Source organism: Mus musculus, chromosome 6, assembly GCF_000001635.26.
Source record: "Mus musculus strain C57BL/6J chromosome 6, GRCm38.p6 C57BL/6J".
Lineage (NCBI taxonomy): Eukaryota > Metazoa > Chordata > Mammalia > Rodentia > Muridae > Mus > Mus musculus.
In genome coordinates, this window is record NC_000072.6 from 15706203 (window position 1) to 15850381 (window position 144179).

The 144179-nt window shown below is 39.2% G+C and overlaps 1 protein-coding gene across 2 annotated transcripts; it reads left to right on the forward strand.

Annotated features, from left to right (window-relative positions):
- Positions 1-14363: 14363 nt before the first annotated feature.
- On the forward strand, positions 14364-95967 carry Mdfic (MyoD family inhibitor domain containing). Of its 2 annotated transcripts, XM_030255200.1 has the most exons (6): positions 14364-14761; positions 14985-15162; positions 32048-32381; positions 34786-34908; positions 64012-64290; positions 93416-94716. In XM_030255200.1, the coding sequence occupies exons 4-6, from the start codon at positions 34857-34859 to the stop codon at positions 93661-93663; spliced, it is 579 nt and encodes a 192-aa protein (XP_030111060.1). In that variant the 5' UTR covers positions 14364-14761; positions 14985-15162; positions 32048-32381; positions 34786-34856; the 3' UTR covers positions 93664-94716. The 2 variants fall into 2 exon arrangements, with proteins under 2 accessions (XP_030111060.1, NP_780297.3); NM_175088.5 differs by lacking the exon at positions 32048-32381 and having other exon boundaries at positions 14459-14761; positions 93416-95967.
- Positions 95968-144179: the final 48212 nt, after the last annotated feature.

Below are 144179 nucleotides of genomic sequence, written 5' to 3' on the forward strand. Positions count from 1 at the left end.
GGGGGAGCTGTCAAGGAACAGATCAGGAAGGGGATGAAGACTGGACTGTTAAAAGGGATTAAAGAATAAAAAAATAAAGTAAAATAAAAATAAAATAAAAAATACTCAAAATAAAAAGGAATGCTTTAATCCTAACATTGTTGATAACTATATACAATGTTATAGAGAAATATTAAAAAATTTAAATAAGCCTTCATAACATAAAGTATATGGTATAAACACAGATTAAAAGTTGGACAAAGGAACGTAACTTTGTTATAGTTTTTAAAATCACTTTGTAGAGCCTAACTCACAAATTATTTTTAAAATCACACAATTAAGATAGCTACTCAAACATTTTCATTTAAATGTTTACATTTGCACTATATTTTGTAAAATTGAATTCTAAAGAGAATATATCATAGCATTCATAAGGTTAATCTATTTTTTTAACTAGCTGGTTTGGTTTCAGAAATAGCAGTCTGTACATTCTGTACATTAGTAGTTTATGTTTACTGTGCATACCTGTAACTTAGTTACAGGAGCAACCCATTACTTGTTAGCTGGATATTTCAATGAACAAAAAGACATACAAATGCCTAAAATGACTATTGAATTTTAAAGTTGTTTCTTTCCATCCATGAACGTGCAAAGGGGTCTGGAGAAAGATGCTCAGTGGTTACATCTGCAGTGTCAGCACATGGAAGGCTGTGTCTGGAGGACCACTAACTGGAGGCTACATAAGGAGTTCAAAGACAGCTGGATCACACCAGGAAAATGTCTTAAAAAACCAGAAAAAGAAAAAAAGGCAGACATTTTTATTTTACAAGGATTCATTTTAACCATACCCTTTTCTTACAGTCTTTGGTACTAATGGCCCCATTTTACCTAGTTTGGGGTATTTTATTTTTCCATTGTTCAATAGTTGAAACTTTAGAATCTCCAAACATATTTTTTTGCTTGCAAACTATCTTTCACTAGGGTTTCCAAATTCCATTCTCTTGAGCATATAGCAACAGAGATGTTCTCTGCTCTTCAAAACCAATAAGATGAAGCCTAAAGAATGTAAAAGAGACAGCTGACACTAACCCTTGTGGCACTCTATCAAAACCATGCGGCCTATGGAGTGAAGCAAGAGTCTGTGATATTGATGGCCCACCTCAAGTTGTAAGTATAAAGTTTGTTCTAAGAATTCTTCCTTCCGATTTCCCTTGCTTCCTTTCTCCCTTCTTTTTCAAGTGGGTTTGAGATAGGCATGTAAGGCCATCAAATGGCTACTAGCTTCTCTATGTACATTTCAAATGGATGGTCTTGTTATAAATGATCGTATTGTTAGAATGAAGAAAGGTTAGTCTAGAGAGTCCCCTAATAGAGTTCTGAGCAAATCCAAGCCTGTGGCTGTACTCACCATGCACAGATGCTGTGAGACAGACTATGGGGTAGGCCTGAAGTCTGGGGGATGTCAATGTGCTTTCTTTGAGAGTAGTGTCTTTGTCTATAATTATATGATCACATTATAGAATCATATTATTTTATCATTTTTCATCATACATCATAATTTCTACTTATATCTGTTTACCTGTATTTGCTTTATTATTATATGTACAAAGTCTGAGCTTTATAAGGCCAAGTATTCATGTTTTTAATTTTCTATTTTATTTGATATTCATAAAATCATCTAACATCTTGTTTTCAAAACACAAATTGTATATTTCCAGGAACTAACATGAGGTCTGATGTAGAATATACTCTCGATAATATCTGAATACTAATTAGCTAGCTACTAATTTCAGATGAAAGCCAAGAGTTTTCAAACTTTTAGATTGTGGAAAACAATTCATTAATATCTAATATACAGTGATATACAGTGGTAAAATTAAAATATGAGTAGAAAAATATGTGTACTTTAGAGTACATTATACATATCACTCCTACTAATGTCAAGAACTGCTAATGTGTAGGGAAGGCACACGTCAGACTGGGAAAATGAGTTGGATGGGAAGTTTGTGGACCTTCACAAACTTAACTTATAGTTTTTTTATTTTAATGATAAGAGAATAGCCAATTTTAAATAATTCAATTCAATTCAATAATTCAAACACACTCAACCCAAATAACCTCAATTTAGTATTTCCAAAAACGTTTGTGTTTGTTTCTTTGGCTACTGTAACAAATTACCCTCAAGTCAGTAGATTAAAACAACAATGTTTTACATCTCAATGTTTAAGGCCAGAGTTTAAAATGAAGGTGATGACAGGGCCTCACTGTATTTAGGGTCTCTAGGGACATCGGACTCTGGCTTTTCTGGCTTCTGATGGTTGCCAGATTCCTTGGCTCGGGGCCATTTAGCTTCAGTCTCTATTCCCATCTTCACAATTTCTCCACGATCACTGTCATGTCTGTGTGTCTAGTACAAGGATACTTGCCAATGAAATCCAGATCTGTGTGTCTACTATGATTGTGATGGATCATCACGACCAAAAGCAGCTTATGCTTCCACATCACTATTCACCTCCAAAGAAAGTCAAGGCAAGAACTAGAACAGGGCAGGAACACGGAGGCAGGAACTGATACAAAGGGCATGGAGGGATGCTGCTTATAGGCTTGCTCTGTGTGATGTGCTTGGATTACTTTCTCACAGCATTCAGGACCACAAGCAAGGGTTGAACCACCCACAAGGGGTTAGGTCCTCCCACATCCATCACTAATTAAGAAATTTTCCTTACAGGCCAGTCATATGAAATGATTTCTGCATTGAAGTTTCCTATTCTTGTATAATTCTACTGTGTATCAGATTGACATAAAGCTCCCTAGTATAACATGGCTAATACAGGGTGCTCTCTACATCTCAACATAACCAACTTAGTTACACTTGCAAGGACTCTTACTAAATGATGTGATATGCACAGCTTCTAGCATTAAGAGGCCGACTATCTTTTAAGGGGTACCATTCAGCTAGTTACAATGCTCTATATATCTTGGATAAGGGGAATTACACCTTTTCTTAGATCAGATCAATTTGAATGGTCTGCTATTGCTGATCTAAGAGAAACAAAATATGCTATGATGATCTCTCTGGTAATTGTTGGGATGTATATAAGGTACCTTCCCCCATATACCTTCACAATATCCATTCTTCTTATAAACATATTGCATTGTCTGAAACTGAAGAAATGTTCTTGTTGTGATTGTTATTAGTAGTAGTGTTAATATTAACACTGAAGTTAATAGTACATGTCCCATTGTGAGCTCAAATCATTTCGAAGGGGCCATAAGTACAGAGGTGGAATTGTGTCTCTCAAGGTAAAGAGGACTGCACTGATCATACCTGCAATGAAGGTGTGCAGCCAAATTCATTTTATGTAAAGCTTGGCATGAATTTGCTCGAGTTTGGAATGGAGAGTATAGGATAAGCCTCTATGGCAGTCAGTTCTCTCCTGTTGGGATACAATTCTGGAGCAAACAACTTCAAAAGGATTTGGTTCAGGGCTCATTGATTTGGAGGCCTCCAGCCAATATTGTCTGACTTCATAAGTTTGAGCCATGATGTAATACCTCGTAGGGCCAGAAGGTATGGAGAAGCACCACTGCTCACCTCAATATGGGCAGAAAGCAAAGAAAAGGGGCTTTTCTTATGTTGTTCTTCTATTACTGAGATAAAAGACCATGACCAGGGCAGAACATATTCAATTTAGCCAAGATTAGCATCCATGATGGTGGAGGAAAGGTGTCAGAACATGGTCCAAGAATGTAGTCCTCTGAGGAGAATTCTGAGTGCTTGCAAGAGCAAGAAAACACCAAGAAAACAGATGGGTCTTATGACCTCAGTTTCTTCAAAAACCATGGAGGTATCCTTGGATTGTGGTTTTGTGCTCCTTGAAGGAGTTGTTTGGATTGAATTTAGTTTAGATTATTCATGACACCTTGCTGTGGTTATTTCTTTACATGTCTCTATGAAAAAACAGATTTTTGCCATGTGTGGCTTGCCTGCCAAGTGTAGCCTGCCCTGGTGACTGTACGGTTTACTTATGTGACTGCTCTTAACTCTCCGAGTACAAATTGTCTTATGCTCTGAGTAAAGTTGGCTATTGCATGTGACTCTTGTCCACCTCATTTAAGGGCTCCATTCTCCCAGGTTCCACTGCCTCTAGAGAGGTACACAGAAAGGAACAGTGGAGAGCTCACACCGTACTTCACAAGCATGAGTCAGAGGGAGAGCGTTGGAAATCACATAAATCTTTGGAAACCTTCAACCCCTCCCCCAATGACTACCTCTTCCATATCTCCTGATCCTTCTCAAACTATGTCATCAACAGAGGACCAAGTATTCAAATATGTGAGAAAGGGGAGTATTCTCACTCAGATTATCAAAGTCAAAGCCAAGGGCATGTCTCCAAGCATCTGCTTCCTCCAGCCATCTACTTCCACACCAGTCTCTTCCCTGGCTCTCTTTCTGTGTATGAATCAAAGATCTGTTTATTGTTCACTGCATCCATTAGGCCCATTTTTGTTTTTTGTCACTTATGTGACATGTGCCACCATAGGCTTCCTACCTCTTTCCAGAGGACACAAGCAAGAATGTAACACAAGTAGAGACTATAAAAGCCAATGCTCCAATCCAGAGAAGGTGCTCAGGGAAGAGACTGTAGCTGAGCGCCTAGTGTGCGAGGAGAAGTCAGGCTAGCTAACTACTGAAGATTTTGTCTTCTGCAGTCTCCGCCCACGTAGTCACCATAACAACAACAAAGTCTTTGAAATTCTGATCTATACTGTCAGGTGAGTGTTTGCTTCACCGTTGCATGGAAATCCTGGATTCATTTATATGTGTTCTAGGAGAACAGGAGGAAGCCTGCATGGGGAGAAATGGGGTCTCTAGTTCTGGTATCTGAACGCCTTTGCTAAGTCATTCGGCTTCTCTGGGGCTTCCTCCTGTCTGTGCTTTTGGGCTGTTTTCTCTTCTAACTGGAATTCCCTGACCTCTTTGATAGGCACGTTTTACTCATCAGAAGCACTGGCTCGGTGTCTTTTCCCCTCAGACACATCCCCTGAGGCCCCCCACCCACGCCTGATCATTTAGGTGCCACTTTCTGTGACTTTCTTTGGTACCTTAATGACACAACTTTACTCTCCTTCTCTATTGCTTTCCCCTGCCTCTCCTTTGCCTAGAAGTTCCGGGGGAAAAAAAAAAGAAAAAACAAAGGATTTCTCTATACATGTGCACCTGCTATGGGATCTCCGAATGAAGTTTACATCTTTTATTGCTCTACTTGGGAAAAGAAAGAATTGTCAACATTGGTGATTTTGATCTTTTAAAATCTGGAAAAAAGCACTACTTCTGTTTTTAATTTAAACTTTTGTTTTGTTCCAATGGATGATTTTCTCAAATATAAAAACAATGACCCGATTTCCTGAACAATGGAGTAGAACACTCCCCTCAGCGACTCCTTCCTTAATGACTCTGGGCCTCATTAGAACCTCTGCCTCCACCATGCTGAATTCACTAAGGCGTAGCCATGACATGTTTATTTGCCTGTGTCTTCCCTGTCTGTCTGCTGCCATTCTTCCCGCTGTCATTTCACTGACCTAATAACTCCCTCAGCTACTCCCTCCTCAAAGTCCCCAAATCCTAAATTTCCCTCTTCCAAAATACTGGGAGTGAGTGAAGACAGTAGATAATAAAGTTGGTTTGATTGGTCTATCCTCACAAAAGAAGCAGCAGAACTTGTGAATGTATGTGGCTTGTGCTGATAGTTTGTGACAGCTGTGAAAAGGATTGTGGGTATTCATTTCTAGTTTCTACATCCTTAGGTTTGGAGATTTCTTAAGTCATGGGTTTGCATAAACCTGATACATACGTTTTCTGGGAAAAACCACATTTGTACAATCTGGGGATAACCCACTGAGTGCTCCTGAAAGAACTTAAAACATTTAAGTCACTTATTTAAAAACATGTGTATGATAACAATAGTAATCATTATTATTTAACAGAGTGGGAGTCCACACACATGTCATGTCATGCATGTAGGGTAAGAGGTAACGTACAGGACTCACTTCTCTTTTGGTTGTAGAGACTGAATTCAGGTCAATATGGCTGTGTAGCAGCATTACCTACTAAGTCATCTCGAGTGCCCCCAGTCATTTGATTTTAAAAAGCAACTCGTGAAATACTGGAATGCGAACCCTTATTGTGTCTTCATTCATAAATTATATACAAGTGATTATAGTAGTTTATACATCTTGTACTCTATAATATTCAATATATTATCATGTGAAAACAAGCACACATGCATATTTTAAGATTATTCTGTTCATATTGCACTCCCCTGGAATACATATGCAAGTAAAACACCCTATTTACAGAACTCTGGTTTAGATAGATATGTGAGGTATATAACTTAGATATGAGGGAGCAGACTAAACTCTGTGTCAGAACTAATTTTCAAACTGATTTCTAGAGTCTAACACATAACCTGGATGTAGAGAAATGCCTCATACACATGTAAGGAATAAATGGTGAGGATTAAGTTGTCCATAGGAGGTTTTATAGTGCCATTGTCCTAACTCAAGAACAGCTCTTCACATATATCTTTAGATGTTTGCATCATTCAGGGGGAATGGTTACAGAGCACACTGGGATGTCTATGGCAAAGGGCTTTGATCTAGGGTTAAAGCATTCAATTCTACTGGAAGGCTGACCACCACAGAATGCTTCTTCTCATTTAGATCACTGTGAAATACAAAAACTCTGGCATCAGGATCAACTTGAGATATTTAGAAGAGCAAGTGGGGCAGTGGTACCAGGGGTGCCTAGCTACTTATGAATTTCTAAGCCAGTCAATAAAGGGTGGAGGTGGGGGTGGAGAAACAAACAAGCAAAACAGCAGGGACACAATTCACATTGAAAGCACATCTCCGTAGGCCCTCTGGTATGAGTCTGCATAGGAACCTTGGGCACCCTTATAACTCTCCAGCTAGTAAAGCATCAACAGTGCTCTGGAATTGCAGACGCACACCCAACAGCCCCCTGCAGAGTTCCCACTGAATGCCTTGTAGATCCTGTGTTATTCATGTCCTTAACTGTTGATTAAGTCTGCTTCTCTGGATAAGGTTTCATCTCTGTAGGTGTTGTGTTCCACCCACTTCTCTTGGACACAGAAACCTTTGAATCCTCTAGTCTTCATCTTTACCTCTGATTCTTTGGCTCCGTTCTTATTGCCTGCATCCCTTCTGATCTCCTAATTGAGCATCCCAGTGCTTCTAAACTATTTTATACAGCACACCAGGGTAGTTTTTCAAACATTCTAAGGCCAGTGAGAGGGCTCAGAAGCTAAAAGACCTTGACCCCAAGTTTTGACACCTGAATTTCACTCCACAGCCCCACATGGTTGAACAGGTCCTCTGACCTCCACAGGCTCTTTGAATATGTGAATGCACACACCGCTGCACCCCCAAACACAGAGATGTCATAAAGTCATAATTTACATAGTGCAAGCCAGTGTGCTCTAGTCTGAATGCTTGTGTTATCCCCAGTTTCTTTTACTGAATGCTAATCACCAAGGCATTAGATGACGGGGTGGGGGGTGGGGTGACTTGAGGAGGTGATTAGTTATTGCCATGACAAAACAAGCTGCCATGTCTTTTTATAAGGGCACTAATGTCATGACCTAATTACTTCTGATAATACTGTCCCACTGGAAATTAGGATTTCAACACATGAACTGTAAGGGAAACATAAACATCCCATGACACAGAATGAAAGAATAAAATGTAGGCATTGGGTGGCTCACCAGGAGCCAAGCTAAGTAGTCAGAATGAGCCAATGCAGCAAGAAGAAGGAGATGGGATCCTAGGGACATCTTAGGAGCACACATCCAACTCCTGTTCAGACACCAGGTTTATATATGCTTGGCCTAACAAGTGGCACCATTAAAGGGTGTGGACCTGTTGGAGTAGGTGTGTCTCTGATTTAAGACTTTTATCTGTAGCCTCCCCCAGCCTTGAGTAGGCTGGCTTTGACCTTGCTGCCACTGAGTATGAGACCACCTGGGGTGGAGCCTTCCAACTTAGATGGCTCTATTGTTCTGTCACCTGCTGCTGCTCTGAGCTTTGTATGGCTGCAAGGCCACAGAGAGCTGTATTAGCGCTCTCACAAGATGATTACTCTTGTAATTATTCTAATTACAATATATAGGTGAATTAAAGATTTTAAATTTGCAATCAAACTGCAAGCTGCAGTCAATGGAACATTGGCAATTGGCAATTTTAACTATAATTTAAGTTTTTTAATGCAATGTTAGAATATATATATATATATATATATATATATATATATATATATATATATATATATATAGTTGTATATATATAGTTGTATATATATATACAACTTTTGGTGAGGCTGCTCCTGGCTACAGTGCAGGGCAAACTAAATCAGCCTCTGCTGTGTAAACTGACTAAATCAAGAGATGGAAAGCCAGCAGATAAAGTTTTAGCCATTTTTCTTTTTCAACATGAAACATAAAACAACAGTCATTCATACAACGAAACAAAGACAGACATGAATTGACACATGGACATATATTGGTGCACTAAACACAAACAACACAGAGAAGGTAAAGAACTTGACGTAACCAAATCTAAGAGTGTCTCCTGTAGGGGCCAGAGAGAAGGCCAGACGTCTCCGGATTTCCCTGTGTCCCTGGGAGAGTTCTGAAATCCATTTTCCTTCTCTCTCTCTCTCTCTCTCTCTCTCTCTCTCTCTCTCTCTCTCTCTCTCTCTCTCTCTCTCTCTCCTCTCTCCTCTCCTCTCTCTCTCTTTCCTCTCTCTCTCTCTTTCTTTCTCTTTTCTCTGTTTTTTTTTTTTAATTTTACTAGTTTTATTTTATTATTTTAAACCCTATTCCTCTTGCCTGATGCAGTTCTTGACTGCGGACAAATGCCTGTTTTCTTTTTCACTTTCATTTTCCACTGTCAACCCCTAGCTGATATCAGCACTGGGCCAACATGACTCAGTCTAGCCTGTATCCCTTTGCACTTACTGCAACAATTTTGAAAAGATGAAGTTTAAAGCCAACACTAGCATGAATACAAAGTGTTGCTCACTGTGCCAGATACATCTTCTTCTTTATCTTTCTTGTAGAGCTCTACTACCAAGACAGTGTTCTCTCTGTTGATCCACAGGTACCCAGGTCCCTGTTTGGGCACCACTTGTAGCTTCCTGAGGCCACACTAACTTGGGTTCCTAGTGGGAGGCAGGAGCTGTATGGGAGAGAATGACCAGAGAAATAATGGAGGCCAAGACATGTTTCTGTTCAAAGCCGCCAAAGTTTACTAAGAGTCTGTGCTTATAAAGAGGGGAGGCCCATCCCCCACCAGTCCATTCTTGGTGACTGTGGCCAGCCTGTAGGTGATCTGTTGGATGCTGTCTCTGGAATATCTCAAGGGCCTCTCAGCAGGTGACAGAACAATAGAGCCATCTAAGGAGGAAGGCTCCACCCCAGGTGGTCTCACACTCAGTGGCAGCAAGGTCAAAGCCAGCCTACTCAAGGCTGAGGCTGGTGGTTGCTACACTTATCCTAGCTGCCTGGAAGCCTGTAGTATTCTACTAGCAGCCTTCAGATGAAGATGAGAAGCTCTCAACTCCTTCTGCATCATGTCTGCCTGGATGCTGCCATGTACCCACCTTGATGATAATGGACTGAACCTTTGAACCTGTAAGCCAGCCCCAAATAAATATTGTCCTTTATAAGGACAATCGATACCCATGTCTATCCATCTACTATTATTGAGACTCATAAATAAACTCTAAATAGAAGTTTCTGGCTCTGGCCTCTTTGTTTTAAACTAAACCTATAAAGTCCTTCTTGTTTGAGATTTTGGTGCTATGAGCAAAAGAGACAACAGAAAGATATACATCTATGTCTATGGCTCTTTTAGACAATAAGTAAAATGGGTACTTCTACAGTCAAACTCATATATCAAACCATATTCAAAGTATCCTTCTCTTTCTCTGAGACTTTGTGGATTATTCCCACAGAGAATTCTCAAAGATATCTCTTCTGGCTACCTCTATGTCAAACATCCCCACATGTGGTCCCATTCACAATTTTATATTTATTTATTTATTTATTTATTTATTTATTTATAGGATAGGATAGGATAGGATAGGATAGGATAGGATAGGATAGGATAGGATAGAGTTTATTCAGGGCATGGGAGGAGAGTTAAGAGGGTAGTAGAGACAGAGAAAGCAGAGAGAGGGAGAGAGTAGAGAAGTAGAGGTCGGCCATGACCTCCGGTTGAGGGGGAAGAAAAGCAGGGAGAGAGCAAGAGAGGAACAGGAGACCAAGAGCAGTTTTTATCTTTAATTAGTACCTTTATAAGATTTGCCTTGGTCATGGCATCGGTTCACAGTAGTAAAACCTTAAGTAAGACAAGATTCATGGCATGAGATCTAAGGAGAGAGTTTACAAAGCTGAGCTTGAACGGCAGCTAGGCTAGTGTAAGAAGTTTTTTCTATAACTTGCTTAAAGTACATGACTTCATTACTTTGAGTGTGTATGTGTACAAAAAACAGACCAGAGGCCCCAACCACTATCCTCTGCCCCAACACACACACCCCGATTTTGAGATAGGGTTTCTCATTGATCAGGATCTCCTGTAATTAGGCTGTGTTGTCTGTCCAGTATGCAGCAAGGGTCTGCTGGGATTACAAGCACATGCCCTCATGAATGTCCTTTTAACATGTGTTCTGATGATTGAACTCACCGACTGAGTCATTACCCATTGCTTTGATGTGGGCCTGATGATAGCTGTTTGGTTTGAGACTCTTGGGCAAAGGACTGAGATGAATATTTTTCCTACTAAAGCAGACCTGGCCTACAGGTTCTCCTCAGTCCCTACCTGGTGTACCCTACCCCTAACTGTGAACTTCCCAGCCTTAGGGCTGGGCTATCCTTTCCCCAGAGGCTCTTTCCTATATAATCCACACATTTTGGGCTCCCCGCCCTTCTTTTCATTCTCTCCGCTCCCCCCTTCCTTCCCATAGTGACTCTCCTAGCCTCAGTCCTTGTGTCCAGTGAACTCTCCTGAAAAGAGCTTCCCAATAAACCTGTGTTTAATCTAATCTAATATCTAATCTAATCTAATCTAATCTAATCTAATCTAATCTAATCTGACTTGACTTGGCTCATGCTTTTTAATAGGTAAAATGCTTCTGCTGCTCCAGAGAGGTAAATTAATATTGAAAGTGTTAGTTTTTATTTAATGCATAGTATCTGTGCATTTTCATTCCTTTCCTTTGGAAAAACCTCTGTATCTGCTCTTTCCCACCTATAAGAGACTGTTGTCGGCCCTATTTGCTGTAGTGAGATTTACAGGTTTTAAAGTTACTCCTCCCATCTAGATACACTTCTATAGCCACTAGCCACTCCCTCTCCATGCTCTCCCTCATCCTACTCTCTGGTACTCATAACCCTACGCTTTCGGGAGAGCAATAGTCAATGATTTGGAGCATTTCTCACACACGTGGCACTTTTCCAAATGCTATCGGGATATAACCTTATTAAGTCCTCATAGAGAAGCTCACTCGTCTTCCCTTTGTGAGGCAACCGCAGCGCAGAGCATTTGACTCACGTACTCCAAGTCAACAGGGAGCAAGATGCAGCTTTTGACCAACTTGGTGACTCTACAACACAGTGTCCTGGTTGGTTCCTAATATTTTTACTTGAATTTTATTCCTTCCCTTGCTAGAGCAAGACGCTTATACTTAATCCAAGGAACAGTGGAATATGGAGAAACCCTGCTGTTTAAGGCTGAAGTCTATCTACTATGACCAGATAGCTTCTCTGAGCTCAGCACAAAATGGAGGACTCCCAATTCTCTGACCTTGTCTGGGAAGCCTGATTCCCCACAACTTCTACCTAGGGGAAGGAACGTCCAGTAGTCCTTGGCAGACCTACAAGTTCAGTTTCCTCTTTTCCTCTTGCTCTTTTCCCAATAAGAATCCACCGAGCAAGTACCTGGGGATTCCTGGAATGTCTCTCCATGGAAATGAGCTATTCACAGAACTTTAAAACTTTAGCCAATGATTTTCACTTACCAGGAAAGTGCCTTACCACTCTCCAAAGTTCATATATACCCTTGGTCCACCCCAATAGAGGTATTCACCCAAGCTAAGATTGGCAAAAGAGCTGTTTCATTGAAGATACTCAGAGAAGGCCTTTGCCCAAATGATCTGTAACACTAAGATTCTCAGAGAAGGTCTCTCTCCTTTATCCCAGTTCCCTGACCTCACTCTCCACCCCTCACTCCTGCAGAACTCCACCCATTTGGGAAACTGGCTGGCTGTCCAACATTCATACCATAGTGAAAGAGGATGTTTTATGCTCATCTTATCAGAAAAGTTAGGTATCTTATGTCATGTGTAAAAGTGAAATATGGTGTGCAATTCGATGAAAAAACATTTATTGGGGGAGATGGCTCTGTGGGAGAATGGCTTGTGTGCAAGCCTGAGAAGGTGTGTTGGGAGAGATAGAAGTGTAGCCTTATAATTCTGGTGTTCCTACAGGGAGATGGGTGTTAGAGACATGTAAATAGCTGTAAATTCAGAAGTCTGCATGCTATCCTGGTGTGTGTAGCTAGGGACAATAAGGGCACCCTGTTCAAACAAGGTGAAAGGTAAGGACTGGAGGCCATCCTCTGACCTCCACAAGGGTACCATGTGCTTGTGACAGAATGAACAAACTGAACAAGGAGATAAACAGTAAGGGGACAAAGAAGAACTTTGCAGAACTTTCTCACTGACTCTTGTAAGCAAAGGCTGTGCTTTGTAGAGCACAAGTTTCCTGTGTGTTCTTTAATGCTGACAAGCCTTCCCCACAACTGACCTGGTCCCAAGAGGTAGGTGTTGGTATTCTGTCTGGACTCCACCCCCACAGTTACCTGGCATTAGCCAGGTAGGCCTGACCCACTATAAAAGGGGCTGATTGTCTCCTCCTCCCTCTCTTGTGCTCTTGCCTCTCTTGCTCATTGCTCCCTTGCTCCCCCACCCCCATTCCTTTCCCCTCTCTCTCCATGTGGTCTCTACTTCTCTACTCTCTCCTTCTCTCTGCCTTTCTCTGCCTCTACTATTCTCTTAACTCCCCTCCCCCTGCCCTGAATAAACTCTATTCTATACTATACAGTCCTGTGACTGGTCCCTCAGGAAGAAGGGATGGCTTGACATGGGCCCCACCAAGACACCCCCTTCCCCACACCCCACCAGCTAGAACATATCTTTATAGCTCTTTCTCTTTTTATGATCACAACAGTAGGTTCTATGTAGTCCAGACTCTTGACACGTTCTTAAGAGACTTAAGGCACTTTTTACAATGTCATCTATGAATCTACAAATTTTATTTAAAAACGGGGCCATATCTATTAGCTATAGGTCACCGAGAAAAATGCCATTTTCTATGGAATCCAAATACCTGCCTTCAGAACCTTTGAAGATTGATTTCTCGGAGTAGTTGAAATCAAGTTCTTGTTTCTTTAGAGGTAAGAAATAGACCTTTTCCGTCAGTTGAAAAGAACTTGAATGGTCACTTTTTGAAGATAAACATTCCTGATGTATTATTAGTAATGATGGGGGTGAGTGAGAAGGAGAAACCATTAAGTTTCTTCAGTTTTGATATGCACCTCCACTGAACTCTGCATTTCACTCAAACAAAGAACAAAAATTAACCAGATGTATAAAAGTTCTTAACAGCCCGTTACACTTGCTCTTGGCCCTTTAGAGTCTGCCACAGTCAGAACATTTCATTTAAAAAGCCACCGACAATGAACCTTTTACGTCTGAGCACAGTTTAGCTTCCCGCAGACGTCACACGGTCAGAGAGGCACTCAGCCTGGGGTAGGACAGATGTGCTCAAGAATGTTCACCTTGCACTCCTGGGTGGCTCTGTGCAACTGGTTTAACCAGATCAGGAATCCTGTCTGACAGAAGTAAAGTAATAAAAAAGAAAAAGATGAAGAGATTAGACAAGTACTTGGGACCTGTGAACAAGGTTTTAAATACACATTTATGTCTTCATAGTACCAGGAAAGTCAGTGTGTGTGTTTGAACACACATGTACATTCATCACACACACACACACACACACACACACACACACACACACACACACACACCCTTCCCTGTTTTCAAAGGTCGCTTCCCTGGGGCATTCCTCAAGATTATTTAATAGTCTATCGAAGGGCAGGATTGAAAGTGGTTTGAGGGGGACTTTCCCAGAAAGGTTGAAGATGTTTGAGCTGCCAAGGTTAGCTCCCTCCCTGTTTTCCCTAACCTTGGTGGGCCTGGGCTAGGGAGCCTGCATCTGGCCTGTCCAGCTCTGGCCTCCTGACCCAGACAGCTCCCTCGCAAGGGAGCTCAGGGCCAAACCTAGGTCGCGCCGCCCCCAACCTCGGGGCTGTCTGCCAAGAGTTCGAGGCCACCCCAATCCGGATATGATGAAAGGGAGCCACAGAGAGAGAAGTGTTTGAAGAGTGTAGGAGTGGCAGCGCGAGGGTGAAAGAGACGCACAAGTGGATCCTAAAGTCCTTCCCGGAGGAGAGGGGCTGCCCGGAGGGAAGGGACGGAGTGCGCGGAGTCAGCGCGGGCGGCTGCCACTGTCGCTGCCACTCCCGGGGCCGGAGGGACGTGGTCAGGCTGCCAGGGCGTGATGGGGCCGCGGCCAGAGCCTCGCTGACTACCGGTGGCGGGAGGAAGGGACCCGGAACAGCCCACGGGGGGGATGCCAAGGTAGGTGGAGGTCCCTTAGGTCGCTCTGCCGCCGAGTCCCCGCGCGTCCCCTCCCAGCGCGCGCGTCCCGTTCGCAGCGTCCCCCCAGGCTGCTTTCAAATCCTAACTTCCCTGGGGTGGAGTTGGAGGAGGGACGCGGAGGGGGAGGGAATGGCCCAGGCATTGCGGCGTGCTGTGCTCTAAAAACAGTTGATCCTGCTGTCCCTTTTGCTTTTCCCGCCAGAGGCAGGCCGTTTCCTGCACCCAGCACCTAAGCAGCTGGGGTCCGTGCACCCCGCGGGGACGGCTCTGGCTCGGAGCGTGGCCCATGTCCTGCGCGGGTGAAGCCCTCGCTCCCGGGCCCGCGGAGCAGCAGTGCCCGGTCGAGGCGGGCGGCGGCCGGCTGGGCTCCCCGGCCCACGGTGAGTAACAAGTACTTGCGAGTTGCGAGTTTCTGGGACGTGCTTGCACACTTAGGGATGGGTGGTGGTGGTGGTGGGAGTGGGGAACTGCGAGGATGGGCTTCAACTTCGGAATTGTGAACTTTTGCACACTTATGTTACTTAAACAAGTCTGCCAGAGGATCACTGCCCCAGATCAACAACCGGATAGGAGGGCGGGATCCCTGGCCCCTCTATTCCCTTTTCTTGCTAGAAACTGGTTGACTAGATGGCTTCTACCTTCTGCCTAAGCACTTCTTGGCCTGGGACTCAGGAGGGGTGTGAAGTCTCCAACCCTTGTCTAGTACTCTTAAGTTCTTATGTTCTTTTCTCATGCAGGGCAGTCTCTGCTCTCTGAGCTAGCGTGGGCTCTCCTCATCTTTCTGGTTCTTGTGGGGTACTCTGACCCCCAGGTTAAGCATCCAGGTTTCTGAGACCAGTTTCTTTTGGAATGGCTCGTGCATATGTTTTCAATAACGTTTGTTTTGGAATAAACACGTTCCAAGAATGAATTAACTCTTTTGAGTTCTTCCAAAGGGAAAACAAAATCGTTTGCTTCTGGGAAGCTTCCATAACCACATTTTAAAATTCTTTGAAGGTAATAGACTTCAGGTGCTCTTTGGTGGCAGAACCAGACTCTCACCATTTCTCTTCCCTTTTCCAGTAAGGACAATTCCAATGAGGACAGTTCTGACTGGCAGACACCAGATAACTTTCCAGCTCTCCAAAACTCTTGATTTTAAGCATGTCTAAAATCTTGTCTCCCAGTACCCAAATATATACTGCCTTAAGTTTCTTTCTTCTCTTTTTAATTCGGGGGGTGGGGGGTGGGGAGGGGGGGGAGGAAAGGAGTTGCTGTTCTAACCAGAGTAGATAGTAGCAGAAAACATCCAAGCGTAAATTGAAATGTTATGTTTATCATTTCGATTTAGAAGAGTGACTCATTTCTTTTCCTAAACAGAGAGAATCCAAGTGATTAGCTGTAGAGAAGAACCAGATTGATAAACACGTTTTCTCAGAAGCAGCCCGTCTTACACACACTGCATTGTCAACATTGTCATCTCCCTGCCATTAGCCATGCCCGCCCACCCTCCACAGTCATAGCCACTCGTCGATAGGCTCTTTATACTCCCACTTCAGTCATTAATCACTCCTGGTAAACAATGCTTACGCCAAAAATCAACTGCAAACACTCCAGGTAAAACTATTGGGCCGGGTGTGGTTGTGCACGCCTTTAATCCCAGCACTTGGGAGGCAGAGGCAGGCGGATTTCTGAGTTCGAGGCCAGCCTGGTCTACAAAGTGAGTTCCAGGACAGCCAGGGCTATACAGAGAAACCCTGTCTCGAAAAACCAAAAAAAAAAAAAAAAAAAAAAAAAAAAAAAACCAAAAAAAAAAAAATTGGATTTGGAAATAGCCAATACGCACAAAATCTAGTGTTAACGCTAGGGATGGTTAAAATCTCCTGGAAGAACTTGTCATGGTACCTCCTGTGTACAAAGCTGCTTGGTGTCAGGTGATCTGCGCACAAGGAGGAAGACATCTCAAAGGGCCTGAGGTTAACGCTAGCTGCATACAACGTGTATATCTCTCTATGGAAAACCAATGTCCTCTTGCAATTGAACATTGCCTTCCTCCAATAGTCCCACCTGCTCACCCTATCGCTGGGAAACAAAACATAGTGTCTGAGCATAGTAGGACACTAGTGTTCAGTTAATCAAAGTTTAGTTTTAAAATTCTACACACTAAATTAAGTAAGGAAAATATAACATTTAAGGGACATTTACAGAAGATATTTGCAAAAGAAAAAAAAGGAATGTGAGATATGTCTTCTGCCGTGTTAAACACACTTATTATATGTGCACCTAATATATGTAAAAGCACATTTAGTATGTTGTGATGAACTATTCACTATGTTAACCCAAGGTGTAATTCTTAAAAATTGGAAGTAATCTTAGGGATTTTTAAAATCTAGTTTGAACCTCCTAATCAGATTCTGGGCTCCTTTCTAGAACCTGGAATGTGGGGTTGAGAAACGTAACATGATAGCCTGCTGCATTTTCAACACTGAGTTTGCAAGGTTTTCTTTACTGAAAGGACAGTCCTGGACGCGGACCTTTCCGCTGTGCTTCTGTGAACTTTTCTGTTGCTTTGAAAGCATAGATATTATAGTACTAATATCTACAATGCTGTTACAGAGTAAGGTGCTTGCATGCTACATGCAATAAATGGGGACCAGGAAAGTGACAGGCAAGGTATCTGTGGGATTCAGTGTCCAGGAAAGGAAGTGGGCCAGGCGATAACACGACTTAGTTCTAGTTAAGTACTGTCATGTGGGTTCATGTCTTCTGATGTCCTAAGGGATACTAGATGCATATGTGTATTGTTCCATCATTTTATAGTAACAAATTGAGTCAGTTTGTGTGTGTGTGTGTGTGTGTGTGTGTGTGTGTGTGTGTGTGTGTGTATGTGTATGTTTGTTTATTTTCCCCTGTGGCAAAGAACCTACCACATCTGGAGGTTGGATCTGACCTCTGGGCTTCTGATTTGTTGTCTCTGCTTTTGCAAACAGAACGTAAATGAGTTTTAAATGATTTTCCTGTTTATAACCAACATCTGAAATATTGAGTTATGCTCTCATGCAAAATTCCTGTAGAAATACCTTGGTAGGTGAAAGGCCATTTGGGCCTCACTTGTTCTCATAAGAAAATGGGTTTGTAGATATGATTCCTTGCGTTGTCCTTTCCTTTCCTTTTGGATTAAGCATTTGGATGCTCTTTCTGCTGTCATGCAGTACTGTAAACGAGAGTCTTTTCTCTAAGAGCTACGTTCAGAAGTTTGTGATTTATATATAGTGGAATCTTTAGAAATATTTTATTCCAATTGGTTATATTTTTAGATGAGGGGAAGGACTCCCAAAGAATTTTAAGTGGCTTGCTCAATACAGCAATTGCCCCACATACATCGACAAACAAGAAATCAGGTGGAGCACAAATAGTAAAATGTACGCCATAATGATGAATGCTGTTACAGTAGTGAATCAGTGCTACCTTGTCACATGGGGAGAAGCACTGAAGTTAATAGGCTCTGGGTAGTGTAAATCACTGCAGCCTGTTTCCATCCCAACCCCCACCCAGTGCACTTGCCAAGGCGAACACTGTTGGACTCAGTGCTGGTATATACTTTAATGTGATAATGTGTGATTTAATGTACTCCTGTCTCTAGGGAGAGTCCTCTGAGACTATTAGGCGGACTTTTCATAGCAGGATGCAAAATGCCAGTGAAGTTAATTAAAAATAATCTAAAATAGAAGTGAGGGAGAGGCTCTTCAAGTTTAAACTGCTTAAGAGGAGCTCTGTCTTAGAAGCTTAGCTGAGTTGTCAGGAGTTTATAGAGCTAATCAGATTTCCTTTTGGGGAAGCCTGTTTGTTTCAATGTATATACTGTAAGCTTTACATATCTGAATTTCTTCACTTTTGTCATGCTGTTTTATCTCTTTTAAAGATGGCATTTCTCAAAATTTATTATCTATGGACAGCTTCTGTCATTGGTTCTAAACCGGAGAAGATTTTTGGCCCCAGGAAGGTTTTTGACTACATCTGGAGACATGTTAGGTGGTCCCAACATGGCAGGGTATGTCACCAACATTTGTCGAGCAGAGGGCAGGGATACTGCTCAGCGCCCTGAAGGGTACATGATAGCACAGTCTCAAAATAATAAATAGCCTGGCCCCAAAAGACAGTACCACTTAGACAGAAAAAAACCTTCTGTCCTCATTTCTTTGGCACCAACAGGAACTCATCCTTACTAAGGTAAATAATAAGATTCTGTGGGCTGAAAATCAGGGAATCTACATCTGCACAAGTTCCAGGGGTACTTGATTCTGTCTAAGGTTCATTAATTTAGAGCCTTTATCCACAAAACATACCCATTTAATTGACTTTTAAATAGAGAGTAGTCCTTTCTTTTTATGCTGGGAGGGGGAAGGGAGTCAGAGAGCAACAGAGACTCTTCAAAAGCCATAAAAACAACTCTAAATTTTATTAGCCTATGAAAACTCTCTACTGATGGCCCCCTCCAATTTTGGTTTTATATTTTCAATTCAATCTTAAAGTACTTCTGAGCTTTGAAAGTATACGTACATTCTAAAATAAAGTATGTCTTAAACAGTGTAAAATAGTCATGGGGATAAAATCGAAGGCATGCCACAATGAATAGGTTCGGACATTTCCTTTGCCACCTTAGTAGAGATTCTTGTCCTGCATCCTTTTATAGCTTCTTGGAGATGTTACTGTAGAGCAAGACACAGGAACAGCTCTCACCTTTCACAGGAGTCCTGTTCATTTGTATGGACTCTTGGTGTCTGGATCACATTTTTGCCTAGAAATAGTAGTAAATTATATTTAGAGCCTTAAAAAGAAATCTCACAAGATTGTTGGAAATAAATTTTATTGAAACTTTCATGGTTTTCTTTTTTTTTTTTTTTTGTTTTTTTTTTTAAATGATAAATCCCAGGCAATATACTGTTAGAACTCTGGCGGCCACATACAAGAAAGAAAGAATAAAACAAAAACAAAACAAAACAAAACAAAATATTAGAAGCTGTCTTAAAACACTTCTCCCATATATATGTTTGAGGAAGGACAGAGATAATTTGGAAAATAGTTGGAGAGCTGCTGGGATTTAAAGGGGATGTGGGGACATTTTTAGGCACATTGAAAGCCACAGTCCTAACCCTTTCATCAGCATGAGGGGAGTAATGTTCAGTTTATAAGATTGGCTCTGCGAGGGCAAGACTGGTTGACAGTGGATTGTTTCTCCCTTTGCTAAGAGTCAAATAAGTTGAGGAATGCAAACTAGAAAGTTTTAATAACAAAGGAAAGGGAAGGAAGGAAGGAAGGAAGACAAGAATGATTGAGTTAAAACTGATCAACCTATCCATTGATTTAAGTATTTTGAGAGTTTGAGTGGCCTGGATTGAATGGTAGGAAAAAAATCTGTTTTATGGTTTAGTCTGGACGAACTGGGCAAATGACTAGCATGTTAAATATGGTTACATACATGTATATGTATACATATAAACACACACACACACACACACACACACTATTACGTACCATAATAGAGGCACGAAGAAAGTTCAGTGACAGAAATCAGAAGACGCCAATCATCTCTAGTTTGGCAAAGTCTTCAGGAAGATGTAATATGACGTAGGCTAGGAAGTATGGTTGTAGGACTTACTGCTGAGACAGTAGGAAGCATGACTCACTGGGGAGGGTAGATTACAGAAGGTCGGGTACTCCAGACAGATAATTGTGTGGGTTTCACGAAAGAGCAGAAAATGACAATGGAAACAATCAAGACTTCTTGGCAATTGTCTAGAGGGTTACTACAGTAGTCTGGAAAAAGAGCAGATCCAGGACAGTGCCAGTGCAGGGGACACTGAGGAAACAGATTTAAGAACAGCAGTAAAAATAGGATAACCCTTGCCTAAGAGGGCCCATTGATATTTACTAATTTTTGATTCTTTTGAGGTCAAGTGTAGTTTTCACACCTGTTGATGAATTAAATGGGCATTGTTATGTAAAATATATATTATCTGAAGCTGTTGCAAAGGTAGGAATTTAAGGCCAGCTATAGATTTGCTCTGTCACTAGCATGGTAACATGCAGGAGCCTTCAAGTCTTGTTTTGAGTATGTTGAGTCCAGGGAGCTTTCCATTAGTCATAGTCACCAGTAAGTAGCTGAAAACTGGCTTTGTAACTATGTGGAGGTGAATGTCACCATCAAGGAGGTAGACAGTAGGCTCCAGAGTCAGGGAGGGGATGAAATCTTGAGGGAAGGGCTGTACCTTGTATTGAAGTACAAAAAACAAAACAAAACAACAAAACAAAACAAAACAAAAACAAAACCCCAAAACAAACAAACATAAAGAAGAGGAGTATAATGGCTCTCCAGAAGTATTGAATATTTTCCTGATATTTAGTGGTTACAAGAGGTAAGAATTGTCATTTGTAAAGGATGAACTATGTGCATAGAAGACTTATCCCAGAATGGCTGGTTGAGAATTCTCACCTTACTGTGAAGAAAACTCAGGAAGGAGGCGTCAAAATATAACATGGGTTGATTTGGGTGTCTGTGTTGTATCTCGAGCACTTCTAGCACAAAAAGTCAATTTCTAGAAAGGGTTTAGAGAGTTGGGATAGCTTCCCTTTGAAATGGTGGGAGAAAAGGATTAAATGATAATCTGGAGAAAATTAGATAAAAAGAGACTATTGAAGGCCCAGCTCTTCTCGCTTAAGTAGATGGTAGTATTTGTAAAGAGCAAGGGAGGTCAGGATGAGTCAAGACATTGGAGATTTGTGGGAAATGTTGAAAGAGGAACGTATTCAAGAGGGAATCAAACTGATGCAAACCCTGGGGCTTCTCAGTGAGGCTGAGGGCTTAGCTAAGAATGAGAGGCATGAATTCTGCTGGACAGGGATCAGCATGGCTGACTGCCTTTCTCAGAAGGGACCATGTGGGAGCTTGGGAATAGAAGCAGAGAGAATGGATTGTGGAATTGGCATCGGACTGGGAATTGGCAGGGTTTCAGAAAGCCATGGAAGAAAGAGGGACAAAGGACAAATATCCTGGAGATGTGGCTGGAGTGTCTTTATACTCATTGGACATCATTTCAGGTTGGTAGAGGAGGAGGGAGAAAAGGAGGAGGAGGAGGAAGATAGTGAAGAAAAGCTCACCAGCGAGCAAACAGAGCCACAGGCAAGTGAAGAGTCCAGCAGAGGCAGGGCTGTTTTGTTTGGTCAGTCTGCCTTCAAGGACTTGATATATATGATCCAGTGACCTTTATAGAGCTGTGAGGGAAGCTGTGGAATTTTGGGGCGTGTTAGAGCTTTTCCTCTTTCTTTCAACCTTATTTCCTGGATCTGGTTGAGATGATTTCATGGAAAGAAAGCCAAATAACAGTGCCTTTTACCAGTATTATATTTTCATAGTATTAAAAGGGTGGGGGAAAAATGAGGAAACATAAATTGACCTAGTCTACAGTTATGCCAGTTGAAAGTGGAAAGTTGTTTAGAACAACAAACAACAGGGAAAAAAATTCCATCTAACTGCATGAGGTAATGTAGATAGTGTCTTGTGTGAAGGCAGAGGCTAAAGTGGGTGATTTCTGCTTCTGTCCCTAAGTATCTGTGTTCGGCTTTTGTTAAAAGGCAACTGTGTGCATTGCCGATTCTAGACTTTGGGATGATTTTCATCTTGGTGATTCCCTGGGGGCAAACTGAAGAGGTTGTAGCCCTTCTATTTCCGAGAGAGGTTGTATATATGAACTAGTATTTTAGATCTGTCTCCTTGCTTTTTTCCTCCTCCTCCTTCTCCCTTCCTGCTCCGTTCTTCTTGCCAGTAACAGTAGCTCTTCCTGAAAGGATTTAAAAATCCAGCTCTTCTTTTTACCTTAGCATACATACCCGGGAGGAGTAAAGCTGTTCAACCCTAAGATTCTGAGGTAGGAGTTCCAGTTCATAATTCTAATTCTCATCACCCAAACTCCAGTAAGCAGGAACTTGCTATTGTAACTCGAAAATGTTAATTTTGTTTGTGGTTTCTACTTGCAGTCTACTTCTGTTTTCAGACTCACGCCCACATGATCTGAACAAAGATGATTCACATACATGTGCCTTTCGGCTCTGTCCTTTTGTAGTCTCAGGAATGAAGCTGGAATTGAGGTTTTATGCTAGCACATACATTTTAGCATTGACATTTGAAAGGGAAGACCCTGTTCTCAAGTGTTTTGTGCACCTGCTATATACATCGTCCCTTGAAGATTAGGAATGCTTATGTGCATAGTTGTACCAATAAGGCATATAGCCAAATGCACATTGGTGAGGGAGGATGTGAGATCTGCTAAAGGGAATTGCAATCCTTGTTTACATACCACTGGAAGATTACAACAAGAATATGTGACAGACTAGTTGATACCAGCTTTCAATATGGTGGTTGTGGTCTAGTTTTGGAGCTTCTCAGAAATTGTAGTGATTGGGACAGACTCTTAGGGTGATAGGAGGAGTTTGGTTTTGTTGGGCTTGTGTTGCTGGTGACATCAGTTGAAGAATGCATGACCACAGATCTTAAGCTTTATTTCTTTACTCCTTTATGTTGGTTTGAATTTGTGCAGCGTTGACACTCAAAATGAGGTTAACTCATGATAGAGCAGGTGTCAGAAACTCTGTTTTTGTTTTTCGAGACAGGGTTTCTTTGTATAGCCCTGGCTGTCCTGGAACTCACTTTGTAGACCAGGCTGGCCTCGAACTCAGAAATCCGCCTGCCTCTGCCTCCCGAGTGCTGGGATTAAAGGTGTGTGCCACCACGAGTCAGGTGGCAGAGGATCAGGAGCCAGCTCTGCCTTCTTTCCCCAAAGCATAGCTCTCCTCATGTTTCATGATGGGGCAGCTTCTGACCTTTAGGGCGTTTATGAATATAAACCTGGTTTCTTATTTTACTCAAGTTATAAGCACAATCCTTAGTAAGTCCTTTTTTTCTGAAAGGTTTCATATCACTTTTCAGTAAGAAGTAAGATAAATTATCAAGCACAGGAATACAGCAAAGGAGCTCTTGGCCAGAGTACAATGTGAAAAGCATTTCTTTTTGTTTGTTTGCTTAGCAAACAAGTGTTTAATATAATTTTCACATGAAACATATAAAACCAAATAGCATAATCTGAGAACAGAAAATACAGTTTCTGGGTAATTCTTGATCTAAAGAACACTGTGTTGAGTTTTTCTGAAAGGAAAGTACTCCTTGGGAAGGAAACAGATAGGCAGTCTGTCCGTGAATGAAGATTTATAAGAAGGTGGGAGGGCTCTCCTAATGAGCAGAAATGGTAACTGATTAATGTTTAAGACACAAGGAAAACTGGAAAATAAAAGTTACACATGGTTCTGTTTCTACTGTTGCCCAAGATGTGGACTTCAGTAGGGAAATAGGCAGGAAGCACCGAAGACTGTGAGGGACTTGGGAAATCACTGTATTTCCTTTGTAAGGATGTTAGGCCTGTCAGGATATCTAAGATAAGGGAGCTGTTCAGAGTCATCCTGCAGCTGCAGAATGGGTGAAAGGGAAAGAGATGACAGAGATGGTAGAGCTACATCACACTGGGATGGTGGGCTTAAAGGAGAATTGAACAAATGTCGCATCCCAGAGGTAGGGCTGAGAGTGTCCCAAAGCTGAGTTAGGGGATGAGAACTAGGAGAGGCTCTACATTCTGGCTTTAAATCAAATCTCTTATCAATCATTCGGCAGTGTAAGAAATCAATGTCAGTATAATTTTAACTCATACATCATTATTCTGTTTGTGTCCTTACCACAACTTGTAATGGCCTGCTCTGCTCCTCTTTTTTTATTTACTTCAAAGTCAGAGTCTTGAGCTTTGCAATGCTGTTACAGATTAAACAACCCCCTTGGCTCATTATTGAGTCCCGGTGCCCTTCATTCTTGTAAAAGTGCCAAATAAGGGTTCATTGCTTGGCCAGAGAACCAGAAAAGGAATTTAGTCCTGATCAAATCACTGAGAGCTAACAGAAAAGTGTTTAAGGCTGAGACCACTGAAAGAGGGCTTCTAAAGTACATTATGTGCGTGAACAAAAATGTCACACCTAAACCCACGATGGAGTCTGAGCACTACACACTAATAATTTTAGAAGGAAGAGGTAAAGAAAAGAAAGGGGAGCTAGACAAGATTAAAGATGAGGACATCATCCTTCTGGCATAGGGGAAGGTGGAAGAGGTCAAGTTCATTCTACATGGTGTTCAGAGACAGCTAAGTAAGGAAGCTACCGTGGACACCGTGTGTGGATTTCAGCAGTCAGTAACAGAGAATGCTTTCCCAACATTCAATCTTCTAGGTAAGCTTAAGTAAGACCACTGTGTCCACAAAGTCAACTAGAGTGCAAATCCAGAGAATGAATTGAGGTAGTTATCACAGGGGAGAGAGAAAAGGAGACGTTTTAAAAGACATGGCAGTCACATAAGGCAAGGATAAACATTTATGTAGATCTGTTTGCTTGTCAACTTTGTAAAAAAAAAAAAAAAAAAAACTAAAGCAAACCAATCAAAGTGATGTGAGTAGCGATGTCAGCTCGGCATGGTGGAGCTCTTGGAATAGAAGTGATCGTAGCTGTAGCTTTGCTCTTCTTCTGCTCTAGCACATTCCTTTCTCCTGAAGGACCAACGTCTGGCTCTCTTGCCAGTTCTTGGGGGATGGTGAGTATTGGATGTTTTCGTCTGAGTTCCTGTCACGAGTAATTCTGGAAGCTGCTAAGACAAGAATGCTACATTCCATGAATCTTTGAATGTTTGGCTATAGGGTGAGTGTTCCTGGTTGAGAAAATATTGCTAAACTTGAGAATTCCAAGACTCAGGATCAGGTGACTTAAAAGTACATTCACCAGCTTAGGAGCGTAAAGGTACTAGAGATTAAGATGTTGTCTTTCCCTTCCCAAATTTCTTTCTAATCCTCCTACCCCCCAGCCCTTTCCCCACTCTCGCCTCTTTTAAACATGGACAGTGTACTATCCTTCTCTCCCTCTCTGATTTACTACCACGTATTTTAAACCACCAATGCATTTTATACCTTTCTTAATGTTCATACTCAATCACGTACTTCTATTTTTGTAAATATTTCCGTTTTGCTTATGCACATTTTCCTTTGGCTCCCTCAATAGATAAGCTGGTCCATTTATAGTTGCTTTGTTTATTTTTTGTTTTTGTTTTTTTTTTTTTTTTTCATTTTGAATCCAATCAGACCTTCCTCTTGAAGGAATTCATTTCAGAGCTTGCTGAAAAGTCTCATCATAACGCAGGTAACAATGACTTAACTGAATTGATTTACGCATTCAATTCAATCCACAAACACATAATTTATCTGTGATTATATGCTTTTTTCTATTTATAAAATCATGAACGTTTATCTATATGCCTGTTTGTCTACCAGTGTGTGTTACCATGGTTATTTATATGATCTTACATGCTTTTTAGAAAAGGAGATTGTAATCCGCTGGGAAGGAAAGACAAAGAAAGTTAGATTTGCGTTGTTCTGTAAAGGTCATTAGGCTTCCGGGTTGTTGTTTTGTTTTGTTTTGTTTTCCTTTTGGATCAGTGAAAAAGTGAAATTCCAGGCCCCGGGTCTTCCTGAGAGCTGGTTTAATTTTGTTTTTGTTTTTAAAGGTTATATTTGCAGAATTTCCACATTGTTCTGAGCTGCTGGGAAAAGATAGTCACAGATATATTTTTTCATGTTTCTTAGGGATTTTTCACCTCAGATTTCCTCGGATGTTGTCAACTAGAGTACAATTGTCTGGGTTTTGAATGGATAATGAAATGGCATTGTAGGAGACAAGTTTTATAGATAGAGGATATAGGGAGGGATAGAGGTTAGTAAAGTCTGACAATATTGATATTTTGGAAACTGTGTCTGTTAATGATTACTGAGCATTTAATTGGTGTATATGAGGCTTAACTTGTATAATTCCCTAAATTTAAACACAGAGATTTGTATTTTCTTTTCTGTAAAAGATAAGTGCATTGAACAGTTACTAAGGTTTAGGAGGGCTTTCGAGGATAGTTTCTGAGCTCTATCATTGTTTATACATCCACTAAGTAGGCAGCTACCACATAGACAACAAGAGGACAACATATTGTGAGTTTACTCTTGCCTATTTCAGGAGAATATTTGAGGGGACATGATAGTACGTTAAAAAAGAAAAAAAAAATAAACAGAATACTAGAAAAGGCTGAGGAAAACACAGACTCTGTGGCCACAGACTGCTAAGTCAGATGCAGGCATACAAATTTCTTCATGGACTTGACTTGAAAGTATTCTCCTCCTCTTGGAACTGCCTAGTCCACAACGGAAAACAGAAACAAAACCAAAAAACAAAAGACAAAACAAAACCCCACAGCCTCCCATAGGACAGTACTTTTCCTTACTCTATCTACAGACATGACATGTCGCTTGTGTGGTATTTCAGAAAGGGATTCCCAAGTGGTTATTGACCTCAACAGCTTACCTCATGATATTTTTATAGCAGGACTTTGAAAGATAGCTATCTAAAAGAACAGTAATAATCACAGAGGGTGAGCTTACTATGAGCAAGACATTGCTTGCTAGCTATGAGTTCATATACTTGATATAACCTATGTTCTAGTTACATTATTTTTCTCATTTTATTTTATTTTATTTTATTTTTTTTAAAGATTTATTTATTTATTTATCATATGTAAGTACATTGTAGCTGTCTTCAGACACTCCAGAAGAGGGGGTCAGATCTTGTTACGGATGGTTGTGAGCCACCATGTGGTTGCTGGGATTTGAACTCTGGACCTTCGGAAGAGCAGTCGGGTGCTCTAACCTACTGAGCCATCTCACCAGCCCTATTTTTCTCATTTTAAAGATAAGAAAAATCTTACCAAAAAGTAGTTCTTATAGCATTCACATAATTAGTAGTGGTCCCGTTGGTGTGCAAACTGCTCTCAAACTTGTGCTAGTAAGTATTTCTCTGGTGCAGAGTACAAACTAGGGATAGTATGTCTGTCCTGGTGATCATAATGGTAATCTTTGTTTACTGCAAGGGAAGGATGTACATGTCTAGGATGTAAAACGACAGCATTATCTTCTCTTCTTGGAAGGCTGTGTATGTTCAGAACTTTATAGTGTCTCTAAGTTTAACCAAGCGTCCTTGCCCAATAACATCGCTAATCCTATTTCACTGTGAAGCAACAGTCTGTACTCCTTTGGTACTGTGATTTGTTGGAAACATTCAGTTATTAGAGCTGGAGAGATGGGTCAGTGGGTAAAGTGATTGCTGTACAAGTGTGAGGACCCGAACTCACACTAAAGCTAGGTATGTAACACATTTGTCCCAGCACTGCAGGGGTAGACAGAGGAGCATCCCTGGGATCCAAGGCAGCCAAGATGGTAAGCTTCCGGTTCAGTGAGAGAACTTGCCTCAAACAAACAAACAAGTAGTGGAGGAACGATGTAGGAAAAGTATCAGCTTCCCAACTTCACATCCACACACATGGGTGAGCTTGAGTGCAAGCACACACACACACACACACACACACACACACACACACACACACACGTACACACACACGTACACACATGAATATAGCACACACATATATTGGCTATTAGAATGATACATTTGTTTGTGTCTAAACTGGTGGACACATTCTTGTTTAATATTTGAGTAATTTGTCTAATAGAAGGGATTGAGTTTACTGGTTTTTGGTTTTTTTTTTGTGTGTGTGTGTACCAAAGAAAGAACTATATAGAATACCTGATGACATATTCAGGTTCAAAGCAAAGAACACGTAACTGACATACCAGACTAAGAGCAGACCATGTTCCCCTGCGGTGTTATTCCAGACAGTTTGAGAGAAGGGCTGAGTGAGTAAGAAGTTTTCTCTGCTAAAATCAGCTGGGTCACAAGATTCTTCCATTCCCTCGCCCAGCCATCCTCTCCATTATCATTGTGTTTCTACTTCAATATTTTACTCTGAGACACCATGTATCTCCCATCTGTAAAACTGAGCTGTTTTCTTCCTAATTATATCACTGATGGTTGTGAAGATCAACTAAATACTATATATTAAAGTCTTTTGGAAATTTCCACGACAGAACTCTAATTGTGAAATTCATTAGCATTTTCTTTCAACAAAGCAAAGCATTTTTATCTTTCTCTTAAATAATATTACTGAACAACTATATATCAAGTTAATGGCTGTTATATGGCATATATAAATTTTATGTAAATTATCCAATTCATTTAATGTTTTTAGATTTTCTTGCTTGTTACTAACTTTTCTTTCTTGTAATAAATCAATTACTTGATTTCCCCAAGTGTCTGAGATAAATAACTAGCATCATCAAGGACTGAAATTTGGATAATGCCAGCTAGGTAAAATAGCATAGAATTTTAACTGAAATAGAAATTCTATTTACTTGAAATTTCCTATATTTCCTCAGCAGGAACAATCAAGATTATTTGTAAAGACTGCCTCTCACTATTGATGCTGAACTTTGATCATGTTAGTCATTTTGGAGGAAGAAATAATGAACTTAAATTGATCATTTTGAACCTTTATTTTTTTACCCCTTTGAGTTTTCTTTAGCATAATTCATGCTTGTCTCTTTCTCTAAGAATGAACTCAAGTCCCATGCCTACAAAGTATTTTTTTTTGATGTTTTCTTCCATTCTGAACATCCTTTAGTGTGTATGGGGATTTGGGTTCTATTGTTTACCCTTATGCAGAGTCAGTTACACTGTCAGAGTGTGAGATGGCCTTGGCAGTCCAACATCTCTGTTTTCCCCTGTAGAGGAGGAGGAGGAGGAGGAAGAGCTGAGGGCCGTTCTTTGCTCTCTCAGCTCTCAGCCTTGGAGTCAGAAGGCTGACCCTGGACCGTTTCCACCTCTATTCTGTTTTGTTGGGTCTTGATTGTTTCATGTGAGTATGTTCGGTCTTCCTGGCTGAGAGATTTATTTTGTAGGACATGGTCTCCTTGCTTATCTGCAAATTGTTTTCCACTTCTCTGTGTAGAAGAGGCACACAGGAAAGCTTTGTACACCTACAAGTACACCCCAATCCTTTGACCCTGTGGTTATTTTAAAAGACTTTCAAGTTTTGGGTAGCTAAAATATATTTATTTTACCCCATGTATTGGTAGAACAGGTTAGTACTATATATCATTCAGATTTTGAACTTTCATAGTTGTCCTGACAATGACGTGTAACAAAATATAGATGTGTTCATTAGATGATTAGGTAAACTTTCAATTTTTGATTCCTTAGAATCCTGTATGAAGGAGGTGAATAGTAAGATATGGATTTTACTACCTGTCCTGCTTGGACACATTTTTTTTCTTGACATCACTCTTCCATACACAAAGCCATGTGCACTAGATCCTCTAAGGTTAGGGTCTGTGCATGTATGTGTGGCAAGCATTTTCAGCATGGTTCTGACTCATCAGCAAAACCAAGAAGCATGGCTTAAGAGTAATTCACTACACAGAGGAGAAGAACCCATTGGCCGCATGTGTAATCTCTTACAGTTTGGTCCATACTGATGTCCTATGCTAGGGAAATCACTTGGTGCTGGAGATCTCCACCCTAGGCCTACACATAGTAACCGAATTGCAACCTTAAATCTTCATATATCCGGAATGAATGCAATGGCTTGAAAAGCAATCCTTAGTTTCCCAATGCTTAGTTTGCATGTTACACTGCAAACGTATGTTGATAATGACCATCTGTTATAAACATTGTACCATTCCTACATTTATAATGGTCATATGATAAATGTCTAATATCTAAGTCCTCTGAAGAAGTACACAGTTGCCAGGGTTGATTCTGTTTAGATGTTGTCCATAACATGAATGATTGTCTATCACTGAAATCCCTCTTTCTCCTTCCCTTCCATTTCTTCAGCGATGAGTGTAAATACTATTTATGAATCTAATATTTGATATTCCTTTAAGATGAGGAGATGTAAAATAATACAAGTAAATGGTGTCCCTGTCTTAGCTTTTCCTAGCACTGTTAAATGGCCACAGAAGCTTAGTTTATACAAGTAACGAATTAGCCTAAGACCATTTCAGTTTTTACTGGGAGCCTTTACTGAGCCTCACTTTGGGCTGGGTGCAGGAGATTATCACAGGACAAACTAGTGACCAGCTTTCAAGCCAAGACATTTAGTTTTCAAAGGAGGCAAAGTTGGACACCTTGGTGATTGTGATGTCGTAGGACTCTCACACGACTTATTTCCCTTTGAAGCTAATGAGAAATGGAGTGGTAGTTTTTTCCTTTCCTCATTTGACTTCAGGATACTGGGGATCATCTAATTCTAGAGTTTGCAGATAAGCAAACTCATTTTAAAAAGCATGATAAACTGTCTCTTGATAAGAATTTGTGGTAGAAGGAACTCCATCTCCCCCTAGGAGTAGGTTACATCATCATAAATCCATGAGTATATGGAGCACGTGTCATTGCCACTTATTCTGTGAGGATTGGAGTGGGTCTGTGCTTAGCACTCGAATATTGGACATGATTCAAATATGCGTCAAGTGTGTCTAGAGGGTTTATTCATACCTATTTTCTTTTAGTCAGCAATGCCTCATAATGCCTCGGTTTCATGAATTAATTTTAATGGAATTAAACTTGAACAGCTCAAAATTATATAATTAATTTCATTCAGCTTCAATTAAAGTTACTAATTGAATCAAGCCTACTAGCATGACACCTGGCGGCAGTCAGCTTCGTAACAGTGAGAGCACGGAGGACTGCTGATAAGTCAGTTCCTGTGAACTGGTGAGGTCGGAGAAAGTCTTTCTTACTGATAATCTCCAAAAGGCTGGGCTTGACTACAGCAGTAAAGAATTCTGGAACCCTTTAAGAAAGTTAAGATTTTAATTGAAACTAACACATCATTTGAAGATTACATTTTCCCCTCTGATAATGCTGAATAGATGTTACATAAATCTAGAACATACTGGTTTAGTATACTTTCCTTTATATTTCACTGATGTTTGAATATGGTTTTGCAGTCTAAAAATGCTTAAAACCATCCTCTGCCCTGCTTTTTGTCATAATCTTAGCCTCTGGGTTTCAACCTGAGTTTACACCCAACTATTTCTCATGTGTTGAAATGTGCTTTGTGACAGAATTGTTAATTTGTTGTGAAATCTCTGAGATACATGAAACTTTTTTTGTTTGTGCAGAAATTTCTTCTCCCTTCTACTGGAAATGTTAACAAGATTGACTAACAACTTCTGTCTGAGTTGCGTCTCCTTCATTTCTTTGCCTCCGTAGCTTGATATCATGGAGCTTCTTGACTTTCCCCTAATGGTGCAGACTCCATTCTTTCTGCCAATGAGCTCAGTAATTGGAAATGCTTCAGCAGTGGAATTTGAGGATGACGAATGGTGTGTATCCAGCAAGATTCCAGAAACTGACCTGACTGGGCCAGCAAGAGAGTGAAGAGAAGACAAAACTCATGGACACACACACAGTAGGGATCAGGTGTACTGGGCTCTCTGATGGAGAAGCCTGCAGCATGCTGGAAGCTCATGTTTATTTTACACAGTGGAACGTGAAGGCAGTGTTTACAGTGTACAGCTGAGTCATGGAGGGTTTACAGATACCGGTGAGTCAAAGAGGCAGATTTAGCTAATATCAGCAGAAGCAGTCTCTACAGGATAGCTCTTTTTCAGGTTGTAAGGGAGGAGGGCATGGCCTATATTTTCTGCATACACCATGATTATGCACTCTTGGACGAGAGGAAGGTTTTGCAATCTATCTGAGACTCACATGGTGTGGAATGTGCCAAGTCTCCAAGGGTCTTAGGCTTTAGTCCTTGACGTGGCTGGCTCAAGTACAATGATACACATTTACTCAGGATCTTCACCAACTCCCTGCAGACTAGCTAACTATACCTTTGTTTCTGGTTTGTACACTCACATACTCAGTTTTCAAATCTTCTCCCAGACTATGAACTGCACAGAGGCTGGTTAATATGTTATCTTTCAAGATATGGACACCACCCAGTGAAATGAATACATGTTTGTATGCACCATATGTTTCTGTGTATATAATGTATAAGTTATTCTCCCATTCTTTGGATCTTTCACCATCAAATCTAGATGAAAAGATTGGTCATTTCAACCCCATCCACTTATCTTTTTAAACCTTACTTAGTTTCTCACATCTGCCACTGTTGTCACTCAGCTAAACTCTCCTTGGTGTCTATTAGAACTTGGCTAACTCTCCACTTCAGTGCCTGTATGAGCTCCTTTTCTGTCGCTATGGTAAAACAACCTGACAAAACCATCTTAGGGAGACACGGTTTACTGTGGAGACATGCAGTTCCTCGTGGCTTAGAAGACAAGGCCTCAGAAAGAGAAGGCATTGTGGCAGGAACAGGAAGTGGCCTGGTTACATTTTTTTTCTGCACTTAGGGAGCCCAAAGTGAATGGAAGGTGGAACATGCTATGATACCTCAAGGACTACCTACCCCAAGTGACCCATTTCTTCCATTGAGGCTTGACCTCATAACATTTCCACAACCTTTTCAAATAGCCCCATCAGCCTGGACCAGCTGTTCACATATGCGAGTCTCTTTCTCTCCCTGAGTCTGTCTCTCCTCTCCTCTTCCTGTTCTTCCTCTCTCTGTCTCTGTCTGTCTTTTTCTGTCTCTTTCTATGTCTCTTTCTCTCTGTCTCTCTCTGACTCTCTCATATCCAGTGAATATATAAAGGATATAGGAAAAGTGCATCTCCTGAGGATAGCTCCTTGTCTGTTTCATAAAATAGAATTATTCGTCCTGGCCCCCCAATCAATTAGGATTGAGATTGTTTATTACCCCCCTTAATATGGAGCCTTACTTGGTCATTTCACAAAGCTTCCATAGCTTCTTTGATTTGCCCCCCTTGCTTTTGAATTAAGCCAAGTTTTCCTCTGTTGACATTCAGATATCCACATTCTATCTTCATCAGAACTTCACAGCCTCACCTCCTGTCCTTCTGAAAGAGCTTCCTAGCCTGGAGCTGGGACCTTTGCCCAAGTGTCTGCTTTTGGAGTTTTCCCATGCTGTTCTTCTACCTTTCTCCCATGTGACTTTTTGAAGTTCTTCTAATCTTTTAGAAACCATCCAACGCGCTCCCTTCTCTATAGTGTCTTTCTTGATCTCCGAATCCTGATGAGATTTTTTTTCCTCTGATCGTTTGAACTCCTTTAGTGCACTGGACCTTTCATAGCATGCATTTTACCTTGTGTTATAGGTTGTGTGTTGTTTGACTTATGCTCCCAACAAGACATTCCATTTCCTTACATGTTGTCTTTCCATCCGAGAACTCATAATCCTACATACCAACCTCTCATCCTAAACACTTGCCTCTCCGAGGAGGCACTGCACACTCTTTGACTTTTTCCTTCGGTTTCTATAGAGAGACCTCTGTATCTGTTTCCTAGATCCTCACTGCCCAGTTACTTCTCATTCAGCTGGGCTCTGCCTTTTATGTCCATCAATCATTTGTAGTCTCTTCTCCTTTGATACTTTTTCTGTCTCACCTGCCTCCTACCTGTATGGACTCACTCGCTCTCATCCTTGATGTAACCTTTCTACATTCCTCTGCTATGACAGATCACCTACTGTGCTAAAACTTATTTACTGCTGTCTTGATACGTTTTATTTTCTTGTGAGCATGCTTCCTTAATGATGAAAAGATAGTAGGTGCCCAAATGTTAATGGGCTAACAATATGTGCAACGGCCAATAATGGTATATTATATATTTCCTTAACCTATGGCAGACTTGGAAGCAGTAAGAAAAACTTATGTCATGTGTGGTGCTGCACACCTATGATTCCAGTACTTGAGAGGTGCTGGTAGGAAAATCAGAAATTCATGGTCATCAGCTACATGGAGAGTTCCAGGCCTATGTTCTATGAGATACTGTTTCAAAAAATTCCTCAAACAAACAGCAACCCTCCCCGAAATACAGAAAGACAGGTAGCATTCACCAAATGATAATAAATGTTTCATCTTTTTCAGAAGCATGTAATGAGGACAATACGGAGAAAGATAAAAGGCCAGCTACCAGTGGCCATACCAGGTGTGGGCTGATGCGGGACCAGTCCATTTGGCCAAATCCTTCAGCTGGTGAACTTGTCAGAAGTAAGTATTTCTTAAACGAGACCTTCTGAGACACAGACTTATGATTATGAAAGCATACCTAGTTACCTTCCCAAGTAATTTTGCTACACATCTCTAAGTCTGAAAGTGTTTCTATTGGTGCTATAACCATCAGAGCTAAAATTAGGATGTAAGTCACTATGAGCATTCATATCTTCTTTAGAATGGAACAACTGGCCTGTAAAAACATTATACTCTATGTTAGATTTAGTCAGCTCTTTCTAGAGTGAGGACCCATTGGAAATCAAGTGTCGTCTTTAAATACCTGTTGTACACAATATCAGATCTAAAGGACAAAATGCTCTTGGGGTTGCTATTCTTTTGGTAATTGATACCTAACTTGTTTTTATGTTGCTATTTGTATCTTTGTGATGCTTCTCTTGCCCCTGAGGTGGCTTTATAGAGTATTTATAAAGCATTGGTGTAATTATTTCACTCTGAGGATTTTAGGAATTATGGTATCTTTCAGGGGATGTTCAGAATTCAATGTGAGGCTTTAGATGTGGAACTTATGTCTCTGAGTCTCCGAGTCTCTCTAGGTAGCTCAAATTACATTTGCCATTGAAAAGAATTTAGTACAGGGAAGAGTATATATGGCCATATTTGAAAAAGCATAGAAGGAAATCTTTTGAATTCTTGTTCATGGTTACTTTGTCTCGGTATTAGCATGCTAAAGTGCAGAGAGAATGCATTTCTCGCATTCAAGTGTTGTACTATCTAATTTAATTTTCACTCATCAGTTCAGAGAATTTATAATATAGATTCCCTCTTGTGTTATATTCTTTTTCTTCAAAACTTTTGGTGTTACTTTCTTTTGAAGAATGCTCAGTTCCTGGCCCTCAGTGAATACTAAGAAAACATCAACTTGGCAGAAAATTAGCAATAATAGTAAAAATACTGTTGAGATATTTATAGTTTTCCTTTCTAAAAAGGCTCTCCAAGCATGTTCTCTTAACTTTAGGTTTGAGATACTTTTGGCTCAGAGAAGGGAATAGGAAGGAAGGAAATATAACATAGACATTAGTGACAAACAGGATTTATAAGCCTTTTCCAAAGAATCACAGAAACGGCATTTGAAGAAAAGTTGTCCCTCAATATATATTGATCCTCTTTTATTGAAATATTAACTCTAAAATTGGGAAAAACAAGGCTTGGTGAAATGCTGGCATATTTTGCATGTGATTTCCTAAAAACTAGACTTGGAGCTAAGGTATACAGGAGAGAATTTAAACTCCACTCCCTGGGGGACACATGTGAGCCCCTCCCAATCTCTGTCTCTGTCTCTGTCTTTCTCTTTCTTACTCTCTGTAGAAGCAGAATTGTAAGAGTTTCATTTAATTAATTTGTTTCTCCAGTTTTCTTTCCCAAGCCCACAGTAGAATAATGTAAATAAGATCACCTAAGGCAAAACTCCAAATACACTGTGGCACAAGGATTTGGAGATTTGGATTAATGTGTTACAAAGCTTTTTTGCTGCTTGATGGCGCTCATCCTAGACACAGAATTCATCTTGCTAAAAGACAGGATTAAAAGTGAATTGTTCTTCCCATTGTCTTTCCTGGGTAAGTAGACATGAATCAAAAATATTGCAGGGAATAGTTTCCTTACTGAGCTAATGATGCAGTGTGTACCATGTGAGCATTTGGGAACACGTGTTTAGGTCGCTACTAATGTTCCCAGAAAGAATGTAGAGATAGGGAGGTCTATCACCTCCTATGGGAGTGCTGCGGTGACCATTGGCAGTTAAATAGACTTGAGAAAATAATAGCCACAGCCTGTAGTAGCAGGGGAAACCTGAGCTGGCAAGCATTTTCAAATACTTGTGAGTGACCATCTGACTCAGAGTGAGGATTAAAAATTCCAGAGCCTCTTACTTCTGCTAGTTTCCCAGTCATGCTTTTGTAGATGAAGGCTATCTTGTTGGGTGTATAAGAAACATTCGAAGTGGAAGAACTTAGAGCATGCTAAATGTGACTCCATCACAGCCACATCAAGAAGTCTCCTAGCGTGATAGCAAAAGCCAGTCTATCTCTCTGAGTTAGGAGTCCATGAAGCTGTCTGTCTGCCTTTGCTTCTTCAACTTTTCCAATAGCGTCCTCAGTCATTTCTTTTTAAGTCAATGTCTGCTTCCCACATTAGGTGAGATGGGTGTGTTTCTCTTGCTTTACTGTTCAGGGCCTTGTGGAGACTCAGCAGATCTTATAATAACAATAGGCCTTGGAAAGGGAGCTGGTGGCTCAAATCTCCACAAGGCTGGAAGTGAACATAAGCCATGAGTCAGTTCTGGCTCGCTCCTGTTCCAGGAGCGCTGTGTGGCTCCCTGAGTGCCGTGGAAGAACAGGACAGCTGGCTTCTACAGAATTGATGTGAGTGTTCCCACTGAGGCGCTAGGTTGGCTGGACGGATGGAGAGAGCATCAGAAAAAGAAAAGAAAAAGACGGCTGGGGTGTGGGAACAGTTTCAAACGCACAGCCCACTCTTTTTTCCAGTCCTCCATGGGATAGCTCAGCTGCATAAGTCAAAAGTGCAAAGAGCAACTGTTGAATCTGACTGCGTTTTCTTTATCTGCTCTTGAGAGGAGTTTCTGTGGGCTGGTGACTCACTGGCTGTCTCCACTGTCCAGGAAGCCTGCTGCTTTCTCTATTGGACATTTAGGGGGTACTTTATAACGGACCGATATCTGGCAATGTGAAGCGGCTGTTTGCACTTTTCTTCACTGAGAATAAAACAGCCCTGGAAAATGAAGGGAGTGGCTGCTTTGGAAATTACATTCTAGTTAGAGGGTGTATTCTCAGGCTTCCTAGATGAGACCCAAGCAGAGAACTATTTCCAAATTATTCCGTGAACTTTAACCCTGACCTCTGTGGACCACCTGCTTGTAGCTCACACCCCGAGTTGGCTCCTGTGCTGGGCGGATGTTTGAGTTTTTCTCATTTCTGTAGTCCTTCTAGAAGAAATATGGAAGGTGGCCCCCCAGGGGTTGTGATTTGAAGGCTTGTATTTCAAATCTGTTGCCCCTGAGTTGCTAACTTATTAGAGAAAAAAAAATCCTTTCTGGAAGTAATAAATAAAAGAAGAAATCCATATGGAATGAAACACTTTGAATAAATAGGCCACACAGAGTCTAGTGCAGGAATGTGCCTTGTGAATATCTTTCTTACAAAATTTAAATGCAAAAAAAAAAAAAAAAAAAGACAGCTCGAGCTACTTATGTTTGTTTTTTTTTTTTAAAGTCTTAAATTAGCAAAGAATTAAAGCACAATAGTGGTTTTCTGGGGAAATTTTAAAGTTGGAAAGCTTTCTTTCTATTTTATTATTTTTAAAAAGAGACACTTAAACGCTTAAGAACCATTCATATTCTGAGAAAATATCTTTGAGTATAATTTAATTTGGGGGGATTTATTTCAGATTCTAGAATTTATATAATTTTCTTGTTTTCCCCGAGAGCATGGACTGAGACCTCGGTTTTTCTCCTTAGAGGAGGACATATGGTGTGCTGCATAATTTGAACCTATACTTTTTAGTAGTGCTTTGTTTTAATAAGCACCAGTTTTCTGAGTTCATAAAATAGACATTGCAATGAAGTGACACCCTAGTTAATATTCATTTTTCTATTTAATCTGTAATACACGCAAATCCATAAAAAGTAATTGGCAACATAACATGTTTTAATTATAATTGAGAAGAAATGATCACGGGGTGGTTTCTAAGATAGGTGGGGATGTTTCTATGTCTACATGCAGAATCATACATACGTGTTCACATGCATGTTTGTGCATATGCACTTATGTGTGAATGTACGTTATGTACACATCTACCTCTATTGACAGGCAGATAGCATGTGTCAACAATGTTTTGGTTTAATTTAGGTCAAATTCTACTATCCTGGTTATCTCCTATGAAGCGCTTACATTTTTCTTTGTTCTTCTTCTTAAGTGCCTGAGGTCTCTATTGCAGAATTTTCTAGGTCTTTCCTGTTACTTAACTTTATCCATGGACACTGCTTTGTATGTAAATGCCTCTAATTCTAAATGCCACTACTTAACTCCAGAAATTTTTCTCAGCTTCTCTTCTAAAATAAATTTCCCATTAAATTAAAACTGTTTGGTTCAGCTAACTCTCTCCTTGGTGATTTTTATAGAATTCCCAGGATCTGAAGCAGAGTTAGAATGCTCTACTTAAACGGCAATCCCCATCCTGTTTAACCCATTTATTCATTGTGAAGAGTTTTAGCTCTCATAATAGTAAGCACTTAATTGGCAGGAGAATGCAAGCCGCTCTCTAATTCACACTTGCCCGCCCTTACCGAGCCACGGTTCCTTCCATTGCCACTCACCCTCCTACTTGAAGCCTTCCTCTTGGCATCCTCTGAGTCTCCTCTCCAGATCAACAGGCTCTGCTGTTAGCAACTCTATTATGCCTTTTCTGAGCCTCTGCCAGCTTAGAGCTGATCACCCTTAATGAACACCATTCCATCACTCCAGGGGATTCTGCCTGTGTGGAAAACACAGAAAGAAAGGCAGGTGCTCGGGCATACTGTCATATACTTAGAACATTTCTTATTTCGATGGGAGGGAGGGAGGGAGGGAGAGAGAGAGAGAGAGAGAGAGAGAGAGAGAGAGAGAGCGAGCATGAAGTGGTTTTGATTTAAGAGTTTTCCACAGCTCTCTTGTTTGAATGCACATTTCAACAACTATTATTTGCCTTTCTTTGGAGTTCGGTTTATATGAAATTAAAAATTGTGCCCCATTGATGTAGCACCTTGAGAGGACTGGTAGATGTAGCCTATTAAAAATCACGCTTCTTATTAATTTCAGGCATTGCCTGACACTTCATGCTCATTCATGTCTCGGAGAAGTACTAGGAGCAAGTTGTTCTGACTTCTGAGTTCCTCAGTGTCCTTTCCTGCCCTATGCAGCTGTCAGGAAACTCTTTGTCTTCACTCTGCTGACCAAGTGTTTACACCCACTCGCACAGTCGCTTTGCTTATTGTCCCAGAGCACACCATGTGATCATCAGTTAGTACAAATCAAGCGAACAGCTTGGTTTCCAGTGGGGTGTGTGTAGTGGTGAGCCATTTTTGGATGTTCTCCTACATTTACCTCCTCTGTTAATTGTAACCATCTAGACCCCTATTCTAGAGCAGAGGTGAAGTTTCCTGACACAATTCACTTTCATGATAGATTGTTCCATGCTTACCCTGGGTTCTTTCCCTTAATTGGAGTTAAATAGTGTTCATCTTTTGTGTTGAACATCTTAATAGTAGGTATGGGAAGGCCAGTGGAAATGAACTGCTAGGGAAAAGGTCCTGACTGAGTGGTTACTTACCACTGGTGTTGAGTAAGTTATCTAACATCAGTCAACTCCTCTTAGTCCCCAAATGGAGCCTAATACCAGGAGGCTCATTGTGTCATTTTGAGGATTCTATCAGGAACTTTGTGTTCCATTGAAGGAACGGATGGTATGTTAGTTCATCAGTGTGCATTAGTATTATCCTTGAGCTGAGCTATGAATTTTAAGATATTTTTCTTTTCATTATGGTGCATTGAGCCAGATGCTTGGAAGCACTACGATATATAGACTATGTTTTCTAAGACCTCCTGATATCATGGCCACGGGTTTGCTGCATTCAGCTGATTAAGAGCTTTAATGTGTTATAAAGTAGCAAGATGTTTATAAACCATTATACAGAACGTAAAAACATATTGTGTTGCACTTATGGGAATAGGTGATTGCATGCGTGCCTCTTCATCATTCTCCAAACCACATTTTTCTTTTCTTTTTCTAGTTCTCACCCTGTGGGGCAAGACCTCCTCAGAGGTCGAACAACCCTTTCGCAGGGGTCTCCTGTCAGATATCCTGCATATCACACATTTGAGTTACGAATCACAGTAGTATCAAACTACAGTTATGAAGTAGCAATGGAATAATTTTATGGATGGGGGTTGGTCCAGCATGAGGAACTGTACTAAAGGGTTGCAGCGTTAGGAAGGTTGAGAAGCACTGCTTTAGATCAATTCCAGGTTAAGAACTCACGGGTGTTTCTGTGAAGACTGTGTGGCTGTAGGTTAAAGTTTCCTGAGTTACGCACGAGACAACAAATGTTGTCATTATTGCGCTTATGCCTCTGTTTTTGTTCTAATTTATTTGTATATGTTCTTCATCATAAGCTAGGTCACTTGCCTTTTAATCTACATCATATATTTGTCTGCCACAGATTTTCAAGTTCTTCCTGGTCATCCTAAAGTCTTTGGTCCTTCCTTGCCAGCTATGTCGTTGAGCTGGAGGGCAGGTAGGGGATAGGGCTTAGCACTGACCTGAGATTTAGCTTCTCGTTTGTACATTTTTTAGGCCTCTAAGAAGAACCGAGGCCTGGGAATTATCATAGAGATCATCTCAAAAAATGTTAACCTCTGAAGAAATGAATAGCATTTAATTATCAAGACCACAAGTGCTGTGGTGTAGATAATTTCAGTTCTCCAACCTCAAACTTCCTGCATCTGAAAATTCTGAGAACTTGTACAGATATTAATCATTTGTTTGTAGATTGGTTTAATATGAAACTTTTGGGATTAGGACTTGAACTAAAACTTTGAAAGGACACATTATGATGGTTTTGTTTACTACTGAGTTACGGTGGGGATCGAGTCATGATCTATGCAGGTGTAGCTTTTGCATGTGAAATTTATGATCTTGTGAGAGAGACAGTTTTTCCTGAGATGATTGCTTGTGTTAGCAATACCTTAGGGAAAAGTGCAGGGCTACTGTAGGTTTACATGGGAGAAATCCAAGTCCTGACATGGGAAGGGCATCAGACAGAGCTTTGCAGAGGGAAGCCATGAGGAAGCCATGCCTGTGATTCTACCAAAATGGTTTAGATAACTAAAACAGGATGTGTGTGTGTGTGTGTGTGTGTGTGTGTGTGTGTGTGTGTGTGTGTGTTGGTACAAGTCAAAAGCACAGCACATTTTTGGATCTAGAAATAAAAGAGGGAAGAGTTGAATGGAGTCCCAGTTTTGCATATACTGGGACATAAAGTGTGGGATTTAGAGGAAGAGAGCGATGGCAGGGAAAGACTTCCTTAGGTGAAGACTGATGGTGTTGGAGTTTTGACCTCATAAGGTTTATGCTGTTTTAATCTGAACTTATTTTTGGAAGATTGTTTTTGTAATGCTTTGGGGAGTAAATAGAAATGAAAAGGACTGAATTCCATAAATCATGATAAGACTGTTGAGTTAACTGAGATAAGAAAGGAAGGTGTTTTGTCTAGATTAGGTACAGAGGATTGCAGGAAGGAAGAAACAGGAAGTGGGTTTCGCTCTAGAGTCTCCCTCTCAGATCTTTCAATAGGGTCTCACTCTAGGCAAGACTGGCCAGGCTAGCTTCAAAATCATGGCAACCCTCCTGCCTCAGCCTCTGGAGCTCAGATGTGAACCATTTGGTGTTATTCACAAGGTTCATTATTTGGTGAGGTGAAGGCAGGCAGATGAAACAAGTGCTGGGAACAAGGCTAAGGATTTTGGTTCAAATAAATGTTAATTGTTATGCAAGGACAATGCCCCCCCCCCCCCGCATTTAAGGTCCTGTCATCAGAGGGTTTAAAATGACGAGCTGTGGGTATAGGGGAGAAAAGACATGAAGAGGCTTACAACCAAAGAACAAAAACAAATACTCCAGAAAAGTTTCTGTTCTTTCAGACTCAAGATAAAGGACTAGTTGTGATTGCTCGATAGGAAATGTGGAAAGATAAGCTCAAATATAATAACAGAAAATAAGGATTTACAGAATGTAAATGGAACCATTTTAGGTGAGATCAGGGCTAAGGGTGGTCATAGGGATGAACAACTAAAATGGTTCATGTCAAACTCAGAGGGCTAACTTCAACAAAAGCTTTGGAGGTTTTTGAAAAAGTCCCATGTTGCCTAGCAGGGTAGCAGAGAGATGCAGGTGTTTCTTCCTGTTAACAGACCTAGTGGTGGAGAAAGCTGGGGCCTTAGCTGCCTGTATGCTACACCTGGGTTCTCTGCGGAACTGTCCTGCAGTAGTGCCCATACTCGATAGATTATACAGCTGTTTCCTTCTGTGTGCTTGTATGTGCTTGTGTGTAGATAAGACAGAAGTAGCTTGATATCACCAAACTAAGCCTCTGAAAAGGTGGGAAATGATGCAGGTCCTTTGAAGCTGCTGACCTTGATTATTATAAGACTCTAAGAGGTTTTTCTATCTATTACAGTAAACACCCAACATTGGAATGAAAAAATACATATGCCATGATGAGTATTACCTTCATGATAGAGATGTGTATAGCTATCTGTATCCTGTATATATAGCATTGCACATGTATTTTCTTACTACAAGGTATGTGGCTACTTATTTACAGTAGTTCTACCGGAAACTTCGGTGAAATTGAGTGTAGACATATAGGTGAAAGGTATCCACCTAATATTGTGTATAGCTAGTCTTCGCTTCTGACCACTTTCTTTAGTGAGTTACTTTATTACATTAAATGTAATTTGATAATATTAAAACAAAACAAAACAAACAAACAAAATAACCCAAGTGCTCCTACATAGCAAAAATAAAAGAGTAGAGAGAGAGTCCACCAAGCATACACAGGGCAAGCTTCAGGGTATAGCCAGGCTAGGAAAGTTTAATTTTTTTTCCTTCGGGTTCTGAAAACAGCAGAAACCACCACACAATTTGTGGGATGGACGATAGTAGAAATGGAGAGGGAAGAAGGGAGAAAGAGACAGATAGAGAGAGACAGAGACAGACAGAGAGAGACAGAGACAGACAGAGACAGAGACAGACAGAGAGACATAGAGAGAAAGAAAGAGTGATACACACACAGAGGAGGGAGAGAGAAACTCTTATTCCAAAACACTATGAATTTTAAGCAAATAGAGAGAGCATTAAGTTCAGTGCTGGGCTATTTTAAGAACTGGGCTCTCTGTAGCTATCTATACAGTTATATGTCAGTAAAGCAGGGTGTGGATGGAGAGGCAGTCATAAAGGAGCAGGGATCTAGTTTTGCTAAGCATGAAGCACTACTGGATCTTAATTTTATAAGTTACTTCTCTCTGCATTCTTGCAATGCAGAGTGAACGGGGGTTTTCTGGGTTTCGGCAAATCTGTTGATCTCTTAGTTAACACCACTGAGTAGCTGATATAGCTGAGGAAGAAGGAACTATGAGAATCTCTGCACCGTGAAGCTTCTCCATCTGCACCAAGCACAGCCTATAGGAGGGTGAGACTTGCTTTCAGCTCAGTCCATGGCTTGAAACAGAGGATGAGGGTGTACACGGTGAGAGAGGTTGTGGAAAGCCTTTTTAACCCCTTTCAGAAGCTCTGTTCCTTTCTCGACACAGCAGAGGGAAGAATCAATGCTATAACTTCTCCTGTTTCTTTCAACTAGTCCTCAGGAGTCAGTGGCAAATCACTGCGACACAGTTCTCCATTAAAAGCCGAACTCTTCCCAAGTTTCTTGGGTTCATCAGCAAGATACACAAAAACCAGGGGAAATCGCTCTAAAGCTCTCAAATGATGCCATTAGAGGGTGGAAATTGCATTAAGTGAAACAGAGACAGGAGCGGATACAGAATGTGTTCTGCCTTGGAACACTATTTAATTAAATACATTTGCCATGGCTCTTGAGAACTTGTGAGAACTTGGCCTGGAAAATTTAAGAAATAGAGATTCCCACCATCAGAAATTGTCATGAATAATTGATTCAGCCAGAAAATGGCTGTTCGGCTCATCTCTGGATGCTGCCTGCCATTCCTTGTCCCCTTTCCCACTTTGCAGATTGTCCTGTCACTGTTCCTTTGACATTACAAAGCTACTGTCCCAGCCACAGAGAGTGACAACAGCAACAAGTCCCATTTCTTTTATGAAGCCAAACAATTCTAAACCTAATAATTTACCATTGGGGACAAAGCTAAATCCATTTTCCTATAAATTCAAATTTTAAATACTTGAAGTAAGGTGGCTGATGTTTCTGTTGACAGTTTCTTTTAAAGATCAATAATATACTTATATTGACATAACTGACATTCTAAATAACTTTAGATAACTTAGTTAATTTTTAAATGACTTAAATTTCTAGGCTAATGACTCAATGAAATAAAACACGTATAACTATTAAAATATCCGTTTAAAAGATACCTTGAATAATACTGACTTTTCTCTACGTTCCAAACTTGTTTAAAGTTACTAAAGACTTATTGAGTAAAATCTTATTGTTTGAATGCTTTTAAATGTTATATTGGTTGTGCATCTCAGTCCTGAATTCTTAGTGTTGGAGATTCCCGGATGACAATGGAAAGGAGAGGGCTGATGCTTAGTGAATCAAAGTGTATGTTATGTGACTGTGACCCTTTACCCAGCATGCATACCTCTGGCTTAACCCAAAGGTGACATCTGAACTCTGACTAGAATCTTGACTTCTGAGTCATGATTCCGCAGTGTTTGGTTAACCCAGGGCTTCTTTCAACATCATCAATTGGCATAGCTCTTCCCTTTGAAGAGCTGACTTTGTTTCTGTTATTTTACAAATATGGGAAAAAACTTTGTCTTTATCTCTTCTGCTTAAAATTTTCAAATCCAGAATTCACTTTCCTGCTTTTCCACAACTTTGCCTTAGAAGTAAATATGGCTTCCAGGGCTGTAGATGATAGAGGAAGAAATAGGTACCATTCAAGAGTCTTCTGTACTTGATGGTTACACTCCAGTAGACTAATTTTCTTCCTTATCCTTTCTGTAGTATTTGATGGAACACAACTTCTGATGGACATTTCCTCCCTCTATATATCTAGTTCCACTGTCTGCCTCTGTAGTGAGCCTGGGTTTCTCTTCTCTGAGACATACCATTCCTTCTAAGGTTGTGTCAACGTTGTTGTCTTCCCAGATACCCACATCCTGCGACACTCAATATTCTTTCCTTTTTAGCCAGTGCAACGATTTGTGATTTTGGTCAAGTCCGTGCCTACAGTCACAAGCTCAATGACATGGACATAAGCCCAATTCCAGGACCACAGGAAACATTCAGGCAATGAACCCAGGTGATTGAATCTGGGACCAACATCAGGCCTGCTTTTGATCTCACCAGTTCGTTTCATGAACCCGTTCATCCTCTTCTTCCTTTGTCCTTCAGGGCAGGCCTTCCTTTGTGCTTCTTCTATTTGTTCAGCCAACGGCAAGGCCAGTACCTTTGCTCTCATCAGGACAGGGTCAGTCTGTCTCCCTCAGGACAAACTCACTGCTTTTGAGGTTGCAGTCCACTTGTGTGTTACCTGCTCATCCACTGCGGGGCTGTAGTCTCCTCAAGGCAAAGTTGGCATCTCAATGAATTTTGGGGCGCCCTTTGTGCACATAGAACAGGCAGGACCATTCTCAGGTTGGTTCATCTATTCTGTGTTCATTGTTGGATAAAGGGAAGTTTTAATCAGAGGGGAGGGATTTTATGATGTCTTGGGTCCTCTAGTGCTTATTTATTTATTTATTTATTTATTTATTTATTTTCTCTAACATGTAAGTATTTCAAACCCAAATTGATGAAAATGCCTGTTGCTTCACTATCATTAACCATGAGGCCGTAGCCTGCCTTAGTGTTGAGTTGTGGGAAAAAGTTAGAATAATTGCAATATCCTATATGCCTTCCATATTTCATATTTTTCTGTAATAAATTCAAGACAATTTCTGGTTTTAATATAAGTGTGACATCTTAGAAAAGTAACTGCTTTGGTTTTCATAACTTTGAGCTTGGTATCATTCCAAGGGAGAGATAAGAACCTTGGCATATGCCATTCTTTTTTGAAACACCATTTCTTTTTCAATAAGAAGAAATCTAAAAGACTGAAGTTGAAGACATGGGTGGGGCAGGGACAAGATGCTGTGGTCGCATCCCTCTGTGGGGAGCAATGGGTCCCACTCTTCATGTTAGCTTAACAAACAGTTTTTGAGGTCCCGCCCAAACCAATTAACTTGGAATCTTGTGGGAGTGGAACTTAGCCATCCTTGAGTTCCCTGGATAATTTCAGTCTGCAGAGAAACCAGTAAGGTTTGCACTTGAACATACTGCCCCAGAACAGATGTATTTGTAGAATAATCTGAGCATTAGTTATCAGCTAAACATTTGCCTTAAAGGAAGAGAAAATGAAAAAAAGGCAGTTTCTTATGATTAATAAAACCACTAAAACCCCATCTGTGTGACTAGTAGAGCAGGTACCAGATTCTTTTTTTAATCCCATAGTCCTTTGGGGAAATTGTTTTCTCACACATTGTTCAGATGTGTTTCTTACTTTTAGTTTCACTATGCATGACTTGTCAGTCTCATTATATTAAAACAGAACTATTTAATTTGCACATGTAGCCTTGTTAAATGGCAGAATGAAAGGACTTCAGAGTCTCTTAGATGTAATCTTAAGGAATTATTTGATTGCCTTAGTATTCTTGATACCTTAAATAAAAATCAAAGTTTATCTTATATATGAGTGAAGTTCTAAAGATGAAAATCATGTTATCTTATTTTATGAAGAATTACACACACCTGCCTCTTTCATCTTCTTTTGATACTGTGTCTTCAATTGGAGTAAGCTTCTCTTTCAGTTGAAAATGCCTAGAATAAGCAGTCTCTAATCAAGTGTTTGTAGATAACTTGGAAAGAATATCTTAACTATTACATCTAGAGCTTGTTCTTGGAGGAAAGTGAGGCCTTCTGTAATAGAGATACGGTTTACCTAAGAGCCATACTAATAAGAGGAAAAATCAGCTTTTTGAATAATATATGAATCCATATGGTATCAGTGGTATCAAGGCATTTGGGACAATACATAATTAGTTTCAATTCCCTTTGAGGGGGAGATGTGGATGTTAAAATAAATTGCTGATGAAGCACATACTTTGGAGAACAGTGTATTTCAAAACTTTATGCAATATCAGCTATTTCTTTCAATGGTATGGAAATACAGAGGGAGTCTGAGAAGATTTATTAGGTGTGATTTTAAACCATTCTTATGATATAAAGGTTCATAGTTTGCTTATTTAAGACAGAAAGTAAAACAAGAATGATAGCCAGTGCTTCGAGTCTCTGGAAGAACACAACTTCAATACACTGTCTGGTGCCTTTGTTTGTAGTCAATGAACTAATAACAACCACGTGTTTGTATGTGAGCTACAGCATGACAATATTTAACACTACATAGGACTTGAGTATTTAAATTACAATGAGTTTTTCTTTGCTAATGAGCAACTCTGAAAAGTCAGCATTCATAGAATAAGAAAATGTGGAATCATGAAATAAACAATGGGTAAGAAAGAAGAATAGAGGCTGTAATATGTACGATGTCTTACGTGAAAGAGAAAGAAGGGCCTCCCTGCAAGGAACTGATTGGTTGCACAGATTTCGTATACTAAACTAGAATTTGCTTGCCTGGTAGATTTTCCAGTCATCCTTATGTGGAATATGAGCATTGCACCTTAATCATGGAAGCAGATGAGGTTACAGTATGCCTAATGCACAGTACTACATGTGTGCAGTTTTCTGCTTGCTCCTCCTTTTAAAAGAAACTCACATAGAAAATATCATACCTCCTCACATTGGCTTCAACTTTTATTCTATGCATTTAAAGCAGTATCCTTAATAACTGACAAAAAATTAAAATGACTTAAAGGCACCTTAGTGTAAAATGATTTATGGTATAAGCATGACATAGTCATATCATAGCCCTAATACATAATAAATACTACCTAGCCAAAAAATAGGTAATATATAGCACAGTGTCACAAATGCTCACATTTCTGCATTCTCTATAGAAATAATAAAAATCCACAAAAATGAAATCTATACTTCTTTTGGTTCTTTTTAGACAGCGTCTCAGTATGTAGCCCTAGCTGCCCTGGAATTTCCTATTTAGATCAGGCTGGCCTTGAGTTCATAGAGATCAGAGTGTCTCTGACTCCTAAGTGGTGGGATTACAGGTCTGTGTCACCACATTAAACCTTAGTGCTTTGAGGGTTTTTCTTTTTTTGTATTTATTTATTTTTTGATTTTTTGAGACAGGGTTTCTCTGTATAGCCCTGGCTGTCCTGGAACTCACTCTGTAGACCAGGCTGGCCTTGAATTCAGAAATCTGCCTGCCTCTGCCTCCCAGTGTGCTGGGATTAAAGGCATGCACCACCACTGCCTGGCTGCTTTGTGTTTTTGAAATGTATATCTTGAAGGTGGTGTGGTGATCATCATTATTTTAAATAACGCAACCTTTCTTCTTGAACAGTGAAGCCCATGACATTGCTCTACCCACCACCCTTGGATTCACATTTTGCACAGACTTGCTTGTTTTGATAAGCCTGGAGTTCATTGCAGTTGTATGAAACTGGGGCGTAGTAAAACACTGATTGGGAAGAAGCCTTTAATTTAGCCTGTTTTCCTCATGTTATCTACTGTTTTAAGGTGACAACATTTGAATGGTACAGTTCCCAGGGTATTTATTTAATGTGCAATGACCATGTGGGAGTGCTCATTTTCTGCAGTTTTTTTTTTTTTTTTTTTTTTTTTTAAACTCAAACAAGGGCTAACCACACCATTTTGAGCCTAAACACCCAAGCTCTCAGAGTCAGAATCTAGAGCTTTGGTAGGACTGGGAGGGAACAATTATAGCCTGGTCAGTAATAATGACAGATTTTAATGTCCAAAACATTAAATTACAGTGAATTGAAAAATGGGCAGTTTGTAGTTTTAGAATAGCACTTCTCAGAGTTGGAGGCATCCTTTACGGATGGCCTTCTTCTCCTTCTCCTCCTCCTCCTTCTCCTCCTCCTCCTCCTCCTCCTCTTCTTCTTCTTCTTCTTCTTCTTCTTCTTCGTCTTCTCTTTCTTCTTCTCCTTCTTCTTCTCCTTCTTCTTCTCCTTCTTCTTCCTCTTTACTGATGCTATCATTTTTGTTTCTTTGTGTATGAGTAAGAAAAGTGACAATATGTATGGACAGTCTCTTTGGGTGATCAGCTTGTTACCATATGTACCTCTATCCTAAAAGTACCACTGTGATACCCATTTGGCACACCACATTAAATCACAGTCCTTTGACTGTTACATGCTACAATGATGGTTTCTTACACAGGCCCTACTTTTATAAATCTTTCTAAAGAGTCATTTCAGCTCAGATAATTTCCATCCATTGTCCACCTGAGGGGTGTGCCCATAGTGCCCATAGTCTAAGGTTAACATATGAAGACTTTGAAAGAACTGGAGATGCCACCATTGACAGATAAATGCAGCATAGTATTTATGTAAAAGAGAAAACGCCATTAGTCACTTAGCTTGAAAATGCAGTAATGGCCCAAATTTAATTTGCTAATAGCAAGCTTTGTTTTTGACAAGAGTAGGACACAGAGCGGGTTCAGGAAGCATACAATGCCAAGATACAGAGAAAGATTTTATGTACTTAGAAAAGCTGAGGCCTGGGGAGGGTGAGGGTCCTGAGGTTTAGATCTCTCTCTCTCTCTCTCTCTCTCTCTCTCTCTCTCTCTCTCTCTCTCTCTCTCTCTCTCTCCCTCCCTCTCTCTCTCTCTCCCTCTCTCCCTTCCTCCCTCCCTCCCTTCCTCCCTCCCTCCCTCCTTCCTTTCTTCCTTCCTTTTTTTTTTATTGGATATTTTCTTTATTTACATTTCAAATGTTATCCCCTTTCCTGGTTTCCCTTCCTACTGGAAACACCCTATCAAATCCTCCTCCCACTGCTTCTATGAGGGTGTCCCTCCTCCTACCCACCCACTCCCACCTCCCCCGCTCTAGATTCTCCTACACTGGGGCACCTATTGAACCTTCATAGGACCAAAAATCTCTCCTTTCATGGATGCATCCTCTGCTACATATGCAGATGGAGCCATGTGTATTCCTTTGTTGATGGCTTAGTCCCTGGGAGTTCTGGGGGTGGGGGGCTGGTTGTTTGATACTGTTGTTCTTCCTATGGGATTGCAAACCCCTTCAACTCCTTCAGTCCCTTCTCTAACTCCTCTATTAGGGATCCCACACTTAGTCCAATGGTTGGCTGCTAACATTCACCTCTGTATTTGTACGGCTCTGGCAGGACCTTTCAGAAGACAGCCATATCAGGCTCCTTTCAGCATGCACTTCTTGGCATCTACAATAGTGTCTGGGTTTGGTGATGTATATGGGATGGACCCCCAGGTGGGAAACTCTCTGGTTGGTGCTGGTTCATCTGTCGGTCAGCATGTAGAAGAACGAAAATCGACCCATTCCTATCCCCTTGTACAAAGCTTAGTTCCAAGTGGATCAAGGACATCCACATAAAACCAGATACGCTGAAACTTAAAGAGGTGAAAGTGGGAAAGAGCCTAAAACATATGGGCACAGGGGAAAAAATCCTGAACAGAACACCAATGGCCTGTGCTGTAAGATCAAGAATCAATAAATGCAACCTCATAAAATTACAAAGCTTCTGTAAGGCAAAAAGGCAACCAACAGATTGGGAAAGGATTTTTACTAATCCTAAATCTGATAGGGGGCTAATATCCAATATATACAAAGAACTCAAGAAGTTAGATTACAGAGAACCAAATAACCCTATCAAAAAATGGGGAACAGAGCTAAAAAAAAGAATTTTCAACTGAGGAATATCAAATGGCTGAGAAACACCTAAAAAATATTCAACATTTTTAGTCATTGGGAAATGCAAGTCAAAACAACCCTGAGATTCTACTTCACACCAGTCAGAAAGGCTAAGATCAAAAACTCAGGTGAAAACAGATGCTGGTGAGGATGTGGAGAAAGAGGAATACTTCTCCATTGCTGGTGGGAATGCAAGCTGGTACAACCACTATGGAAATCAATTTGGCAGTTCCTCAGAAAACTGGACATAGTATTACCTGAGGACCCAGCTATACCACTCCTCAACATATACCCAGAAGATGCGCCAACATGTAATATGGACACATGCTCTACTATGGTCATAGCAACCTTATTTATAATAGCCAGGAGCTGGAAAGAACCCAGATGTCCTTCAACAGAGGAATGGATAGAGAAAATGTGGTAAATTTACACAATGGAGTACTCCTCGGCTATTAAAAAAGATGAATTCATGAAATTCTTAGGCAAATGGATGGAACTAAATTTTATTTCTAAATAGAGTTTACTTGTCAGGGGACGTTGGGCAAGTCATTCTGTCTTTCAACTGTAAGTCCAGCCATCTTTGGTCTACACTTAGAGGTAATTCCTTTCTCATTATTCAGTTGATTGGTCAAGCAAGATAATCTAAATACACTCTTCACTGTCCAAGTCCTCAATTAAGAGGCTAGAGGAAGAAGTGTGGGTACACTGTAGATTATGCTGCTCTGGAAATATTGCCTTTTCAGGCACAAGTGTGACATGCAGATCTGTGAGTTGCAAGGCCAGCTTGCTCTATTTATCTATAACTGAGTAGCAAGGCCAGACAGAGCCAAATAGTAACACGTATACTGTTCACTGTTTTACCCACTTCCTCCTTAAGCATTTACTCACGTGGACCAGATGCTATGAATCAGACATAGAAAATGTTCATTTTTTTAAAGCCCTGTGAAGGGAAATATACTCAGTTCACTGTCACATTGTCTAGTGACTCTCTGGTAGTTCGTCTTTCTGAGAAAATACTGATGCTCAGCAGTCTATCTATGGTCCTGTGATCACATGCTGGAAAAGATGAAATACTTCCCGGAGAAGAAGTAACATGTGATAAATATGTTGCTCAGTTCTCTGAAGCTGGACAAAGCTTGAGAATTATTGCCTGAGGCTTATGTACTTTAACTGATCAAGGAAGCCGGGTTAGGAACAAATTTAGTAAAAACAAACTGGAGGAATGGCCTCAGCCCTAAGATCTGTTGAACAGCATTGTGATTCTTGAAAACCTTTTCTTTGTTGAAAGAGCACCAAGCCATTCCTCCTCCATGGCTCTGGAGCCCTAGATCAGTTTTCACCAAATGGCAGCATAAACTGGTTAGCCCATTTCAGAGGCATGGGGTATATGCCTTTTGTTCTTGCAAGGTAATTAAAGTGTAAAATTTCTGTAAATGCTTCCTAATATTCTAAGTTGTGGTTTTATGTTGCATTTGTATACAGTTGGTGACTGTGCTTGGTAACTTCCTAAGAGCCCTTTTGTCGGGAGTGTCTTGAATCACATCAAACTATTTACTCCAGCTTCTTTTGGTCAATGGAAATTGAGAATGGTCTCATAAATGAATAATGTATTGTAGTCATGGGCTTGTGGTAAGGAAACACGGGATCCAGAACAGTATTTCCTGGAACAGTTACGGAAGCACGTCCTATGTTTTTCCAGCATATTCATTATTGTTTATAGTTTTAACTATGAGATAAATGGATTATCCAAAGGGCAGTGTATGATCTCCCTAGGGAGGCTGGCTTCTTCTCAGGTCAGCAAAAGCCCTGAGGTCTATCGGCTTCCAGGTTTTGCCAAGCTGTTAGGCTGACCAGATTCCTCTTCCTTCTCCTTGCGAGGTCTTTTTCCTTTCAGCTCTTTGTTGAGATAGCCTTTGTAGCTTTCCAATATGGAAAAGTGTTTTGTTTTTTTCCTCTGTTATTGGGAAAATACTGTTTTGAGTAGTTTATTATTTTTTTCTTTTACTTTGTAATAGTTAAACATACTTTTCAGTTTTGCACTATTGGTGCTCTTCACCACCGTTTCACTAGCCTGTGCATTGTGTCTGATACTTAAAGTACACTCAGCAAGCACATGATAATAGGCAGTAGAGCACCCAAAACAAAGCAAGACAAAAAAACCAACCTCACTCCCAACAAACCCAGTTCTCTGCACAGCAGCTGTTTGCGCCAACTGTTTACCTCAAGTTCTAAAACATTTTGTTGCTTTAGCTTTTTATTATCTCTAATTATTTACAATTTCTTGTCCACTGTTGGAATAATTGGTAATATTATACTAATGTGAAATTAATATGAAGTTCATGATAATCCATAAATTTGACATTTTTCCCCTAATTCATCAGAATGAGAAATCATGATAGGCCTAATGAATTACAGGCTATGCTGGGTGGTTGGGGATTTAGAGGATCTGGATACGTGACACACGTTATAAACATCACCAAGGGAAAGAAAGAAGCCAGATTCCATTAGGGAGTGTGGGGAAAGGCAATTCTGCTTAGAGTTTCCATGAGAGCACTATATAGTTATCAGTGCTTCATTTAAAAAAATGAAACTGGGCGCTGTGGAAGAAGAGCTACTGCTTCCATCTTTCTATTTCTGTCATTTTTGTGATGTTCATTGCTCTAAATGCTGGAGCAGATACTATGTGGAGCTTTGTAGGCATATGACACATGGGTGTCATAGTAAACACAAACAAGGTGCCTGATGGAAAGGAATACAGAGTTTGATGGAGAGGACAGTGTTTTATACATGTTTCTTCTTCATTCCAAAAGGAGAGTGCTACAGACATCTCAGGTAGAACCGTTTAGCAAAGATGAAGAGTTGATGAATTTGTGGTGTAGTTTTGAAGTAAGAGGCAGTGGAGGGCATCCCATGGCAGTGGATAGAAGAGAACGTCACAATGGAGAGACTGACACATTTGAGAAATCGGACAAGTTTCATATAACTGGGGACCAGGGAAATGATGGGATCTGAGATGAAGGCATCATAGGAAATGTTTCACTAACGTACTGATTTTATCCTAAAGATGGAAAAATAAACATGGAATTCTTTATCAGTACAGTAAGGCAAATAGAGTCTGGGTTGGTTCTGTTTGTGTTAGTTTGAAAGTGGGCTGGAGGTAGAGAGTTCTGATAAGGTGGCCTTGATGACTTTAGGTAAGAAATGACATGGCCTGGTGGGGCCCAGGCAGAAGGAAGAATGCTAAGCATAGGCGGCATGCGCCACAGGGTTGTGTGAGCGGAGGCTTGGTTGAGATCCACAGGGAGCCTGCTTGTGGAACTGGGATTCTTTTGGATGTGCTCTTGCTCATCCCTCAACCCCGCCTTCATCGTCTCTTTCATTCTCCTGCATTCCTCTTTCATCTCCTGTTCTGCCGTATTTTTCCTTTATTGTTTTGTTTTATCCTTGCTTTCTGATATTGTATCTCAGTTTTGTCTTTGCTTTTCCTTCTTCAAGAACACTGTGATTTAAACATAGTCCGTGCAAACAAAACAGCATGTGTCTGTGCACTGTGCTTCTGCAGGGTGTTGTTTATACACACCCTCGCAGAGGATGCTGTCGCGTAGGAAAATGTGCCAAGCTGTATAGATGAAAGTGATTTTATTTTTGTTTTGTTTTGTTTTTCCTTTCCTATAACAAAAGCAAACTCAACATACTGTACAAGTGAAGCTAGTGTGTCCTTGAGCACAGGACAGCAGAAATGTAAATCATGTAAACATTGAAGGAACTGCAGTTAGTGAGAGGATGCCACACGTTGTTCACTCTGATGTCTGGCACACCGGAAAACTGTGATGTCATTTTGATAGCTACTCTCCCTACTTTTGAATCCTTGCCTTTAATGACAATAATGTGAAATTAACACTCATAGGGATGTCCTTTGGATTTATTGTTACTTGAAATCATAAATATCCATAAGCTCTATGGTGGTAGATGACTTCTTCGTAAATTTGTTCCCTGTTAGATCCCTTGTCCCTAGAATAGTACATAACAAATATTTTATAATGACTTATTTCAGCCGTTTTGCAGGCAAAGTGACCTTGATAGATTTAGTGTATTTTAATGGAGAAATTAGGAGAGGAACCATTTATGTAAATGGTCTCAATCTGTGACTCCTCAAGTGTGGTTAATGGCTCTGTCCCTCTATGTGTAGCCACTTGTTGATGCTTTTGTTTTAAGTAATATTTTATTCTGTCAAGTAATACTGTAATTTGATGACTCCAATAATCTAAATCAGAATCTGGAAAGTTAAAGCAACCGTATTAAAGAGAAGTTAAGATTTAACCTTGGGGTTGCGAAAGGGAAAACAGTGTTCAGTGTTTGGCTCCTTATTCACTTACATATTTATTTTCCCTATTATGTATCTATTATATATATATATATGCTATGTATGTACATATTTAAGTGTGCAAATGAGACTCTACGTGTGAATCTAGCGATCCTTCGCATCACTTCCTTATAGAGAAATGTTGCCAGGATCCTCTTTAGGAGTCAAACACGATGATTAGGGCCTGATTAGCGTTTGAGTCAACTTTTCGAACTTTACTTTCAATCTTGAATCTTCACATTATTTCAGCAGGAATGTCATTTGTAACAAGAAATGTTACTAAGCCTAAAGCACAGAGGTTTCCTAGTCTCAGACCACTTATTGAAGTTGCTCCCATCGCAGCTGCTCACCAGTGAACTTAGGATCATGAGCTTGGTTGAAGCTGGGGGTGTTTCTTTTGGAAATTTGTTTTTCTTTTGGTTTACTTTATTTAAGCTATCAGAAATACCTTTTCCTTGTTATGCAGTAAGTTACTTGGTTAGCATTTTAGGTTAGCATTCTACCTGACTTCATCCCTTTTACCCGTGATGTCATCTGTACATCCCCATTGCCCCATGCTCAAAGATGCCCAGTCTTTGCTTGCCCACTAAGTTGAGTTTGCTTTTGTTATGGGAAGGTCCTCTTAGATATATAACTTGGCAATGACTTTTTGCATGCTACTTTTGGAAAGGTTACTTAGTGAGCCTTTTTGATGCATTTCTCCACACATCCTATGATATCGGTAACTGAATCTTTAATTCCCTTGTTATAACAGACAGAGTTTCTTGAGTCTTCACTACAGTTCTACTCTCCTTCTATTATGCTTTTACAGCAATTCCCTAGGCTCGGGAAGGTGAAGGATGAAGTTTATAATGGTACTGAATACCAAACTGTTGCTTGATTTATTCAGGAAGGTTATTATATTCAGGGATCAAGTGACAGCTTAAAAGCTAGTATCATTCATCATCATCAGCTAATTTTCACTGGGTGTCCACTGGGTGCTGAGCATCATACAAGGCTCTTTGTCAGCATGCATGTGCCTGATAAGGTTGATGGGATTCTAGGAATACAGGATCCTGTCCTCCAGGAACATTCTGCTGTCAATGTGAGTCACTGAAGACTCAGGATTGTCAAGTTCTGTGTACAAATGCATGTAACTAAAAACACTTCATTGCTGCAGAAATTACTGTCAGCAAATCTAGGTCCTATCCTCATTAATATCTACACTGTTGCCAGGGAAATAGAGAGATGTTGAACAGACAAGCATAGGTGTCTGCTCTAGTGACCTGAGCTCAGCAGCATACATTTATGCTTTGGGTCTGCAGCAGATCCTTTCTGTCCTATACACATAATTTCGCTCCGTTTTTTACTTAATGAGATCCAATTGCCCCCTCCTCCAAACACCTATGCACTTCATCTTTCCTTGTGAGAAACTAGTCACATGGATTACACATCTAGATCTAGTGCCTGTTCTTCTCTAGATTGCTGTGTGATATATATCCCTCTCCTGAAATTATTTGGAAGACCAACCTAGATCAAATTTGCTTCAACTTGTTATCATCAATATGTAGATTAAGACAGTGAAGGTGAGGCAGAGCAGCCCCTGTATGGGTGGATAAGGAACAGGGTGGGTCTCTGGAATACTTGGTAATGAGAATAGTATGAGCTGAGCCTGTGCACAGCATTTCCTTGTTGAGTTTCTTCCCTGCCTTAGGCCTGTGTTCTGCTGAGTGCAGTGAGTTCGTTTACTGGAGGCCTCTGCTAAGATTTCCTTGTTTGGTATCCATCACAGCCATTGCAGAGAGGACTCCCTTGGAAAAGACTTAGCAGTTCTTCTCCAGTTGATAACAAACATTTAGGCTCGGGGATTACCACAAGAGTGGAAAGGCCTCAGGAGATTTTTATGTAGCAGTCCAATTTTTCCCCCTTCTCTCTTCCTCCCCTCACCCCGTTTCCTATGGAGAACCTCATCTTTGTGGTACTTTGCCCCTTTTACTTTTGAGATCTGGCCTTCTCTGTTTTCTTTTCGTTACCACTTAACTGCTTCTTGTCACCAGCCTGTATCAGTAGTGGGGCTTGCTCCAGGCAATATGTGCTTCCGTTCCTTGGGCTTTCTCTACTTCTGCAGTACTCCTGTGCAGGATATGGAGACGTATTTGCCGTGGTCTAAACGTTTCAGGTTTCCAGTGCTGTTCTTCCTGCTTAGTATCTTCTATTCCCCTTTGTAGTGTTTTTAATTCCAACACTAAATTGAGGAAGTAAAAAATAATTAGCCTGCTGCAACTTAGCTAACACACATGCTTATTTGAACTTCGGTGAATCCAGATCTCTGGCTGTTCCTTGCAATCCTATATCTCATCGAAGGTTGCTTGATCTCTGGTTTCAGAGGCTTTTCAAAATTTGTCTGTATAGAGGGGTACATATTCTGGATTTATACAGTGGCAAATTTATTTGCATATGGCGAAAAATGACTGTTGCTTTAGGAAAATCAGCCCTTCATAAAGCTTCCTGAGTTTTCTGGTTGGTGTGCACTGCCCAATACCACTTTGGTGTTTTAACTATAGAATGCCCAGAGTCCAGTGCCTATTAGCAAATCAGGACTGATTCCTTTGAAGAGATGAATTCATTGCAACTCTTAAACTCTCTGCCATCTTATACAAATGTCAGTATATAAAAAAAATAGCTTTTAGAAAGATCATACCTTAATGGTACTTGTTTCATTGAGTTATTGTTTGTATAATATAAAGCATATTTTAATAATTTCCTTTTCTGTAAATTATGTATAAAATGCATATGCATTTATTTTTAGGTGTATCCATAATATAATAAGTATTAATAATTATAGATGGCAGTCATTTTTATCAGTTGATTCAGTGATAGAATGGTATAGAAGTATCTCTTGAGTCAGGAAACAAAGAGATACCATAGCAAATTCTATAATGCTGTGAGATTACCCAGTAAGGATACTATTTTATCATATACATAAAGCTCGTAGATGATGCTTTATAAGCAAACCTGAAAATATAAACTTTTCAAATCCATGAATAAAATCCTCTCTACCCAGATAAGTTATCTAGAAACTACGAAGCATCATAAGGCCAGACTTTTCATTCATTTGAATAATCAAGCAGTAGGTGCGTACATATCTCCTATGTCTGGAGAGAGAAAAGTAGTGGGATTTTGTTTTTCACAGACTTATAGTTTGAGGACATTTTAGAGATATTTATATATCTTAAATGAAAAAAAATGTTCTATGTTCCTTAATTTTTCCTGAATTTATTCATTTTTATTATATTTCTCCTAGAAAATGCAAGATTATGTTTGCATATTTATTTGACAGAAGGTTTTCAATAGAAGATTGGAAAACAAAAAATTAGTAGTATTGTCACAGAATGTAAAAACAGGAGGCAAACGAGAAAAAAATTAAAATGTGGGTAAACTCAGTAAGGGAAATTAAGGGAAGGACCAAAAACTGGAACTGGGAAGTCAGTCTTCTCATTGCTGCCATGAAGATTTCTGGTATTTGAATCTTTCAACATCCCTGAATTATGCTTCTCAACTGTGATTAAAGCTTGGTGGCTCCCAGGGTAGGTCACACCCAAAGCCTCAGGGCCAGGCCTGGAAGGAGAGTGTGGAAACAAGTCTATCTCTGAGAACCTGGACCAATGGCTGAATCTGCCTTCAAGGCAAGATTCAGCACAGGATTAGATACCAGCCTTGAACAACATGGAAATGCATTTGCCAGAAGTTATCTGCCTCCAGGTGTTAAATATGTTTAGTTATGTGATAGTGCTCTTTATGAAATACGGTAGCCATACTCCAGTTACTTCTCCCAGCAATTTTGAACAGTTGGTCTCTTTTATTTTGGATGGTACTACTTCCCATTGTCATCTGGTAATTTACTTCACATTTGATTTAATCTTTTAACATAAACCACAGTATTCCAGACTCAAGAATGGTCTCTGTCTTGTGAACTCACATCCAAGGAGCCATAGCACCTGATTGGGATCGCAAATTAATGAATGCTCCAAAACACATAAGAATTCCAAAATATACAATATGTTAAAGGTACACATTAGATGCAGTGAAGATAGAAAATAGGATATGTGACCAAAAGAGTCCAGAGACTCTTTGTAGGTAAATAAAATCAGGAGGTAAATAAATGAGTTCCAGAAGTTCTTGGAAGGTAATGTAGAGACTCTGGCAGGGCAGAGTTTAGCAGAAATGTGCACCTAGCCTCTGCACATAGAGTCCTGACCCTGGCTGATAAAAAAGAGAGGATTGTCACCTTTGGAGTTTACCTAAATTCACATTATGTAGTTAAAAAAAAAAAAAACAACCTAGCAAACAAACCAAAAACTAGTATAGATTTATCATGGCTCATATTGAAAAACATTTCATCTCCCACTTAAGGGCACCAATGCATAGAAAGTATAAGGATTAGAGCTATATCTTAATAACATTTTTAATACTCTATTTTATACACATATATCCATGTACAGTATTGCGTACATAACATCTCTACCATTACTCTGTGTATGTGTTTGTCTGTTTTTCTGTCTGTTCTATAGACATCATGTGGTACTGCATACCCACTAAGAACCCTAAAGCTATTTCTAAGAAAGCAACTTGGGATTTAGTGTGATTTTTATGTGTACATCAACCGTTTAAATTAACTAAGTGCACGAAAACTCTTGTAATTTTATTAAATATAGCTTTGATGGAGACCAGCAATAAAGATGATTTGCTCCTTCTAATAGATTATACCCTGGAATAAAATATGGCTCTCTATTGCTATTCCAGCAGCTGCAGTTTCAAGTATACTTATTGCTAGCTACGATATCACTGAGGGTTTTTTTTTTAATTATCAAAAGAAGTTCATGCTATCGACTCCTTTACCCTCATGTTTTTATTCCCATTGAGACCTGCTAGACCGAATTCTGCTGGTTTCCTTCCTGATTGAAAACATTTGAACCTAGAAAGTCCAGTATTTCTTAAGACATTTGTAACTATTCATCATGGATATTAAAATTACAATCATGCTGCATTGTATGAGTCGTGGTTTAAAAGGAGAAAATCCCTACACATATGGTGATCAGGTGACCAATGCTATCCAGGTTTGAAAATGCTGAGTGTTCTAATACCTGGTATTTGAAATTTTGACATGTATTGCATTGGTTTCTGAATATGGAGAATACATTTTTGCTCATAGAGAGTAAATTTAAAATGGGGTCTTTTGTAGCAGCACCAGTCCTGTTTGGAGTGATATTGCACATGCTGAATGTTCACATATCAAACAAAATGCCAGCCTTCTGTAGAAAAGAGGTGTCAAAAAGTTTCTTTGTACCTTTAACGCATGTGATTATGTAGTACAAAATGCAGAGTTTGTAAAAAAATTTCTTGAATATACAGGCAAAAAAATGAATAATTCAAAACAACCCCTAAGTTCTACATTCTATTGTCTCTTTATAACACAGGCAGAAGATAGCGGTGTACTCCCAATAGAGCTGAACTTGCACAAGTTACACCTCGGAAAATGCCAGATGGTCTATGGTCTACTTTTGAGAGCTGTCACATATGTAAAGATTTGAAGAAAGAGAGACAGCTGAATGAGAGCAGTGCATCATTAAAGCTAGAGCGAGGGTCCCCAGGCGTTGCCTGTGTTTTAAGAAGCATTGTGTCATCTCCGTATTAGCATGCGTGGGTTTTTTTTTTTTGAGCTATACATGATTTGTACACAATAAGAGGAAATCTATTATAAACCAAATAGTTGTGGTAAAATCAGGCAGGCAGTTTCACTCTTCATTTGAAAATAAAATAATATTTTCCTGTTTAGTTTTAATTGAATCTTGACCATACGGTTAAAATCATAGCCATGAAAAATGAGTAAAGTTACACTTCCTTTCTACTGAGATGAGTAAGAGAAAGCTTATCCAGTTTTGATTTCCTGTACGGCACACATGCGGCAAAATCGCTCAATGAAAAAAAAATGTTTTAATGTTTTAAAAATATGGAAGTGAAGAGTTAATATTTGGTTATTTCACTGTAATTCAGAAACCACAGAAAAATAATTAGGTGACAGTGAAACAAAAAATAAAAGTACTATCATTTTACTGCACTCAGAAATAGATAAGGTTTGAAGATTGAAATGTAGATAAATCATTTACGATGCATTAAACTATCACTTGAACAGTAACCCATAATTTCCAGAGTTGGTTCTGTTAGGCGGGGGGAAAAGGGTCAAATCTCTCATTGTTTAGAATTTGGAGGCAGGACAGACACCGTCTACCACTGTCTTTTTATTTAATGAGACTGATAAACTGTTACATAGTAATTCTTAGGTTCTCTGGGCCTAGAGTACGAGAAGACATTTTTGACTTATTGATGAGCCCTTGTCCAGCTGTGGCCAATGACATTTCAACTTTATCAAACTCTCAGGTTGCTTGACTTGTTAGTTGTAGAGATGTAGCTCAAACATTCCATTTATTTGGAGAGATTCCTGGAAAGTGCTCTGTAAAGGATAATGAATTGTGTTTAGCTGTCTTTTTTTTTGGCCTCTCCTGAAACGCATCGGCATCACCAGCAGTGGGTTCAGTAGCTGCCATTAGGATGTCATTCTGGTTGCTCCATGAATCAGGAGCATATGGTTCTGTAAATCACAAGATTTCATGTTCCTAGGAAGTGGATCTCGCTTTATGAGGCTGTAGATACTGGTCCTGGGGTCGCGTGCAGCTGTTTAGAAATGCTGGTCAACAAAGAGTATCACTATTCACCTAATGGTTCAAGGATGCGTTGTCCAAACTATTAAATTCATTAGCCCCTCTTAGTACAATTAACATATTCTATCTTTCCACTTTAAACTAAAATGGGTTTCTTTCTTTCTATCCTTTCCCTTTCTTTTTTCTTGTTAGTGGAAAAGAATTACCCATCTGATATAACACGATTAACTTTCTTATGCCCTGTATGTATTTGGACTCCGCCACGCTTTTCAGTAATATTTTCCAGTTTTTGACACCTGTACGCAAGTCTTCCTGCTTTAGCTCTGGGCCTCTATTATTGCTTTACAGGGTGGGTTAGGATTTTAATTTTTACCCTATGATGAAAATCTAAATTTTCCTTATTCATCTCTTAACTAATTACCATTGATATTCTAGAATTCTGTTTATTTTGTGCAGTTTATCCTGTATACATCTTCTCAGTTCTTGCCCTTTAGTAACTTAGATTATTCATTCATGTTACAACTCCACAAGTTTGTGTCCCCCTTTCTAGAACTTTGACATTTTTCTTAATTTTTCTCACTTTTTTCTTTTCTTGGGGCTTCAGATGTAGCATTGTCTAAGAGGGATGAATGAAGGGGAGCTCTTTTACCTGGTCAGACTCAAACGGGGGTTGTCCTGAAGTGTGCACATTTGCCTTTGACAGCTACATTAGATCAGATTGAAGTAGATTGTCCTTAAAATGAAGTTGAAATAATGAACACAGAAAAGATTTTCTCCCAGATTTAAAATTATTTTGAAGAAAACTGTATGTTTGATTACTCTCCAGGTTTCAATGTCTGAATTCATTCATCTGTTTGTTATAAAATGTAATTGGTGTGTTTAATGATGCAATCCTGGTATTTTGTGTATAGTATTTAGGAGAGAAACAAAAGCAAAAACAAAATAAAACGCCAAAAAAAACAAACAACAAACAAAAGAACCAAGAGCAGCTTTCACTGAACCAGTGTTGAAATACTGTTTTTTACATATTTTATCTTAAGTATTATTTTAAGTTACCAAATAGATCATTGTATTTCTCTAATTTTATATTTTTGTACGAATTTTTTGTTGAATTTATTTACATTTTCCTTTCTAAATCTTCTGAGCTATATCTACCTTTTTTTCTTTCCTTCCTTCCTCCTTCCTTTTTCCTTCTGGAACATTCCTTTTCTACCTTTTCTTCTTTTTCTTCTTCCTCTCCCTCTTCCATAAGCCCCCCTTTTCTTTAGTTTTATCATCATGGGTTAGATCTCAAGTCTGTATTTTTTTATTTATATTTTCAAATCTCTACTTTCATTATTGTAAAATATTAGCTTCTCTGCTAAACTAAATTAACTTTGTTTGTTTGTGTGTTTACCTCAGCCCAACCTGAACGTCTGCCTCAACTCCAGACATCAGCACAGGAACCCGGCAAGGAGGAAACAGGCAAGATAAAGAATGGCGGCCACACAAGGATGAGCAATGGGAATGGAATTCCTCACGGAGCCAAACATGTGTCCGTGGAGAATCACAAGATATCAGCCCCCGTTTCTCAGAAGATGCACAGAAAAATCCAGTCCAGCTTGTCTGTAAACAATGACATCAGTAAGAAGAGTAAAGTAAATGCTGTCTTTTCCCCAAAAGCAGCCTCCTCACCCGAAGGTGAGTGGGACATCGATGTGCATCTTAAAAAAGAAAAAACGCCTCATATGAAATTACTCAGTCATAGTAAATCAATCAAGAAAACACCACTTAACTTTCTCCAATAAATGTCCAGGATAAAAAAAGGGAGACTGGGCAGCCAGCACTGCTTTTAGATTGCCACCTTAGAGTGACTACTCATTACTTTAAATATAACAGGTGCTGGTTGTTTCTTTTTTAAATGCCACAGCTAAAAATATAAATATTCCATTTGGGGGCGTATCACAGTGCCTCTATTCTTTCCCTCCTTGGTGCAACATGTTACTCTGTGCAGTAGAGATAAGATTACCTGCTTGCATTTTTTTGTCTTGCAAATTCATTCATAATATGCAAAGCTGAAATAGGGAAAAGATCATGTAATTTCCCTGGTCTTGCTGGAGAATGGACTAGGTGATGGGTATCTACTTTGTGAGCCATCTTCCAGTTCCCTTGCTGCCAGCACATAGCACTCACCCACTCCAGCCCTGCCCAATCCTTTTACTCCGCTCTCAGAAACACTTGCCAATGCTCTGTGACCTCAAGAAAGCTAGTTATTATTTCATCTTCAATGGCACCTCATCTGCCCTTAACCAACTTGAAGTTAGGCTAAATACTATGAACCCAGGGCAGTTTTTCTTTATTATAAAACAAACTCAATATGATGAAACCTGCAGATGCTCTTTGGATGGTTCGTTGTGTCGTATTTAAAGAAAGAAGAAAACCCCAATCTGTGTAATTAAGGTTGTAAATTATTCCCAGCCTGTGTATAACCTTCTGTTCTTCCTCCTGTCCCTATTTGCAAATCCTTACCTAAAATCCTGAATCTGCCATATATATTTGGTACTAGTAAAAATCTGTATTATGTATATAGACACATATATTTCATTATCTATGCATATTTCCTTTACCTTTCTATTTTAATTTCCCTGAAATCTTAGAGAATAGGCTCAGGAAAGCCTCTGTAAAGTTAGCTATGCCTCCTCACAGTGATAGATTGGACTGTAAATAAATGGGGAATTTTGTTACGAGTTCTCAGTAATGAGTAGGAGAAAGGATATTACGTTTGGGCTACTGATGTCTTAAACTCAACTGAGGCAAAGTGTTAGGTTGATCAAATGATATGATAATAAATGGTCTGCATAGTTCCAGGTCAGTGACCCTACTTTCCAAACTAATTAGATTGAAAAGGACATGACTGACATTTGAAAATGAGTTTGACATGTAAGCTTCATGGTCATCTCTGAAGTATAGGTAGGCTGTTAACTAAACTGGCTCTCCAAGGAGTTGAGAAGGCAATGCAATTTTCTTTGGAGGATCTTTACTTCGAGGTGATTGGGTGAAATAATTGAATGCAATTGAAATCTACTTGTTTTATACATATGAATTTATTTATTGTGTTCTTAAGCCCTTGTTTTCCAGTTGGCATTTACTTGTTTTAATATCAAAAAATGATGACAGGGGCATATCAACCAAACTAGAAATAGCCTATGGAGCTCTTCAGTCGTTTTTGCTTTTTAATTGTGTTTGAATTCATTTGAAATGCAAGGATGCAGCTTTGGAAGAAACACAGAGGAGAAAAGGCAATGTGTATGAATGAAACACGTAGCTCTCTCCCATGGTTTTCTTCTCATTTCTTTATTTTGTCATCCTCTTCTCTGCTTTCCAATCTCTACTTAGAATTGACCCCCAAATATTTGGATATGGGCAGTCTATACACTATAAACTACAGTTCTTATAAAATAGCATTTAAGATCAAATTGGGAGCATGAGGAGAATGAAACACCAAGGAAAGTATCAAACATGTTGCAGAGACCCGTCCATGTCTTTTCGCTTAGCTTCTAGAATTGAGGTAGCTGAATATTTTGTAATCTGGTTTTGATTCATGATTAACATTTCATTGTCCTATTTCTTATGTTCTCTTCATTAGAGATCTTCATGAATTCAACTCTCATTTAAGGTTATGCCCTTAAACTTTGCCTCACATTTACAGTCACGTGCCTCCTTTTTTGACCTCAGAGAAGGTCAATACGGCAAACCACATATAGGCCAAGCTGTGGAAAGAGGGTGTCTTGTCTTGAAGCTCAGTTTTACCTTGAACCTGTTGACTGTGGTGTCGCCTCTGAACTCCTCTGTACCTGTTTCCTCATTTCTATTTTAATAATTGTATGCAATTCACAGACAAATAGTTTGGCTGTTAGAATAGGAGTCCCCATGCAGGAAGCAGGTAGACTGTTTATGGTACATAGCAGGTATGTGCTACCTTGATGAGACAACACAGATGGAAGAGGCTGATAGACTGCCTCTTGTTTGCAGTCAGCTCTGCCTCAGAACTCCACACACTCAGCCATATTGAAGTCCAGGCCTTACTTTCGTACACAATGCCCTATCCCTAAAAGTGTTTTCCATACTGGGTCAGTGCAAGCTGGTCATCTTTGCAATGAATCACTGTGTATTAGCAATATATTAATTCTTTCATTTGAGCCAGCAAGATGTCTCCCAAGTTATCAATATAATTTATACTCAAGGTAAAAGTTGCAACCAAAAGAGAGGATAGTGTCAAAGTGGGTAAGCAGAGCTGGTTTTGAAGTTTTCAGATAATATTATTTTGTACTTTATTGTTAGATTGCTGAATGTAGAACAAACATACATGATGAAGGCTGAAGTAAATATGGAACAGAAACAAAAGATTGCACACCTATAATATACAAACAGCATCACAATTCTGGCACCAGTGGTACCTACAAAGCTAGTTGTAGACAATCCATGGCTAAATCATAGTAAGGCCCTGTCTACCAAAAAAAAAAAAAAAAAAAAAAAAAAAGAAGGGAAGAAAAAGAAAATATCCCTCAAACAAAGAAACAGAGGCAGCTTTTTTTGGGGGGGAGGGAAGTCTATTGATTAAAAATTTCCATTGCAATTATTTTAAAAAACAAATCCCATGCATGTTTATTCACACGAGTAACCAAACCAATTCGACCCCCACTGTTGTATATAGTATAGTTGCATGTACTATGGGCCTTCTGCAGCCAGGGACAATGCCAGCAGAGCCAATCCATTCCTGCTGTGGCCCTGTCTTTAGAGGAATGCATCAATTTTCTCCACCTTTCACAAGGAGGACTGTCCTGCGTTTAAAGTAGCTTGGCTGTAAAAAGGCACTCAAAACTTAAAGACAAATCTGCCTTCTGAAATGATGTAATCAAGACAGTGGAGAGGTGGCCCAGCAGTTAAGAGCATTGGCTGTTGCTCCATGTGACCCAGGTTCAGTTCATAGCCCACAATTGTGTGGGCTTAATATTGTCTGTAACTCCAGTTCCTAAGAATCCAATGCCCAATTCTGGCCCCTGAGGACACCAGACATAATTCAAGACCACTTTGCTCTGCATAGTGAGATATGACCTCAAAGAATCAAGCTAACTAGCCAACTAAATAACTAACTAGTCTGAACTAAAGACAGTTTACCCAACATTCCAACATCACTTCATTGTGAATGGCAATCCTCTTGTGGTGGAGGCATGGGGTTCCATTTCAGTGAGCTTGTATCTACTTAAATCCTTTCCTTTGAGGAGCAGCTATCACACCTGTGCTCTGTACTGGTTTTCCTCCCCTAAGAGATTGAATTCTCCAGACTTGTGAGTGGTGCTGACTCTGTTTGTAATGTTCTCCCTGGTGCCTGCAGTCTTACAGTTTCTCAAGTATTCATGAGTGGTGTGCTGATTTATTTCAAACCATGGTGTCTCACTCTTCCTTGAAACTAGCATAGCTCATATATTCTTCTAAATTGTTCATTTTTGCAGCGGAGAGAAAAAAGTACTTATGTGGAAAGACAGCACATTTTACTTAAAGGTTATTAAATTAGTAGATTTCTTCCTGTTTTGTATAATTAAATATTTTCATACATTCTTAAATTTTCTGATTGCATCACCCAGGTGGAGAGTTTTAAGACTAAATGTGTAAGACTCTTAACCTTTGAAATAATTATAGTGTAATTTAGGATCATCTAATATTCAAATTGCCAAGGGTTTTCATTAGTCTTGAAGACACTTTTCCTTTCCTAGAGATGGTAAATGCTAATATGTTTTAGGTGTGCCAGTTATAGCTATATTTTTTTTGTAAAAATTAGGCTTCCACAAAAATATTGTTAAAGAATTTTTATTCTCTTTAGGGATGTTTGGTAATTTATTTGCACTCCACACTTGAGACTCAAGAGTCAGTATTTGTAAGAGGTACACATTGGATTTCAGCATCTCACTGAACATCAGTGCTTGGAACAACTGAAAAGCACTGGCTCTACGGCAATAGCTGGAGCTATCTCACGTTTAATCATATGGAAGTGGTGTAGTCTGATATGTAGAATATACATTATAGAACCTGTCTGCCTGGGTTTGCTTATCAGCTCTACCCTTGACCGTTATTCACCTGAGGGTGAGGTAGCAGCCTGTTTGTACTGCAGCATCTTCTCTGGAATAAGGGGATGTTATATGTACCTACATTTTAGGATTATTATAAGCACTCAGTGAGGTTAAGCAGCTTTGTGGTCATCATTACTGAGGTGTATGGGGTCGGTAGCACAAAGATGCTTCCTGGAAAGGGTGCTAGATGGAAACTTAAGAGATGAGGTAGAGTTGAGTTAAATGGTTGAAGGTAAGACTGTCCTAGGTTTTATTTTTTTTTAATTTATTTTTTATTCTATTGCTGTGGTCAAATATTCTGATAAGAGTAACTGAAGAGGAAAAAGGTTTATTTTAGCTCACCATTTAAAATTAGAGTCCATCATAGCAAGAAGTCAAGGTAGCTGGAACTTTAAAAAGTCATGGCACATCAATAGTCAAGGCCAAAGAGGCACAAATGCACGCTTGCTTAACACTCAGCTCGCTTTCGTTACCACGATACTATTTAGAACGCAAACCCAGGGAACGTTGTTGCCCACACGGACTCAGTTTTCCCACATCTACTAATGTAATCAAGACTATCCCCACCTACTGGTCCTTCTGATCTAAACATTTCCTCATGAAGACTCTCTTGTCAGGTGATTTTATACTGTGTCAAGCTGACGGTTTAAAGTAACCATCAAATAGGAGGAGGAGGCATTGGAAAGGTACAAGAAGCTTTATGAATTAGTTTACATAAACAATTTGATCTTGTGGATAAGCTGACATAGAAGAGATGATACTGAATGAACAGGAAGGCGTCATTCCACTGGCAGCCGGGATGTCTTTTCTGAAGATGGATCCCCATTCTCTATGACTTGCTGAAGGACATCATTGTGTCAGCTACAATAATTCGTGTTGTATTTTCATTTTATTGCTGAGAACTCCCTTGGTTGTTCTTGTATATGTCTAGGCACCTTCTTACTTGGCACCTGCACTGCAGTCTGTGCAGTGTCTTTACTCTGACTCTCTTGCAGCCTTTCTGCTCTTTAGTGATGAACTATTACTGCTAAGTCAGAGAGTACAAGGTTTGAGACATGATGGATTTCAGAAGCTAAGAGGATCTACTTGAGTTCTCTGGACCTGCGGATGGATTAAAACCCAATCTCTTTGGTCTTTTCTTCTGTTGCCCTTCTTTAAATTGTCCTATGAGATTCTGACTCTGTGATCTTCTCTTTGCTCCTTTTAAGGCTCTTCCTCTTCCTTCTTTTCTGTGCATTTTCCTGGACATTCATGCTGGTGTTTTGTTTGTTTGTTTTGTTTTGTTGTTTTGTTTTTAATAATATACTAGAGAGTTGAGTATCCTCTTGACAACAACAAGTCCTCCAGGAAACTTCTGCCAGCCTTACCAGTTTATTTTATTATTATTATTATTATTATTATTATTATTATTATTATTATTATTATTATTACAATTGCTATTTTATTTTATTCTGTATAGTTTTAGATGACTTACACATCCAAAATTTAGAAGCAAGGTGTAAAGTGTCAACATTTAGGTTAAGTTACTCAGTCTAAATTTTATAACACTTTAAAAGCTTTGTTTTTCCCCACGAGAAGATTTTGCCTATAACTGTAGAAGTAGCAGACCAGTATCTTGGTATGGATGGATAATGATCAGGATATATGGTGTCAGTACAGTGTTCCAGTTGAAGCTTCCAGAGACACATTTTCGATGACTTGTGGAAAATATGTCATGGCATTCCTCAAAGAACTTAATTTGCCTGGGTAACATTGTGATTGCTTGGGTTCTGTTTTCTCAGGCACAGTGTTTTCCAGTGCATGGCAGAATAACAATCAGTGCGAGTGGTTTAGAATTGTGCTTTCCAGTGCACTATTTGCCAGTACGCTGGAGAATAGGGGTTCGCTGCACATCCAGTGCACTAAATACAACAGCAAGTGCTGTGTGTGGATGCTGTAAAGTAAGTCTTTATGTTTTACTTACTTGAAAAAAATAAATGTTTAAAAATTGTAACAATTATCAGTAACTTTACAGCAAATAAACATCTAAATAAATTTATTTAGAATTTAGGAAAAATAGAAAAGATTTAACAAAGTTTTGAAACACTAAAGCACACACACACTAACAGAGATATTGAAAACATGCCTCAGTCCTCAGAGTTCCCCCATGAATCCTTTGTTAAAAGAATCAACATCTTTGTAGGTTATCTGGAATGGTGTTAAAAGCTGTCAGCTACGTATGAACTCTACCACTGGAATTTCTGGCTTTTAGTTTTGTAGTGAATTTGTGTCATGCAACTGATCCAACCATTTAAATTAGCTCAGCATCCACTCAGGAGATGGGTGGGGAGGAAATCAAACAATAGGGATACAGATAGATTGGCCAGGAAGCATTAGGGTGTGGGGCGCTTGGGAGAAGAGGCTATTCAGAGCCAACTGAAATCGAATGAACTCAGTAGACCTATGTCCCTGTTTGCACAGATGCTTTTTAGCATATTGGTTTTTAGTACAGTTGTTTAAAATTATAGGTGTGTGTGTGTGTGTGTGTGTGTGTGTGTGTGTGTGTGTGTGTGTGTGTGTATGTGTGTCTCTATCTTTTGCTTGCTTTTGTTTTGAGACCAATTTTAACTCTATAGGAGAAGTGGGCAAGAATATAGGAAGGTGTATTCTCAAACCCAAGTTGTGCCACGTGTGGACAGTAGAAGCCCTGAAGTTTTGTTATATGTGTTTCAGACAGATGGACAGATCTTGATCTTGGTCTGAGACTACCCCTAAGTAGAACAAGAACAGAAGTCACATGATCATTCCAAGGTCTTCTATTACTTCCCTAGTCTAGTCATTGGGAAAATAACTAGAAATTACAAAGTCAAGAGGAATAACTGAATGTAGTTGGCAGCTGCTTATGGCTGGTCTTATAAGGGATCAGTCTGAAATAATTCGAGTGGGAAGTTCGAAAACACATCTGCAAACACATTCATGAGCCTTGAGAGAAAGTTTAGGACCAAGGATGCCTACTAATATTTATTCTCACTAGAAGTTATGTGAAACTCTGAATGGTCTGATCTTAAGTAGAGTTTTCCAACTGAAAGGCAGGTGGTTGGGGTCAGATTCCTGAAGGCTGGCCAAGTTAGTGCCATAGGTATGTAAGTGCTGGAGTCTTAGGAGACAGATATAGAGCAATGCCAGACATTTTCCAGATACAAAATCAGATGGAAAGCAAGTCTGAGTGATGCCACACCGACAAGATAGCCTGGAAGATTTTAGAGTCAGAGAGAAGCAGAAGACCATTCCGTTGGGAAGAATTAAGAAAGGCAAGGATACATCCTCTGTGGTCTATTTTCAAGAGTACAGAGAACAAAGGCTCTAAGACCATGAAGGTGACCATATCTGGTTGTACCAAGTTTTGTTTGCAGGTAAAATAAGATTAGCCCCAAAAATAATAGATTTAGTAACTAGGAAAACACAAAGTAAAACCCTTGTAAACACACACACACACACACACACACACACACACACACACACACACAAGAAAAATATCCAAAACAAAACAACAAACATAAAAGCCGGAGCCAAAGTACATATGGAAGGAACTGATTTTCTTAAGTTTCTATTTTTGTTTGTTTTTTCTGAGATGGGAAAGATTTGAGTATGTTTATCTTTGGGTGAAAAAGATCTATGAGAAGAAAAGGTTGAAGATATGAGAAGGTAATTATCGTGGCTTCTTCACAAACCAGCACGTAGTTTCCTTAGAGTTTAGATCTGAGTTCTGTACACTAGATTAAATGAATTTACAAACAGCATCAAAGCAAGAGCGTTGAGTAGCAAGAGAAGCATTAGATGAGGCACTGACCGCAGGGGCGCTGCTCTGTATGTACTGTGTGCTTGGTTAATCCTGCAAGTCTTCTCAGGTAACTTTTATGGAATGACATGATATGAAGCTTTGCTGATTAAAAAGTGGCTCTTCTCAAGTCCATACTCCTATTTTCAAATACCGATACCATTTGAACAGAAGGCATTAAAAGAGTCTTATGATTATGAGTCTCAAATTCCTGAATTTTGTGTCTTGGTTCAGAGATCCATGGGACTTGTTAGCTTCTTGTAACCAACATTCACGAGGCCCTGAGTTCAATTTAGTCAAAGTTTTTTTGTTTGTTTGTTTGTTTTGTTTTGTTTTGTTTGTTTTTTTAAAATAATAGTTAGCAATAAAACAAGGCACAAAGTGGTAAACAAAGAGTTATGGCATTAGAGCATGTGTATAGGAGGGATGAGTTAGGAAACCACTGAAGTTCAGACAAGCAAAACTCAATATGATGATTTTAATCTATGTTTAAAGATGTGGTGTAGTCAGGCGTGGTGGCACACAACTTTAATCCCAGCACTCTGGAGGCAGAGGCAGGTAGATTTCTGAGTTCAAGGCCAGCCTGGTCTACAAAGTGAGTTCCAGGACAGTCATGGCTATACAGAGAAACCCTGTCTCAAACAAACAAACAAACAAAAACAAAACAAAACAAAACAAAACAAAAACCAAAACCAAAACCAAAACAAAAAAGATGTGTGATTCCTGGGGAGGTATGAACATTTACTACTCATCCCAGATAGGGAATCAATGACAAACCAAAGCCCCACTTAGTAAACTGGTGAGTTTTATTAGAGTTACTTACAAGAATATGTGTGAAGAGTTACTTTTAGGAGGACAAATATCTTAAAAGCATTTGTACTGTTGAAGTCCATCCCAGTGTGATAGGTGACAGATTACACACACACGCACACACACACACACACACACGCACACACACACACACACAGCAGAAGACTTTCTCTCAAGAGAGTTCTTTCCAGGCAGCTCAGTCTGTGTTCTACACCCTCTACTTAACTTAGATGCTCTCTGCTTCTTCTGGCAGCTCAGCTCTGCTGAGCCTGTTTCTCAGCAATCCCTGCAGCTAACGCACACTTGGGAAGGAGGGTCCTAGTGAATTTAGTCAGTTTCACTATCAGGATCTTCCTTGAAGTGTGGGTATTTTAATCTGGACGAAAAGGGTTACACAGGAAAGCAAAGGTGTGGTTTCGTATGGTCTGCTCTTCATAAACTAATGTCCTAGCGGAGGTCTGAAAAGGGTGAGATTTAAAGTATAATTGTGAGTTGTAATTAATTGTGAGTTGTAATTAATTGTGATTGTGTCTTACACAGTCACTGATCATGTTTGGTTTAATGTATTAATTTGAGAATCTGATAAAAGGTGTTACTTTTTTTTCCTAAGACTTAAAAAAAAGGTCAAAAAATCTTGTTAGTTTTTGTGGCATTCTTGAGGTAACTAAAGATGGTAGATATATGTAGATACCTTATTTAAAAATCAAGTGGTTCTAAGAACTGAACTGATGGTAGGATTTAATGAACCACTGTGGCTGGTTTTAATTTTGAGACAGGAAGTCTGGAGCAGGTGTTCAGCAAACTGTGCTGACATGATCTAGATTTACTGCTTTTAAACCTCACCTTGTCTTATCTGATGAGTATAGGTTACTAGTATGAAATTACTAGTAAATGGAAGGCTTTTTTAAATAGCTCTTGCCATGATTCAGAGGGTAAGTGATGAGTTAGAATGTGTATGGCATTTCAGGAGGCCATGAGATGTAGTTGCATGTGAATATTCACTGACTGTAGAATACAGTTTGGTGAAGAATATGATTTCAAAAGGAAAGAAAAAAGGATTAAAGGATGACTCCCATTGTTTCGGCGAGAGGAAGGATGAAGCTGCCACTAACTAAATGTGATACTAGAGATAGAAGAAAATTTAGTTTTGGTGCTGTTGGACTTGAGTTCCCATAATTTATATGACTGGTGGTTTGCAATATGTGGTAGTTCAGAAAGATGGAGTTCAGAAGAAAGGCCTGCAGTTTGAGATATTTTCTATGGAACATGAGGGTGTAGTGTATATAATGCCTGAGTCATCACACTCTAAGATGATGCGAACATGGAACAGGCTATAAGTGTGGGTTTCTTATGATTCATTTTGTCCAAGGAGCCAGCATCCTTTGGACACTTTCCATATAAGTCTAATATGAATTCTGCCAAGAAGGAAAAAGTACAGAAATATCTCAAGAACACAGCCTTGAGCAACGACTTCATTATGTAGAAGACAGCAAATGAAAAAGAACTGGGGAAAAAGTACAGCTGAGTGGAAATTTATCAAAAAATAATAGAGAGCCAGTTTGGCAGCTAAATGAAGAAAATATTTTAAAATGGAATAAGTATTTACATGTCACATGCAACTGAAATTCCAATAGGATGAATGAGAATTATTCGTGGAGGGCATCTGTAATGCTTGTATCATTTGCTCTTCTAGTTGCTATTACAACATACCTGACAAAAGCAAATAAGCACTGATTTCTTTTGGCTCACAGTTGAAGGGTTCATTCCGGGATGGTGCCTGATGATGAAGCTACAGGAGTGTATGTGTGGGGAGTCATAACATAGCACAGTTCTATAAGCGTGTGTGTGTGTGTGTGTGTGTGTGTGTGTGTGTGTGTGTGTGTGTGTGTACACTATCAGAGTTTAGATCATTATAAAAGGAATGGTCATGTTTTGAGAAGTTATGGTGTGACAGGAATGTGTGGTAGTGGGTACATTCCATCTTCAGTCAGCAATATAAAAGATTAATGCTGGTGTTCAGCTAATTTCCCCATTTTATTCAGCAGGATTCCACTCCACTAGTGGACTGTCCACATTGACTGTGAGTCTTCCCTGCTCATATAAACCTTTCTGGAAATATCCTCATAGGCACAATCAGAAGTGTGCTTTTTCAATCATTCTAAATCCACTCAAATTGACAGAGAAGATGAACCACCGTCACTGTGATATTCATATTTTTGGTCTCTTTTTGGGGGCAGTGTGCAAGTCTTGCTGATTTTAGACAGAAAAATAAAAGGCTGAAGATTAGTCATTTCTTTGCAAGGAGGTTTCTTAAAGAAACATAGTAAAAGAACTGGAGGCTAGAGATGAAAGTTTTAGGAATGGAATGTATTGATTGGCAAAGTCATTTAATAAAGGGAGTCATTGATGATGCATAATGTTGAGTCTGGGAGAGTCAAAGGGGAGGAGGTTCATGAAACACTGTGTTAATAGTCTCTCTCTCTCTCTCTCTCTCTCTCTCTCTCTCTCTGTGTGTGTGTCTAAGTATGTGTGTGTGTGAGTGTGTTAGTGTTAATACCTATCAGATTTTAGATCATTTAAAAATTATCCTGTTTTGAGAACACTATTAAATTACCTACATTATTCCATTCCTTAAACCTGAGGCATTTCTTTAACTGGAAATCTTTCAAATGGCCTATAGATTATTCCATACTAAACATGTAGTTTGGAGACCATCTACCTAAGAAAATACATTATGTTTTGGCACTAAGTCAAATGTACTAAATGATTCTTTGTTTTGGGAAATATTAAAAAAAAAAAGACAAAGAACAAAAAACAAAATAACAAAACAAAACAAAACAAACAAAAAACCCCGAACTGACATGTTCCTGTACTTGTGCCACTCTCTGCCCCGTGGCCTGGCCAGCCATGCACTGGTGTGCAATGGCTAACCTGTTTTCATCTCATAGAGACTCTGACTCAGAACTCCACAATCTCTCCACCCAGCTCGCTAGGTCCCCACTGGTATGTCATACCACACCAGCCCCATGCTTCAAATCCTCCATGGCCTTTTGTGGTACACATCAGGCAAACTCATGCTTTGCCGCTGTACCTTTTTCTTGTGAACCCAGACGAGCTGCTGTGTGAAAGAAAACAAAACACAAACTTAGTTCAGAAACAATGGTAACTCAATCTCTGGGTACAACAAGTAAAACGAAATCTTGTAAGCCTTATTAAAACCTGACTTCTCCAGTTGCAAATCCTTGCAGATCTGCCATGATACTGGGAAACTCTGTGAGCTACATCTTTCCCTTATGCTGTCCCCATTCCAAAAAGGACCTAACTCTCTCCCACTTCCTCTCTTACTCGATCCAACCCGGAAGTCCTGCCTACTTGCCCAGTGATTGGCTCCTTTATTCACTAGGAACTGGTTCACAAGAAGCCACCTGAGTTCATGGCTCATTCCTCATTGCAGATAGCCCTTTCCAGGAAATTGGAATTTACATAAAAGTACAAGCAGCACAGAGCTATCCACAACAACTCTGATTCTGAACATTGTAGGAGTTCTGAGGTGTTTCAGAGAGGTATTAATAGCAGTGGATGCAAAGACATTTAGGGAGGAAGGATTTTAGAGGTGATACAGGATGTGCAAGGTGTATTGAATCTTCTTACAAAAACTGGTTGGTGACTCATGAGTGTTCTACTACTTGTAAAACATAGTCAGAGAGAAAAAGAGCATCAAAGTACTGCTCATAGACTACTTTATGATGTATTGGTGTGTGTATTGGCGTGTGTGTGTGTGTGTGTGTGTGTGTGTGTGTGTGTGTGTGTGTGTGTGTTCTGTACTAAGATGAGTGTACTAGAAAACTATTTGGAAGTGTCACCCATACACCTTTAGTGAGAGGATGTTAAGCCTTGCTGGTTGTGGTGATAATGGTGGTGAGAAGATCATTACTTAGATGGGGCACAGGGAAGCAGCAGCTTCCTCAACCTCTAAAATTTACATGAATTGAATATTTTCCTCATTTATAAATTCTTTAATAAACGTCTGTAGCAGTTGTAGGATTCTGTGCCTTATCACTAGAATTTTTATTTGGCATTACAGTTGTATAAATCATGAATATTGCTTACCTTAATTAATTACTCTGGAATTACAGTAGTCATTTGATTACTGCTAGATGTTCTGAGTGCATTGACAAAATAACACACATTTGCTCTACCTTCACTTTTAATAGTCTAAGTAATTTAACATTATTTATATATTATATTATTATAATTTAACATTGATTATCTCTAAAATTCTGTATATTTTCATTCCCAAATTTAAAAAATGTTTTCCCATGGCCCATCAAAAACAAAGAGCAATGAGGAAACAATATAGACCACATGCTTTTAACTCCTACTGTCCTAAATACCCTTTGTAATTAAAATTATTTGTTTCAGGACATCCATGTATTATAAATTTGTATAACCTGTGTGCTTGGGCAGTGGAAAAACAGACTTTTCAAATAGCTTTTGAGGGGACTCCCAGGATACTGCAGTGATACTAAAGGACACACATGGATGGTCCCCTTAACACTACAGTAAATAGAAAATTTCTAAGTAAGTGTTACCTTTATGTCTATATTTTCTAGCCATATCTTTATGAACACATACTTAGCAAAGCCAGGTCACAGCAGAGGGGAGAAGCTAAGTATGTTATGTTTATATGATATGTTTTGAGTTATCATTATTTAAATTTCTATAGATAGGTACAAGGGAAAATAGGGAAAGCTTCACGTCAACAATGTGGATATATATTCATTTTTGAGCTGTTTGACCAATCTTCACATGTGATCTCAACTGGTGTGTGTGACCTTAAGCCCTTAAGGAGTGTGGGGGAGTTGGTATTGATATCCCTTGCACTCTGGGAAGTGCACTGGAGGGAAACTGAGAAGGTGGTCGGAAGAGGGGTGGGAGGCAATCAGAGGAGTGAGGTAGGATCATTAGAAAACAATTCACTCATTTTGAAGGGAAATGAAAACACACACATAGATAGTATTGTTGCTTAGAAGATTCAAAAATCAAGAGTTTGGGGAAATGTGAAGATAATTGAAAGAAAAGTATAAACTGGATTAATGCACAGTTTTCCAGAGACATATTAAGCCTGCCTAAGTTTCTTCTGTGGCTTCTCTAGGGAAATCAGTCTGAAGTATGCAGACCTCCTGGGGAATAATAGCCCAATAGCATAACATCATTTAAACTTGACACAAGAAGTTGAAGTTTATTTTTTTTCCTAATAATTATGCTCAGTAAGTGAGGCAGAAATTGCATTTTGGAATGACAATAGAGTGGTTATTTTAAAAAGAACATTTCAATATCAGTGGTAGATAACTCCTGAGGCCCAGTGTTTGTGGACTCTTGGGAGACTTTGCAGTGAAACTGCAAGCCAACTTTACCATAGGCCACTTAGATGGCTGCCTTTGAGTAAATGGGTATTATCCAAAAGTCAGCCTGTGTGCTAGATTCTGAAGGGGAATATCAACTAATTTCTTAGTCAAGTGATTCTCCTCTTATGTTGTTTATAAGAGGAAAAAAACACTTTTAGAAATCTATGTGAGAACTGAAGGAATAAATAGCTCAATGATTAAGACCACTTCCTGCTCTTGCAGAGGACAGAGGTTCAAATCCTGGTGCCTATAGGGAACAGTTAGCCACTGGCAACCCCAGCTCAAGTGTAGCTGGCACCTTCTTCTGCTTTCCAGGGGCATCCTCACACATGTGCACATATACTTGTACAAATACACACATAATCACATGAATAAAATAAAAACTATACCCTAAAATGATAAATCTGGAGGTCTTGGCTCTTGAACCCAATTATCTATAAAGATAAAAATCTATCAGCTATTGTCATCATTATCTACATATCTAATATAATTCACCACCCATCCATATGTCTGTCATCATCATTTTGTCATCTATCACCTACCTATCATCCACCTATATATCTACCTACCTTCTGTAAACTGTTTGTTCTCTATGCTTCTCTATGCTTTCCTTGTTCACGGTGGCCATCTTTAGGGAAATGCCAGTCTTACTTGTGACATTATCTGGTGTAACTGCTTGCTAAACCAGAGATCCATATTATCCTTTCAACTTCTATCTATTCCAGGGGTCACACTACTGAAGAAATCTTGATGGACTTAAAATTGTTCTCGTTACACACATGTGGTCTTGGGTCTAAGCAGGATTCTTAGAGTCTCAGCAGAGCATCTGTGCCCCAGACTCATCTGACACACTTTTGAGTTCTGTGGAATTCAGTGTTCCTAATGTAACAACGAGCTAGGAAGACAAGCAGACCTGTCTGCTCCCGTTTTACAGAGTAGCTCTCTCATTCTGTCATTCTACAAAGACAGAAAAGGCCACCAGCTTTTCCTCAAGGTCTTTCTACCCTGTACTCCCTTCAGGCTCACCTGAACCTCAGCCTCAGCAGGTTCCCTCTACTTCAAAGCAGGAGATGCCGGTCTTTCCGTGGTAGCCCACTTCTTGTCAGTGAATGCTTTCCATACACTCCAGGAGAAGTTACTGTGATTCTATCAGAACTCTTCCAGAGTGTAGTGACCAGAGATGAGTTCCTACTTCGAAATATGTGTATGTGTGTGCCTGGAAGTATGTGTCTTCTGAGTGTTTGCATGTGAACATGTGTGTGCATATGATAGTATGTGTCGTGTTATGTGTGTATGCATGGATATGAATTGTGTGTGTGTGTGTGTGCATGGGAGTATGTGTGTTTGTGTTCATGCATATGAACATGTGTATTGTGTATGCATGCATGTGAACATGTGTGTGCATGCATATATGTGTTCATGCATGTGAGTGTGTGTTTAAGATATTTTCTTAGTTGCTCATTCTTTTACATTTCTCATTATTGTTCCATAGGCAGATAGATTTCGTACCTTTGTGGCCTCTGTTTTGTCTGTTTTTAGTCATTCTCTATGTCTTGGCTATTCACCTACATCCCCATCATATCCCTGGAATTTCCCTGGCCAGAGTACCTGACATACCAACATACCTCTTCAAACATTTTTTTCCTCCTTCTTTTCCTTTTATTGTACCTCTCTTTTCCTGTTTTTCTTTCTTTCTTTCTTTCTTTCTTTCTTTCTTTCTTTCTTTCTTTCTTTCTTTCTCTCTCTCTCTCTCTCTCTCTCTCTCTCTCTCTCTCTCTCTCTTTCTTTCTTTCTTTCTTTCTTTTTTTTCTTATTAACTGCTCTTGTGTGAGTTTTACTTGGGAAACTTATACAAATTTCTGCTCATTCCAGACAGAGCACCATGACAGATCAAATAACTAATTGCATTCAAGTTACCTTGATTAATAGTGATTTTCACTGAGGATGCTTACAGGACCCTCACTGAAGATTATGGGCAATTTATATGTGGTGACATATAGGAAGAACCATCCTCCCAAATATTAACTGTTTATGGTCCCACAAGAGCAACTTCATACGCCTCCTCTCCACAAGGGAATGTTAGTGGGCCCTACCTTGCGAGGGTTTTATGTGGATAATTGCAGCTGTTGTGAATTCAAGATGTGAGTAGCCATGGCAGAGTTAAAGGACAGTATTCCACAGCAACTCTCCAGATCAGACAGCTCAGCTCCTTTCTTGTCACCCGGTATATTTTCCCTGGGAAACTGCACAATGTCATTCACTATGAAAGCTGCAGTACCTTCCACTCCCTGCAGATCTGCCTGCTCCCCAGGCTTCAGGCCAGCATCTGCTCCTTTTGAATACCCGCATTTGAGTATCTTCAGGATTAACATGTCTCATATCGATGACATGTCATACTGAAAATCAATTTTATAGCAAATCTAGATTTCTCCATTGGTAAATGGCTCCAGAGGCCAGGAAGTGACACTCGACTCTTCTCTTTTTATTTCTTCCTCAACCAGTGTCATGTCAACTTATATCACTCTAATGCCTCATATCTCTTTAAAGTCACCTGTTTGACCCCACTGATCCTGTGATTGTGACTGTGTGTCCTCTGTGACTCCTTGTCTCTGACATGGAAAATTGAAGGATTTCTTCTTGATTAATCTAGCTCCAACAAAATTGAGTCATCATATTATTTAAAGGAAAAAAAAAAACCTACCCCACATCCTTGCTGTATTCCTTTGCTGGGTGGAACATTTCCCTACTTTTGTCTCAATTAGCATGTCCTTCTTTAAGATGTAGTTCATAGACCCTTCTGACTTCCCCATCAACCCTTTGTGCACTGCTGTCGTCCTTCACAGCTCCACCCTGCAAATCTGAATCGACAGGGACTCCTCTCTTCATTTCACTTTGAAGGATAACCGTACCAGCTATATTTTACAGTTCTGTGTTTAATTAAGAGGTATTTGTAAACTCTTACTAGCAGGGCCTGGGAAATAGGAAGCAAGGTGGTGTGTAGGTGTGTAGGTGTGTAGGTGGCAGCCAGCTTTACCAGCACCCCCTAGCACTATGGCTCTAGCTGAACATTGACAGTTGTCACACTCTAGTGGCACTATGCTCTTCTTAAAATCATGTTCTTGGGGTTTGTCTATGTCCTTAGACCAGTGTCTGTCTATTAAGCCAGTGCTCAGTAAGTTTTTGTTGAATTTAACCATCAAAGCCTTGTCCCTGGGTTCCTCTGCTGAGAAAAAAATGGTGAGAGTATTTTGTCCCTGTGGTTACTTTTCACATTTCCTACTATCTTGCCAATTTCAAAAGTCTTCTCTGACTGATACTACCTGCCTTGTGTGTCCTGTGGTCAAAGAATGTAGTGTTTGTGTTGATAATTGCCCAACATTTTTACAAAGCCCCCATCCTCTGCTTGAAGGCTCTGGTACTTTAAGGCTCATGCACATTAAGGCTATCCAGTCCTCAGGCTTATCCAAATTTTATTCTGCTTTTATTCAGCCTTAGTTAGTTTTCCATTGTACTTTATTTCAGTAAGGATGGAGACAAACATTAGCTGGTAAGAGTCTGGGGACATTGACCAGTGCTTGCTGTCCATGCAACTTGAGTTTGGTCCACTAGCACCCATGTCAAAGCTGAGTTTGGTGATGTAACGGGGCATTAGGGGGTTCAGCAGTGCTGTCACCAGCCAGACAAGTTCCAGCCTGCCCTCTGAGCTCCAAGTTCATAGAGAGATTCTGTATTGAGGGGATGAAGGGGAGAGTGATTTAACAAGACACTTGATGTCTCCTTCTGGCTTCAGTGTGCATCATGGGTACCCACAGCCACTCATTTGTGTATACACAGAGAGAGAGAGCGAGAAAGAGAGAGAGAGAGAGACAGAGACAGACAGACACACACAGGCACATATGCACACACACTGACACACAAACAGACATATGCAGGCACATATGCACACACACAAACACACACACAGGTATGAACGCACATAAGTGAACATGTATATTGGGAACTTGTTGGAGACACAGCTCAAAGGTTTAAAACACTTCCAGAGTACTTGCACTTAGTTCTCATCGGCCACAGCAGGAGACACTCATCCACCTGTAAACCTAGCTCTGCGAGACCTGGCACTATGGACTTGTGGAGTACCTGCACACCGTGGCAGAGTCTCTTTCTCTGTCTCTGTCTTTGTCTCTGTCTCTATTTCTCTGTCTCTCTCTGTCTCTGTCTGTGTTTGTGTCTGTGTTTCTCATAAATAAAAATAAAATCTTTTTTTAAAAAAGAAATGAATATTACAATAAATATAAAAATGGCTCTAAAAGGTCAAGAGAAGACCCCTAGCTAGATTTAAAAATCTATTCTTCTGGATAACAGGTTCCATGGTGATGGAGTCTTAGTGCTTAAAAAGAGCTCAGCAGTTATTAACCCTCTGCTGTATGCCTACCAACACAGAGACAAATGACTTGCTTAAGATTTCTTAATCCATTAGTGAGAGAGCCAGACTGGAAAAGCCAGTCTAAGCTTCCTAGCATCACAGTCCTCCTAAATAATGTGACATTTCCCAACTGTGACACTTGGGGAGGACAGGAGGATGATTCCTCTCTGCAGTCCTTTTGTCTGTGTGCCCCCAAGTAGGGTTTCCCCTGTTGTGCTTGTTCAAACAAACACAAACAGCCTTTGCCACCTGGAAACTTACAGCCTAGCCTTTTGTAGTGTGAATGGCAGTGGTAAGTAATGAGCTGTGACTGAGAGAAGGCTCAGCTGGGGGGTGGCAGGGATGAAGTGCGGAGGGAACTGTGAAGCGGCTCAGGGAGAGGGTTTTTATTTTTATCTCCTCTCCCACAATTTAAAGTAGTCGACACGCCTACAGAACGTCTTGTTTAGCAGGCCAGAAACCACGGCTGTCACATTTAGGACACTCGCCAACCCGTCCTTAGGTTGTTTTGCCTTCAGAATTGTTGGGGGACTAAATTCAAGTGGCGATACGTATACCTTGTAATTTTAGTGTCATGCTGTCTTGCTCATCTGAAGCTTGCGATGATGCCTTTGAAAAACATCACATTACATGAATGGATGAGACAGGCTGAGAAAGGGTGATGTGGAAAGACTAACAACCATCCTTTAGTCACAAATTAATTCCATAAATAATAGGATTTACCTCCTGTGCACAGCTTTGAATTGTGCTTTGGTGTCTTGTCCCGGGGTAGCTGCTCACTCTGCCTGTCTCTTCATCTTGCCCGGTATGTGTGTGTTAGACTGCTGTGACTCTTTGCTTGGGGCCTGTCCCTTCTGTCAAGGCTAAGGAACACATCCTGGGCCTTCCCTAGACCAGACATCTCCTGCCTGTAGGACGTAGTGCCCCCTGCTGGACAAGCTGTCCTGCCTCTGCAGGAGAGGACCCTGCTGCAGTGACAGCTTTGTTTGGGACTTTTATGTAATTTGGATGGCAGACGCACCCTTTGTATACCTGCCAAGCCCTGGCAAGTCAAGTGTCCAGAGAACTGTGCGTGATCCCTGTCCTGTGAAATTCTTAGCCTGACTCATGCCTTCTCTTGCCATGTTTTTACTTCTATCTGCCAGGGGATTTTGGATATAGGCAACCTGGCCAACTCCATGAGTGTCTGTAATAGACTACTCTCACTGACTGGCCAGTATATTAGTTTACTTATCATCATCATCGTCGTCATCGTCATCATCATCATCATCACTTCATAGAGTATAGTGGGCACATCATTGTGAGCCTTTTGCCGTTTAAAAAACCGAGTTCTTTTGAAATATGCCCTGCACAATTCTTAAACCAAAGACATAAGTAACAAGAGGCGAGCCAAAATTTTAGCTGTGAAATAAATGTAGCTTGGAAAATAAAATTGGGGAAAATGTTAAATTCGGCATCTGGAAAGAAGTTTTCCATCATTTTTATTCAAATACTTATTTTCATTAAAACTAGAGGACTTTTTCACATTTGTTTTGTCCTGACTATAAGAGGCATTATTACCAAAGTATGCAGACTGCTTACAAACAAAACAATGCTTTCTTAATAAATGCTATATTTATTTACTTACGGGGCAGTGTGTGTGTGTGTGTGTGTGTGTGTGTGTGTGTGTGTGTGTTGCACTTGTGAAGTGCAAAACTTATCAGAGTCAGTTCTCTCTTACCACATGGGTCCTGGGAATCAAACTTAGGTCACCTACCTTGGTGGCAAGTACCTTTACCTTCTGAGCTTTATAGAAATTCTTCAAAATGCTTTTTGTGACTAAGTAAAGTATTATAGAATTTATTATTCAAAGCTATACTCAACCTTACATTACATATTTTACCAATGATCAACTTAAAAATAGCACCAAATACATTTTTTAAAAAACATGTAATATTACCTTTTTTTTTCTCCCAGCTTTCTTGCTTCTGAAGAAAACAGATAATCATTGCACTATGGAAAACTAGACTATTATTTTGAAAGCTTCTGCTATAGCCAGACACAGATTACTTGTTTTGGGCTGGGTTTCTGTTTCATTCTTCTGCACTGTCTGTCTCTTAGAATTAGTTACGTTTGGTGCTTCGTCCTCTTTTGTATCTGAGCAGTTTTTCCCAAGCCTTCCTGAATTTGAGGAGAATAGTCGCTATCGCTATACTACAGAGCCTGGCTGGACATAGGAGGAGAGTTATAGTCCTCCTGGAACCATATTTTGATGCTATCATTCCCCCACCCCATCGGGCACTACTACCACAACTCCCACCACCCCCACAATCAACACACCACTATCATCACAGCCATCACACGGCTAGTACTTAGCAAGTGTCATCTGTTAATTCCATATTCGTTTAGTGTTCATCACGTCTCCGGGGACAGTGGCATTCTATCAGATTTGCCATCTTAAATATCTTGCTATAATTTGCATCATCACTGATATTTTAGCCACTCTCAAGTCAGATATCGAATTAACTTTACATGTAAAATATTCTAGGCAAGTGCCTGTGAGGCAGAAACATGACTCAAGGCCCAAAGGTGGGGTGCCTCTGAGCCTGGTGACCTTAGTTTAACTCCCAGAACCCACATGCTAAAAGGAGAGAAAGATCCCAGTAAGCTGCCCTCTGACCTCAGTGCACACTGTGCCAAAATGAGAGAGAGAGAGAGAGAGAGAGAGAGAGAGAGAGAGAGAGAGAGAGAGAGAGCTCACCTTTACTCAAATGCACATCATATACTGTACTCAATAAATAGAAAATGAAAATGTAGTGATTTATAGAGACTATCTAACACTTGAAATGCCATTGCCTCTTCAGATTTCTGTGTTAAACTTCTGTGAAACAATAGTTCCTCTGATATAAACATTGCCTTCCTAGACTGTAAAAAGTTCCTTCAAACAGAGTTCTTGGACTAGTGCTGTAGTTGAGACCAAGTTCTGGATCAAATCTAGCAGTTTGGAATACTGAATGCATTAGCTGTGTACAATGCTGGCAACAGAATAAAGAGGGGGTGGGGGGAACGACAGGTCAGGCTATCTGTCTTTGCCGTACAGTAACCTTTCCATTGGACCATGTGGGTTCCAGGGCTTGGGTATGGGGCAGGGAAGCTACTGAGGTGTCCCTTCGTGGGTGCAGGAGGTCAGGGTGTTTCTTTTTCTAATACTCTTCTGAATTTGTAAAGGAGAAAGATGATAATGAAGACGATTGTTCATTTCCCCAAAGTCAGCTCTGCATGGAAAATATAACTCTTCTCAAACTTTCTTTTGAAAAACCTCCTGACCTAGCTCTCTTTCCCCTCCATTAGGAAAATGTTGCCTCTGTTTTCTAGCCATGGCCCAGAGCCTTAGGGACCGCCATGTGCCAGAGGCTCTGTGTAGGCGGTGACCTCTGGGCCTGTTTCTCAGACAGGTGGTCAGTCAACGGCTGGGGGCCAGGAGTGCTGCACAGCCCCTGTCTTGAGTCAGGCATTTGCCTGCAGCTGAGCTACTGTGCAGAATTCATAAATATGCCTCACCCACGCACACTACATGCACTTGAAAAGCAGAACTCCTGGGGAGATACTTGTGTCAGGCCCTACCAGCTGGATTTTTGCAAAGGGTAGACACATTCAGTCATTGTAGCTTCGACTCCGAATAAGTCAAACGTACCTCTGGCCTGCTTTTCCATTCTCTATTAAGAAACAACAAAGGCAGGGATGAAGTTTCTGGGGTCAGTGATGTAATATCAGAAATGCACTCCCCTGTCAGGCCCTGCCCCAGTGCAGTGTACACCACCCCTCAGCAGAGAGATGTGTGAGTAACTCTGGGCACTCTTTACCCTGATGGTAAAACTGATCTCAAAGCAGTGTTCTCAAACACTAATGGTGTATCCCTCTGCAAGTTCTGACCCAGCATTGCTTCCCTGGGTTCGTCAAGTGCTAATGGATCTTTTTGCTTCTCACTCTCTCGTTTACATACTCGTTACCCAGAAAGGAAAATAGTGTTCAAGCACTTTAAGTCATAGGAAACATTACTCCAGATTAGTCAAGATAAGAGGCACACACATCATTCTTCACTCAAAAAATGGGTTGTGGGCAATTCTGAGAATTCTCTGCTCTCTGCCTGTTCTTGTATTCTACTTCCTGTATCGCATATCTTTGTTCCAAGAAATTAAGAGTACCTGTCGTACTGCATCTCATGAGGAAGAAATGAAAGGAAGAAAGAAAAAGACTTGTCTATCATAGACTTGAGTGTATCATTCAAATTGTCTCTTGATGGCACTTGATGAAGTCTTGGCTCGATCAAACTGCCTCGCTGATGTCGATATTTCCTAGTAAGTTTGGCAACATACTGGTCTGCGATACTTTCATTATAAACTGGCTGTTCTCCCGGACAAAACCTTCAGTTTCATTTTCAACAAAACAGAGTTCCTGAGATCAGTCACAGACAATTCCCCCAGTGGCTAAGGGGTTATTTCTCCTTTGGGTTGTTACTTTCAGCATGGGTTGGGGCTGCAAGCCCCTCAGATGGGCTGCAGCTCAGGCTTACCAGTGTCGACCTTGGCTTGGGACTGTGACAGCAATAATTCCTAAGAGAATGTTTTTCTTTGATTTGATGATGCTTTTAAAGTCAAACGTCCTGCTAATGATTTATTTTGATGTGTTCTTCTAAGCTCTTTCCTGCTGCCCTGTTCCTTTGTTTTTCCTAAAGTTACAGTAGCTGTTGGTCTTGAGCTGAGTCCTCCTCTCAGTACCCTGAATTGCGCAATTCTTGCTTGGCCCAGTTTAGGCTAGGCATCCTTCCCAGAACCCAGTTGGCTTCTTAAAGGTTAAACAGTTTTGGTAAAAACTACAAATCATGACTAAATAAAACCCATAAAAACTGAAAACCTCAAGGACCTAGGGAAAAGGAATTTTTTTCTTTGACAGTGAACCACATACAGGCAGAGAGCTCATCTTTTTTAAACTTTGTTTCTCTACTCTTCTTCCCAAATTTGGTTTGTTTATTTTAGATTTTTTGTTTAATTTTGTTTTGTTTTGTTTTATTTTGTTTTTTTTTTCTTTTCTTTTCTTGTCTTGTCTTTCCCTCCTTCTCTTCTCTTCTCTTCTCTTCTCTTCTCTTCTCTTCTCTTCTCTTCTCTTCTCTTCTCTTCTCTTCTCTTCTCTTCTCTTCTCCTCTCCTCTCCTCTCCTCTCCTCTCCTCTCCTCTCCTCTCCTCTCCTCTCCTCTCCTCTCCTCTCCTCTTCTCTTCTCTTCTATCTTCTCTTCTTTCTATAGATAGAGCTTCTCTGTACAGCCTAGCCTGGCTTCAAATTCAGGATGCTCCTTCCTTGGCATAATAATGCGTGCTATCTCACCTGATATTTTCTTCTTCTTTTGCTGTTGATTTTGTTTGTTGGTTTGGGCACTGTTCTCCTAAAGCCAAAGCTGCTCTGGAAATCCTGCCTCTAGCTCCTTAGTGTGGTCCTTGCTGGCATGCTCTACCATACAGACATGCAAAACTTACAATCCATTTTGGCTTCACATGTCTCCCCCACCTTAAAGTCGTTTGTGGTCTCTGACTCCTCTAGACAGCGGTAAGCATGGAATCTGTAACAAATCTTTGTGCTCAGTGTCTGTAACCTTTTCATTGTGCTGAGTCAGAATTCTGAAAACAAAACAACTCAGAAAAAGCCAAAAAAAAAAAAAAAAGAATTCTTTTGGCAGGTAAGAACACAATTGTATAATTGATGTGATAGAATGTAGGGGTCTATTCTTCTGCTTCTCTATGGAGAGTAAGTAGAGAATGAGCGGACTTGTGTAGATGTCTTCATAATCATTACAATTTTGGCTTGTGGCTTCTTTAGGTACTTGTTAATAGACTGTTTCTCTTCATTTGTATTTTAGAGGGATTCAAAGTTGTTTGGGGGTATTTTGGTTTAGGGTTTTGATTTTCGTAATTCCAGTAGTTCTCTAGTAAATCCTGTAGAACCATGTCTTTCAGATAATGATGAGCTTTCGTGAATTTTAATTTTCCTGTAAAGAGCATCGCATCGTCTTCTGAGAAGTCTGTCTTCATCACGTCTTCCCATTGGTCTTCTCTCATAAAGTCTTTGCTCCTGTGCATATATGTGGACACAGACTTCTACATTTTAGATTTGCGTATTCAATACCTTTAAGTGAGGCATTAACTCAGCATGTCCACTCTCTTATATCTGTTTCAGCAGTGAGACTGGCTGTTTATCGGTCCTCCAACACAGTGTAGCTTGAAGGTTCACCTGTACTGTCAACTCTTTAGTAAATCAGAAACACTGAAAGTTAACTAGTTTATTTTTCTGCCAAGTCTTAGTAATAGTTCCAATTCTTCTGTTTTTTCTTTGTTTTCTCATTTTGTCTGAGGCACTTCACTGCCTTGACCACATAATCCTGTACCTACCGCTACTCTGAGATTTGCCCTCAGCACTTCAAATGCTTGAAGTCTAAAGATTCCATCAGCTCTCCGTTCTGTTGCTTTCTTTTAGCTAAAATATGTTATACACAGAGTGGTCTATCTCATTTCACAATGGGCTTGTAGTTTGAATTATAAAACATGTATATTAACCAATGAGGAAAAAGTGCAAACGTGGGAACAGTGTGAATCCAGTGAAAATACAATTCACTGAAGAGAAAATTTGAACAGTTCACAGTAAGGAAAACAATCTGGATTAGCAAACACAAAAATACACCTCTGCCGTATGTGTGTGTGTGTATGGGAGAACTATGTCAAATTCAATGACTTGTCATGTGGTAAAGTGAGACAGTTTCAATGACTGATAGAGATGTGGACTCTCTTGCTTTGTTAGAATAAACATTGGAACAGTTGCTTTGGGGAGAAATTTTCAATTCCATTTCCCAATAATATTAAATATATGCAAAACTCTAACCCCAATATCCTACAGCTACTAATTTAGCAAGTGTCTTCTCGGGAACTTGCATGCAGTTTTCTCTAAAAGCAATGTATAGTCAAGCAGAACTCCAGGAGCAACCACAATGTTTAGAGATCTGTGAGGGTAAATCAGATCTGGTGTGTTCATCAACTAAGATGCTGCACAGCATGCAAACAAACCATAGGAGTCAAAATGGATAAACATCACACCCTCTGAGAAAGGTGTGCTGCTCACTGGACTTCAGGCGTGATGATTCCATTCTGAAGGAATGAGTGTTTACAAGTAGAGATTAAAATCCATTATTTTCCCCTCGGTCAATGAATTTCTTTTGTTTTATTTTGTCTTCTTTTTTTTTTAAAGAAAAAATTACTCCTTTAATTAGTAAATAACAAAATACAGTTTCCAGTTTAAAAGAGAAAAATTGATAACAATAATACCACAGAAAAACATCAATTGACTATTCTCTGTACTTCAAAGAACATTTCATTTCCTTTTTTTTTCAATTTTTTATTGGATATTTTCTTCATTTACATTTCAAATGCTATCCGGAAAGTCTCCTATACCCTCTCCATGCCCTGCTCCCCTACCCACCAACTCCCACTTCTTGGCCCTGGCGTTCCCCTATACTGGGGCATATAAACTTTTCAAGACCAAGGGGCCTCTCTTCCCAATGATGGCCAACTAGGCCATCTTCTGCTACATATGCAGCTAGAGACATGAGCTCTGGGGGTACTGGTTAGTTCATATTGTTGCTCCACTTATAGGGTTGCAGACCCCTTCAGCACCTTGGGTACTTTCTCTATTTTGCCTTCTATTTGAGAATAGGCCACACCTCGAAGCCATGTTGGCCTGGAACTCATTGCGACCCACCTACCTCAGTCTCCTAAATACTAAGATTATAGGCAACGACCCTGCCATATTTGGCCTAACTTTCTAGTTATAATGCTCAGTGGGACGAACATTGTTTCCTGCTTTCTATTTGATAGATTTATCACACACAAATAGTTCTTCCCGTGACATGTTTTATGACTCATATATAAGGTATCTCTATGTCCAAGCAGTATCCTAGTGTTTAGGAATGCTCAGGGAAATGAATAGTGTTTAGAAATTTTCTTTCTCATTCTTGGAATTTAAACATGCTACCTAGCATAGAAATTAGAAATTAAGTTCTCAGTGGAATGTTTTTGAAATTGGTCCACATGGGTAATTGTTTGAAGATTCATTAAATAGGGCTGAAATGCTGCCAATTAAATACTATGTTAATTTTGAAACAGTTTCTCACTATGTAGCACAGAGTGGCATTTAACTCATGATCCTCCCTCTGCTAAGTGGTGGGATTATAGGCATTCAGCATGACATGGGACCTTCAAAACAATTTTCTTAATGACAAAGTACTTCTTTATAACTTTTCACATGTTTCACAAATCACGACTGTAATCTCATCCTGAAAATCTCAAATGAACAAAGAAATATCAAACGGAAATTTCGATGAAGATGGACAAGAAGAATTGTCAGAGTAACCACCCCATGATGCTCTGTAAACCAGGAAACTTGTAAGGTCATGGGGCTTCACAGTCTTCAGACTCAGTCTTCAGACTCATAGTCATCAGACTCTCACAGTGAAAACACTGAAACCGACTCACAACCTTTCTTTAGATGTTTTTGTCACCAAAAGTAGAGAAGTTTTTCAAAATGTTTGGTTATCGCCAAAAGTGAACACCTTAGGAGATAATGGAGAGACCTAAGCTCTTCACCATGCCCATCTCCTTTTAGTTTCTGCATGAGCATTGTGTGTAGGAGTGGGTTTGGAACTTGAAAAAGGTCAGGGATGAGTTGCTAGTCTTTCGTGTCACAAACAGCTCTGTAGTTTATCTGCTGTGTGTTCTGACCCCTTCAGTGTGTGGAGAAGGCCTTTGTGTTTCAACCTTTATTTCAGCCACTCTCCAAGTTCTCCACTGCAGACAAACCGACAAGTTCCAGGAATGGGATGCCTAGTGTTAGGTTTGTGGACATGAAAGTTTGCTGCTTGCTTTTCCTCACCAAACACTTGGAACAGTGGTGATGGAGTAGTCCTGTCAGGTCACAGCTGCTTACAGAAAAACAACATGGTGGAGCAAGGGGTGCTTTTCTCTATTACAGCAGCCCAACCACACCAACAATCTTGATTTCTGAATAACTCCATTTATCCTTTGGTTTTCACATGATTTGCTTAAATTCTTTTGAAGTTTTGATGGTGTAGCTCAGAGGTAGAACACTTCTTGCATAGCAACCATGAAGTTGTGGGTTTGATCCTCAGGGCAGGAGTACATCTTACATTGTACAATATGTAAACAGACTGATAACCAACAAAAAGTCCATAAAATAATATAAAATGTATTCTGTAAAAAGTATAAATATCCTTTATCATGGCACATCTCTTAAGCATTAGTCATATGGTTCTGTGACATGTGTTAAGGATCTGAGAAATAAGTATTTCCACTAGGTAGTCCTTTCATTTGTCACAACTTTTTAAAAAAAATTCTAAAGCATGTGTAATAAATATATTAGATGGCTGTTTAAATTTTTCTTCCCATCAGTTTGTGAAATATGATGAGTGTTATTTAGGAAAACATGAAGAAGTGGTAGAGATGGAATGACTTTGCCACCATCAAAAGTGGGGAAGCTACTTTGTGATTCTTGGTGTTTCCTAGCCATTTTCTTAGAACTAGGTAAAGCTAGTAACTGTAGTTGGACTAAATTAGAGAGTCTCACTCTTGGTCTATAAATGGTTTTATAACATAAAGAGAAAAGGGGAGAAACAGAAAGAGATTGAGTTGATTGGAAATGACAACATGTAGATCACGGTTTAATGAACTCTAGTTTAAGTTCTGAATTAATGATTAATACATCTAATTTCTCCTGTTCACTCTTCCCATTTTTGAAGCCTATGTGTGGAACACATGAATAAACTTTATATTTATTAAATTTACTCTTAGCACACTGTTTCGGAGAGCAGTAGGTTGTAGGAACAATTGATACGAAACACAGAAAATGGATCCTTGGGATCCAGAGCCATGACTCGGTGAGTCAGAAAGGTAATCTACCACCCATGCACAGAAACACATGATCACAGCTCCTTTTCTAATCCAGTTTCTCCATCTAGAGATGACTCATCTAGAATTGAACTTGAGCTTCTTGTTGTCCATCTAGCTCACTCTCAACAGCAGAAGTGTAGGGCTGAGTGTCTTTTGAGTTGTATCATGGACCAGCTTTTACCCAGACTCTGGATAACACGTGTGTTTTGTGTCTCTTCTTTCTCTCACTATGTGTTCCCCTCTGGCCTGCGAATGAAGACTGCTGTGTCCACTGTATCCTGGCATGCTTGTTCTGTGAATTCCTGACCCTCTGCAACATTGTCCTGGGACAAGCTTCGTGTGGCATCTGCACCTCCGAAGCCTGCTGCTGTTGCTGTGGCGATGAGATGGGTGATGACTGTAGCTGCCCCTGTGACATGGACTGCGGCATCATGGATGCCTGTTGTGAATCGTCAGACTGTCTAGAAATCTGCATGGAATGCTGTGGCATCTGTTTTCCTTCATAAAAGATTTATCTCTTGTTTTTACTAAAACTGGAGACAACTTTACAATATTTCTTGTAGGGGAAAGAAAGGCGCATGGTAAGACTCCCATGAAACAACTCAGTATTTGCACTGTTTTTTGTAGACCCATTCCTTCTAAGTAAGCTCTGAAATTCTTCCTTTCGCCGGATGTATGTGGTTTAATATGTGAAGTTTTGACTGTCTAATTGGTTTTTTGAAACTTCTTCATAGATGACAATAATTGGAAGACATTTTGACACACACAGCCTAAAATGTTAAATGTCTTCTTTCTCTTGACATGTCTGTTTTCGCTAACCATTCTGAGCAGCTCTTTGCTCTAAACACAACATTGCTCAGTATGTATTTAAGCCAGATCACTTTGATGTTTATCTATTGGAGGTTAAAAGCAAACTTTTTTTTAATTCTAAGTAAGCACAAACATTGGGCAGAGCCGTAAACAGATGTGGGACTCTCCGTGTTGGTCTCCTCTGGGCTTTTCAGCTCTCTTGTTCTGCCAGAGTGCTCTGAAGAAGATCACATTGCTCTCATCCAGAGCGGCAGGAAGTGTAATGGAAGCAAGCAGGATGGGAGCTGTAAAGGATGAACCAGGTTTCAAAGCATGCTGGCTTCAAGACTGTAAAGGCAAGAGGCCATAGGAACATACAGAAGTGAATAACAGGTTACAGAAGAAGGCCTGGAGGAAGATATGGCACTGTGGATGCTCTAGGACCAGCTACTTGAATTTAAGGAAATGTTGAAGGTACACAGCCTAGACTGTCAGTGCTTTGGACAAGTGAAAAGGATTTGCCTTGTATATCGCAGCAACACAGCTTTCTTAGAACTGTAAAATCTCAACTAATGCAAATACGCACTTTCCTACATGTAATTTAAGTGTTATAAATTTTAATGAAAACATAATACCTTGTTAACATAACTATATTTTACCAAAAAATGTAGAACACTTTTTAACAACGTTCATTTAAATGAGCTGGTTTTTTTTCCTTTTTTTTAAGATTAAAAAAATCCCAGTATTCCTTGGGGTTTTTCCAAAGCTGCCTTATATTTGGAAAGACTCGGTTCTTTATCATGCAGGGGTGGGGGGGGGCGGGGTTCTATTTATTTTCATTGGCTTGTAGTCCTAGCCATGTTGTCTTTCATAAGGAGGTGAGTTTTGGATCCACTACAGGAGGACTTCCGACGTCCAACACCATCCACCAGGTATCAGGATTCCAACTGTGTGTGAAATTATGCCAAGTGACAGGTTATAAAGATACTAAAGTACGAAGAAGAGGGGCTGCAATGAGACTAATTCTACAGTGATGGAGTCAGCTCATGTGGAGGGGAGAGTTTGGATTCACACACACCCTCCCGTGGGCGTTTTCCCTTTCTCTCCAGATTTTAAAATTTGGTTATATTGACTGATTCCTTGTAGGCTCTTGAGAGTATGTTGTTGTTAGTGGTTCTTTCTAGTTCCAGATGAATATTAGATTGTTAGAAATAATGCAATCTTAAGAAGCCATTAGCCAGCCTAGGCCTTTAGGAGACTTAAACTTTTTTTCTTTTTCATGAAGAATGGCGACATCACCAGTGTCTTTCCTTTGAAAGTTAGCTTAGCTTATAATTAAATTATTATTTTAAATATTCTTTGAAAAAGAAAAGCTAATCCGTCTCCTTTCTAGTGCAATTTCCACGTGCATACACTTTAAATACGATGCTAATGTACAGCTGCCTTCCTCCTCGTCTTTGAAACAGAAGCTTTGATTCGCTGCGTCAAATATAATGGCAACCTTAGTATTTCCACATACCCAATGCTAGTGTGTGCTTATATCATAGGATGAAGAAGTGCCATCTGTTTATGGATAAGCCTCCTAATGATTGTTAAAATATTTGCCTCATTATCCTGTAAAACTGTTTAACCAAGAGGCTTGTCTGATGCTTGAATATATCTTGCTATGATTTGCAATGAAAATGTTAGTGCATTCGACATGTTTTTCTGTAATAGAGAGCATTAGTGAACACCAGAATTTAATTTCCATACTTGTACAGGTAGGACTATTCTTCAGCTCTCTACTCCAGGCAAGCCATTCCTTAAGGCATCTTGTATAATTCAAAAGAAAAATAGGCAAATGTGAAAACAGTTTTAGCATATTTTAGAATTTTGGCATGTAAAGTGTTTTGTTGAACCTTATGGCCGTCAAGACTAATTGCTATAGTTTACACCTAGATATTCCATCTCTTTTTAAACGTGGCATATTTTCAAACTGGATCCTGACTATTTTAAAATTAAAAAGAATTATGATGACTGACTGTGCTTTAAGATCTTTTTTGTCTAATTAATATATTAATTGCTTTATATTTAAATATTTTCAACAATAATTTAAAACCTGAAGATTTTCATTACTCTCTTATATGTCTTACTGAAAAATTTTCCTAGTCTCTCTTTCTGAGTCTGTCTACAGCACAAGACTCATGTCTGCTAATGAACTGAGAAATATATGGAAATCATTTGTCTGCAAGTCATTGCTGCCCTATGATACCAAAATGCAGTGTTCCTTTAAATATTCACAACATGTAAAAAAATACAAGCTTTTCCCCCTCACTTTCTTCCTTCGTTACTTCTGCCATTCCTCTTTGGCCCAACCTTCTTCCTTCTTTCTTCCCATCCACCTCTTCTCTTCTTTCCTCTTCACATAGTGCACTCCCTGTAACAGCATTCAAAGACAGCTTGCACCTCAGTATATAATCACAGGGTAACATCAGACTCACATCAGTTGCCCTGTTCATTCACCCAAGACCAGGAATTTGTATGAACAGTCCACTAGTTTTCACCTTTTTGAGTAGATTGATTTCATTCATTAACTTCAGGCATTCGTTTCAGTTTACCAAACTAAAAAAACTGTTTTGTATGTGCAGACACTGAGTGGCAAACACACGTATTCCAAGTGATAAAATTGGGTGTTACATTTAATGAACTTTGCATACAACTCCATTGTCAGAACTCTTTCTACCTAAGACAGCAATGACTAATATTTAGAGACGCTTTGAAGTTGAGATTTTACAAAAACAATGATATTCACGAAAATATTTTTGGTTTTTGGCTTTTTTTCTTATTTTTCTTTTTTTTCTGTTTTTTGTTTGTTTGTTTGTGTTTTAAGAAAAAAAATAACTTTTTTCTCTGTCTTCACAGTGAGTTTCTATGACCATTTTCTTCATCTGAAATGCTGGTGTTGTCTGAATAGATCAAAGAGTAGTCAAGGCAAACTTGTATAATAACTTGCCATTATCTATCCATAAAATCTCCATCCTCTAGACTCTGAAATGCTATCTGTTAAACATCACTCTCTAACAGAAACAAGGCTCCATCCAAAGAATGGCTTGCCCTCTACAATACCACTTAATGTATGTTTTTCTATCAATCATTTACTGATAATGATACTTAGTAATATTAATAACCTTACTACAAAGATTATTTTTAGTTTAACACTATTCGAAACTTTCCTCTCTTTCAATTACTTGTGAGGACTAAGGTTTCATAAAATGTTATTTTCCCCTCTTATGCTAATGTAGCAACATACCAATTTTTGGAAACAAGGGGTTTAAGATTGTTAGGATTGCCTCCACATCTCCTTACATTTTTAACCTTGTATTTGTTACTGTTGGGCAGTCCTTGCAGTGTACATCGCTATGAGTGATTTTTTTATGTGCTTGATTTGATGCTAGGCATCCCAAGGAAATGACATAATGCTCAGGAAGTTCCAACCCATGAAGGAAGATCGACATCTCCAGAGAGGAGCTGATAACTCTACCACCGAGGCTTCCATTGTGGCTTAACTCTTTCAGACTATTGTTAGAGATTTTGTTTTAAATAGAAGAAAAAAGTTATGGAAACAAAATAGCACTGTGGTATGGCCCTAATAAGAAGGTTGGTTTAGTAGAAATGGTCCCTGATTACTAAATTGACCCTGTATCTTTTCATTGCAAAATTTCCAGTGAACAATGGTAGCACCTTTTACTTTAAGGCCCTTGGTCTTGTGAAGATCATATGTCCCAGTACAGGGGAATGCCAAGGCCAGGAAACAGGAGTGGGTGGGTTTGGGATCAGGGAGGGGAGAGCGTATAGGGGACTTTCGGGATAGCATTTGAAATGTAAATGAAGAAGATATCTAATTTTTTAAAAAAAGAAAGAAAAGGGAATGAAAAAAAAAAGAATTTGGGACTTGGGCTGGAGGGGCAACTCCTGTTCTTTCAGAGGACCCACATTCCAAAGCATCGGAGTTTGGTTACCAGCACTCACATCACGGGACTTACCTTTAACTCCAGTTCTGAGGGATCTGACACCCTCTTCTATCCTCCTGGGAAACCTCTATGCACATGTGCATCTAAATTCATCTAGATGCTCCTCTGGCACACACAGGTAGATAGATAGATAGATAGATAGATAGATAGATAGATAGATAGATAGATAGATAGATAGATAGATGATAGATAGATAGATAGATAGATAGATGATAGATAGATAGATAGATAGATAGATAGATAGATAGATAGATAGATAGATAGATAGATCTTTTTAAAAACAAAGGACTATGACTTGAAATACTACCCATAAGATCAAATTTAAATGATATCAGTAGCTAATCTGGAAGTGAATGTCAAAGCCATGACCAGACCCTAGCTATAGACCAGAATCCTTCAGTGGCCTGTACCCTCCTGCTCTTACCATACTGAGACAGAGCATGTTTACCACTAAAGCCATAACTAAACTCAGAATTCTCAAATAAGCAGTTACATGTCTCCTAACTGGACATTAGCTCACATTTCTAGTCCTCTTGCTTGCTTATGCATTATTTATATCTGTTTATGTCCCTTAGCCTATTCGAGTAACACAAACCAAGAATCGTTTACCTGGTTGTGAGGTGCCTGTGAAGAAATCATTTTAGGAAACCCATCCTTTGACACATTAGCCACCTGGAGCTAAAGACCCATCTATTAAAGGCAAAGCAGAGCCCTACAGTTAGGTATTTATCTCCATGCAGCCCCCTTTTGTGAAATTTAGTTGAGGACATAATTATTATTATTCTTATTTTTAATAGCGAAAAGCAAATTCAAGCACAGAAATTCTAAGTTTAACTTGAAAAAAAAAACTGAAACGGTTCTTAAGTTCTGTCTGATGCATAAAGGGGTAAAAGCAAAGGAATCCCATTCCAAAGCCAAGAAAGAGGGGAGGACAAAAGCCTCCGAGCCACTTGACATAGTTCATAGCCTTTTCCAAAGGAATAAAAGTCTGTTGAGCAGGGAACCAAAAGACCTCATTATAGGATGGAGCCAAGCCATATTAAAGCTTGTGCACTAGTAACTATGTCTAAAAACAGCCTGCTGTTTTATATTGAACCCATCCATTTCTTAACTTGGTAGGTTGCAGTGTAAAGATGTACAGAGCCTGTCTGCTGGATGCTACGCCAATTACAGATGTGGCTGAGTTGTGTCGCACACCTACAAACAGGACTGAAAGCAGTCTTGGAGTGAAACAAAAGGGGTTTTGAAATGCCACCTCCAAAACCCGCAAAGCACAGTTCATCATGTGTCTGACTGTTAAGAGTTTTAAAAATCTCCTTTATTATATAATTTAATGTGGCCGTCATATGATCCCTCAAATCAGAGTGCACAGTTCTTTCAAGGACATGAATAGTGCCCGAGAGATACAGAGAATATCTTAGAAGTAGCACTTTCAGGTGACAAGTCTCCTCTGATCAGCTCTGCGGAAAGTGTGTTTTATCAGCATCAAGGTAAGGGGCACGTGAAACACCCCGGAATACTCATTACCTTAGATTTTGTTAGATCATCAGAAAGAATAATTGGGCATATTGACACAATTACATTTTTGTAAACTGTTTTTCTAGTTTAACTCTATAATACACGTTCTGGTAAAAGTACATTAACTTGCAATCCAACAGCAATTTAGCTGCTGGGGACATTCTTTTTTTTATCTAATTATTCACAAATTAATGAATAAAATTAAATTCCAATCACTGAAGAAAAGGAAGCAATGGGGAGAAAGACACACAGATGACTTAAAGCGAAGAGACGCCATGCATTTCTTTTTATTCAGACTTGGTGCTTAAAAAAGAAACAAATCCATCAGCTTGGAATTTGACTTGTAGCTTGACATTCAAAATAATCTGAGTAGAATTTCAGTGAGGTAAGCACAAAACTAGTTCAAGTTGTGTCACTCCCAATTACTGTACTCAGGTGGTGTACCCATTAAAATTCCCACTTGTGGGTTCCGCTCACTATGCAAATGGGGTCATTACCTGGAGAATTTAATTGGTTATGACACTTGGACTAGGACGTTTCCTTTCAAAATAAACCCACTTACACATATTTTCACTAAAAATTTGATTGCTATATAGACTTCAGATTATTTTGCTTTATAAATATTTACTAACGCTAGACTCTCCTTATTTATTCATTACAAATAATTCAAGCTGGGCCTAAATTACTTTGATGTAGCTTTATTTATTGGTCTGCAAGGTGAATTGGAAAGAATCATTATATGTATCTTTCAGTACAGATATGTTCACTGTGTGAATATATCATTCTCTCTCAGAGTAATTCAATCTGTTTAATTTGAAAGGCTCATTACTTTTCTCCATGTGACACTTGAAAAGATTGTACAGTTGAATATTAACTTGTTCTCTTTGGTGAATTTGTAAACACACAAACACCCACAATATTGCTGAAGCCAGATGCCTGTAGTACTTATCGGATCTTTATATTTACTGATGGAACAGAATGAGGACATTAAGTTGTTTGCCACAGTCAGCCTCAGAGACACTTCCATTCATTAACAGTTATAAGGCTCCTGAATACAGAGTGGATAAACAACGAATTGCTGTAAAAGGCCCAGGGCTCTGTATACACCAAGGGGTTTTCATTGATTCGAAAGTTTCTTACCATAGAAACCTCACTATCTAACAAGAAGAGTGATAATGCCTGAATTTACACTGAACCCTGGAATCACACTGGAGTTTAGTGAATGTAATATCGAAGTGAGCATCCAGGAATTTAGAGCCTGGGCTGTGACTTGATAGCATTTCCCGGAGTGAAATGGAAGTTGGAACAGAATTTCTTTGTTTATGAGATAACCTTAAGAAAGCACTAACAATTTCTCAATAGAGTCTAAATTTGGATTATTAGACCAAGTGGTATATCTGCCAAAGACTATCACCAGTTTATATAGATATAAAGAAAATAAGTTTATTTCATTGGAAGAAGATGGTTCGAAAACCGTAGGGGGTAAGAAAACAAACTTCAAGGCTATAAAAGGGTGAATACCTCAAATTTAGAACTAGACTGTTGGGAAGGATTTTTAACATCTGTAACGATGGGAAATTTCCCATAGAATATCAAATATGGATCCAAGTCTCTAACACTCATTTTCTATGATATTTCTAATTGTGCCCGGAGGATAAGAAGGAGTTGGCGCATCCAATAAATATAATCATTTACATGCACGGAGCTCCCTTTGAAGTTAATGGAACCTATGGAAAGAGGAGTTATGCATGGGGGAGATGAAGTTCAACCGGAATCTTGTTCTTTCTTTTTAACATGCAGTGGTCTCGCCAACACATTTGGATTTCCTCACTGCTTATCTTTCCTTTGTGTGTGATGTTTCAGTTGGAGTTGAGTGAAGCGCTCCATGTGTTAAGGGAAGATAGTCCAAAAGACAGGATATGATGATTGGCAAGCACATACCCAGGGACCAGCTTTGAGAGATAGCATCCAGAAGTGATAGGGCCTGACATTTGTAGAGCTTGTTAAGCTTTTCAAAAGCAAACCAAATCCATTTTCTTATTTGATCTTCTCAACGCTACAGTTCTTCTTGGATATACTTTTTTTTTTTAACCGCCATTTTACAGATGAAAAAACTGGGACCTATTACTAGATTTTGTTTCCCAGAGTGATGCTTACTTCAATGGTAAAACAAGAAAACTTAATTTTGTATTCTTGGATCATTTCTTTACATCAGCCCATGTCTTATGAAATCCCACGCATTGTTTAGAAGAAAAAAACAGATTTGATCGCCACTGTTCTGCCTCAACAAGGAATGAAGACATGAAGGCTTACAGGTCATGGTTCTTGTCTCTCATCTTCCCTACCTTGAATGGATAAATAGCCTTAGATTCTAAACAAGATATAAGATCATTGCTATTTTTACTACGTAACTGTCATCTCATGCAGTAACTGTAAACTGAGGCATCATGCTATAGATTACTGACTTGTGCTTACTATCAATTCTTTTTCTTCTAGTCAAGTGTCTGATGTCTTTATGACTATGTTGTTCCTCCTTTGTTTTACTCTTCAGTATCTATGTTAACACCTCTGCCTTTTTTATGCGCTTGCTCTCTGGTGGGCATCTGTTGAGGGTTGACACTAGCAGAAACCAAAAACTGGAAGAGAGGGATTGTTAATAACTCCCATTCTGGACGTGGGGTCCTTTCTGATAGGCTATGATTTGAACTCCATATTCAAGATTTCTGGCCAGGGATTCCTTTTCTTGGATTCCTAATACTTCATTCTTTATCTCTAGGCTTTGGAAGTAACCATTTCTGACTGGTTGCTTTCTAACACCTCAATCGCTTTGTTGATGTTCTTCTTACAACTGATGTTCTTTTGCAAATAGTCGCTTATCAAATTCCTTCCTCTTCTGCCCTTTCTCTTCTGCCGTGAGTGAGCCTTTGATTTCCTGCCAGTGTCCTGACTGATGGATGAGGTTATCTGTTTGTGTGTGTGCAAAAGCACATGCCTGAAACCAGTCATGTTATGGTGTATTTCTTAATTAGGCATTTTCTTTATTTACATTTCAAATGTTATCCCCTTTCGTGGTTTCCCCTCTGAAAGCCCCCTATCCCTTCCTCCCTCCCCCTGCTCACCAATCCACCCACTCCTGTTTCTGGGCGCTAGCATTCCCCTATCCTGGGGCATAGAGTTTTCACAGGATCAAGGGCCTCTCCTCCCATTGATGACCGACTAGGCTGTCCTCTGCTACATATACAGCTGGAGCCATGAGTCCCACCATGTGTTTTCTTTGGTTCGTGGTTTAGTCCCTGGGAGCTCTGGGGGTACTGGTTAGTTCATATTGTTCCTACTATGGGGCTGCAAACATTCATACTCAGAACCCCTTGGATATTTATGTATCTTTATTATGGACAGCTAGTGAAATACGGTAGAGTAAGTGAAAAATGCAACACTGGACACTCCAGATGGCTCCTCCAGAATCTTCTTTTAATGATCACCCATCCTATTACATTTCATCCTATTACAGCTTGGTTAAAGGAAGCAAGGAGAACATCATCACTACTCAGAATGGTCCAGCTTACATCTGGGTTTACAAAAAATGTTGTAGGATCCATATGTGTAATGGAATTTTACTTTTCCTCCACACATTGAAATGATTCTACACTGGTACACATTAACAGATCTATAGCAGAAATCCTACTCTGGAACTTAATCTTTCAGAAGTGGCCTATTGAGGTTATTTAAATAGCCTTACCAATGGTAATAAAATAATCTAATATGTGTTTGCCTTCTGTGACTATATCCCTCTTGAACTAAAATATGTCCAGTACCAGTTCACTGCTACGCTAGAAAATTGTATCAGTTCTAGTGCCATCTCAGTTATTCACAAAGTTTGTTAAGGAACATGTATTGATCATTTTTGTAAGACAATGGGAAGCAAAAAGTAACATGATAGCACCAAGAGACAAGTGATTATCTGCGTCATTGGATACCAAAATTTGACTATTTGGCATGTTTTATGCCAATAAGAAACCCTGTGTGGGTTCTCTAGAGTCACAGAACTTATGGGTAGTCTCTACATAGTAAGATAATTTGTTGATGACTTAACAGTCTGTAGTCCAACTCCCCAAAATGGTCAGCAGCAGGTGTGAATGGAAGTCCAAGGATCTAGCAGTTGCTCAGTCCCACAAGGCAAGCAGGTGAGGAAGAGAGAGAGCCTTCCTTCTTCCAATGTCCTTATGTAGTCTCCAGCAGAAGGTGTAGCCCAAATTAAAGGTGTGTGCCATCATGCCTTTAATCCCAGATGACCTTGAACTCCCTGTCTTAATCTTCAGGAATTCATAGCTACCATGCCTCAAGATCTCCATGCAAAGATCCAGGTCAGAAACTTGTATCTTCCAGAGTCCAGATTAGGATCACAGGTGAGCCTTCCAATTCTGGATTGTAGTTTATTCCAGATATAGTCAAGTTGACAACCAGGACTACCACTATACTCTATTTCAAAAATACTGTGGATCATGCCTGAAAAACAATACCAGTGGTTATGCTCTGGCCTGCACACACAGATGTACACACATGACCCTGCGAAGTCAAGTTCTGGGTTTAGAGAGAGAAAAAGAGTATTACTGTAGAGAAGAATGTCCACAGAGTACGGGGATGAGAGTGATAGGCTCCCTCTGCTTACCAAGATGTTTTGCCAAGGAGAGATATCTCAACTGGGATCTGGAGAAAGTTCACATTCATCAGTATATTCACGAAACATGATTTGGTCAGTTTAGAGAAGGAATAGACGTGAGCAGCAGAACTGAGCCACACTAGGCCATTCTGTGAATGCTTTTCAGAAAGGTTTGGATTCCTTCCTGCAAGTTATATGCATAAAGCTTGTAAGAATCCTAAATGAGGACAAATGAGAACAAATTCTTTTTTTTTTCCTGCATTTTATCAAGGAAGCAATATGGATGGTGAATTGGAGGCAGCAATGAAGCACAACTTAGAAAAACTGTGCATTGATTTGCCTAACCAAATGATGGTAAAAACAGGAATCAAGACTTTGCAGAGACACATGCAGGACAGCTTCAATGAAATCCCTTTGAGTAGTGTGATCATTGAAAGCATGTCCCTGTTGAATGAATTTGTTAAGTATTTTTTAAGTTGGATACTCTCAAATGAACTGTATGAATGGGAAATAAAATCAAATTCATAAAGGTTTGAAAGAACATTATTTCCTGAAGACACGAATGCTATGCTTCCCTCAACATGTTGGCTTTGAAGAAGTTCAAAGCAGCCTTACCACTGGTAGAAACTTTTGCCAAAATTCCTGACTTTGGACGGTAACCATGGCTGCACATGTAGTGGTTGATCTTAGGAAACAAATCGTAATAAAGTGTTCCAATTCTCTAGTTGGCTACTGTTCCCTGTCTGGAGAAGTGCAGGGGTGGGGTGAGTTTAGGGTCTGGGAGACTGTTGACTGAGATGCGGAGAGATGGGGTGAATGTGAGACATGTAAAAGGAAGAAAAAGAACAGGGTGACATGGATAGAGATATCCAGAGGAACTGGCAGAAAAGAGATGCTCAAATTACTGCCTGCTGTTGATGTTTAGAAAGATATGAAATCAGACATATACTTAGCAGCTTATAAGAGGGATATGTGATAACAGCAAAGCTCACTACTAGATTATTCACACCCCTCTAGATTGACCTTTGAAAACTAAGTCAGCAAACCACCAACCATTCACTCACTGGTAATTAACCAATTGACTGAGTAAATAATTCTGTAACAAATGCAATGTGTAGTTCCAGGCATCAGCTTTAGGTAATCGGTGATGCAAATCACTGCTTGGCCTCCAGCAGCAATAAAATTAGTGAGTAAAGTTTCCAACTTTACATCCTTGCCAAGCTTTGTCTTCTTGCACCACCTGATTCAAGCTCTGAACTGAAGATGTTTCAATTCACTGTTGGTCTGAGAAGTCATTTACTGCCCAGAAGTTACCTAACTTGCCTCTAGATCCAGGCCTTATATGTTATTTTTCCCGGAGTTATAATAAAATGCCCAAACCTGTTTTAACTATTTAACTTTCACACTAAATTATAAAAAGGACATTGAATGAATTGCTATGGGATTTTTTTTTAAATAATTAACTTTAAATGTAAATATTTAAATCTTTTTAAATAATTAACTTCAAATGTAAATATTTAAATTTGAGTTGCAAATATCAATGGAATTTCAAGGAAGTCTTGGAGAACACAAATAATAAGGGCAAAAGAAGGGGAGTTGCCAGGGCAAAAGAATGCCAATTCGTTGTTTTTGTTTGTTTTTGTTTTGCTTGGTTTTTGCTTTTGTTTCTTTTTGGGAAGTGGAGTCAGAAGTCATTTCTTCTGAGAAGGGTAGAGACTAGAAGCGATTCAGAATGCAGAGTCTCTGGCAGACACTCAATTTATCTCTGGAAAGTGGGTCATCAAATAGGAACTGACATGTTATTTGTTCATGCAAATACATATTTTGAAATAATTATTGAAAGTATCGGAAGAAAGGCAGCAAGAATTGTTGCTGTCTGAGAACTATAACAAGGACAGCTAAATATAGTGGGCACTTAAAAGGTTTTGTCTTTTGATCCCATGAGTCCTTTTGTTTTGAATGAACAAGTCATAGACTCGAAGTCATATGCTGAATCTTGGAATTTATTAGGAAGTCAAAAGGGTGCCATTCTTTTGGATGACATCTTCTTTTAAGCAAAATATGGTTTAGGTGCTTGGAGGTAAAATAAGACAAATTGTGTTGAAGTATATAAATGGTGTCCATATTAGGCTATTGCAAAAACTATTCACTTTTAAGAGCTCAGTGCTTACTGTTGGCATTTTAATAATTTCTTCTCTAAAGAAGAGCATTCATCTGGGACAAATGACTTGTTCCATGGAGAGAAAAGTTAATATTTAATAAGAGAAAACATTTCACTTTTATGCTTTCTTAAATTTCAGCAAGCATATGATTTTGAAAAGTATCAAAATGCCTGAATATCTTTGAAATGTAAAGGTTATGGTTTCTTTTTCTCCCTGTATTCTTTTTTTTTTTTTAATTCCATTGTTTGTAAGTTGGCAAGCTGTCTTCAAAAACTTTTTCTAAATGAAAAAACATGGTGGGATAATGCATTATGTAATTTCATTCCAGGTTTGCATTAATAAAGTATTAATACTTGTAAGTTTGCAACTAGAGGTAGTACCGTGGCTGTCATATATTACAGTACATGCAATTTGATTGTTACAGAGTAGACATCTGCCAGAAACATTTCAGTTTAGCATGATGAATTTACCTTACCCTGTCAAGAATCACATTACAATGCCAAAGTGTTGCTTTGAATATATGTTGAAAAACAGAAATAAATTTGTTGAGGTAGGGTTTCAAATCCCCTCAGGATCTTGTCATTACTGTTATTGTGGCTAGGCACATGTGTGCTCAAGTTACTCTATGGGGGATTTAGCAACAGTGAATGTCACTCACTGAATCAGGACAGCTAAAGAAAAGATACTGTGGAGGGGGGGTGATAAACAAGGAGTTTATCAGCATTGCAGCAAGGATTCTGGCACTCACAGCTGACATAAAAGCATGAGAATATTTGAGCATAATCTCTTTCCAGCCACTCATGCATTCACAAGGGAAGGTTGCTTATCAGCATGTCTTTTGTCTTGCTAGCAGTAACTTTGTATGAAAGATTTATTGTTGCCATATTTGCCTCAAAATCTGAATGAGAGCCTTTACTCAACACCAGAAGGAAAAATCGCACACGTGTTATAACGTAGCATACCAGACAAGCAACAGGTAGAGTGTGGCAAACTAACTGTAGCATCCCTCGGAAATGCCAGGAAATTGTCCTGCAATCTCTTGAAAGGCCTGTGAATTCTATTAAGAATTTGCTGCACACATTTTCCGGTGGAGACATGGCCACATGATAGGCTTCTTATATCCATAGCAACTTTGAAAGTCTAAGATGAAGAATAAAGACTACTGCTTAATAATACCATAGGGCACAGCCACAGAGGCAAGATTGTGAGCCAGGTTCACAGTTTAACTACCATAAAAATTAGCTGCCGCTTTCATTTGAGAAACATGGTAGATAAAAGCAGTTTCAATATCCCACCATTACATTAATGTAGATATCATACAGATATATTAAAATTTTCCCTCTCAACACCAGGCACTAAGAAAGTAGTAAAAGTATTATGTTTGCATGCAATAATTTGACGTGTAGTCTGGGAAATATATGAAATGTTATATTTTTAAAGGAGTTGCCTTATGAAAAAATCATATTTGAGGGAGTGTGGAATCAATTCTCAGGAATAGTTTATGGTCCAGGAATTCCTATAAAGTAACGGGAAGAACTAGTATGTGTGTGATCATATGTATTTTTATATTTATATATAAATAAGAAATTAATTTCTTACAGTAAATTTCACCAAGAACGAAGAATGGAAAGCATGCTTTCCAAGCTTATATTTCCAATGTGTCACTATTGCTCGCTTACTTTAAAAGTTACGCATATAACATTTTGTAATGTGCACTTTGAATCTTCTTTCCACTTCACTAAACAAAAATTCCACCCCTCTTGGGTGAGCTACGTGAGTACATGCACACATCTGTGTGTATATCTTTGTTTCCTTGTTACATTATCCCAGAACCTGCCCTGCATGGTGGATATGAAGAAAGTTTGCTGGCATTTCTGTAGAAATATGTGAGAAATCTCATTCTTTCTTCCCAAGAGATGAGATCTGTGTTAAAATAGCTCAGTTATACAGAGAACATGGGCAGATAGAGAACAGATTAAAAGTGATCATACTGTGCTCAGCAAATACTGTCAAAGGCCATTGGTAGTATATTGGGGAAGAAAAAAAATTCCACAGAAGCTCAAATTGTAGTACAATAGACTAGCAAGTATTGTGAGGCTGCAGCGAGGGTACACTGTGCTCAGGAGGAAAAATAGGCTTTTATTAGAGATAAGACATCTCCCTTTCCTTAGGAATTCAGAAATTTGGGACAGTGTAATAGTCTGTTATCTCTCCAACATGACCACTTTATTAAAACAAGAAAGGATTTCAAATCATCCCCCACTTGCCTACCATTGCCAGGCAAAAGCAATTAGCAGTATAAATCAGACCTGTTCCCTCTAAAGGTGCTTGAGCGATGAAGCATGTCAATTTTCTTATTTGTGAAAGGTTCTGAGTCTTTTTGGCAGCTTGATACCAGTACACATTGAGTTCTGGCTTTCCAATCAGGTAAAATATGAGAAACTAGAAATCCTGAAGCTCGACGCCTTTCTCGTGTAACAAACCTGGAGCACCAAGATTCTTCAAGGGGAATGACAGTTCATAAAACATGCCTGACAGAGAGTGACATGTAAATCACCTGAAATTCATGGGTCCTTATTAGCTTTATGTGTTCAATAATTCTGAGAGAATAGTTTGAAATGGTGAACTAAATTAATTTCAAAAATACAACAGTCTAACCATGGAAATCCTTTGTAAAATGCAACCATGGTAGTCCTTTGAAAATGTAACACTAACCACTCACAGGACGTTTTCATTTTCCACTCTAGGGATATGTCTGAACTTGGCCTTCTTTGTCTTTTGGGTTCGCCCTTGCTTTGCATTCTGTTTACAGACATTTTTCTCTTTATGTATTCTAGCTCTTCTTCTATCTTAAAGCTCCATTTTCAAACATTTCTTTTCCTTTCTCACAAATTACCTAATTATGATCTCCTCAGTCCACTCCTGTCTTCTCTACACTTGAGTCTAAGGTCTACTCCATGGGCATCCGCAGGATACCTCAGTTTAGTTTGACACACACCTTTTATGAGATGGCTTCCTTCAAGGCATTGGTAGATGAGAAAAAAACCCAGTTGGCTTGGCTCTGGAACTTATGATGCTATAGACTGAAATAAATACATGATAAAAGTTTATTTGTTATTATGTTTATTAAGTCTATTTCATATGTATAATTTGCTTGCCAATGTTATATACAGAAACACACACACATTCATATCTGTTTGTATTTGAGTGTGCATGTGTATGCTTGATGCCCACAAAAGTGAGAAGACGTCATCAGATTCTTTAACTAGAGCTATAAATGATCGTGAACTACCATTCAGGCTCTGGAAGTTCCGTGGATCCTCTGATTCTTTCTGTTTCTTTGAAGTCCCTTCCCTTTGACTTCAGCTTCTCCAGAGATTGTCTTCTCTATCCCTACATCCACCTCGTCTTAATCTACTGTCATAGCCTCATTAGTTTCTGGTGCTAGGCACTCCCTTCCCTTGCTATGGTTACAGCCCAAACTTTCTCCCTAACTTTTTCTTCCTTCTAGTGTTTTCTAACCTATTACATAAATGAGCCCACTACCTTCATGTCCTGCTCCCAGTTATTATACTTAGAATAAAATCTGAATTATGTGGCATTAAATACAACAAAACAAAACAACAAACTTTTGTCTTGGTGATCTACCTTATGATAATGGCATCAGATAAGATAAGGAACATCAGTAAAAATAAAATGTCCAGTGGGTAAGATGCATGTTCACAATCAAGAGGCCCTGCATTGAAATTCCTGGCATATATAAGAAAGCTGGATGCAGTGGTATGCTTCTATATCCGGGCACTGTGGATCTCAGAGCTCAGTGAAAGGCCAGCCTAGGCCACCAGTGAGCCTTTCATCCAATGAATGATACTGTCTGGAAAGAATGAGAGGAGAAGAAGACATGCAAAGTAGACCTCTGACTAGCACAGGCACAAACCATTTGAAACACATGCATGACTGGCCAGCTAAGTGCTACTTGGCTATACAGTGCAGGCAGTACAGGGGTGGGGTGTGGGATAAGAGAAAGGCCAGAAGTAGAAATTCAAATTTGAGATATTTGAGGATTATTTTAGCATTGAATAATGCTGCTATCAAAGAAGAACATAAACCAAGAACATTCAGTTTATATGAGGAAGATACTGAGAGATGAATTGAGGAAGTAGGTGTGAGGCTTAAAGTTATGTTTTATGTTTTAATTACTATACCTAAGACAACCATAAAACAAACATGACTCTAACTTGTAATTCCCTTTCCCAAGGACAGACACTTCCTGAAATGCCACAGACTGTTGTTTATGGAAGCTCACAAGCCACGTGTTCTTACTCCCCTAAGCAAGTTTGTCCGACTCAAGTACACCGAGTGTGCTTGATGTACATAGGCAGGAAATCAGTCAGGATGTATACTTGCTCCCTGGTTGGATATGGGTAGGAGGTATTCAGGCAAGTACATAAGGATAAACGCTTTCCCCTGACTGGACCTGGTGGAAAATATGCACCGTTATGAATCTGCCTTTATAAGCCTCTATAAAATGTCATTTGTCACCATTTTCTGGGAATGATAGAATGGTCCTGGCTAGAGTCCTTTATCTTGGCCAGCATTTAATTACAGCTTGCTTCAAATCTTGCTCAAAATTGTGGTAGTTGGCTTATTCTAGTCTGATGGGACTAACACAAGGAACCGGAGACAGCATCACATAGTATAGAATGGGAAGTATGTAAATTAGCCAGTAAATGCCCAGTAAATGGAGATTTGTTAGAGAAGTAGAATGTGCCCAAGAAGCAGCAGTGATATAGAACCTAAGATCAAAGAACCACAGACAGAAACAAAGACAGTCCTAATTAACAAATACACAGGATATACTGAAGAATTTACTAAAATTGTATTACTTTTAAGAAAATTCAGAATGCAGTAGTTGGTTTGATGTTCCCAAATATGGACTTCCAAAGCAACTTTACAAAAGAAGCACTTAGACTGCGAGACTTCTCCACTTACACTAAGGAATGTTCAATAATCTATACTCTATTCTCATATACTCATAAATCTCAGATTTACTTAGAGTGATGAATCGTTTCACAACGGAATCTTCCTGCCAAAGGAATTCTGAGAATAAGTTTCCTTTCTCCCAGCAAATACTACTAGTCTACTTATGTGAAAATCCATTCAGGAAGAGATTAGACCAAAGTACTTGTATTTAATTTACGTGTATCTGTTTGGTGGGGATTTATTTTTAGAAGCTGAATGGACCTTAAGTCAGCAGCAGGAATTTTATTCCCATCCCTACTCATTGCTTCCCCAACCTCTACCCTAATTGTTTGATCACATTTCTTTTCCAATAGATTAGCAATTTTGTACATTTGTTTGGTAAATAATCTTCCACAACTTTCTTTAAACCTATACATGGTCATTTGTATATGTTGGCATCAAAATGAGATTATATGAGTATGTTCATATATACATATGAATATATATAAATGTGTAGAAATATATATATATACATATGTATATATAATTCATTTATACATATGTAGCTTTGAGGCTTTCTTTTCATAACAGTATGTATGAGAGGCTTATGCATATAATTCTTACAAATTCACCTCCATGTTTTTACAGTGTTAATGATGATGTAAAAGTGTATTTTCAAGTTAAATGCTTGTTTGTTACAATATCACTAATATTACAGAAGACAGAACCTTCTCTGTTAGGGACAGAAAGAGTCACAACTAACAACAGTAGGACTGTCTAGGGTATGAGAATTTGTATCAGTTCTTTGACCTCAGATTCCTATGAAGACAAACAAGCAATTCCTGTCCAGGCTAACTCTTGAGTTTCCTACAGTTCCAGGAATCCTTTGTGCCTTACTTCTGTGTTGACAGAAGATAACTGACTTATTGGTAAATAAATAAGAATGGCTTGTACTCCAGAAGGAGACGCCATCTCTGTCCAGTGGTGCTCATTATACAAACATTCTTATATACCATGAGTATTAGAAAGTCAATGACTGTATAGGGTTTGCTCTTGACTTCCTTCTGCTTCTCAAAGTATGTGACTTTGAGCCAATCGTGGTCCCAAGTGACCCATCACAGTAAGTTTCAATGCATAACAGAAGCAGAGAATATAAAAGAATCCAGAATTTTGTGTTAGGAACCATGGAGGTTCTGATAAGTTTTCTACACTGGATGGAATCTTCTTTCTAAAATAAATGAAGGTTCTGCTGTTCTCACTGGCATCTGAAGAATGAGGAACTACAGCCTCTAATTCATTTTCAGTGTTGTGGACTCATTCCATTTTCTTCTGCAGAGTCACAAAGTTTGGTGTTGCTGCTACTGGTGCTGTTGTTTTGATTTAATGTGTTATTTTGCCATTGGGTTGAGTTTGAAACTTTTTGAGACAATGTCTTATTAGCTGGGAACTCACCATACACCCCAAGCTGGCCTTAGTCTCACAGCACCTTCCTTCTTCTGCTTTGTAAACAACTTTCCTCATTTTCTCCTTTTTTCCCTCTGCACAACATTTTCTCTATATATGGTTTTCCACACTGCTATGTGTTTGGAATAGAATAATTAGCTTAAAACAATAGACTGACAAGAGCATCATAATAACACCACAGTTAAAGAAACCATGGAAATACACAGGGTATGGTTCAGCCTTAAGGCTTCAAAAGATAGCTACATTTTAGAATTCACTCTGAGATCTTCATTTCTATTTAGAGAGTAGATTTATCGATTTTATGACACTATTGGTTATATATCCAACCTCAGAACTTGCTTTCATGCCCCAATAATTCAGTGAATTTAAAGCACATATTTTTGCCATATATCAAATATTATTGTCTGATATATAAGCCATAATTACATGGATTCCAAATTTCCCTAGAGCAAGAGACAGGAGAGGTTTCAGGGAAGGGTGGGGTAGAAGGGTAGGAGGGATTGGCAGTTAGAAAGCTTAGTTTAAAATACATCAGCTCTTTTAATACTAAAACTAAAATTTTGTTTTTATTTGAGACAATCATAACCACCTAAGGATTCAGTATTTTTTTAAAACTAAGAAAAACCACAATACAGCTAGAATACAATATACATTTTTTAATCATTGACTACATTATAAGCATTTAAGAAAAAGTATTTGTCTTTTTAAAAGTCCAGTGACTGAAAAATATGACGTATAGACTTTAATTTTCTACTGTTATTTATAAATGATGTAAAGCATAATTTAAATAAAAAAATGGTTTCAAAGTTTGAATGGATTGTTAAGCACAATTAGTGAAGGACAATGTAATCAGACCTTGAAGGACTTTCTTTTGTAATACTGTGTGCTTTTCTCTCAGATTGTCACTTATTTGTAATGTCTAATGTGTGTGTGTGTGTGTGTGTGTGTGTGTGTGTGTGTGTGTTAGACTAATATAGCAAGTTAGGGCTAAGTTAGAAAAATAGCGAAGACACATCTTTCAACAAATCTTTACCCGGGGGGAAAAAAGCAAGCATCTCTTTCCAGCCCCCTATCCACATTTCACACCTCCTCTTCATCCCTTGTCTCCACGAGGATGACCCCATATCCCACCCTACCTGACCTGTAAACTCTCTGGGGCCTCCAGTCTCTTGAGGGTAGGTGTATCATCTCTGAATGAACACAGACCCAGCAGTCCTATACTGTATGTGTGTTAGGGGCCTCATATCAGCTGGTGTATGATACCTGTTTGGTGGTCCGGTGTTGGAGAGACCCCAAGGGTCCAGATTAATTGAGACTGCTGGTCCTCCTATAGGGTCACATTCCTCCTCACACAAAGATTATTTTAGAGAATTAAATTCTAGGAGACAGTACACATGTTGACATATTAGCTTGTGATGGTAAATGTGAAAAAATATCCACAAAAATCAAACTAACAACAACAAAAATAACAGAAATGGCATTATCAACAAAAATGAGGGCTGAGGTGAAAGAATGACATACACTGCTCTCATACAGAACTGGGGTTCAGTTCTCAGCATCCAAGACAGCTCATAGCCATCTGTAACTTCAGCTGCAGGGGATCCAATACTCTGTTCTTGCCTCCGAGGACACCTGCCTTCACATGAGAGCGTGTGCTGCACACACACACACATACACCTAAACAGATAAAATTACTATCCTAATTAAGCAGAATGAATGGAGTAAAGACTGCTGTAGTGAAATGGAGTGTGATTATTATTTAATGGAGTGGTCAAAGAAGGCACTTCTGGTGAGATGAGTCTGAAAGAGGTGAGGGAAAGATGCAGTCTACTAAGTAGGAGGAGAATGTTCCTCCCAGAGGGAAGGTAAGAACTAAGACCTTGAAAAAGACAACTGCCTAAGATGGTTAAAAAACAAAACAAAACAAAACAAAACAAACAAAAAAACAAAACAAAACAACCAACAACAACAACAACAATTCAGAATCCTAAATGGCTTCAGCCAAGTAAACTACAACAAAAAAATCTTTTACGATGGTTATAATTTTCCAGTTTCCCTATTAGAAATTTAAAAGAGATTTTGATAAAGGCAGTTAATTGGCTCATGTGCAAACAGGAAGAACAAAGTCTTAAGAAATCTTATGCTTTGATCATAAACAACATATTCTAAAGAAAACCCTTCAAGAAAGATCACACTGCTTTGTACCGTTACAAAACTGTCTAGTTCAACATAGGGATGAATTTCATAGCTGCTTATGTCCCACATCTGTTGTAAACTGGAATCTTTGTTGGGATGGAGAAGAAAATGCAGATTCCCGTTTCTTTATGGAAAAGGAATGAGACTTATATTAGCCTTTGGAGATGAGGAGGAGACAAGGGCAGACAGCTCAGTGGCTAAGATGTTCTCACCGAGGACTCAAGTTTAGTTGGCAGCATTCACCTGATGAAGTCAAACTTGAATGGAATAAGTTTTTAGTTGAGAAGTTCACAAAACCCTGAGTCTAGAATGTGGTGAAAAACTATGTATCAACGTTGGTCTTCTTATATGTCATGTAAGAAGTTAACTGTGAGGGCATCTATATGAGAAGCACACAGAAAACTATGGTGTGCCAAACCCCCAAAACTTCCCTTTTGAAATTCTCAATAATTTCCCAGCTTAAAGAAAATTCGAATTTAAGTATTTAAGAATTATTACTTCAAAGATCATATCTACATAGGATTGTGTTTTCTATTATAAATCATTACTGATATTTTAGGTCTAAACACAATGGAAGAAATTTTATAAAAGAGTGATTTATATTCTCGAAAATGTTAATGGCTGAATGCAAAACACATAAAACTCTCTAGATTATGGAGAAAATGGCTAACTGGAAAAATCTTACAACAAAATATGTAAGAAGTAATTGATTTTTATTTAAAAGCATTATTAAATATTTTGTCTATCTATCTATCTATCTATCTATCTATCTATCTATCTATCTATCTATCTATCTATTCCATCTATCTCTTTCTCTTGTCTCCACCTTTCCCTCCCCTTACCCCATCCCTCATGTGTCTCTCAAATGCTCTCAGTCTTTCTCTTTTTCTCTCAAAATCATATTAATGCTCAAGTGTGTTTTTCTCTAATTGGTGAGTGCTTTACTCAGTTTTCTTTGTTTCTATATTTTGTGACAGAAAAACTTGCAAACATGTTTATGGACAAAATATTTGTAGTTTTAATTAATAAGTTCAAAATAACGATAAATTGTTTGGGGGTATCCTACAAACCTTTACTGCTTTTTCACACTTTGAAGTATATCTTATATAACATTTAGAAAAACACAGTAATGATTGTTAGCATATTTACAAGTGTCTATAGTTATTAACACTTTCAGTTTTTTAAAATAAGAATTATTTGATAAATGAAAAATGAAAGGCATTGATTTAAATAGTTTTGTGTAATTCGTATTAATTTAAGTTATTCTTACAACCCTAGTCCTCTATTATTAAGACAAAACAGGAATTATTAATTTCTGATTGCACACAATTTGAAGGATTGGCCTGATAATTAGGATCGCAGAAGAATTTGAGTTCAATTTTCTAATTATGTTCATTTTTATTTCAGTGCAAGATACTAAATGAGAAGGTAATATTTAATTTTAAAATTCTATCAAAGGACAGAATTTACACCCAGGCATTTAAACATATCTGTAATTTCTGATGTTCAAAATTTTAATATATGAGTTTTCAAGGAAAAATAAGGCATTGTATGAAAACTTTTATTGCAGAGAAGTCTAGAACAACATCTTTGTTGTACAAATCACTGCTCTCACCTGCAAAACACAGTGGCAGATTGAAAATGCTGTTTATTCATAGTTTGCATTAATTTTTTATCACTTTTTCTTAATATATAATAATTAATTACCCTCACCCAAATCTCAGCGAGTTCATGCTCCTTCTCGTGTATAGCTGTTTAAGATGATGAGCTTCAAGAGACCTTGAGTGAGTATTTTGGTTGGGCATGGTTTTCTGGCTTCTCGATATACTCTGCCATGCTGAGAAATTAAATGACAGGTTTACTAACGACCTCAATTCGCCATGTCTCTAGAGAGAGGGACTGAGGGGGGAGGGGGAGGCTGCCTGCTAGTCATTGTGTCTTCATGTTCTCGGACATGTTTTTCGCAGTACAGCAGAGGCCTAACAGAACTCCAAGAGGGTCACATTTCTAACACTTACTCTTACTTTGTTTAAATACTGGGCAAAAAGTACTGTCTCCATATTTCCACTCATGCTGGACAGCTGACAGCTCTGTTTCTAATTGGAACTGTCTGTAGGTATGCATCAGAAGAAATTCCATCCTTCCTATCAGACTGTGTATCTTCGTGCTGAAATCTGGACCCAGTTTCTTGGCTTTTCTTCCTACTGTTCTTTCACCTCTAGCGGGCTCTTTGACTGCTCTCTCTTGGCTTTCCTCAGCATTCATCCAAGAAGGCCACCTCAAAATAGATTGCATTTAGGTCAGGAGTCCCAAACTTCCTTTATGTCCAGTTTGCTTTTCAGCTTTCTTATCAAGCCCATTGAGCAAATGCTATGTGCCCTTGAGCAAGTTTGAGAACACTGCTGACCAGAATCATTCACAGGCTTTTCAACACTTGATGACTATTCTCCTAAAACTGGAAAACACTGAGGGAGTTAAAAGGAATTTGTTTCCTTTTTACTTCCTAACTGGTTTGATCAATCTGTCTACCTGTGTGGAGATGTAAAGAGGTCTCAATTTTTTGTGTTTATGTCTTCCAAATAAAACTTCGCGTGTGACTTCCTTCTACTCTACTCCTACATACCTTTTTTTATTTTAATCAAAAGCTTTCTTGGAGTGAGTGAAGGCCACCTACAGAGCTAGTTTATGTCTTTAAACGCTCTGTTTATCACCTAGAGAGATAGTTTATCAGAGAAGAGTCATTTGGGTTCAAGGACATATTATTGTCTTGATTGGGCTTGTACATCAAAGGAAAGAATTAAAGCGATCTGATCAATCCCCCGCCCCCACCCCGACACACAGGTGGCTGACCGTCTGTCCGAGCCTTTCTTGGGTCCTTTTGTCGCCTTTCTTAGCTTTCTTGTTTTGAAACATGATAATAGTAGTATTTGAGTTTTCTGGGGATTTTTGTTCTATATTGCATGCTGTGAAAGGATTTTTCTAGGTTCTGCTTCTGGGCTCCCTCTGATCTTGTGATGTTAACCACGCTGCTGTCTTCCCTCGGCATTACTCTCATCATTTTCTTCTCCACTTGTTCGGCTTCTGTCCTGTGTATGTGGGAGGGGGTGGATAGAAGATGTGAGAGGAAATTTAGTAGAATGGCAGAGTGGGGGGGATGTCAGGGAATCACACCGCTGAAAAAAAAAGGCCTCTACAACTTCTAAAGAAAAAAGGGCTGTCTGCCCGGGTCTTTGCATTTTTTTTTTCAACATAACTACAAAAGTTAACTTTTTCCAATGAAGCCTTTAAAAAGAGAAATATTTCCCCTTATGTTTGAATTTTGAGACCCTCTATTCCCTAGAATTGTGCCCTAAATTTGAGAAAAATTCATGGTTTGTTTTCTAAACAGTGAGAAATGATTGATGTAACTTAAACCCCCCATTTTCAAGTAAGACTAGTTTCATTTTGACCTTGGCGAACTTTGTGAATTGTAATGAAAATAAATATTGCAATAAAGTATGACATCATATCTTGATTCATTTTCCATTGTGTATATCTAAGGAAATACTAGAACTTCCTTCTGATAGCTTTCAAACCTTGGGAAACATAGTGACTTTTGCCTTCTGCCTTGCTCCAGGGTCATATTTGGAAATTCCTTTTAATATTAGAACCAGATTCAGTCAACAACAACAACAAAAAAGAATGTTGAATATTTTTTGCACTTGATATTACTTTTGTCTTTATGCCATTTTGATGAAAAATGTAAATTCTGATAAACATCAAGAAAAGTAAAATATTATTAATGTATCAAAAATAACCTAATATAGATCATATATCTTGTGCAGAGCATCATTTTTTTTTTTTTTTTTTTTTTTTTTTTTTGCTTTCTGACTTCCAGCACTATGGATTAAACTTTCTTGATTGAACCTGCACAATTGAAAACATCTATATGTGCTAACATAGACTTGATTGTTCTGGACATCAGAACTAAATTCAGCAATACCTATGATAGTTTTGATGATAAAGATCTAGATACTTATGAAGTCATATATTCCATACCTCATAACCATCAGAAAGAGTTATTCTTTTTAAAGAACACAATTTCTGACAAACATATCTAAAAGACAAATATACAGCTATAATTTTGTCATGTGAATAAATTAAGACCTATGCAAAGAAATGAGAACAAATTATTCTCTTTCCTTTCTTTTTTTAAATACAGATTTTGGTTTAATGAGAAACAGTTTTTAAAAACAAATATGGAATAAACAGATGGATGCAAACACTGGGCAAAGCACAGCTGGCAAAAGTCCCCACCGCAAGCACAGCTCCAAAAGTCCCCACTGCCTCCTCTCTACTGCAGCTTGAGCACACTGCAGGCCACGCCAAGGATGCTGCTGAATGCCGACTTTTGACAGCTACTGTTTTTGTTGAGGAGTTTGTTTCTCAGAGACTCTTAGTTTTGTATTTAAAACAACACAGAGAGACAAGTGTCACAATTGCTCATGGTAACATAGTCATATGCTAGTGGGATTCTCTCTCTGTCTCACTCACTCTCAGCTCTTCCATAATATAATTGCCTCAAATTTTATTGGTCCATTTGTTTATTCACAGACTCCATTCTCTCCCTGTCCCCCTGCCCCCAATCAGTCACCTTCACATATATTCTGTTAAAGGAATTCTAATGAAGTTTTGCATATATAGAATTACATGCTATATTACCTATATATTTTTCTAAGCTGATCAAGTTTTGAGGATCTGTTCATGTTGCAATTGAATAATTAGGATTTCTTCAGGAAATAGTAAATATTGGTGAAAGAAAAATGAGAAAATGTTTTAAACTAAGGCTCAGATTGCTTTATAAGTAGAAAGAGAGTGATATTCTCACCATATAAAATTATGGAAAAATGAAGGGCACAGATACATGACAGGTATCTGGCACATAAATTATTGATGAATAGGATTTCCTATGTACAAGAAGCAGTAGAGTTAATTATATGTTGATATTATGTTATGTTGAGTTATATCCTTGAATGTTTTCATTCTTATGTCTGATTTTTAACCTCTTTGACATCTTAAAGTCAATAAACTGCTGGGTGATAGACGTTAGATATGTCAAGTATTGAGCAGTACTCCCACCCTACTTCAACACTCCTGGTGTCCTCTTTTTCTAGTTAATCTTCTGGAAGAATAAGGAATAAAAATGATCACTTCTTCAAACCCCTTCAATGCCTGGGAGAAAGCGCATCAACTCAGTAATTTCTTGAATTTATAAATGAGCAAAAAAAAAAAAAACTGTGAAGTGATACTTTTAACTATTAGATGCTCTTTGGATTTTTTTTTTTTTGAGTTCTTACCAATGGAGACTCAAGCGTTTCAGAACCACATTAGTCAACTCTGAGCTACTTCACATATAACAGTTTGAAGTTACTTAAAAGCTAAGTATAATCAGTACTTCATTTTCTATACTACAATAGACACAAATACAGTATATGTTCCTAAACATTATAAGTATCTAGTTGCCAGAATATGAGACTTTCACATCATTGAAAATTGTAACATTGATATATATATCATCATCATCATCATTCAAGTACCAACTTGAGGGATGCACCCAATAACCACTTAGCAAGAAGACCAGAATCCACTTAGGAAATTTTAGAAATAAAGGAAGAGTATCAAGAGTAAGATATAATAATCAGCAGTGTTGAGTTCAGTTAAGTGACTGAGTTCAAACTAAACTAGTCTAAAACTAGTTCACAGGGCTTGACAGTTTGCTAAAGTCGTTAACAGCATTTGTCACTGTTGCAAAGATCCTGGTTCGATTCCCAGCACCTAACTCAAAACTGTTTGTAAATCCAGTCTCAGGTGATCTTTTGAACTTCAGGAACATCAGGCACACATATAGTGTATATGGAAAAGCATACAGCCAGAACACCCATGAATATAATCAAATAAATCAATATAATTTTTCTATTAAAATTTTTAATAAACAAAACTAGTTAACTTGTGAAATCTGATTTCACGCATCTTTAACTCCAGCTCTCCTGAGAATGAGGTAGAAAGGTTGCAGATTGAACCATGGGCTACATAGAAAGTTCCACTCAAGCTTGGACTAAGAGACCCTGTAAAAACCAAACTACAACGATGCAAACAACACAAACAGAGCAAAAAGCAAAGAAACAATTCAGTTGTTTGGCTATAAAGAATTATTGGCCACCTGTCAGACAAATGTCATTGCTATGATAGAGATCCAAAGAAAATTTGACAGAAAACTCTGGGAACTGAAGCAGGGGACATAGGTTTTAAAGGACTTGATTAAATAAGTCAATTTAAAGCTGCAGAAAGTTTTATTTAATTATGGGTGACAATCACATTTATAGGAATTGGGATCAGGAAATAGGAAAGAGACTTAAAGAGTAGACAATGTGATGACTTTCAGAATTCAGTGGCAAGGCAATAAAGACAATTAAGTTTATTTCTGTGTACAAAATGTGATTTATTGAGAAAACCAAAGAAAAATTAAAAAGGAGTCAAAATGACTTTAACCAAAAAAAAAAAAAATTAAAAAAATATCAAATGCATATTTAACAAGTGTTTTTAAGTGTGCCACCAGGTCTCAAGTGATACCTCAGAGACCAGTTTGGGAGCATTTTGTCACTAATTCCTGAACATCTGCATTTCCTGTCTCATTGCAAAACACAGATACTAATTCCAAACCTAAGTGGTTAGCACATGGTTGACTTTCATGCTATAAACTGTGTTATAGAACTTTAGGTGGGGGGGATACTGTGATGATCTAAGGGGCTTTTGAAGTTAGAACTCTTCATTTTGAAGGATGTCTGGCATCTGTGAAAGGAAAGCCGTGTAAAAGAAAAACAGAAAAGGAAGACCAGAAGTAAAAACACACGAGTGAAAATTTGATTTATCAATCGGGAAAAAATTGACAGTAAAAGTCATAGATAAGTGGTCAGATCGATATAATAGAAAAAATGATACCATTAAAACAGCTATGCTGCTTTTCCTGGCCTTTATGACCATTTTTGGGGGGAAAGATAAAATATTGTATGAAAAGTATGTTTTATTCAACATGTGGATTAGACATTGATATTTATCCTTTGAATCATCTTGTATATGTATAAAAGTATGTATAGGTTTAAACGGTTTGAAATACATTATGGTAGATAAGATAAAGGGCCCCTAAATATGTCCATAGCTTAATATATAAAGTCTATGAATATGTTGTGAAATATGCCAGTAAATTATATATTCATGTTAAGAGAAAATAGAATACAGACATCAATACTACTTAGCTGATCTGGAGATAAATTTCTTGTTCTGGAAGCCTGGAATACCTTTGAATTCTCAGTGTAATCACAAGATCAATTAAATGTGGAAGAAAGGGTCAGAGATGAATATAAAGAATGACTAAGACTAGTCAGGCTATTGTTCCTTTGAAGATGGAAGTAATACATGAGCTAAAGTGTATAGGTGTCTCAGGAAGCTGAAAAGGACCATATCCTTCCTTCAACAGGTCCAAAGGGGGATGTGGTCTTATTAGCATCTCAATTTTAGACCAATGAAAATTACTTCAAGCTTTTGAACCATAAACAAACTGGTTTATTTTCATTCTTATGTCTTGTCAATATTTTTATCGATCTATATTTTTTAAAAAGATAACTTCACTTTTTATCAAATCAAAAGTATTGATATCATTCTTTGGCCCTTTAAAGTAGTATTTCCAAATTTTTGATTTCTTCTCTTTGAAGAAGAGCTTATACTGTGTACTTTTAAGCTTTCTATGCATGAATGGGAACGTTGTTTATTGATTAGCGTTAGGTAAGATGAAGCAACTCTGCTGAGGTAACTGTTGGGAAACTACCTCGCCAGCACAGGAATGAGATATCTGTTTCAGGGGATGGATGAAGAAAACAGAAGACATAGTGCATACAAGAGATGCTGTGGAAGAATCATTAAAACCTTTCAAAGACTGCCAAGGCAGATGAGAGAAAAAGCTGTGGACCAGCAAGGGTTCTGATTTCAGGCTAGAGGAGCTGACTGACTTGTGAACTCTTGACTGAGACAATTAAATTGGGTGTTGACAGGCTAAATATAGGGAGCACTGATTTGAGAAAAATCACACATGACCAAGTGGAAACTGGCATGTATTCTGAAGCAAAGGATTATAGCCCAGGTTACAGTAAGGTAATGATGATATGGCTTTAAATTCCAAAGGGAAAGAAAAATAAGAGCCTGAATTTAAATGAAAATGCTATGACTCTTCGGAGGGAAAACTTCAAGATAATGGAACGGAATCTCTGAGTTTGGATAACATTTTCTCCCTTCCAAAAGATGTACCATATTTTATGTGTTCCTGGATACAAGACAAGCTCGGAAAAGAGGTCTAAGAAGCATACCACAGAAGGCATTCCATGACAGCTCTGCTACCTTCTTTCTCTGAGGTATTATTTAGCTTCCTATCAGGTTAGCTTTTAAAATTGTATGCCTATTTTCTTTTATGTTTTTATTCAATGTGTGTATATGTGGGAGGGGGGGTTGGGCAAGTGTGAGTACAGGTACCTGACGAGCCCAGAAATGGGCGTCAGATTTCTGGAATGGCACTAACAGGCAGCTGTAAAGTGCTGGGCACTTGAACTTGGAACGCAACTCACTCCTATGCAAGAAGTTCTTAACTTCTGAGCATTTCTCCATCCCCTCTTTTAACACAAAAGTCTTGCCTGCTTTGTGACAGTAATGTAATTCTTCACCACAAGAGGCAAAGCTGAAGTTTTTAAAACAGCCTCTAATCCTGATTGATCATGTGATCTGTTTACTCCACATTCAGACCTTCATGGTTGACCTACGTTCTTCTACTCAGTGCTTAGCAATCCCCTGTCTAGACCACATTCCTTGCTGTTCCCAGGGAACGCACTCTGTCTTTGCAGACCTTGGCTCTTTTGCACTCTCTGCTGAAGTGGAAATTTCTGATTTCTTTGGAAACTCAGATGTGTCACATGATGTTTTCTGGAAGCTGACCTCTAGTCAGTGGGCTAGAAGGGAGGCTAAAGCCCTTAAGAACTGTAATTAAAGTAGGTTTTGAAAAATCTAATCCTACACTCTGCCTTCCCATTACACATGGACTAATGCTCTCAGAGTTCCCTAGTTTTTGTTCACACATCACTTTATAGATAAGATTTATCCCAACCACTCTACTTTCTCCTCTCAATAAAAGTAAAACCTTAGACCGTTGAATTTCCTTTACACATACTAATGTATTTACTATGTTCATTTATGCTTTGTTTCTTTAGGATGCAAGTCCTATCAAGTCAAATTGGGGCTCAAATAATTTCATTTCTGCAAATGACTTGACTAGTTATTTATTCTTACCATTTCTGACAAATAACTGCCATTTTAAAAACCAGATCTCAATATCATACCTTTAAGAATCTATGGCTTTTATGTTTGTACCCTAGAGAAGGTTCTTAGGCCTCCTAATGGTTCTTGATGCAGGAATTTTGTCATTTGCACTTAAATATTACACAGTCCCCCACTTTCTTGTCTAAATGGCCGGTGTCTGTGAAATGGCACTCAGCAGACACTCAGGGCTGTCTTGTTGATGTCTGATAGCTCAGCTTATTTTGTCAGGTTCACTTCATAATTCCTTGAGAACTCTGGCAGAATTTTCCACTGGTAGGAGGCACTGTCTGTAGGCTTCTTGATACAGTGATCATAAAACATCAGAAGGACTTAGAATAAAAGGCTGAATCATTCTCACACTTACCAGCTTCTAGTGTTGCACATTGTCAAGTCAATCCTACTGAATCATCCATTCACTTTATCTATGTGCCTACACTGTGGAAAGGAGATCTGAAAATAATTACCTCCCCAAAAAAGTGTCATTTTCTGTAGTGAGTGTCTCACATTTGTGTGAAGCATAAAACTTCTGTAATTTCTCTAAAATCTATCAAAAAAAATCCTGGTCCTCTAAATATGAAAATGGAAACAAAATGCTTAGGAATATTCTAAAAAATTAGAGAAAGAGTTTAAGCTGCCATGTCAATGTTCAAGGGTCTTTATACAAGCTTGGATGAAGAAAGGCTCAAGGAGAGTTTTCTAATTCTTTTCTTCTTAGATCCAGAAAGTTATCTTCAACAACTTGTTGGAAATTCAATGTGTTGATTTTCATTAATACCTTGTAATGGTATTACTTCCTGAAAGTTTATATAGCATGATGCTTACTTTACTCTCTAGAGCTCAAAAGAAAATATGATGTTACTAATCTAATTCTCACATTGCCTTTGTTTGGGTTGCTGTGGTACAACACCATAATTGATGTGCAAATTTACTTCTGTTTCAGGGACTGGAATGTCAAAAGCATTACAGACTGAGTGTCAGTACCGACAGGTTTCCTAGCTCATAGCTGATACCTTCTTGGTGTAGCCAAACATAAGAAGGACCAATGAGTTTTATAAGGGCACTAATTCTCCTTGTGAGAACTCTGCCTTAGTCAGTTAATTAATTCTCAAAAACATCACTTAATACCTATGGATATCTTAGCCTGAAAGGTTAGAATGTATCCATGCCATAACATATATTATGAAAATATAAACAGAATCAGGAGATTCAGTGGTCATAGAGTGTCACATTTTATTTTATTTTTTTGAAGCTAGATATAAAAAACCCCTAATAATCTAGCTAGAAATAAGGTACAGATCTAAACAGAATTTTCAATGGAGGAATTGCAAATGGCTGAAAAGCACTTAGAAAAATGTTTGGCATTCTTAGCCTTCAGGGAAATGCAAATCAAAAGGACCGTGAGATTCCATCTTACACCTATCAGGATGGCTAAGATCAATAACACAAGCGATATCTCATGCTGGCATGGATGTAGAGCAAGGGAAACAGCCGTCTATTGCTGGTAGAGTGCAAATTTGTATAGTCACTATGGAAATAGTAGGCAGTTCCTCAGAAAACAGGGAACCAATCTACCTCAAGACCCAACTGTACCACTGTTGGGCATATATCTCAAGGATGCTTCATTCTATCACAAGGACACACTTGCCCAACCATGTGCATTGTGGCTTTATCATAATAGCCAGAAACTGGAAACAACCTAAATATCCCTTAACCAATGCATGTATAAACAAAATGTGATACATTTACACAATGGAGTATTACTCAGCTGTTAAAATAAAAAAAGACATGATAAAATTTGCAGGCAAGTGGATGCAACTAGGAAAAAAAAATCATCCTGGATAAGGGAACCAAGACCTATAAATATAAAAACTGTTATGTACTCATTTATAAGTGGATATTACCTGTTAATGACAATCAAGATACAATCCATAGACCCAGAGAGTTCAGATAAAAAGGAGGAGCCTAGTAAGGATGTTCTGATGTCCTTGGGAGGAAAAATAGAATAGATTGTACAGGTAGATTGGGAGCAGTGGGGACTGGAGCGAGATGGATCAGGTAAGGGAAATGGGATGGAAGGAGAGTGTGGCTAAAATTGGGAGGTGGTGGTAATTGAGGGACTATGTTGAAACCTAGTATTGTGGAAACTTCCTGGAATCATGAATGATCCTAATGATGACTCCTAGAAACGGGGGATATGGATTTTCCACTGGCTATCTCTTGAAGCCAGGTAAGGCTTCCACTGGAAGGACTGAGTTGTATTCAACAGATTTGTTAGTCAAGAGGGAGCCATGGAAATCCCCAAGCAACTCAGGTTGATGTTAATACAAAAGGTTGCATTCTCCAAAATGACAGCAAGCCTTCATTGGTATGAACAACACCAATGTAGCTCAAAGAACATGGAGAAGTCAAGCTGGTGCCTGCATGGAGACTTCTAATCTCTTCGGTGTGAGAAGATACTCTGTAGTCTACCAAAAGTGAAAAGTGGACTTGAACCCAGCCACAAAACCTGCAGTGTTGGATCTGCAGGACTAACCCTTTCACACTCACCAGCAGTTCATAGATGAGGTAGATCTGGGGGTGGGTCAACTCAAAGTCCAGGATCTGGGCCTGGGTAGTAGCTGAGTTGATCATTCCACCTGCTTTCTTGTACCTGCACCATTGGGAAGAGCTCTTCCACACTGCACTGGTTAGCTTACTCAATGCTGCAGCTAACATGAGGCAGGGGCAGCTCCCTGGCATTCATGCCCTTGGAATTGGCTCACCAATACCCATTCTACCAGAGCAAGATCTACTGTTCTGCCCAGCCAAGAAACATGGTCTGCTCTTCCATTGTTACAGCCGGTGAGGGTCTGGGTCAGCTCCTCAGCTATCACGCCCTTGGGCTGGTCTGTTGGTTACTGTTGCTCAAGTAAGGTGCTGGACCGATTCTCCTGAGTGCTGCAGATATTGACAAATGGCATCACCTTTGCAAATCCCTTGGACATCTGCATCCTCTCAGACCAGGTACAGCCGGTCTTTAGTGGTAATATGAACCACAGACATTGGCACAAATCCCTGCTGCTGCATGGCCAGACACTCACACATGGACTTAATGGCAGCATGGACTGGGATTTCACTCTAGCATCAGGTGGCAGGGCAGGCTACTCTCATCAGGCTATTCCTTCCCACCCCTTCCATCTCCAATTCCACTTCTCTTCCTAAAGAATAAACTTGTCTGTTTCTCTTCTTCTCCCATTTGACCACCACATACTTGGACATTGTAGTGGCTTCCCCTGCAAGTTGGCCATGAAACTTGCAGGCCTTTGGGTGTTCTCTGCCCACCCATGCTATATGGCGGTGCTGTGTAGTGTTACAACAGGCAGGCCACTGTGTATCTTCCACCTGTCCCTGCTAAGTGGTGGCATGCTTCTTGGTGTCTGTAACCTGCCTGTACCATGTGGTGTGGCTGTAGGTAGATTTCTCTGTGTCTACAGCACACCTGTGCAATGTGCCAGCCAGTGGGCTAGACTTTAGGTATCCTCTGCTCACCAGTGCCACTGTGGAGGCAGATGAGTTTCTGGGTGTCTTTCACCTCCTGTATTGCATGACACGGGGCACATCAATCTCTGGATCTAGCTTTGTATTTTTATGGGACACTTAGCTGTGAGAACAAGTAGATCTCTGACTCTTTTGCTTGCCCTTGGGACTCTTTTCTGCCTGTTGGGTTACCATCTCTAGTTTTTGTATGAAAGATTTTACTTCATCTGATTATATTTTATCTTGTCATGTTTGGTTGTTATATTTTTGAAGCCTGTTCTTTTTTAATGAGAGACAGAAAGGGGATGGATCTGGAGGAGAAGGGAGGTGGGGAGAAACTGGGAGAAGTAGAGGGAGGGGGACTATAATCAGAATATTATTATAAAAAGTGTCATTTTTACATCAGCCAGTGGGACATTTTTTTCACAGCACAGTATTTAAATTAACTTTTGGAAATGTTGTTTTTTTTTTATCAATGTACCATGATCACACTCAGTTCCCATTCCTCTTAAGTCCAACTCCCTACCTTTGTGCACACTGCCCAAGAAAAACCAAACCAAACCAAACCAAACCAAACCAAACCAAACCAAATCAAACTGGCTAGTTTTGTGTCAACTTGACACAGCTGGAGTAATCACAGAGAAAGGAGCTTCAGTTGAGGAAATGCCTCCATGAGATACAACTGTAAGGCATTTTCTCAATTAATGACAAAGGGGGAAAGGCCCCTTGTGGGTCGGACCATCTCTGGGCTGGTAGTCTTGGTTCTATAAGAGAGCAGGCTGAGCAAGCCAGGGGAGGCAAGCCAATAAAGAACATCCCTCCATGCCTCTGCATCAGCTCCTGCTTCCTGACCTGCTTGAGTTCTAGTCCTGACTTCTTTGGTGATGAACAGCAGCATGGAAGTGTAAGCCAAATAAACCCTTTCCTCCCCAACTTGCTTCTTGGTCATGATGTTTGTGCAGGACTAGAAACCCTGACTAAGACACCAAACCAAACCAAACCAAACCAACCCAAACCAAACCAACCCAAACCAAACCAAACCAAACCAAACCAAACCAACAAATCAAAACAAAACAAAACAAAACAAAACAAAACAAAACAAAACAAAACAAAACACCACGTCCAATTTGTGGTCCCATGAACTCATAGAAGAATGCAGTGTCCAGTCCCTTAACCTAAACTGAGTTATTTACCTCAACTCCACCAGAAGCCACCAACTGTGAAAAGGTTTACGTCATCATCTTCATCACAGTTTTTAAAGGCTCTCTTTAACATGTTCCTGTCTGAACTGTTTGTTGTTTTTTGTTTTGTTTGTTTGTTGTTTCGTGGGAGTTGTGTTACAGAAGCCCTCAGTCTCTCATTCTCAGTTACCAGTCTCAATCATCCTTACTTTGCAAAAGAAGCTTCTTTGTGCAGGTGCCATGGATGTCAACATGGACTCTGGCAACAGCAGGGACCACAGAAGTCTTTCAAGAAGACTTAACCCAGACAATAAACTGTTCTTCATCTCAGCTATCTTGTTATTTACAACCAGGTTGATAGTGCGGTTAGGCATTGTGTCTAGGGGCAGGACTTGAGCCAGCTCTAATCTGCTATACATCACCCTCCCTCAGACCTGACAGCACTGCCAATACCCAGGGCACGACCATCATGCTGGCAGCCCACAAGGGCAGCACCACATACTCTTCCTTCTCCAGAGGGGCAAGCAGCAGAAGCAGGGTCTCCATTTAAGATTGATTGGCAGCACTGGCCTAGTGGGAAGCAATAGAGGACTAGGCGAACCTTGGTAGCCTGACCATCCCAGAAGCCCAAAGACCAGCTTAATTAATCAACAACATGTTATTTTATCTGCTCAGCTATGGTGGTATCTCTAGTTCAGCTTTGTACTTCTGAGTATCACTCTATTCTGCTTTTTTTTTTCCAAGTCCATGAAACCACTTTCTAAAAAGACATCTTCCCATAACGCCTGCCTTTCTCACATTGTTCTGGAGATACTGTGCTGGCTCATCGTCACAGCTTCATCCCCCCAGCATGGGTCTTTCAGCCTCCTCGGAGCAGTCCCAAGGCTCATGGGGCATGTTGATGGATGCTACTTTCTTCAGTCCTTTGACCAAGTGAATCTATTTTTAATACATACAAAAAAAGTCAGAACCTTGCAAGTGAACAGAACAAAAGTTAAAAAAAAAAAGCAAACCAACAAACAAAATAAATTGGTGAAATATCTGATTCAGACTATTGCCTTCTTCTAATTTTTATTTTTGCACACAGTAAATTTTTAATCTTATTCTTTCCCAAACCTAGCTTCTCCTAGCTAGATCCTCCCACTTCCCTAGCCATCTACTGCTATGTTCTCTCTCTCTCTCTTTCTCTCTCTCTCTCTCTCTCTCTTTCTCTCTCTCTCTCTTTCTCTCTCTCTCTCTCTCTCTCTCTCTCTCACACACACACACACACACACACAAACTTACACACATGTACACAGAAAATACAAAAAGAAAAACAACAAAAAGAAAACTAGAACAGAAAACTTGAAATATTAATAATACAAAATGTTAAAATAACATGAAACAAAATGTACACAAAATATAGTTGTGTTGGCTAACTACCCCTAGAGAGAAGGTCTGCCCTCTAGTGTGCTTAATATCCCCAGTGACACTCCATTGGAGAAAACAGATTGTTTCTTTCCTAGCAGGTGTCAATTGCAAATACCTTCTTGATCATGGATGAGGTTTTATGCCCACTTCAATTTTTCAATGAGAGTTTGTCTGGTTTGAACCTACAGGGATTTCGTGCATGTCCTCACTTTCTGTGAGTTCATATATGTATCAATCCTGTTGTGTCTAGAAGATTCTGTTTTCTTTGAGTCTGTCACAACTTGGCCCCCTCCTGAGTAGCATTCATGGTGCTGCAAGGTACTTTGCACACCAATGTAATAAAAGTAATCACCAATTTCATGGGGCTACAGACCTGGGGATCTACAGCAGAGACTTGCCTGCAGGAGATAGTACTGCAATAGAGGCACAACTGTCCAGGGTGCAACCAGCCCCCTTTTGATTGGATCTAAGGCCCATTTTGTGAGATTTCACTCATACATAACATTGCCAAAGTGACTATGAACTGGAGACTAGATTAGTCATATACCTAGGGAAAACCTAATACTAATTCTGCTAAGGGATCTTAGCAAGAAAATGACTTTTAATTACATACTGCTGTGCTTGTATATCAGTACATGACCCAGTCCTTAGCGGAGAAGTTTTGAAATTGCGGTAGGTGGTAATTAATACAGAGACCCAAAATCCAACAACATGCAAAGAATAAGACTTTGTACTACCCAGCCTTAAATGGGATGTCTTCATCAGACTATTATAGTCATACATATAAAACGTTTGCTTGGCTTTTAGGTAAGACAACTGAGACCTGGAAAGTCTTTGAAGCCTCCAACATTACAATTAAACTGCTCTAAAATTCATGCTGCTTGATTCCGCAAGCCCTTCAGACCATAATTACATAAACAAAACTACTTAACATTAAGTATAATTGAAACTCGTCTTAATTAATCTGATACTCAAATGGATTGTTATTTTATTTATAAATATTTAGAAAAATGATTTTTTTACTGGTGAGAGTCTAAAAGTTGGGATTTCATATTTTGGAACCATGTCTATTCTTCAAAATGTTGGCTCTATAATTTTTGGTAGTTCATGAAATATTTATTAATGCTAATGCCAATAAAATAATGCCATGGTGATTATTCTCTGCAGTCATTAATTCCACGAGAAAAGTAATTTGCAAATTGGTACACTGTCATTCAAAGTGTTAATTTACCACATGTGGGTAACAAATTACTCCAAGAATTGGGCTAGGAACAACTGTCAAGGCTGTGGAAATTTTCTCCCTCAATAGCTGTTATATACAGTTAGTTTTCCAGCCTTGTAGAATTGTTTCCCTAAGCATCTCAGACATTCTCCATGTTCTCCAGACAGCGTCACAGCTGCCACCTGAATCCGGGTCTTTGTTGTCTCTTATTTCATGATATACAAGCAAGTAGTCTTTCATTCTTTGCATAAAACCAACCTACTTCCACACAAGCCATCTAAAATGTGGCTCGATTCTTCATCTGCTCCTAAAATAAAGCTCAAGTTTTGGACCTTCTCTTACACACCTGTATTTCATATATGCATGAACAGACTACACTGTGTCCTCATTTTTGTGCACTTAAGAATATACTAGATAATTCCAAGTATACTGATTCTGAATAATTGATGAAGCATTGTGACCTGAGTATTGGGACTTCATAAAATTTCCGTGGTAGTGCAAGTGTGCACTTAGGGCTAAGAACCACATTTTTAACATACAAGAAGAATCAACTTCTCATACAAGAGAGTGAGGAGGCTAAGTACTCATTTCTGTTCTTTTTTTTTTTTTCCATTAAACAAAAGCATTGTCTATGCTACATCAAATAACACAACCAAACCCCATTTCCTCATCTGTAAATGCAACACGAGGGAGATCGGCTTGGTTAATTTTTAAACTGATATCAACAGCACTTACTATAAACTTAAATCCTGAATTTAAAGCTCAAAGTTTATGAACTTTTAAAGAACTTTAAAAATCAGGAGGTAATACATGAGTTAACAAAAAGATTATAAAATGACTAAACAAAATCTGTGGACAAACAATTTAAATAACACAAAACACTTACAGTAGGTAGGAGAAAACACAGTAATTTTCCCTTACCTTTGCCTTCTCTCCTATATTTCAGTTATCAACAATTGCTACATTGTATTATATCACATCTCAAATGCATTAACATAACTTTTATTGTAACACATGGTTGTAATCATTGTTTTACTACTAATTATGGTGTTTAACTTGTTACTATTCTAAATATATAAATTAAACTTCACTTGTATGTATATGTGTCCAGGCGTGACCATTTGGTATTGGCTATTCCTCCCACTCTCAGCATCCTTCAGCATCCTGTAGTTGTTTGTCCGGGGTTGAGGTCTCAGGAGCTTTCCCACTTGCATGTCCACTGTAGCCATTCTTGTTCAGGTTATGTTTAGGAAGCCATGTTGGGGAGAATTAATGGGTTAGTTTCTGACATTTCTAGAAGACACAATTTCTTTTAGTTAATAAGTGCAAGAGACACACACACATGCATGCACACATACAAACACTTTATTGTGGATTTGTATGTATACAGAAAAGCAGCATTTTTATCTACTCATGGCATCAAGCATCTAGTAATGGTCTGTTCATGTACCCACTGCCAACAAGTTTGCTACCTTAATTCAGGAGTTATTGTTTTCACATTAGTTGATTCTGGTCTCAGTCTAGAACAATAAAAAATGTAGTGAATATCTCTAGAGAGTAGTATATATAACTCAAGGGTCTGTTACTGCTGTATTGGTATGTATTATATCAGAGTGTAAAGCCCTGACAAAGTATTCTCTCTCTCTCTCTCTCTCTCTCTCTCTCTCTCTCTCTCTCTCTCTCTCTCTCCCTCCCTCTCTCTCTTTCACTCTGTGTATATGTGTTTTTCACTCGATGGACCCAGATTTTGAAGAAGTTGTTAAAAATAGTACATTTTGGGAACTACCTGAGAACAACAAACAATGATTAGACTCAAATAATGTCCTTGTCATACTGGGCAATAGACTCTAATGGAAATATGCAAACCAGTTGGAGGATTGGTAAGAGTCGGCTCCATTACTCTCAGTCAGTACATCTTTCGCCATCCTTATGCTGGTGATCGATCCTTGCTCCAGTGGGTGGTGTAGCAGCTGCACAGAGGTACAGCTAGGTTTTCCTACAGCTGTTTTAATGGATAAGCTGTAGACTTTTAAGGATCATTGTGAACTGCAAGAGGCAAGGCTGGAGACAACCCACGGAGTTAAGGTAGTGCATGCTTTGGAAACTATTCCTGAAATGGACACTTGAAATATTTGTTACCAAGTCAAAATAGAATAAACTGAGAAGTATGGGGCAAGATTCTGTGCCAAGTCAGTCTGGAGCTGTGAGAGGCTGCCAATGAGGAATTTCTTGAGCCAAGGAGAAAGCAAACAATCAAAGGAAACGTAGAAAGGAATCTGAGAGACTCAGGACAGAGCAGGTGGTGATGGTTTTTTTTTCTTTCTTCTTTTCACACAAGCAGGAAAACTTTGCTGAAGTTCTTCCATTCACCATGAGTTCCAACGGTGTATGTCAAGATTATAGTGTATCAAACTCGTCTGAAGACAAGATTCCTTTAAGGTTATTGAAAAATTCTTGGCAGAAAATGCCTTTGTTCTTCTAGCTCTTTTGAATCATGATGACGAAGAAGATGATGATAAAGCAGCAATTGTTATGTATAGAACTTAACACCTTACTGGTAATGCGTCAACCCTTTTAATCCTTTGGCTACCTTGCTTGATTTGATTTTGAGGACTAAACATGACATGTAGATTTTAAAGTTCATTAGAGTCCCCTATTTTTGGAACAGACAAGAATGTCTATAGAGAGAAGTTTACAAAACTCCACTGCATTCTTCTTGTATATTTTCTTAGCAGAGTCATGGATGCCATTGCAGAATTGCATGGTCATCAGAACTATAACAATCCTAGGCAAATTGTTCAATGCACTGTGCAAGTAAACCAGACATGTTTTCCAGATTGGCTCTGCCACTTCGAAGCTAGAGTGCAGAGTGAAGGATGATGAGTGAGGAAAGAAAGCGGAAGAGTTTTGGGTCTTAGGAAACAAGAAATTAGAAGAGGTCAGCCTTGGGATAGGTAATCTGAGAACCCCATATAAATGTACACTGATCCTGTTTGGATCAGGAAGCTATGCTTGCCTACTCAACCTGATTGGTCACTCAGGACTTTGGGTTCACCACTCTAGCTATGTGGGATAAGAAGCTACGAGCCCATAGATAATGAGAAAGCAATGAACTACTGCCCCTGCTCTTTCTGACACATTTCTCTGAAGACAAAGGTACAACTGTGTTGACAGAAGTCCTGGAATGGATTTGCTATTTTGGTTCAGATCTCCTTCATGGTCTAGGCTTCCCTCTTGTTAATATCCAGACAATATGGATTGTAGCTTAATGGTCCAAAATGGTAATCTTACTATAAATGAAATGTTTGCTGGGCACGGTGATCCATACAGAATCCTGACACTCCAGAAACTGAGGCAGGAGAATTCTAATTTCCAGGTCAGCTTGAACTATGTTTAGAGACTCTACTTAAACACAAAAGAATGATACAAAGATGAATAGGAAATAGAAATGCAAAAGTACAGTCCTTATTTTACCGCAACCACGTTTGAAAGAGCTCTGGATACCTGAATCATTCAACCTTCCTAATAAGTTCCTGAGACCGAGAGGGAGGTTCAACAATAGACCAGTCTACACAGGCAGAAAGTGGTGTTTAGAAAGAAGAAACTACACAAGAGTACAGATTCACTTTACAGGAGGGCCAGGACTTGAACCCAGAATGTCCGGTTTGATCAGATCTGTTCTTAACAGCCCCATAGATCACTAGATGCGGTTTCAGAAGTTTGCTTCATGTTTGTGTCTGTACTGCTCTTCTGAGGTGCAGGAGACAAGGTTTTCCCAGTCTGCCACTTAGGCATAAGATTAATGCACTGAAGCACCATTAGGGTCAATGTCATGCTGCTTTGCAAATTAACCTCCTTTATGCTCTTGTCAGACTGTATGGGGAAGTGAAAGGTTTTTCATCTTTGGACTTCCCCATTTACTCACCATCAATGCCAGCTGTGGCCAACAGGCTTTTTTTTTTTTTTTTTTTTTTTCTTGACTACATTGGAACAAACACTTGTAAAATTACTTACATTTAGAAGATGGAAATGTTGGCATTACAAGCTTTGAGGATACAGAAGTCCAACTCTGATGAATTGATGGCTTTTGCCGATATAGTTTAAAGAGAAATGAGTTTTTTAAAAAAGTCCCATGAGAGCCACATGAGAGTTACTCAGAAAGCACCTGGCATTCTGCCTTTCCTGGTGCTTATTCTCATGACAACACAAGCTGCTCTGGACGTACAGAGAGCAACGCTGTTGCATCAGTCAGTGGCTGCCTAAAGTAATTACTAATGACTTCAGTCCATTGTGTCTATTCTCAGCTAATGGTGGCTACTCTTTTTTTTTTAATTTTTTAAATTTATTTTATATATGAGAGTACACTGTGCACTGTCACTCTCCTCAGACACACCAGAAGAGGGCATCGGATCCTATTACAGATGGTTATGATCCACCATGTGGTGGCTGGGAATTGAACTCTGGTACCTTAACCACTGAGCCATCTCTCTAGCTCCAGCCAATTTAAATATTAAAGGATTTTTTATTTTCTGTAGAACAGCTACAGAGTGCTTAGCACCTATGAGTTAAAGGTGTGTCATTACAAGCACAGACAAATATAGCAGAACAGAACACTAGTTTAGAAGACCGAACATGATACAACTTGTGATGGTTTGTATATTCTTGGACCAGGGAGTGTCACCATTTGGAGGTGTGACCTTGTTGGAATAGGTGTGACCTGGTTGGAGTAGTGTGTCACTGTGGGTGTGGGCTTAATACTCTCACCCTAGGTACCTGGAACTCAGTCTTCCACTAGCAGCCTTTGGATGAAGATGTAGAACTCTCAGCTCTACCTGCGCCATGCCTGCCTGGATGCTGCCATGCTCCCTCATTGATGATAATGGACTGAATCTCTGAACCTGTAAGCCAGCCCCAATTAAATTTTTTTTTATAAGACTTGCCTTGGTCATGGTGTCCGTTCATAGCAGTAAAACCCTAACTAAGACACAACACAATGTGTTTCTCCATAAATAATCTGTCCTTCATTCATATTGCATTTTTTCAGTGAAGAAACTGGGTATGCTGATTTTACCTATTAGTCTCACTTGAAAATCTCTCTTCTATTGTGGAAAAACCAAACCGGACCAAACCAAACCAAACCAAACCAAAACAAAACAAAACAAAGAATAAACCCAAACCACAACCTTAAATTATTGGCTATAAATGGCATTAAGTTGAGACTTTTAAATGTCCCTTTATAAGAATGTCACCTTCCTATCTTTTGCATAAAACATTCATTCTTCGATCTGAGGTTAATGAAACTGTTGTTCATTGGTATGTCTGTGTCACATGGTACTTGGAAACTTTTCAGCAACAGAATTGGAATAAATAAGATGCTTAGATACAACCAGGGATCAGTCCACTGCATAGCTGTTCTTAAACCTTCTCATTATTTTGTTTTACCATAATTAAAAGAAAAGATATAAACCTACAGGAAACTTGAAACATGAATGATAAAAAGCTAGACAGATGCCAATAAGTTAAAATGAAGGACATCAGGTTAAAAGTAATGTTGATAAAACTAAAGGTTGATATATATGCAATAACAATAATGAAAGCAACTGAGGCCATCAAGAGTAAAGAAGATGGCAGAGCTTAACGGAAGGGTACCTGGGAGGGGCTGTAGCAAGGAAATGGTGAACGGTCTACACCCAGTGTAGGGGAATGCCAGGGCCGGGAAGCAGGAGTGGGTGGGTTGGTGAGCAGGGGGAGGGGGTTAGGGGGTTTTCAGGAAAGGGGATAACATTTGAAATGCTAATAAAGAAAATATCTTTAAAAAAGAGTAGAGAAGATGGCAGGTCTTGAAGGAAGGGTACCTGGGAGGGTAAGCTGTAGGAAGGAAATGGAGAGGGGGGAAAATGATATAACCATATCTCAATGAAAACATTTTAAAATCATAAAATTCATCTTTTAAAATGTTACTTCAGAGAGTTTAAGTTTATTCATAAACTCACACAGCCATGGCCACTGTCTACATTATGATATTTTTCTTTACACCAGTATTTAACTTCATTAAAAAGTCAAAATTTATGTTTTAGAGTTGATTTTTCAAGTATTGCAAAGCACTATTCTTAAGAAAAATCCCTCCAATAACATAGATAATCAAGTTCATCTTGTCAAAATTAAGGACAACACACACACACACAGACACACACACACACACAGACAATGTTGTAGCAGTTATGTACCATTTGCTTTTTCTTTTTTTTCCTCTTCTCTTCTCTTCTCTTCTCTTCTCTTCTCTTCTCTTCTCTTCTCTTCTCTTCTCTTCTCTTCTCTTCTCCTCTCCTCTCCTCTCCTCTCCTCTCCTCTCCCCTCCCCTCCCCTCCCCTCCCCTCCCCTCCCCTCCCCTCCCCTTCCCTTCCCTTCCCTTCCCTTCTTTTCTTTTTTCTTTTCTTTTCATTTACTTTTTCAGTATCTGCAACCAGAAGCTCCAAATTTCATTTGATGAATTCTATTCATATTCTCATCAGTTTAAGATCAGCCTACCCAATTCTAGAGAGGGAATATGTCACTTCAAGCTAACCTAGTCAACCTGGTCTACAGACAGACAGGACAGTCTGGACTATACAGACAGAGATGTACAGACTACATAGGTACTCTACAGGCACATGCCCAGGTAGCTCTAAGAGAAGCACTTTGGATATTTGCAGGGGCAAAACCTTTTGCTAGAAATGTCTGATCATGGACGATCTTAACTGCTAGAATGTAGAGGGGTAGTAGGTATGAATGAGACTGATTTTTTTTATATGGCAGTTGTTTGTCCCCTATATTCCTGATCAATAACAATGGACTGAGACTATGAACCAAAGGAAATTTTTCCTTCCCTGAATTGATCTGATCAGACATTATCACAGCAATTAAAATTAATCAACACAATTACATGGTAATGATAAGTGCTAGAAAAACACAATAAAATGTTTTTACACCATTTTCTTATTGTCATAACATGTTTAATACCCTCTTAGGCATGTCATCATGGTAGAGGGGATCATGACAGCATGCCTGGCTCTGGAGCAGTAGCTGAGAGATACATCCAGATCCAAAGGTCAAGAGAGATGGGATATGGCATGCCTTCAGTGACATACAGCAAGACCATATTTACTCAACATTTCCTTAACCTTAATCCTTTCAAACAGTTCAGCCCCCTGGTAACTCATCATTCAAATGTTTGAGCCTGCTAGGGCTATTCTTAAACCACTACAAATACACTGAAATTTAAGTAATCATTTTAGTTATCTTTCAATTTTTTTTCTTAGTAAATTCAGAAATACGTTGTAAATGTATTAGGAGATAAGTTTTAAAATTATATTACATCTCTACAGTAGTTATATAGAAAGAATAACTTAACTTGTATTAGTAGCACTAAATAAAGAATTTATGATTGTTTTCTCAAATTGTATCTTTTTCTTCAGAATGTTATATATAAGAATGTATCAAGTTTTAGGACATTGGAAAATATGGATAAAAATGTCATTAGAAGAATAACTATGGGGCTGGGGAGCCAGCTCAAGGGATAAAGGGCCTTACATTAATGAGGACCCAAGTCTGCTCTCCAGAACGGGTATGATATACTGAATATAGGTTTGTCCTCCTTTCACTGGGGGGTGGAGATAGGAGGAGGTCTGAGGCGAACCAAATGAGGAATCTGATTTCCAAACAATCAGCAACTCTGCCTTGAAAGAGGTACATGGAGGAGTTTCTTAGGATGATATCTGAGGCTTTCCTTTGATCTCTCTCTCTCTCTCTCTCTCTCTCTCTCTCTCTCTCTCTAGCACTTCTGTCTGTCTCTGTCTGTCTCTACAAAACACACACACATACAGACACTTAAAAGAAGGCAACATGGCCAAGAATATATTAAATCATCAAAACAAAAATAATTTTAATATGCAAATATTTAAAGATGAGGTACCAATGACTAGCTAATGTTGTTCAGCTGTAAAGTATGCAGGACTACATACATTATAACATGAATGCACTGACACCCCACACATACTTACACACACATGACTTACTTGAACATTCTCTTCTTACCTGTGTGTTCTGCAGTGCTTTCTTTTTATGGTCTAATGTCTGCTAGCTTCTGTCTAAATTCAATCCTAGAGAAGCACTGGAAAGAACAGTGGTCTAGGAGAGAAGCCAAGCTCTATTTCCCAAGATCCTTACTTTCACCCACTCTGTACTTAGGGGGAAGTGGTTCTGACCTCCTGCAGCTCTTCCCTCTGTGTCTCTGCCTCTCTGCGGAAGCTCTCACTTGGTTCCAGTTTCCACCAACTGACACTAGCTTCTGAATTCTAAGCACATCTCCTTTTGTTACCTCTTTTTTTTTTTTTTTTTTTTTTTTTTTTTTGGTTTTGGTTTTGGTTTTTACTTCTCCATGGGCACAATAAGAGTTCTGAAACGGGATTACAGTGAAAATTTTGTCTTTTTTGTACTTAAATCTTTAGCACAGAATGTGACACACAGAAATTACTTAAGAAGTGCTTTTATTACATCAAAACGTGCTAAAAACTCAAATACTGCCTTTGGAAATGGAAAATTACCATAGAGAAATTTAATAAGTTTGGAAATATGTACACAACAGAAGGCCAATGTAAATATTAAAATGTTGCCAAGCAAATTTTTTTCAAAAAAAATCCCTGTAAAAAGAAAATGGATACACAGCATAAATAGAATTTCAAAACTGGTTACAGCTAATTATTAATGAAGCAAATGGAACAATAATTGAAACGCTGTGTTTAAACTATACAAGCTAGGATTATATAATATTTTTATGTATTTTCTGCAGAGTATAAAGGATAACGATTTCAGAGATTTTGTTGAGGTGGGTATATATAAGCTCTCATAAAGTGTGGAATAAACAAATCTATGTAATTTTTCTAAAAATAACTGGGAGAAACTGGATCAAGTCAAGAATACAGCTAGTATACTATAGAATTATCTTCCCCGTATATTTAGAGTGGCATGTTAGGTTTAAAGAGTAAAAGATGTACATTCCAGGATGTTATGTATGTATGATAAACCTGCAACATCATAACTCTTCAGGGTAGAGAATTAAGTAAATCACATTCCATCATACCGTCATCCTTAATTGTTGACCTAAAAACCTCCGTGGGTATGTGAATGAGAATTGACCACCATAGACTTGTATATTTGAATGCTAGGTGCCCAAATGTTGGAACTGTTTTGAGACTATTAGGAGGGCATGATCTTTTTGGAAGAGGTGAGTCACTGGGGGCAGCCTTTGACAATTCCAAAGACTCTGAGATTCCCATCCCACTTCAGGCGCCTGTGTTTACACACCAAGATGCCAGCTCTCAGTGTTTCCTCAGCTCTAATACCACCAGGGCTCAACCCTGCTCTACCACCATGGATGTTCAGCCTGTGACCTGTGGGCCAAACTCAATGCTTTCTTTCATAAGTGCCCTTGGCTGTAATTTTTATCACAGTGATAGAAGGCTAAGGTGCCACTAGAAAGTTAACATTTTACAAACGTATCCAATTCCCGATAAACACTGACTGAACTGCAGACATATTTAAAAAACAAAACAAAACAAAAAACAGAATTAAAGTTTCAATTTCTCATATTTTCTTTTACTTACCATGTGGGCTTTTTTGTTTGTTTGTTGTTGTTTTTGTTTTGTTTTCTATCAAGTGAGAAGCTGTATTTGTTTGCCTCTGAGACAGATTTCACCACCTAATCTCTTCTGGCCTCAGACTGGCCATCCTACTATTCCAATCTCCCGAGTGCTAACATTAGAGGTGTGCACCACCAAAGCTGGCTGAGTGGTTATTTTTAAAGAAAAGCTGTATGTTAAATACTGTGCTTTCACTGCTACCTGATTATTTTATTTTCCAGAATTTAAAAATGAGGCATAACACAGGAACTTCTCTGCAAAGTGGATCAACAGACACGTGGAAAAAAAAATCTGTTAATATTGAGAAGACCAGTTGTGTGCTTTCGGGGTCTTGAGATAGAGAGACGGTGATTGTTGAAATTGCCATTGTTATGAGGTTGTTAATATCTCCCTAAGAGCACTCATTTGTCCTCCTCACACGTGTTTCAGTGGCTGTCACAGGGTTGGACAGCTCCCAAAATGCAAGTAGGTTCTGTTTAGTCTGTTTAGACAGTCACTGCTTCAGGTGGAATGTAACATTCCACATTGTTTTTGTTTTTTGTTTTTTTTTTTTCTTTTGCTTCATGCCTTTTTTTTTCTTCTTCTTCACAGTTCTGTGTAAGACAAAGAAGGAAAAAAACCTAAAGGTTAATGTCACAAGCTTTATATCTCTGAGTGAATAAATCTAGTGATTCTCCTAGTGATCTTAACTGGGAAGAAGTCCCAGTGTGTTTCTTGGAGAAGCCTGATAATGTCCACTGCCCTGGCTCTCCTGGCATTCTACCCTCACAGGAAAGGTGATCTTTTGCTATCCTGTGGTTATTGAGGGATATTCTGGGAATTCCTATAGCCGTGTTGCTAGTGATTTGTTCCCAAAGCTTGCCTGGCCTATTTCTGCCCATTAATTGCAGTTGTAGTCTTCTTTGTCATTTTTCCTTCTTTGCTCTATTTCCATCCTTGCTTCTAAGTGAAGTCTTGGTTCCAGATCTCCTGTACAACTGATGCTAAGCACACTGCTTTGATCTTTAATCTTTTGGTAGAACACTTAGCTGATATTATTTCTTAAGCTGAGGCTGTGTGAAATTGTCATTTATTTATATTATCTCCATAGGAAGATGCAAACATACACAGGAGTCAGGGGCAGAACTCTGTTTTCCATTTCTTGCATTTAATTCAACAGCTACTGATGCCTATTAAATCCTGGGCACTGACATGCAACATCTTTATTTAGCCCTGTGACTTGATGGCCATGAATGTGATGGGGTCCAGAACGGAAACTCAAGTGTTTCTGCCTGAACGCCTTGATGGGTGAACACTGGAAGGCACTCTGGCAACCCTTATGAAGCTTCCACTACACTGCTTTCAATCTTTTCTCCATCTACGCATTGGTTCACATTCACAGCACTCTCCTGCATTGGCTTTTATTGGAAACAGTACGCAGTTGTTTCTGCTATTGCTGTTGTTGGTGTTTTGTGTGTGTGTGTGTGTGTGTGTGTGTGTGTGTGTGTGTGTATGTATGTGTGTGCGTGTGGTATCAGGAGTGTATATGTGTGTGGTGTGAAATCATGTGTGCCCATGCACCAGGAGATCCAAAGTCGAGGTGGGTATCTTCTATCACTTTCTATTTAATATATTGAATCAGGATCACTCCCTTGAACCTACTTTGGCAATATAGCCTGTTAGCTTGCTCTAGGAATCCCATTTTGTCTGGGATTAGAGGAGGATTGTCACGACCACCTGGCAATTACAAAAGCACTAGATACAAACTCTGGTCTTCACATTTGTGCAAAACACACTGTGACATCTGAGCTGTCTCCTCAGATCATGCAAATATTTTTAAATAAACTATTTTAAGCATTTTGTTTCAGAAAATAATAGACTATAGTAAACCACATTATGAGAACTTGGCCTAGAGTAATGGTCCTGATAAGGTTTCTGGTGGGGAACTTGGGACTGAATCTTGACAGTGGCAGAAGACTTAAGCAGTTGAACAATGAAATGATTAGCAAACGAGAGCAAGCTCCAGTCCCATTTAGGAGACAGACAGGTCACAGAGTGTAAGAAGTGACTACTTAGGTGGGTTTTGAGCCAGGACTAGTTAGTAGACTGCAAGCCAGTCCTGGCAAGAAGAGATTGATACAAGGCTGCTTATCATGACAAGCAGCATCCCAGGATGGCATGATGGAAGCACTGGGAGTCTGCAGAGCATAGCCACATTCCCAAGGACAGCATGGTCCAGCCTCAGTGGAAAAGCTTGTCTCATCCATCATGATTGATTCTCTAGAAAATGCTGAGTAAAGTTGAGCTCATCAAATGTAAATACCTTTGGACAAAGTGAAAGAGCAAGGCTCTGGCCCCATTTGGAAGGCACACCATCAGTTTCAATCCTGATCTTATAGCCTCCTCTCTTCAGATATTAATGGCATCTGCTGAAAGGATGGTTGTTTGTGAGGCTGCTTTCAAGTATTGTTGGAAAAAGTAATGTTTCTGAACATGCTTCATATTTTTCTAGATCTGACTTCTATACAGTGTTTGTACTCTTTAGAAATCTCATCCTTATTCTGAATGATCTCACATAGTAGTAACAATACAGCCAGCCACCTGGGAGTCTTAATAACAATGAGGAAACCACCCCTCTCTGTGGAACTAAAATCCCTAGGAATTCAAAATTAAAAATCCACACTTCCAAAGGATTCATGTATATAGATGACAATGACTATATTAGTCTATGATATTATTTGCTGTATTTTGTGACAGGAAATCATGAATAAGAATAAATATTTAAATTGAGTTTATGTGCAGTTTGGTGCATTCCTCAAATCTCATATATATTTAAAAAATTACATAAAAACCAGCATTACCAGACTAGGATATTACTTT

Coding starts and splice junctions, on each gene's coding strand:
- Mdfic (NM_175088.5), top strand. CDS start 15,069: ATGTCCTGCGCGGGTGAAGCCCTCGCTCCCGGGCCCGCGGAGCAGCAG. Junction 15,163..34,785: donor GCTGGGCTCCCCGGCCCACG/GTGAGTAACAAG, acceptor CATCTTTTTCAG/AAGCATGTAATGAGGACAAT. Junction 34,909..64,011: donor AGCTGGTGAACTTGTCAGAA/GTAAGTATTTCT, acceptor TGTTTACCTCAG/CCCAACCTGAACGTCTGCCT.